This window comes from Euphorbia lathyris, chromosome 9, assembly GCF_963576675.1.
Source record: "Euphorbia lathyris chromosome 9, ddEupLath1.1, whole genome shotgun sequence".
NCBI lineage: Eukaryota > Viridiplantae > Streptophyta > Magnoliopsida > Malpighiales > Euphorbiaceae > Euphorbia > Euphorbia lathyris.
In genome coordinates this window covers 70834388-70978566 of record NC_088918.1, presented here as the reverse complement: position 1 = coordinate 70978566, position 144179 = coordinate 70834388, and the positions used below count along the sequence as shown (strand labels likewise).

At 35.7% G+C, this 144179-nt stretch overlaps 6 protein-coding genes across 14 annotated transcripts; 4 read left to right on the top strand and 2 right to left on the bottom strand.

Annotated features, from left to right (window-relative positions):
- Nucleotides 1–15383: 15383 nt before the first annotated feature.
- Nucleotides 15384–16882, top strand: LOC136205396 (UDP-glucosyltransferase 29-like). Its single transcript, XM_065995963.1, has one exon. It carries the CDS (start codon nt 15492–15494, stop codon nt 16815–16817), a length of 1326 nt encoding a protein of 441 aa, XP_065852035.1. The 5' UTR covers nt 15384–15491; the 3' UTR covers nt 16818–16882.
- Nucleotides 16883–27735: 10853 nt separating this feature from the next.
- On the top strand, nt 27736–29453 carry LOC136205166 (beta-D-glucosyl crocetin beta-1,6-glucosyltransferase-like). The gene has a single exon (XM_065995657.1). It carries the CDS (start codon nt 27862–27864, stop codon nt 29194–29196), a length of 1335 nt encoding a protein of 444 aa, XP_065851729.1. The 5' UTR covers nt 27736–27861; the 3' UTR covers nt 29197–29453.
- An 18555-nt stretch (nt 29454–48008) lies between these two features.
- On the top strand, nt 48009–50398 carry LOC136207009 (pentatricopeptide repeat-containing protein At5g48910-like). Of its 2 annotated transcripts, none has more exons than XM_065998250.1 (2): nt 48009–48168; nt 48268–50398. In XM_065998250.1, the coding sequence occupies exon 2, from the start codon at nt 48367–48369 to the stop codon at nt 50329–50331; it is 1965 nt and encodes a 654-aa protein (XP_065854322.1). In that variant the 5' UTR covers nt 48009–48168; nt 48268–48366; the 3' UTR covers nt 50332–50398. The 2 variants fall into 2 exon arrangements, with proteins under 2 accessions (XP_065854322.1, XP_065854321.1); XM_065998249.1 differs by having other exon boundaries at nt 48257–50398.
- Nucleotides 50399–81219: 30821 nt separating this feature from the next.
- Nucleotides 81220–96113, bottom strand: LOC136206148 (UDP-glycosyltransferase TURAN-like). 5 transcript variants are annotated; one of them, XR_010676218.1, is made up of 19 exons: nt 95797–96113; nt 95677–95710; nt 94777–94832; nt 94536–94676; nt 92412–92560; nt 92235–92324; nt 92083–92149; nt 91944–92007; nt 91395–91500; nt 89187–89353; nt 88990–89100; nt 88839–88900; nt 88272–88324; nt 88112–88187; nt 86507–86629; nt 84912–84973; nt 83118–83273; nt 81573–82907; nt 81220–81477 (listed from the first exon to the last, which is right to left on the bottom strand). XR_010676218.1 is itself a non-coding variant. In XM_065997084.1 (17 exons), exons 1-16 carry the CDS (start codon nt 95890–95892, stop codon nt 84950–84952), a joined length of 1419 nt encoding a protein of 472 aa, XP_065853156.1. In that variant the 5' UTR covers nt 95893–96113; the 3' UTR covers nt 81220–81477; nt 84912–84949. The 5 variants fall into 5 exon arrangements, 2 of the variants coding, with proteins under 2 accessions (XP_065853156.1, XP_065853155.1); XR_010676219.1 differs by having other exon boundaries at nt 83118–83209; XR_010676220.1 differs by lacking the exon at nt 83118–83273.
- A 9899-nt stretch (nt 96114–106012) lies between these two features.
- On the top strand, nt 106013–110720 carry LOC136205822 (uncharacterized). 2 transcript variants are annotated; one of them, XM_065996620.1, is made up of 6 exons: nt 106013–106378; nt 106923–107367; nt 108679–108977; nt 109095–109151; nt 109276–109703; nt 110245–110720. In XM_065996620.1, exons 2-6 carry the CDS (start codon nt 106955–106957, stop codon nt 110515–110517), a joined length of 1470 nt encoding a protein of 489 aa, XP_065852692.1. In that variant the 5' UTR covers nt 106013–106378; nt 106923–106954; the 3' UTR covers nt 110518–110720. The 2 variants fall into 2 exon arrangements, with proteins under 2 accessions (XP_065852692.1, XP_065852691.1); XM_065996619.1 differs by having other exon boundaries at nt 106013–106625.
- A 4437-nt stretch (nt 110721–115157) lies between these two features.
- Nucleotides 115158–139371, bottom strand: LOC136205506 (protein CHROMATIN REMODELING 4). 3 transcript variants are annotated; one of them, XM_065996129.1, is made up of 11 exons: nt 138821–139371; nt 137682–137931; nt 136649–136750; nt 135733–136527; nt 134751–134858; nt 131864–134626; nt 129147–129304; nt 120041–120155; nt 119859–119965; nt 117544–118195; nt 115158–117448 (listed from the first exon to the last, which is right to left on the bottom strand). In XM_065996129.1, the coding sequence occupies exons 2-11, from the start codon at nt 137901–137903 to the stop codon at nt 115418–115420; spliced, it is 7053 nt and encodes a 2350-aa protein (XP_065852201.1). In that variant the 5' UTR covers nt 137904–137931; nt 138821–139371; the 3' UTR covers nt 115158–115417. The 3 variants fall into 3 exon arrangements, with proteins under 3 accessions (XP_065852201.1, XP_065852203.1, XP_065852202.1); XM_065996131.1 differs by having other exon boundaries at nt 119859–119941; XM_065996130.1 differs by having other exon boundaries at nt 119859–119962; nt 138821–139370.
- Between the last annotated feature and the right edge of the window lie 4808 nt (nt 139372–144179).

Genomic DNA, 144179 nt, shown 5'->3' with positions numbered 1-144179 from the left:
AGCGGCTAGTAAGGCTACCCGTGTCAATGTGAAAGATCTAATTAAACAGTTTAACCATTCTTGTTTTACTTTACTGGAAACGAAGATCAGTGGAGCTAAAGGTGATGATGTGGTTAAAATGTTTAGGAATTGGAAGTGTGTCAGATCGGAGGCTACTGGCCGGGCTGGTGGGATTTGCCTTTTTGGAAGCCTAATCTTGTTCATTTTGATATCATTAGTATAGATAAACAATTTATTCATAGTAAAGTTATCTATCCTGGTAATAATCCCCTCTTTATCACTTTTATTTATGCTGATCCTATCCTTGCCAATCGTAAATGTTTGTGGGAAATTCTGTATAATATGAGTACGAGTATGGCGGATGCTTGGTTTGTGGCTGGTGATTTTAATGATATTGCTCTTATGAGTGATCAAAGGGGGGGGAGGGCAATCATTATATTAATCGGTGTCTTAATCATAAACAGAATATGGATTTGTGCGGGCTTTCGGATCTTGGTGCCGTTGGTCATAAGTTTACTTGGAAACGTAATAGTACTTTTGTTCGTTTAGACAAAGTTTATGCTAATATTTCGGCTCAGTGTAGGTTTCCTGATGTGACGGTATTAAATCTCCCCTTCCGTCACTCTGATCACTGTCCTATCTTAGTCAATCTGGTGAGAGGTCATCGTAGGAGAGGGGATATATCTTTTAGGTATTAGGTGGCTTGGGAATCTCACCCTGAGTTTAAAAACTTTGTTCAGGATAATTGGAAGCCTCACTCTAATGTTTTACAAGCTGTTGAGGGGTTTAGAAGTAATATGGTGGGCTGGAATAAAAACATCTTTGGCCACATTATCAGAAGAAAGAATAAGATCTTGAGCAAGATTGAGGGCATCCATCGTTCTTTGGAGTTTAGGTATGATCACAGTTTGGATGGTCTTCTTAGAAACCTCTAGAAGGAGTTAGAAGCTGTGTTGCGTCAAGAAGAGTTACTTTGGTTTCAGAAATCTAGAAAAGCTTGGATTAAAGATGGTGATCGCAATACCAGATATTTCCATCTGTCTACTATTATTAGAAGGTAGAAAAATCGGATTGATGCTATCAAAGATCCGAATGGTGATTGAGTTTATGAGGATGAGGATATCCGTCATTTGGCCCTTAATTTCTATAAGGAGTTATTTAAAGAGGAACTTGTGGATCTGGATAAAGCTCTCTCTAGGACTTCATTTCCTAGATTGTGTAAAGATAAGGTTCTTGAAGTTTTCCATCCTATTGAGCTGAAAGAGATTGATCATGCGATCTTTAGCATTGGGGCTACGAAAGCTCCTGGGATTGATGGCCTCCCTGCCGGTTTTTATCATAAACATTGGGATACGGTTAAGGAAGGTATTTATACTTTTATTAAAGGTGTTTTTAATGGGTCTGAGGATATTAGGCTTGTGAATAAAACTCTTCTGGTCCTGATTCCTAAAGTGGAGAAGCCGTCTTCTTTCTTACAAATGAGGGCTATTAGTCTGTGTAATGTGCTTTATAAAGCCATTACCAAAATTGTGGCTAATAGACTTCGGTGTATTCTCCCTGATATTATTAGCCAGAATCAAGGCAGCTTTGTCCCGGAGAGACAAATGATGGATAATGTGGTTATTGCTCAGGAGATTTTTCACTCAATGAAAGTCAAAAAGGGCAAGAGGGGTATTGTGGCTCTTAAACTGGATCTGGAGAAAGCTTATGATCGACTTAACTGGAGTTTTCTCCTTGATAGTCTTATAAACGCTGGGATCCCGAAGACTTGGAGGGGTTTAATTGAAGTTTGTATTTCTTCTCCTGTTTTTCAAGTCTTGATTAATGGGGATATTCGGAGGAGTTTTCTCCGTCCCGGGGTATTCGTCAAGGGGACCCTATGAGTCCCTTCTTATTTGTTATTGCAATGGAAAGATTGACTCACCTTATCCAAGAAGCTGTCTGTACTAGGAAACTCCATCTGGTTTCCATCAATAAATTCTGTCCCCCGGTTACTCACTTGTTATTTGCAGATGATGTTATGATCTTTGTGGAAGGAAGTGAGAAGAAAATTGGTGTGATTATGGATATCCTTAATTGTTTTTGCTCTGCTTCGGGTCAGAAGATTAATATCCAAAAGTCTCTGGGTAAATATCTGGGGATTCCCCTCCATAGTGATAGAGTCTCTAAAGTTTCTTTTAAAGAGATTTTCGACAAAACTAATAGCAAATGTGCGAATTGGAAAGCTAAAACCCTTTCTCTTGCGGGCCGTCTTACTTTGATTCAGTCGGTCAATTGTGCGGTTCCTAATCATATTATGCAAGCTTGTCGATTGCCTGAGCCTGTTCTTAATGATCTTGATAAAATCAATCGTCGGTTCCTGTGGGGGGGCACAGAGGAGGGAAAAAAATTCATATTGTCCCTTGGAAAGAGGTTTGTCAACCTAAAAATATGGGAGGCCTGGGGATAAGACAAGCTAGGGACAATAATAAAGTGTTATTAATGAAACTTTTTTGGAGGATGTGGCAGCTCCCGTCTTCTCTTTGGGTTCGGTTATTATGCGGAAAATATAGAAAAGATAGGATTTTTAGGGGTCCTAAAGAGAGAGTTACTAGTTGTTCCTTTTTTATGGAAAGGTCTGAGTGCTGTGTTTTCAGAGTTTTGCTCTAGGATTGGTTGGGCGGTAGGTAATGGTAAATCTATCAGCTTTTGGAATGATCTCTGGATTGGTAAAAAGCCTTTGTTAGAGATGTGTAACTCCCCGCCGCCTCTTGAGATTCGAAATTGGAGGATTGCTGATGTTGTGGACTCGGAGGGTGATTGGATTTGGTCGAGGTTTGATTCTTACCTCAGTCTGGAAACGCTCCTGAAAATTAGGGGAGTAAAAATTAGTTGTATGGAGGAAGATGGGGATAGCCACTGTTGGTCTTTATCAAATAACGATGCCTATTCTTGTAAATCTGCTTTCGAGGCTTTCAATCAAAATTCGGAGACTCCGCACTCTGTTATTTGGAAGAATATTTGGGCCTTGAAAGTTTCGTACCGTATTAGGAGCTTACTGTGGCTTGGTGTCAAAAATAGGTTGCTGACAAATACTGATAGAAAAAGATGTCATTTGGTGGAGTCTGGTGCGTGTAGCAGATGCAGAGGACATGAAGAAACCATTTGCCATGCTTTGAAAGATTGTGCTAGGAGTAAAGATGTGTGGAGGAAAGTTCTCCCTAACCAGTTGCTGTCTGCTTTTTTGTCCTATTCAGATCTTGATTGGTTTATGGATGGTATTAGTGGGAAGCTGTTGGCCGATCTAGAGCATGATGTTATCCTCTTTGCGGTTATCTGTCACCAGATTTGGAAGTGGAGGAATGAGGAGATTTTGGAGGAGAAGCTGTTGTTATCCCTAATTTATGCGACTTCTTCTCTAAAAATATTTTTACTATTACAGATAGCTTTAAAGAGGATAATTTAGCTAGGTCTATCCAGAAGGATGCAGTTCATCTCCTTGGCTGGAGTAGGCCTGGTGAAGGGGTGGTGAAGTTAAATACTGATGGCTCTTGTTTAAATGACGGTGAAATTACTGCTGGAGGGGTTCTGAGAGATGCTGGTGGTGGTTGGGTGTTTGGATTTGCTCAGAATCTGGGTATGAGTTCTTCCTTTTCTGCGGAGCTTTGGGGGATCCTTTCTGGCCTCAGGCTTGCTAAGAATCTGGGCTTGAAGAATCTGATTGTGGAATCCGACAACCTCGAAGCTATCAAAATGATCTCAGATAATAATGCTATTTGTTTAAATAGCCAGAATTTAATCAAAGGGATTAGAAGGGTTTGCTCTTCCTTTGATACCATTGGCTTCTGTCATATCTTCAGGGAGCAGAATTAGGTGGCGGACCGTCTTGCAGCCGAGGGCCATGAAAGGATTTTGGGAGTCTCAACCTTCTCTTCTCCTCCTGAGTTCATGTCTTCTCTCCTTTTAGATGATGTTGTGGGGGTTAGCTTTCCTAGGCTAATCCCGGGTTAGGTCTTTTGCCTGTTTTTTGTTTGTTTTTTCTTTCCCTTTCCTACCCAAAAAAAAAAGAAGAAGCAATAGTTAAGATTTAATAATGCCTTTTATTATTATATACATACTATTTCACACAAAACACCTCAAAATTTGTATAACACAAGCTCATCCTACTATGTGTATAGCTTCCATCAATAGGTAGGGTGTAAGTGTTGTATGCCCTAGGCCATTCCTTTTGTATATTATACAGTGTGAATTTTGTATCCAAATGGCAGTTAATAAAATATGTATTCATGTGTAATTATTTTTATTGTTTAATTACTTAATGAATATATATTAGTCCAAAGCTTATTTACAAAGAGATAATATTATTAAGAGTTAATAATAATGAGATATATTTCTTTGGTAAAATAATAATCTTAAATGTTCATAGTCGGTGGATAATGAATTGGACACTCATCTATCCTTAGACTATCAAATCTGTTTATTTTCTTGATTAGTATGAGATATTAATCAGAAACAGAAAATCTCATTCTGTTTGATATGTTGATATCAGAATAAATATGTGGACATTCAAAGAGGTGAATGGTCAAACTGTGACGTTAGATAATAATTGCACAAAGGTTTACTCCTAGTCAACATAATTATTATTTAGGTCATAATAGTGCATATAGTCCTTTGACTTGAGGAAACTTAGTTGTTCTTCCGCAGGTAATTATAGTTTGTTCCTGCCTTGTACTGGGATCTTAATTCTGGTAATCCGGCAGTGAATCGTTATAGTTAGTTGTGTAGTGTAACAAGAGTTTGCTAATAGAGGATTCATTACTCTAAGTAAATAGAGATAAATCCTAAGATAGTTATTGATTGGTTTTTTGATGGAATGAGTTCCTGGTCAGGACAATAAGACTCATCTGATGAGATAAGTATCAAAGAATGGTTCTTTGATGAGAGTCTTATTTTATCAAAGACTTAATCAATATTTCTTAGTATCTTGACGATTAGAGCTTGACACTTTGTGACTCTTGTCAAGATCGGGATTTTTAATGAAATGACTTTAGTACATGGAAATTATGATCGATGGTTCATAATTAGTTTAATTATAAGTTTACTTCGAGTAACTTCATTCTTTAATTGAGATGTCATGGCGCAGTGTGTTAGCTGGAGATCATGACCTTTAGAGGACTATAAGTAAATATAAGTTAAACTTATATAGGATACACTTATAGTACAAGGAATTGGATTCCTGACATACTTACTAAGAGTTAGTATTATGCTTCTAATGCCAGTTAAAGATGAACCTAGAAAGTCACACACATACAAGTTGTTTGTATCTAGCTTTTGTTAAATTGATTAATTAAAAGTGTTTTAATTAATTAATTGACACAATTGAATATGTCAATGGGATTGACAAAACATTCTAACACTGTTTGATATTCAATTGAAATGAGGAAATTATACATAATTATTCTTGCTCAATTTAAATTGATGGTTTTTTCAAAATACAATAGTCAAGTGTTGATTATTGGAATTTAGAGGTGTTTTAAATTAGCTCCTCTAAGATTTTGTTAAAGGATATACTAATAATTAATTAAGTGGTTAAAGGTGAAATAGAATATTTAGATAGAGAAAATTGATAATTTTTATGGAGGTTTCTCGATGACCTAGCTCCGCCATCGACCCTCGCTGCCATGGCCGCCATCTCCGCCGTGGCTGATGCCGCATCTTACTCCATTGCTCACCTATTCGACCGACAAGCCTTCTCCCGACTGGCATCACCTGAATCATGTGGCGGCACGAAGCCTTCGGTGTCCTTTGCAAATGCTGTGAAAAAATCTATCGCACCAACAGGAATTCCGGCTCCATCTCAGCCTATGGTATCAGAGGAGGGGGGCTTCAAATCAATCATAGTTCCTCATGCAATCTACGAGGAACGGGTTAAGTCCTTTCAACACTCGGTCATTGGTCGATTAACGCTAAACAAGGGGGATCGCCCTTGGAAGCACGCAGAGCTGAAACAAAAACTGAATCAGGTATGGAATCGGAACATGGATTGGAATCTTATTTCCCTTGGACGGGGATTTTACCAAATCATTATGCCTAATAGTGATGCTATTCAGTCTGTTTGGGGGTTAGGCCCCATCTCCCTAAAACCTGGTGTAATTAGGTTCTCATCCATAGTAGGACGTTAGAGGAGCATGTGGAGCACTTGAGGACCGTATTAGTTTTGCTCCGGGAAAACCAACTCTTTGCCAACACTAAGAAGTGTGACTTTGTGATGGAGAGCTTGGTGTTTCTTGGGTACGTGGTCAGTGGGAGTGGTATCCGAGTGGATGAAGAGAAAGTGAGAGCTATCCGGGAATGGCCAACTCCGAAGACAGTTGGGGATATTAGGAGTTTCCATGGGTTGGCTACATTCTATAGGCGGTTCATCCGAAATTTCAGCGCTATCGTGGCTCCTATGACCGAGTGTTTGAAGAAGGGTAGAGGCTTCAAGTGGGGAGATGAGCAAGAGAGCAGTTTTGCCTTGATAAAGGAAAAGCTAAGTACCGCTCCGGTTTTAGCATTTCCAGATTTTGATAAACTCTTCGAAGTTGAATGTGATGCGAGTGGAGTAGGAGTTGGGGGAGTGTTAATGCAAGAGAAGAGGCCCATAGCGTACTTCAGTGAGAAGTTGTGTGATTCAAGACAGAAGTGGGCCACTTATGATAAGGAGTTCTATGCGATAGTGCGGGCTCTCAAGACGTGGGAGCACTACCTCATCGGAAAGGAATTCATGTTGTACACCGATCATCAAGCCCTCAAGTACCTAGGAAGCCAAAAACAGCTCCGGAGTCCTATGCATGCCCGATGGTCTGCCTTTGTGGATAAGTTCCCCTATAAGCTTCTCCACAAAGCGGGTCAACAAAACAAGGTTGCGGATGCTTTAAGTCGAAGGGTGGCACTTATCAAAACAGTGGCCTTGGAGTTAGTAGACTTGGAGCACCTCAAAGGGGAGTACTGTGATGACCCGGACTTTGGAAGTGAGTGGGCGAAGTGTAGAGATGGAACCGAAGGAGGAGAGTATCAGTTAGTCGACGGGTTCCTCATGAGGGGTAGCCAATTGTGTCTCCCGGGTACGTCTATAATGGAAAGGGTGATCCGAGAACTACATGGAGGAGTGTTGGGGGGTCATTTTGGTCGAGACAAGACCTTTGAGGCGGTTAGCTCCCGGTACTTCTGGCCTAAGATGAGGAGAGATGTGGCGTACATCGTGGAGCAATGCGAAACCTGCCAAACCATGAAGGGGCATGCTACCAATGCCGGGTTATGGATGCACCTCCCAATCCCGGAAACCATTTGAGAGGATCTTTCAATGGATTTTGTGTTGGGTCTACCAAGAACCCAACGGGATATGGATTCCATATTCGTGGTGGTGGACCGATTCTCAAAAATGGCGCACTTCATTCCATGTCGGAAGACTAGCGACGCCACCGCCATTGCCAAACTTTTCTTCCGTGAGGTGGTGAGGCTACATGGGGTTCCAAGGACCATAGTATCAGACCGGGACACTAAGTTCGTTAGCCACTTTTCTTTGGGCCATCCTCGGATCCACTTTGAAATTCAGCACTACAGCTCACCCACAAACTGACCGGCAAACTGAGGCGGTAAACCAGACGTTGGGGAATCTACTGAGAAGCAAATGTCGAGATAAGCCCCGGATGTGGGATTATGTGATCGCTCAAGCCGAATTTGCCTACAATTCCGCCGTGAGTTCGACCACCGGGAAGTCCCCTTTTGAGATTGTGTATACTAAGGCTCCGAACCACTCACTTGATTTGGGCGAAGTTCCGAAGGGAGAAAAGAAGAGCGTAGCGGCTCAGAATTTGGCCAATGACTACCACCAAATGCACCAAGAGGTTCGGCATAGCATTGAGGAGAAAAACAGTAAGGTTAAGGCCAAGATTGACCAACACCGGAGGGATATTCAGTTTGAGGTGGGGGATGAGGTGATGGTGTACTTGGGAAAAGAGCGACTCATGCACGCTACTAGTAGCAAACTGAGGCCGAGGAAGTACGATCCCTATCGGATCACCAAGAAGATTAGTGCCAATGCCTACCAACTAACCCTTCCCAATTGGCTTGGGAAGATGTCTTCTTCTTTTAATGTACATGATTTGAGCTTGTGGAAGCTGGACGGGTCGTTGCCAACCAAAAGATCCGAGGCGGAGTCCGACTCTTTCAAAGAAAGGGAGAATGATGAGGGCATCTTGTCCGCCCACATGAAACCGAATACTAAGAATGAGGAACGAGAGGAACCATCGACGGACGACCCAAGCAAGAACCTGCAACCAAGCACGTGGGGCGTGCTTGAAGAAGCGCGAGGCGTCGAGGCTCCTACTTCAGATAAAAAGCTCAGCAACTCAACCACGCGGGGCGCCTCAACCCATACGCGGGGCGCGCATAGCAGCTTCGAACGAGAATCTCACCAGGAGGTCCACCACGCGGGGCGTGCGCTTATGACGCCAGGCGTAGATGCCAACCCCCATGACGGCCAAGTTCAGGAGCTCAACTACGCGGGGCGAAGTCCCGAGGACGCCACACGTAGAGAGCCTCGTCCAGCGTCCTCAAGCCCAGAGACTCGAACACGCGGGGCGTAACCCTGGGGCGCGGGGCGTACTCGTTCAGCAGTAAACTTCTGCTCCAAGTTCTTACTAAGGGGGGGGGGGACCAATTTCTGTTGTTCTTTGTTTACTATTTGCCATCACTCAATATTTACTAGTTGCCATTATTTCTTACCCCTTCCCATCTCACCCCTTGTCTTATGTTTGTTAGAAACCCTATCCAAGGGCCTTTAGTCTTTTCCCTTTTCTTTTGTTGGAGTATATAAACTCCATTGTTTGTAATGAAACATAACTTTTGATGAATTAAAATATCAGCCTCCATTGGAGCACCAAGGTTTTCACCTTGTTTGGGTTAACTCAACCTTCAAGTTAAGCCTGAGAAGATTGTATTCTTTGTTGGTTTACGATTAAAACCTTCAATCGACTTTAATCTACATCACGCACAGCTCTGGGTTCGTTTTTACAACTTACCCTGGGAATTTTGGGACACTAGGATTATTGCCAGTATTGCTCGTGTTGTGGGAACTCCGGTTCGCTTTGATCATAATACAGTAAATGGCGAATTTGGTCATTATGCAAGGGTTTTAGTGGATGTTGACCTTGCATGGGACATTCAGACAAAGCTTCGTGTTGATACAGATAACCAAAAGCACTGGGTGTATATGGATTATGAGCATTTACAGGCGATTTGCGGAACTTGCTCTGCTATTGGCCATACCTCGGCATCCTGTAGACGGAATGCCTCACGTCCGCAGTATCAACAGAAGAAAACACAAAAGGCAACGGTTAATTCGTAGAAGGATGAGCAGGGCCGTAATACTCCTTTGCAAGCCGATAAAGGGAATTTGGAGACAGTTAATGAAATGGAGGTTGAGGGGGAACAGCAAACGGAACAGATACAGAATGATGCTTCTGGGAATGAGGAGGAGCCGTCTAATCCTTTGCAAATGATAATACATCAGCCTGCTACGGGTATTGAAGAGAACAGAAAGCAGGATGAAACAAAAAAGTGGGGAGAATACAGTGAAGAGGAACAGTCGGATTCTGAAGATGGGGCTTTGTAAGCTACGGAAAACAGATCGGGGAGATCGTCGAGCAAGGACGCTGTTGTCTGCAGTTCAGGTATTCCTGGTTCCGGAACCTCTGAATGGATCACCACCAGGAAAAAACACAAGTAAAAAGCCACTGGTATGTCTTCTGATTCCCGCTCTAAAGTGCGGATTAGACCCCCAATCCATTTTATATGATAGTTTTGTACTGGAATTGTCGCGGGATCAGCAACCGCGAGACTCAGAGGGCTTTAAAGCTCATTTGCAATGTTAACCGTCTTGATCTGGTTTGCCTTTCTGAACCTATGGTGACTTTCGACAGGATCCCTCTCTTTTTTTTGGCACTCTCTTGGTTTAGAGCTAATTTGCAGTAATTCGGTTAGTTCTATCTGGGTTTTTTGTCGCACAGGCTATCTTAGTCGTTACACAGTTATGGCAGAGCATGAGCAACATATTACAATAAGTTCCTTGGGCACTCATTCTTTTCAATTATCCTTTGTTTACGGCAGTAATTTCTTTGGCAGACGCCAATACCTTTGGACTTCTGTTGGTAACATTAGAGTTTGCAGCAAGAAAGTGGTAATGGGGGATTTTAATGCTCTGACTGGGGCTCATGAGAAAACATGCAAGGCTCCGTCTGAAGTGAGATGCAGAGATTTCTGTGGTTTTATCAGTAATAATGGCCTGGTGGAGGTTGATAGCACTGGGCCTCAATACACATGCTCTAATGGGAGGCTAGGAGCTGAGAATGTAGAAAGCAAAATAGACAGAGCTCTTGTAAATGAGGATTTCATGGATTCCTGGGATAGAATCAACTGCTCCGTTCTACCTCGTCATCATTCGGATCATTGTCCGCTTCTCCTCTCTTGCACGACAGGAAATACTAAGAAGCCGCGGTTCCGTTTTTTCGAAATGTGGACTACAGCGGATTCGATTAATAAGCTAATTGCTGATCACTTGCGGGATTCGCACATCTCATTACCTCCGGCTCAGCTCCTGTGTCACAAGTTAAAATCCCTCAAGCCCAAGCAGCGTGCTTGGAATAGGGAAGTTTTTGGTAGAGTGGATTCGAACATCTCCGCGGCTAAGCTTGGGCTAGAAAACATCCAGAAGCTTATTTTTGATCTTGGGTTGAATGAGGAGAGGAGAGACATGGAGGTGGAGGCACAGAGAATGCTTGATCTTCAGTTATACCGTCAGGAGCTCTTTGCTCGTGAGAAAAGCAAAGAAAAATGGTTGGCTGCGGGGGATAGAAATTCAAGCTTTTTCCATCGTTCTATCAAAAATAAAAAGGTACATTCCTCTCTGGATAGCTTGATTATTGATGGGGTCTTAACTTCTGATGAGAATGTTATTGCTCAGCATGCTGTTGACTATTACTCCTCCTTATTCACTGGGGATCGGCTTAATATTGACTATACTGCCATCGCAGCAGTAATCCATCCATGCGTCTCTGGCGAAGCTAACAGTGAACTCTTGCGCCGGCCTTCAGAGGAGGAGATTAGGTCTACTGTTTTCGCCATGAGCTGTGACAGTTCTCCTGGCCCGGATGGGTATGGAGGAGTCTTTTATCAACATTTCTGGGTAATTATCGGCACTGATGTGTGTAACATGGTGAAAGGGTTTTTTGACACGGGTTGCATGCAGCCTGGCATGAATTCCAGTATCATGGCGCTTCTTCCAAAAATTGAGAGTGCTAATGAAGTTCATCAATTTAGACCCATTGTTATGGGGAACTTCAGTTATAAAATAATCTCCAAAATTCTCTCGGATAGGTTGGCGCCAATTGCCGCAGGAATTGTTTCAGAAAATCAGTTTGGGTTCATTAAAGGTCGAAGCATACATCACTGTATTGCAGCGGCTTCTGAGGGAATAAATATGTTGAAAAAGAAGTGCTTTGGAGGGAATATGGCTTTGAAAATAGACATTAAGAAAGCCTTTGATACATTGGACTTGAACTTTATGCTAGTTGTGTTTGAAGCTTTTGGTTTCTCTTTATATTTCAGAAATTGGATCCTTGAAATTCTTCGCTCTGCTCGAATCTCTATTGCTTTAAGTGGGGGCAGTAAAGGTTACTTTGCCTGTTCTCGTGGTGTGCGACAGGGTGACCCGCTCTCGCCTATTCTTTTTGGTTTAGCTGAGGATTTCTTCAGCCGTTGGATGGCCGGTCTTGTGAGTGAGGGAAAATATGTTCCGATGGGTTACACAGGGACCTCCAACTTTCCGTCGCATCTACTGTATGCAGATGATATGATGTTGTTTGGAAGAGCTACGACTAGCAATATGCGCTGCATTCGGGAGCTTTTTGCCTTTTATGCCTCTATTTCGGGTCAATCGGTAAATTGGGATAAATCCGAGGCCATTTTTGGGAATCATATCAGCAATCAAAGACGAAGCAGACTGATGAATATTTTGGGTATAAGGCAAGCTTCCCTCCCCTTTTCCTACCTTGGCGTTCCCCTGTTCCAAGGCGCTCCAAAAAAGCGATTTCTGCAGCCTCTAATGGACAAATTCCTCGCTAATTTCAGTCTCTGGTGGGGAAAGACGCTCTCCTTTGCTGGCCGCCTCACTCTTATCAAAGCCGTTTTGACAGGTGCTTTGATTCACTCATTTTTTATTTATAAATGGCCTGCTTCACTTCTCTCCAAAATCAACAAGGCTGTCAGAAACTTTCTCTGGATGGGCGACAGAGACACTCAGAAGCTGATTTCAGTTCCATGGAAAATTTGTTGCAATAGGCAGGATGAGGGTGGCTTGGGCATCAAGGAGTTTAAAATCTTCAACTCTGCTTTGATCGGGAAGTTTAGTTGGGATTTAATCGAAGATAATTCTTTCATCCCCACCTTGCTACGGTCGCGGTTCTTTGAGCAATCGGGGATTCATAGAAAATATATTTTAAATTCTGCGATTTGGTCTTCTGTGCGAGACGCTATTGTTCATATTAGAAATGAGGTGGTTTGGTGGTTTGGGAGTAATTCTTCACTGAATTTTTGGACAGACCTCTGGATCTCCCCGTCGGTTTCTGATCAGCTTCAAATTCCGATTAAGGAGCAACGCAACCTTTTTGAACCTATCAACAACTTCTGAACTGATAATGATTGGTCCAATTTGCAGCGGCTGCCTACGCATATTCAGTTCAATATCAGACGGATTAAGCAGAACATTGAGGGCCAGGACACATGTGTTTAGAAGCCATCGGCTTCAGGTAAGCTTACAGTGCGAGAGCTTTACCGTTTCCTTCGGACAGCTGCCCCTGTCAACTGGCATAGGTTCTTATGGAATGCAGCTATCCCTCCTAGAAGATCTGTTGTCTACTGCGTATCTCTGTTCAGACAAGCATCCAAGGGTACGGTTTTCAGATTGCTTCAAGGTGTGAGCTGTGCAAGTGTAATGTCGAAACCATTGATCATCTTTTTGTTGTCTTTCCGGTTGCTACGAGCCTTTGGTTTATGGTTTTTAACCTGTTTGGTGTGCTTTGCTGTCGAGGTATGACTTTCGATGAGTTTTTCTCGTCGGTGCGTGTTGTGCGTCTTAGGCGTGGGCTGCGGTTAGGCTGGAATCACGCTGTCATCACCAGCCTGTGGTTTATTTGGAAGACCAGGAATACAGTAGTTTTTGAAGACGAGCTTCCTTCGATCCAAATTTTGCAGCGTCGTCTGCGCGACCTTATCCGCGAGTTCCGCCCCGGAGAACGCCCTCCGCCAGCTCCGGATCTTCTGTTGGTGCGATGGCTTCGGCCAACAACTGGTTGGATAAAAGTCAATATGGACGGAGCCGTATCTGGTGCGCCCGGAATGGGTGGTGCAGGAGGTATTTTTAAAAATTGCAGGGGATTCGTCAAAGGCTGTTTCGCTTTTCCTATCCCCGACACATAAGCGCATGTTGCGGAGTTATCAGCTATTGTTTTTACCGTTGATACGGCATGGGAAAGGGACTGGCATTGCCTTTGGATTGAATCAGACTCCCTTTATGCCGTTAATTTACTTGTTGCAAATTCCGCGGAAGTCCCCTGGATTGTTAAGCAGGACTGGTGCAGATGCTTAGCTCGAGTTTCCGCTATAAATTGCCGATTCACACACATTTTCAGGGAGGGTAATCAGACGACGGATAGGCTAGCAAACTTTGGCAAGGCGGCTTCGTCGATTGTGTGGTGGACGTCTGCCCCCTACTTCTGTCAGTCTTTAGTGTTTGATGACATTTGTGGTTTAGCACATATTCGTTTCCCTTAGTTTCTTTTACTTTCTTTTCCCTCTCCTTTTCATTGTATATTTTTCCTATTCTTATTAATAATATTCGGGTTATTGATTTGTGCTGGGGGTGCCAATCTAGTTGGGATGTCCGGCCTTTCCTTCGCATCCCATCCTTTTAGTTAAAAAAAATTAATTAAGTGATTAATTAATTATTATTATATATATTTTATATATAATAATTATATAATAAATTATTATATATAATAATAATATTTAATTTTATTATTATTATATTATTATTATTTATACAATAAAAAAATAATAAGTTACATGCACTAGGACACGTATTGTCCTAGTGCATGTGTTGATGTGTACGGATTGAATTCATTCGATCCATACTTTTACTTAGTTTTTGTCCAGGAACAAAAACTTTGAGAAATTAATATATAATATATTGAATTTTGGTTTTCATCAATCGTTGAGTAAGATTAATCAGTTTCTTCGAGGCTTGATCTAATCGACTTAGTGGATTGATTAGAGGCTTTACCACTAGAGAAGCTTTAATACCTGATTGGAATCTACAAAAGGTATTTACACCAATCTCGTAGTATAAATATCAATTTGATTATTAAAGAACTTAATGATCTTGGTTAAGGATTTGATGTCAAACATCGGATGTTTGACTGTTTATCAGAGTGATTAGATCACACTGATTGTTTGTTTAGGAAAAATTTTTGAAATTCGTTTCGTAAATACCAACATGCTTCCGCTTCAAATCCTTCATAGGGTTTTACCATGATTCGAGTCCTCAATCATTTGGTTTGAGAAACTCTAATATCATATCAACGAACCAATTAAATTAAAAACTTAAACTAAAAGTTAATAAATATATTAACTTATCATTTCTAAAATAACCCATTTGGTTTCACTGATTTGCAAACAAATATCTACAATTTACTTTTATTGCAAAAAGTCAAAGATGACTTAAGATTCATCGCATTTAGCATAACCAATTACTCTTATATTCAAACTATCAATTCAACCATTAATGACCTTAAAATAGAAAACTCTAATAATTAAATTTATTTAGAACAGCAGTTGGCATTGAACCATGTTTTCGGTCTTTCAAAATCATCATTTTTTATTCTTTATCTCTCTTAACCAAACAACACTTACATTACCTCAAAACTAAAAAGTTTAAGAATTAAAATTGATTAAAATATCATCAATTAATGAATTTTTTTTGAGGTCACCAATGGTCAAATAGACAGCAACAACCTAAACGTCGTTGCTTTTCCTAATGAGCAAGTACCCCTCTCCTCTTTTTACAAAAAAAAAAAAAAAAAAAAACCACACACATCCATCAACACATAGGTTATTTTTGGAATTATCTCAAATATTTAACCATTAGTTACATCCATGTTATCTATATCAGCCGCGGAGGGAGGAGATGCATCTAATCTAGGAGAAACAGACAGTTCTAGCAAACGTAGGAAAAGAGTCCTGTAGTGTTGATCCTCTCCTCTCACTTCATATTTACAATATATCTTCTTCCATTTATTTTTATATAGTTATATTTATTATATATACACCCTCTTTAACACTATATAAACTCAAATAAAGAGCAACACTACAACTTACCAAAGAAAAAGAAAAAGCACTCAGAAACATATGCAGATATGGAGAGACAAGAAAAAATTAGAGTGTTGATGTTTCCATGGCTAGCTCATGGACATATATCTCCATTCTTAGAACTAGCCAAGAGACTTTCCAAAAGAAACTTCTACATCTACTTCTGTTCTACTCCTATAAATCTTAATTCCATAAAAAAAACACTATCACCTAACTACTTTCTCTCAATCCAACTCATTGAACTTCATCTTCCAGCTTTACCTTCCTTACCTCCACATTTTCATACCACAAAAGGCCTTCCTCCTCATTTAATGCCTACTCTTAAAAAAGCCTTTGACAATTCAAGCCCTAGCTTTCTCAAAATCTTAGAAATTCTTAAACCTGATTTGCTTATCTATGATTTTATCCAGCCATGGGCTCCAGTTCTAGCTTTGAATTACAATATCCCTTCTGTCTTCTTCTTTTGTAGTTCTATCTCTATGCGTGCCTTTCTTACGCAAAACCAGGATAATGAAAACCTTTTCCCGGAAATATGTCCTGAGGAGTATATGAAAAGAAAGGTTCTTCATGTCCGCAAATCCACTTCCAATGAGAGTGAGGGTAGAGGTAGCTCTATCCAAAGTTGGGAGAGATCATCCCGTTTCGTTTTGGCGAAAACGTTTCGTGAAATCGAAGGGGAATACATTGATTATCTCAGCACGAAATTCATGAAGAGCATCATCCCTACAGGTCCTCTTGTTGAAGAACCAGAACAAGAAGATGACTACAACATCAATGAAGTGAAAGAATGGTTATCAAAGAAGAAACGTTTCTCAACCGTTTTTGTTTCTTTTGGAAGTGAGTATTTTCTTACAAAACAAGAAAGGGAGGAAATAGCAGAAGGGTTAGAACTTAGTGGAGTGAATTTCATTTGGGTTATAAGGTTTCCAAAAGGAGAAGAGACGAAGTTGGAAGATTCACTGCCTGAAAGATTCCTTGAAAGGGTAAAAGAGAGAGGAAAAGTAGTGGAAGGATGGATTCCACAGGGGAGAATTTTGAGAGATTCAAAAATTGGAGGGTTTGTGAGTCATTGTGGATGGAGTTCAGTGATGGAAAGTATGAAGTTCGGGGTACCAATTATAGGTTTGCCAATGAATCTTGATCAACCTGTGAATGCAAGATTAGTAAAACATGTTGGTGTGGGGATAGAGGTGAAGAGAAGTGAGAATGGAGAGATTGAAAGAGAAGAGATAGCACAAACAATTAGAAAGGTTGTGATAGAGAAAAGTGGGGATTTTGTTAGGAAAAAAGTGAGGGAAATGAGTAATGTTATGATCAAGAAAAGCGAGGAAGATATTGATGTTGTGGTTCATGAATTGCTACAACTTTTGTGAGTGTCAAAATGAGTTATAGTGTTATAATTGTGTTCGTATTATATGATAGGTAAGGAATTTCCACATATGAAGTGCCATATAAACCTCATAAGGCACTAAACAGTATACTACTTCTGAATAAATAGTGGTGCAGGTGAAGCTGCAGTATCATAAACCATGATGGAGGTGACAACAAAATCACAAGAAAAATTACTTCTGTAACTTATATTATATGTACGATGCATTGTCATGCCAAAGAGAAGAATAGGCATATGATTTCTTCCTGTTCTTTTCTCTGTCTATCCATTGGTTTTTCGTATTTACATGTTAAATATAACCAACAAATAGAGCCTAAAATCACAAACACAATCATCAAAAGAAGACAAAATACCCAATTGATAAAAAAAGATTCTGAAAATAGTTAATCTTCATTCTTCTACTTCTTATGCGTGTGAATATCTGTCTAGCACATATCATATTTTTTGTGCACAAGAGTGAGATGAATTATAGCATGAATTACTACATAAAAGCTAGATTAGTCAATGCTGAACTGAAGGAGGTGAAATGAAAAGGGAAACACAAGTGTTAGTAATAACGAACCAGCAGAAACCAGTTGCTGGATAGGTGTTCCTAAGATCAATAGAATGGCGAAGCATCTCCTCACACGAAGAGATTCAAAATCCAAAATCGAAAAAATAGAATTTCAGAAAACTCAGAAATTCAATTCTACTATATCACAGATATATACAAGATCATGGAACATTAGTGTCGTCTAACGAAATTACAAACTAATAGCTCGTGAAAGCTTCAAATGTTTGAGAGATTTAATACTATCTGATAAGCAAAAGTCAAGTGCAGTGAGAATACCTCGCCGGTAGTAGCGGCGCGTGAGTGGAACATTCGCCAAACTATCATCGGAGAGGGTTGGAGAAGATGCATAATGAGGTGGAGAAGTTGATGATGGTAAACGAGAAAGCAAAAAGGAAACAGTTGTGCAGTGAAAAGTGAAATACGCCGTTTATTGAGACGGTAAAAGAAGCACAACAGTAAAAGTAGTTGAGGTGCTGGCATATCGAACCCAGTCCTTACAGCATTTTTTTTTTGGAAATTTACATACAAATCCTGTATAAACCAATGTTAGCAGGCTTGGACCGGACCGGCTAATCGAACCGGCGAGGAAACCGGTCCGAACCTGGCCAGTTTTTTGAAAGTTAAAAAAATCGGAGAGACTTGGGACCCGGCAGTGCGGCCGGGAACCGGGATGACCTCGGGTCTCTGAATGAGGCGAAAAAATTTTGGGCGGGTCTGGAGAATCTAGGCGGGGTGTGAGGCTGTTTAAAATTTTGGCGGGCTGTGAAATAAAATGGGGTGGGCTTTGTACCGCTGGCCAAGTTAAGGGACCTCATTACGGTGCGGCATTCGCGTCGCCCACGTCGTGCGGGTGCGCCCCTAACCCGACAGTTAATCGATTGCACCCCCTGCGCGTGAGAGAGCATTTTCCCTAATAATTAGTTAAAAGCTTGTAAACATCATTTACTTAGTGAAGTTTCTCATTTCTTTCCTATGTGGGATGTGAATGCTTAATTTCCTTTTATCTTCTTCCAAACCATTTTAAGTCGTTCACTTTGAGCATCAATTTCTCATTCATCACTTGTCCGTTTTGAGTTTATAATATATTTTTAAAAAGATCTCATGACATAGAATACGTTGATATATTTCAATTTATTCTGAACTTAATTTATTCGTCATATATTTAAGACTCAAATTAACAAAAAATAACAAACCAAATGTTGTTTATAATTTATTTTGGATATATATAATGTATAAAAATAATTTTAAATTAGTAATATATATTTAATATATATATATATATATATATTATTTATTTATTTATTACGTCATCCGGTTCGACCAATCCGAGCCATTCGATCCGACCAAGTGACCCGTGACCCAGTTACCAATCCGGTTTGATGTCCGGTCCGGTTCTGATATGTAACACCCTGGTCCAATACCATGTAGATATTGTCCGCTCTTGCCCAAATCCAACACCTTGGGCCTCACGGCTTTAAAACGCGTCTGCATGTATTGGATTCTCATCTCACTAATAAGCCCCAGTCACTCTCTCTCCATTTTCGATGTGGGATTCAGTTCATTCATGTCCCCATCGCCATCCCTTAGGGCCGCTCCTTGCTCAGGCCTTCTTACCCCGGCGCCACCCACTCCGGACCGGGTCGTTATATGATAACAGTAGTATAAACTAATAACATCATTATTTTTAATCAATTTTAAAAATTGAAGTCTATAAATTAAAAATCTAGATATATTCTCTAAAGTTTAGGATTTATAAATTAGAATTTAAAAGTTTTAAATTAGAGTATAAAAGTATATTTTATTTGTTATGTATGAAAAATAATAACGTATTCGGAATTAAATTTGATAATCTGATTTAGTTATAATGTTGTAGTTAATTATGATATTCCAATTTTTTTTATTTCAGGTCCGGTCTAACTCAGATCCACTAAAACCTATTTATATTTAGGTTGGGTTTACAGTTTATAAAAATAGCATGGTAGATCCAGCTCAGCTCAATTCATTTGATTAATATTTAATTTTTTTTGTAGGAAAGGGAAAGAAAAAACAAAAAAGAAAAAACCACTAACTAACCCGGGATTAGTCTAGGAAAACTAACCCCCACCATATCGTCTCAAAGCAACGAAAAAAGGAAGTCAGAAGGAGAAGAGAAAGTTGAGACTCCCAACGTCCTCGCATGGCTCTCAGCTGCAAGGCGGTCTGCCACCCTGTTCTACTCCCTGAATACATGACCAAAGTTGATGGTATCGAAGGAAGAACACAATCTTTTGATCTCTTTAATTAAGTTTTGGCTACCTAAACCAATAGCCTTATTATCAGAAATCATTTTGACCACCTCAAGGTTGTCAGATTCCACAATCAGTCTTCTCAAACCCAGATTTTTGGCGAGCCTAAGCCCAGAGAAGATCCCTCAGAGCTCAGCAGTTAAGGAAGAACCCATCCCTAGATTCTGAGCAAAGCCAGACACCCAAGTACCACCAGCATCTCTCAAAACCCCTCCAGCCGCAATTTTGCTGTCCACAAGACACGAGCCATCAGTATTTAACTTTACCAACCCTTCACCCGGTCTACTCCATCCAAAAAGATGCTCAACAGTTCTCTGGCTAGTACTAGATAAATTATCCTCATTAAAGCTGTTAATAATAGTATTAACTTTCTTAGAGAAGTAATCAAGAAGGTTAGGAATAACAATAGCTCCTTCACCAAAGATATCAGCATTCCTTCGCTGCCAAAGCTGGTGACAGATAACGGAAAAGAGGATAGCACCATGCTCCAGCTCAGGTAAAAGCAAACCTTTAACACCATCTATAAACCAATCATGATCTGAATAGGCAAAGAAATCAGGTAGCAAATGGACCGAAAGCACTTTCCTCCACACATTTTTACTCTTCGCACAATCCCTAAGAACATGGCAGATGGTTTTCGCCTGAACTCTGCATCTACTACAAGTATTCGCCTCCACTAAATGGCGTCTTTTCCTTTCAACATCCGTAAGCAACCTATTCTTAGCACCAAGCCAAAGGAAACTCCTAATGCGATAAGGAACTTTCAAGGCCCAAATATTCTTCCAAACGACTGAAGGGGACGCATCCAAATTAAGATTGAAGGCCTCAAAATCAGATTTGCAAGAATAAGCACCGTTATTCGTAAGGGACCAACAGTGGCTATCCCCATCTTCCTCCTTACCACTAACTTTAACCCCTCGAATCTTCAGGAGCATCTCCAGATTAAGGTAAGCATCAAATTTAGACCAAACCCAATCTCCCTCCGAGTCCACAACATCAGCAATACTCCAATTCCGACTCTCCAGGGGCGGTAGAGAAGTACAAACTTCTAATAAAGACTTCTTCCCAAGCCAGATGTCATTCCAAAAACTAATTGATCTACCATTGCCCACCGACCAACCAATCCTAGAGCAAAACTCAGAAAACACAGCATTAACTCCTTTCCATAAGAAAGAACAATTAATAACTCTCTCTTTTGGGCCCCCAAAAATCCTATCCTTTCTATATTTCTCACACAATAACCGAACCCAAAGAGCATCCGGGGATTGCCACATCCTCCAAAGAAGCTTCATTAACAACATTTTATTATTGTCCCTGGCTTGTCTAATCCCCAATCCTCCCTTATTCTTAGGTTGGCAAACCTCTTCCCACGGAACAAGATGAATTTTTTTCCCCTCTTTTGAGTCTCCCCACAGGAAACGTCGATTAATTTTATCAAGACCATTAAGAACAGGCTTTGGCAACCTACAAGCTTGCATTATGTGATTAGGAACCGCACAATTCACCGATTGGATCAAGGTAAGACGGTCCGAAAGAAAGAGATTTAGCTTTCCAACTAGCACACTTACTATTAGATCTATCGAAGATCTCTTTAAAAGAAGCTTTAGAAACTCTATCACTATGGAGAGGAACCCCCAAATAGTTACCAAAAGCCTTGGTAAGAGGAATACCAGAAATCTCACTCATCCTTTTACATACCCTTTGGTCCATATTATTAGAGCACAACATTCTAGATTTTTGGATATTAAGCTTTTGACCTGAAACAGAGCAAAAGTTACTGATGATATCCATAATCACACCAATTTTCTCCTCACATCCTTCAACAAATATCATAACATCATCAGCAAAGAACAAATGAGAGACCAGGGGACACAATTTATTAATGGAAACCGGATGAAGCCTCCCAATGCTAACAGCATCTTGGATAAGATGAGTTAACCTCTCCATAGCAATAACAAATAAGAACGGACTCATAGGGTCCCCTTGACGGATACCTCGGGAAGGAGTAAACTCCTCGGACAAATCCCCATCAATCAACACTTGAAAAACCAGAGAAGAAATACAAACCTCAATTAATTTCCTCCAATTATCCGCAATCCCAGCTCTCATCAGACTATCAAGGAGAAAACTCCAGTTAATCCGATCATAAGCTTTCTCAAGATCCAGCTTCAGAGCCACAATACCACGCTTACCCTTTTTGATCTTCATCGAATGGACCATCTCTTGAGCGATAACAATATTATCCATCATGTGTCTCCCTGGGACAAAACTACCTTGATTCTGGCTAATAATATCGGGAAGAATACACCAAAGTCTATTAGCCACAATTTTGGTAATAACCTTATAGATCACATTACACAGACTAATAGGTCTCATTTGTAAGAAAGAAGAAGGCTTCTCCACTTTAGGAATCAGGACCAGAAGAGTTTTATTCACTAGTTTAACATCCTCAGACCCATTAAAAACCCCTTTGACAAAACTGTAAATTCCTTCTTTAACAGTTTCCCAATGATTATGATAAAAACCGACCGGGAGCCCATCAACCCCACGAGCTTTAGTAGTTCCAATGCTAAAAACCGCCTGACCAATCTCTTTCTGATCAATAGGGTGAAAAGCTTCAATACTCCTATCCTCACAAACCGTAGGAAACGTAATCCTAGACAGAGTTCTATCCAAATCCACCGGGTCTTCTTTAAATAACTCTTTATAGAAATTGAGGGCCAAGAGACAGATTTCTTCATCTTCATAAACCCAATTACCATTAGGATCCTTGATAGCATCAATCCGATTCTTCTGCCTTCTGATAACAGTAGAAAGATGGAAATACCTCGTATTACGATCTCCATCTGTAATCCATGCCTTCCTTGATTTCTGAAACCACAGCAACTCTTCTTGCCTTAGCACCACTTCCAACTCATTCTGGAGGGATCTAAGAAGACAGTTTAAACTATGGTCAAACTACAAAATAAACCTCATAGTTTGACCAATTTATAAATGCAGTCTCATGGTTTAAAAGATTATAAATAGAAGTCTGTGATTTTTGGAGTTTGCAAATGTAAACCTTGCAAATTAACTAAACCATAAGTATTGTTTGATCGAAAATCGACTCATATATCCTTTAACTATAAACTTTACAAACTCAAAACTTCTGTTTGTAAATTTTTAAACCATGAGACTGCATTTGTAAATTGGTGAAACTATACGGTTTATTTTTATATTTTACCCTAAGAAAACTATATACATTTTTAATGAGTTTATTTGGGTTGGGGTTGGAACTTAATTTTGAGAAATTTACATAAAAATTTAGTTTTAAGAAATTATCTACAATTATGTCAAGTAATAATTTGAATTATATCAAACTAAGTAAATCACTATTTTTAATATATGTTAAAGGCTAGGGTTTATAAATTAGGGGTATAAGATATATTTGTTAGAATACATTCATTCTACTAATATATAATTTAAATTAAAGAAACATAAAAAGAGGTGCACTTATTTACGTGTAGGTTTATAAAAAAAAATATAAATATATAGATATTAGAAAATTTATATACAAATTCACTTTTAAAAAACTATCTACAATTATATCATATTATAATTTTGGATTATACAAACAGATAGAGAATAGAGTATATAAAGGCAATTTGCCATCAAAGGATTTTTTCAACTATTTCAACAGCTAATATAACAGCTAATATAATATTGTTTCTGTTAACCCATTAAAGGAATCGATAAGTGTGTTCGTGAATAACCCATTAAAAAAGCAGAAACAATAAAAATTTATAATAAATCAAAAAATAAAGAAGGAACCGCAGCAAAACCTTGCTAAATAAGCTATGCTTTACCCGGTCTAGTCTCTTTGACAAGTTGAGTTTTGTCTCATCTCTTTGATAAGTTTTGCTTTTTATATATTGTGTCTTCGTTTTTATCTTACATTCTCGTCATCATGAGTATTGTGGCTTGGAACTGTTATGGGCTGGGCAACCTACGTTCAGTTCGGGTTCTCTTGGATCTTGTCCGGGTCAACAAACCAAGTATCATTTTTCTTTCAAAGACTCTTTTAACTTCCTGCCATTTGGATACAGTTAAAAGAAAGTTGGTCTATGCTGGTAGGTTGTGTTTGGGCTGTGTTGGTAGAAGTGGGGTCTGGTCCTTATTTGGCTTGAAGAGGGGATGGTGGATATTACGGATTCCAGCTATAATTTTATTGATGCACAGATACACCTTTGTGTGAATCAAACATGGAGATTTACAGGTACTACGGTTTCTCTGGAAGATCAAAGTGGTGGCAGGATGCTCAATCAAAGGGGATGCTTGTTTGTGCCCAGGTTGTTCCAGGTGGGACAGGGTCTTTTCAGGGTGCAATTCGCTGGTTACGGCCTCCTCCAGCTCGCTTTAAACTGAATGTGGATGCCTCTATTATCTCGGGATCAGGTCTGCTGGGTTTCGGGGCGGTGTTACGAGACTTCAACGATAAGTTTTGTGGAGCTTTTTCCAAACTTGTGTGGGGTGATTTCTTGCCTCGTGTAGGGGAAGCTATGAGCATTCGAGAATCTCTAAGTTGGCTCAACGGAAAGGGTATGGACGTTTTTCTTGTTGAAACCGATGCAGAGGTGGTGGTTTTAGATCTTAATCAACCCGCCTTCAGGTCTTATTACGGCCTTGTTCTTGATGATTGTAATAGGTTGATTCATTTGTTTAATGATGTTAATATCATTTTTGCAGTCGTTCTGCAAATAGTGCTCATGAACTTGCAAGGACATTCTATTCTATGTCAGGACTGATGAAATGGCATACTAGTCCTACAGATTTCATTGTTTAAGCCTTGTATTCTAATTCTATTTAATATATCAAAGAAAAATTATGCTTCATCCATGAAAATTTTCAAACTAGAACACACTTTTCTGAATTTCATGTAAGTTGAATAGAAAAGATTTGCAAAAAAAAATTAGTCTTTTATTAATTCTCTGCCATTTTTAAAATTAAATTGCATAATTCTTAAAAAAACACAAAACATGAATCTCAATTTGGATTCAACGTAAATCAAGAAGATAGTTGAAGATAATAGTTACTTATAGTTTATTAGAGTATATCTGATACTAACTAGCTATATTATTCTCTAAAATAATATAAAATATTAGTAAACCAAAATTTAGCTAGTTAAATTTATGTTTTGCTCTAACCATATTAGCTATTTGACTTTTTATTTGATTATTTTATTATTAAAAGTGAATAAAATTAAAGAAAAAAAATTGAAAAGTAGAAAATAGAAACAAAGAAGAAAGAAAAAGAATGAATAAAAATTACAAATAGCTAGCCGAAAGAACTAGTCAAATTTAGCTAATAAAAATGAGTAGTTATGTATTTTAGAGAGTAATGTCACCTTATTGGAATGTTCCACTTTCTAAATAAATAGCTAAATTTGACTATTTAAAGAGTCATATCACTTTATTAAAGATACTCTTATCAGCATAAAATTACAATACAGTCCCTCTTAACCCGTTTTTTTTCATTTCTGCAATGAAATGAATATAAATTCAAATCATTGATCTTATAGGAACTTTTCATAGTATATTAATTTCAAAAAATACATAAGAACTGCTTTAATTTATATTTTGGTTTTCCATCCATCTAGGAAAAGAACTGAAGTTGGTGTACATTTTTTTTTTAACAAATCAGTGTACAATTTTTGTTTTACAAATGTTGATGTTTTTCCTTTTTAATAATACTTCATTCACTCGTTCCATATTACATGTCTTTCTAGAGATTGTTTTTGTTTCATAATATATGTCATTTAATATGATCAATACATATTAAGTCACTTTTTTCTGCTACAAAACATGAGTTTATGAAGATTAATTAGAATAATGGACTTATTATAAAATAAATAAATACTGGAATCACTGTGCCCCATCTATTTTTTGATTTCTCCGTTAGTGGGGGTGTCTGGATTGAGACTAGTGATAAATATGATGTACCAAATAATCTACCATGGAGAAGGCTTATAAGTTGGTTGTCAAGAAAGCCTGCTAGAAAATCTCTTAAATCTTCTATTAGAAGAGTTGCTTTTGCACCAACTGTATATTGAGAGTGGTTGACTAGATGTAAAATTGCTTTTGATAATGATTTTTTTTGTAAGGATCAAATTGTTAGGCAAGTGTCTTTAAATGTAAAAATGAGATTATATAAATCTCAATCTTCGAGCTTGCTGTGGCACAATTAGACTTAGATGTATGAGTTGTCCTTTGGTCATTGTATAAGTTTTTTGTCACTTAATAAGATTTTTTTGATATTTCCATAAAAAATAAATAAATACTGGAATCAATAACTAAAGGGTAACAAAGTCTTTTTATACAACTCTCTAAAAAGAGATGTATGTATTATTTATATAAAAAATAAATAATAATATATAATAAAATAATAATGACTCCTAATTTTAAGGGATGAGTTTGTTATATGATAAAAGTAGTTTATTATTTTCATTTGAACTTTTGGCCTTGTAGCATTTTTCTAGATAAAATTGAAACCATATAAACTCTTGGCCTTGTAACATTTAATGCCAACTTAGGAGTCAAGCTAGGATATACATAATCTGTTAGATCGATAATGTATGTAATATTATTGATGTCAAAAATTAAAATTGAGACACCTATCTATCTATATTTCTTTCCCTTCCTCCACGCATGCAATTTTCTACCTCATTTTTTACACTAATCCTTTCCTCAAACTTTTCCTTCTTAAGTTAGATTAATTTTAGATAGGAAAAATAACCAAATTTAACTTTAGGAAAAAGAACCAAATTTAACTTTAATATTTCAAGCTAAGTGTAGGGGTTAGTGTAGATATAATCCTAATCTTTAACGTATAAATTATTACAAATTTAATCTTAATGTTTCTAAGTAATATCAATTTTAGTCATACACAATCAAAAATTTGAAAAGAATAGATTGACTATTATTTAACGATCACATCTGACTTTCAAAACAAATTTATTAAAAAATTAAAGCAGTTTTGTACATTTTTAACTATATTAATAATACAATAAATATTTTAGGTAATTTGACAGTTGATATTTGGAAGCTTTGAAGTGACAGTTAAATACCAGTCAACTCAGTTTTTTCTTATATTTGATAACGTATGGCTGGAAAATTGATCTTGCTTAGAACCGTTAGGTGTTAAATTTATACAATTTCATACGTTAAAGCAAAATATGCACTCTATTAAAACGTTAGAATTAAATTTGATCTTTATCCCCTTTAAATATTAACAAAACTCTTTCATTAGCCATCACTCTTATTATCTCCATCGTATATATACATCATGTTATTACTCATTGATAACAAATCAAAAATATGTATATGCACATGCATTTTTTTTAAATATCTTATATTCTACACATGTTGGATATATATATTTTTTTTAAACCCATATATATATCCTCGAGTTTAGAGGCATTTCATCTTCAAATTTATTTTGAACCAACTAATATGTAACTGGAATAGAATCTGAAACAACGTATCCATGTTTTTTTAGTGATATGATCTAAAAAACTTCAACTCACCAACATTAGGATAAAATTGCTTCTAGCTATCAGCATTAGAGATAATTTGTCTCATATTCTATAAAGATATTTATTTAGGTTCAATATCTATTAATGGCAAAAAATAATTAATTGAATGATATCCCCATGAAACAATTCAACTAATAAGTTAAGGTTCAAAGAATAGCTTTTAGTATTATATTTTACACATCTCTCATGAGCTTGAAATGTATACAACACATGCTCATCCTAACATGTGTTGAAATTCCATCCGTAAGTAGAATTACTAGGATTCAACACTCAACCATTTACTATGTGAAGCAACCAATTGAACTAAAAGTTTAGACTAAAAGTTAAGGATTAAAAATAACTTTTATTATTATCACCGATATGATAAAAGTATATATTATTTAACTAAGCAATGTAAAATATTTATTAGTTACATTATTATCTATATCAGCTGCGGAGGGAGGAGATGCATCTCAAAATCTGATCTAAGAGAGACAGTTTTAGCAACCTTCTGCCTAGGATAAGAGTCTTGGAGTGTTGATCCTCTCCTCTCACTATATAAACTCAAAGCAAAGAGAAACACTACAACTTACCAAAAAAAACAAAATTATAGGCAAAGCACTCAGAAACATATGCAGATATGGAGAAGATCACAAGAGAAGAAAAAATTAGAGTGTTGATGTTTCCATGGCTAGCTCATGGACATATATCTCCATTCTTAGAACTAGCCAAGAGACTCTCCAAAAAAAACTTCCACATCTGCTTCTGTTCTACTCCTATAAACCTTAATTTCATCAAAAAAACACTATCTCCAAACTACTCTCTCTCAATCCAACTCATTGAACTCCATCTTCCATCTTTACCTTCCTTACCTCCTCATTTTCATACCACAAAAGGCCTTCCTCCCCATTTAATGCCTACTCTTAAAAAAGCCTTTGACAATTCAAGTCCTAGCTTTCTCAAAATCTTGGAAATTCTTAAACCGGACTTGCTTATCTATGATTTTATCCAGCCATGGGCTCCAATTCAAGCTTTAAACCTCAATATCCCTTCTGTCTTTTTCCTTTGTAGTTCTATCTCTATGGCTGCCTTTGTTATCCAAAACACAGATATGGAAAACCTTTTCCCGGAAATCTGTCCTGGAGAGTACTTCAAAAATAAGAGTCTTGATGTGCTGAGGTCCTCTTCTAATGAGAGAAAGGATATCGATAGGTTTATCGAAAGTTGGGAGAGATCATCCCGTTTCATTTTGGCGAAAACGTATCGCGAAATCGAAGGTGAATACATTGATTATCTCAGCGGGAAAATGATGAAGAACATCATCCCCACCGGTCCTCTTGTTGAAGAACAAGAACAAGAAGATAATTCCAACATGAATGAAGTCAAAGAATGGTTAGAAAAGAAGAAACGTTTCTCAACCGTTTTTGTTTCTTTTGGAAGTGAGTATTTTCTTACGAAACAAGAAAGGGAGGAAATAGCAAAAGGGTTAGAACTTAGTGGAGTGAATTTCATTTGGGTTATAAGGTTTCCAAAAGGAGAAGAGATTAAGTTGGAAGATTCACTGCCTGAAAGATTCCTTGAAAGGGTAAAAGAGAGAGGAAAAGTAGTAGAAGGATGGATACCACAAGGGAGAATTTTGAGAGATTCAAAAGTTGGAGGGTTTGTGAGTCATTGTGGATGGAGTTCAGTGATGGAAAGTATGAAATTTGGGGTACCAATAATAGGTTTGCCAATGAATCTTGATCAACCTGTGAATGCAAGATTAGTAGAACATGTTGGTGTGGGGATAGAGGTGAAGAGAAGTGAGAATGGAGAAATTGAAAGAGAAGAGATAGCACAAACAATTAGAAAGGTTGTGGTAGAGAAAAGTGGGGATTTTGTTAGGAAAAAAGTGAGGGAAATGAGTAATGTTATGATCAAGAAAAGAGAGGAAGAGATTGATGTTGTGGTTCATGAATTGCTGCAACTTTTGTGAGTGTCAAAATGAGTCATAGTGTTATAATTGTGTTCATATTGTATGATATGTAAGGAATTTCCACATATGAAGTGCCATATAAACCTCATAAGGCACTAAACAGTATACTACTTCTGAATAAATAGTGATGCAGCTGAAGCTACAGTATCATAAACCATGATGGAGGTGACAACAAAATCACAAGCAAATTACTTCTGTAACTTATATGTACGATGCATTTTCATGGCAAAAAGAAGAATAAGCATATGATTTCTTCCTGTTCTTTTCTCAGTCTATCCATTGGTTTTTCTTATTTACATGTTAAATATAACCAACAAAAAGAGCCTAAAATCACCAACACAATCATCAAAGGAAGAAAAATATCAATGAATACCCAATTAATCACAAAAGCTTCTGAAAAGAGTTAAGCTTCATTCTTCTACTTATGCGCGTAAATTTCTCTGTCTAGGGCATATCACATTTTTGTGTGCACAATAATGAGATGAATTATAACAGGAATTACTACATAAAAGCTAGATTAGTCGATGCTAAAGTGAAGGAGGTGAAAATGAATAGGGAAAATACCAGTGTTCGTAATAATGAACCAGCAGAAACCGTTGCTGGATAGGTGTTGCAAAGATCAATAGAATGGCCAAGCATCTCCTCACACGGAGAGATTCAAAATGCAAAATCGAAAAAACAGAATTTCAGAAAACTCAGAAATTCAATCCTACAATATTCACTTCCACAGATGTACAAGATCATGAAACATTAGTGTCGTCTAACGAAATTACAAACTAATAGCTCGTGAAAACTTCAAATATTTGAGAGATTAAATACTATCTGACGAGCAAAGTCAAGTGCGGTCGAAATACCTCGCCGGTAGCAGCGGCGCGCGAGTAGGACATTCAACTGCCTGACGTCGAAGAGGGCTGAAGGTGATGCATAATGAGGTGGAGAAGTTGATGATGGCAAACACGCGCGCTAACCGATGAGGATGTCATTATTGATCATTAATCGTTTATTTTTACTACTTGATCATTAATCTTTCTTTTTACCATTTATCATTTTTTTTTAGGCCTAATACATAAATAATCTCTGAACTTGTCTAAATGTTGCAACTGGCCCCTCAACTTTCAATTGTAACAACTTACCCCTTAAACTTGTCCAATTGTAATAATTTACCCTTTAAACTTGTCCAATTGTAAAACACAACCCCAAATTGCTGACATTGACTGCAATTGAAGAAACACGTGAAACACAAAATCTGCAACGCTCGTGGAGTATGATAATCATATCTTTGGCGTGATACGAATCCGGAGAAACTTTTTTACGGTTGCTTCAAATACGGGGTAAAAAAATTCACAATTTGGGGTTATGTTTTACAATTGGACAAGTTTAAGGGGTAAGTTGTTACAATTGAAAGTTGAGAGGGACGGTTGCAACATTTGGACAAGTTCAGGGGGTTATTTGTGTATTAGGCATTTTTTTTACTAATTGATCATTAATTACTCCACTTTATTCCCACCATAACATCTCTTTCCCTCTATTTTCTATTCCCACCATTTCATCTTCCCTTAAAAATTTTATAATTTTAATTAAAAAATAAATAAAGTGGTTATTAATTCATTAGAAAAAAGATTGCCTCAAAAAAGAAAAAAAAAGATAATAAATTATAAAAGAATAAATAAATTTGAGTTTCTGATCATTCCATTTCATCTTCCGTCAAGAAAAAAGTCTCATTCCCTCCATAATATTTCTCACCATTTCACCTTCTTTTTGAGATTTTTTTCTTTCAATTTCTGTAGATTTTTTTCTTTCAATTTCTGAAGATGGTATGTTGGAAATAGAAAATAGAGGGAATGAGATGTTACGGTGGGAATAAAATGGAGTAATTAATGATCAATTAGTAAAAAAATAATTAATGATTAATTAGTCAAAAAATGATGAATGTTTAATTAGTAAAAAAATGATTAATGATCAATAATGATATCTTTTTATTTATTCTTTCAATGTAGTAATTAATGATAATTATTTTTCTTATCTAGCGCGTCGGGACGTTTGTTAGCTTTTGCCAAATAATTAAAGGGCAATGCATGGTGAATTGAGGTGGAAATAAAATAACTTAGAAAATTATTTTTATATTTTTTCATTTCTGTTAATAAAATAAGGGTGTTGTTAAACCCAGCTCCATTTTCCCACCCCTAGCCCTGTGAAATGACGAAAATGTCCTTTCATGGGTTTTGGGAGGGGAAAAGCTATTTTTTTTTTGCGGATTCGACACGCGGGCGTGTGGCCATCACGCCTCACCTCGCGGTCGGACGTGATAGCCCCACGCCTCACCGCGTGGTCGGCCGTGACAGCCACATGCCCGAGGTCGGGCGTGTGGCTGTCACAGCCGACCACGCGGTGAGGCGTGGGGCTATCACGTCCGACCGCGAGGTGAGGCGTGATGGCCACACGCCCGCGTGTCGAATCCGCAAAAAAATAGCTTTTTTATCCCGTAAATAGTCCGTTAAACCCGTAAATAGTCCGTTAAACCCGTAAATATGCGGTTAAACCCGTAACTACAGAATTGTACTTAAAACCAAAAAATAATATAAGTTAATTAATAAATATTATTAATCACAACATATAAAACTAATATAATCTAGTCCAAGCCTCTCTCCTTTCAGCGTATAAATTCTCCAAATGACGAACACTCTGATGAGAAAATAATCGCCATTGGGTGGCTATGGGAGGCACTGGAAACGAATGATGTAAATAAAGACGTATGTAGTGACGATAACTCCCCAAATGACAAATCACAATCTCTCGCTCAGGTGGTCTTCCATCGTCCGAACGCATCGGCAGTATAGTGCAACATCCTAATTGTTCTGTAGTAAAGAGGAAAATTACTGCGTTCAATACAGATGCAGCAACAAATAAGTCATCCGGACTCACCATCCAGTGGGACTCACCACAACCCGCTCCTGCCCATTTAATACGTGTGAGGGCAGCATCAAATCTGTTCCCGTACACTGGCGCATACAGATCATGGTTTGCCCGCATCTCAATCTCTATAAGCACTCTCATCAGCTTCCACTCCTCTTGGTTATAGGTGATCGCATCTCAATCTCTATAAGCACTCTCAATCTCTTATACTTGTTTGTTTTATATGTTGAATCCATACCAACAAACAAGTAATAAGATCGGAACAGTGTGATCGATGTTGGATGTGCCATAAATAAGTGAGTCACGACATTGCTGCCCGGCACCGCTTGCGTCCAATGTATATAGTCCTTATCTATAGCAAGCCGATAAAACTGACCGATTACATCCCGACCCTCAAAGCTCTCAGTCCTGATTTTCTTCCTGTAGTTATAGATATGCCTTTGTGTCGGGCAATCCTCCGGATGTTTTTCTTTGATTGCAGCAAAAATAGCACAAGGCTTAGCTTGAGCTGAACTCATTTCACGAACGAGTTTTTTGGAAGCCGGGCTTAGTCCGCTCATTTGTCTGTAGCCCTGACGATATACAGCCAACTGATGATAGTGCTGTCCTCTATCTCCAGGAATCCCATTCACCACCCAACCGCCCAATTCGCCGATTTCCATAACCTTTATCTGGAATTTGCAACCACAGTACTTTGTTTTTGTATTCTTCCGTAGTATAACATCCATATCCACATCCTTTTTCCTTTTATAATTCTTAACACCACGAGCACATTTAACCAATATCCACTTTGACTTGAGCCCCGTCTTGTGCGACGCTGTTGTTAACTCAAACCCGATCCCAATTGCCGTCTGTTTTGCCCAGTTAACAGCTTCATGATATGTTTGAAATGTTTGTTTGGGAAAAACTGCGAGCTGTAATCTATGCCGTTTCCGTCAAATTCTTCCCACGAAACCTCCTGTAAATGAGTAATAACGAACATTTTGTATCAGAACGTGACTTTTCTATAGCATTTCGGTGTCTAAACCCGAAAAACAGCCACAAATATGCTCGGGCATGTGAGCATCACGCCTCACCATGAGGTGGGGCGTATGAACATCACGCCCCACCACATGGTCGGGCGTATGAACATCACGGCCCACCTCATGGTGAGGCGTGTGGCTATCACGCCCCACCACATGGTGGGACGTGATACTCATACGCCCGACCATGTGGTGGGGCGTGATGCTCACACGCCCGAGTGCCGAACCAGATTTTTTTTTTCCAATTCAAATTAGAGAAATGCAAGGAAATTAATTCGGAAACTGATAACTTGCCGGATCCGATTTGATATTCCCTTCCGGAGTTACCTGCAAAACAGAACCGGAGATAGGATCTCCGGGAAAACTCTCCGACGATTAAGTCAGTTTTTGTAAGAGGGTTGGTAATTTGACAATAATATTGTAGGGCAAAAAATGTGAACGTACCTTTTTCCCTTGTTCTTAAGGCCTTTTATAGGTGTTTTTTAGGTAACCGCCGAGGGCGGTTACTCCTTAGTGGGCCACGTTCTGAGGGCGGTTCCCCCTTTTTAGGCCATGTCCCTTTCGTGGCTTTCATGGCAACGAATGTGGTTCTGAGTGGGAGTCTTGATGCTCCATTTAGGAATTCGGGGCGGTTACTCGCTTCACCCGTTTCCGCTTATTCGGGTCCCATTCGGGGCGGTTACTCGCTGCGCCCGCTTCCTTTATTCGGAACCCATCCGATCTTAGACCATGGGTCTAAGTATGGGCTGGGCCTGCGAAATGAATATGACCCGGTTTAGCCTCGCGGGTTATCACATGCCTCCCCTTTAGTTTGATACAAGAGCCCCTTTAGGGTCTGTTCATAGGGGACGCTTCGTTTTTGCTTGTCTATTCAAAATTCAAAAACTTGTGAATTTTTCCTCTTTCGTTATTTCTTTTCCGGCGTCATCTTTTCCGGCGTTGACCTCTTATTTCCGTCACTTCTCTGTGTTGTCTTTCCCATGTAAGTTTTCCTCTTCATAACTTGTACCTTGTTCGGCTTTTTACTTCTGTTTATTTCTTTTCCTCAACATGTCGAACCCCGATCTCGACTTTTCACCGTTCGATGAGAACTACGTCCGCGAGGTTTCTCATGAAGTTGATGAGATGGTTGATGAAGTTTCAACCAGTTCTCATGGGTCTGATTCCCACCCCACTGACTTCCTCCATCTGGCGAATACAACCGACGAGGGTCTAGATTTTGACCCTAAGAAGTTGATTTCGCCACCTGTCCCAACCCCCCGTTTGTTACCAAAGAGGGACAGGTCGGGAAGCCTAGTTTGTCGCGAGACCATTGAGGATTTGCGGGTGCAATATCCTTGGCTCCAAGGTCTCGAGACCATCATTCCCGGGGAGGATAGAGGACCGGGCGATTACCCAAAGGGGTATTTCACCATTTTCGTCGCCCAAATTATCTACGGCTTCACTTATCCGCTGGCGGATGAGATTGCTTCCGTCCTCGGTGGTTACGGAATCGCACCTGGGCAGTTACATCCAAATGGATGGGCCGACTTGACCCTAGATAAATTTCTGGCGGATTGTTTGGAGGTTCCTTTCTCGCTCAAAATTTTCTCCAAGCTTCATCATTTCAAGAGTTCGGCGGGATATTTCACTTTCATCCGCCAGAGCGGATACTATGGTTTTGACGAGAAGCTGAACAAGATCTGCGAGTGGGATCGCTCTTACTTTTTTATCAAGTTTAATGAGGGAAATCTGAACTTCCTTCACCGTTGGGGCCGGCCCAATGTGAAGAGTTTGAACTTCGGTTACCCCAGCAAGGAAGAATCCGCTGTCATCGAGTTCCTGAAGAGTACCCCTCCTTTTGTATGGACATATGATCAGGCCTTCCATATGCTAAGGAGCCGAGTAGCGATTGCCTACCACGAGGGGGATCGCGTGGTCTATATCCCTTATCGCGTTTTTGTACAAGGTACTTTTTATTTCCAAGTTGATGATTTCTTTTAACCCTTTGCAGGGGTGATCCTTTATCTCAAATCGCTGCAGATCGGGAGGCTAAAGCCCTAGCGAGAAGGAAGAAGCGGATGGCGGGAACCGCTTCCGTTGTAGGGGCGGATTCTTCTGGAGGAACGATTCCTTCCATTGAGGCAGCTTCTCCTGTAAGGGCCTCCGTTTCACAAGGTCCCGCTTCTGCCTCCGAGGATCTTCCTTTGACGAGGAAGCGGAAGATAAGTGCGGATACAGAGTCTTCTCGTCCCAAGAAGAAGAACACCTCCGCGTCCCTTACTGTTGGCGGTACACCCGTATCCGCCTCATCCAAAGGAAAGAGCAGTACCCCAATTCACGAGGTATCTTGATCTATTCCCTCTTTCTATATTGCTACTTTTTTCCTCATGAGCTATCTGCTGTTCTCTTGATATTTTTCTTTACGCCTTTGCAGCCAATTCCCGACATCAGCGGATGGTGGACTAGGACCTTTGGCATGGCCGTGAGTTTTTCTTGCAAGGACATTGTCTCTTCCATATGCAATGTCCTCGGGCGGCTTCCCTCTGCTTCCCGTGTGCGCGAACAAGTACCGCTCCCTATCGCTGTGGAGGGGATCGAGAAGCGTTCTGTAGAGGTATATTGTTGCTTGTCATTCTCTTTCAAGGATCTTGCGTCCATTGTAACCGCCTATTTCTATTCGCCCTTTTTTATTCGTGAGCCGTCTTATATGCAGATTATCAATTTCGCTGAGGGCATTCTCCGAAGGGATGTCGAGCGAGCCAAGGAGTTGGAAGGTCTTGGTACTGAATTGGCGACTCAGAAGTCACTTTATGATGATGTCCAAGAGAAGGTGAAGGTCCTAGACGGCGCCCTTCAGAAGGCTGTGAGCGAGAAGGAGGAGGCTCTTAAATCTCTTCAGGCTAAGTCCGATGAGCTACGAAAGGCCCTCGATGATCTAGCTGATTCCAAGGAGACACAAAAGAAGAGGGCTGAGGAAATTCTGGCTGAAGACGGTGCCCGCATCTACTGGTATGGGGAGCGGATTCATACCGCTTATGAACATGGACATCAGGGTCTCGTACTTAACCGCCCCAAGGTTCCCATCCCTGAAAAGGATTTAACTGAGAAGTGGGACAAGCTGGAAGCCGAGGATGCTGATATGGATGAGGTACTCCTCTTAGATTGGAAGAGTTTTCAGGAATCTCCAATTATCGACGAGATCCCTACCCAGAATGCGGAAGAAGGGGCACCGCAGGACATCTCTCAGCCTGAGCAAGAGGTACCGCCCTCTGAAGCAGTTATTGATTCGAGGGTTGAGGATTCGCTTGAAGTAGATCCGCCCACTGGAGGAGATGAGGGAGTCGCTGGAGGCGAGGAAAGCAATAGGGGTGAAGGAGAGGAAGCTGTAGCATAGTTTAATTTATATTTGGACTTTTTGTATGTAACAAACTGCCCGTATATATTAATTTTCTTTCACTTGCCGCTTTGCCTATACGTGCGATTATTGTCACTTTATTTTCATGTATGATCCTTGCCTTTTTGCCGACTTCATACTTGTAATTCTTCATAGTAATTTTTGCTTTCGCTAGGGTGGCCAAACCCTTTTTGCAATTTTTGAGTACTCGTTTATTCGCTTAATTTTATGTCTTACTCTATTATTTTTCTTTCGAAAATAATATAATCATAAGGTTAATCATAAGGTTTTGCGAGTGATGCGTAATCATGCATCCGCCTTTCTTTAATAGGCAACACATTTATGTGTTTTTTGAGTTTAACCCTAAGGGTTTTGCGAGTGATGCGTAATCATGCATCCGCCTTTCTTTAATAGGAAACACATTTATGTGTTTTTTGAGTTTAACCCTAAGGGTTTTGCGAGTGATGCGTAATCATGCATCCGCCTTTCTTTAATAGGCAACACATTTATGTGTTTTTAAGAACAATCCGCATTCGGGCGTAACATATTGAATAAATGTAATAATTGAATACCTTTATTGATAAAGAGAAAAGGTTTATTACATAGGTACACCAACTGTGTGGGATCAAAGCCTCATTAAAACCTTTTATCAGAAAACCCAATGGGAAAAACTCATAAAAGGAAAAAGAGTACTCGTCATTTCCTCGAACTACTCGGCCTTTTTATATAGGCGTAGATTCTCTAGATTCCAGGTGCGCGGGAGCTTCTTTCCGCTCATTTCTTCTATTTCAAAAGTGGCTGGTCCCAGCTTCTTGGATACTTTGTATGGTCTGATCCAGTTGACGCCCAGCTTGCCTTTGCCATCTCTGGATTGTATTTTATCCGCTTTTTTCAAGACCAAGTCGTTCTCGTTGATTATTACTTTTCGCACTCTTCTGTCATGATATTTCTTGATTCTATTGCGGTATACTGCCATTCGCATGTAAGCTTTTTCTCTTCGTTCCTCCACAGAATCCAAAGCATCTCTAATGTTGATAGGATTTTATGTGTCGCAATAATAAATTATCCGATCTGTGGGCGACTTGATTTCAACAGGTAGGACTGCTTCGGCTCCATAAACTAGCGAGAAAGGTGTTTCGCCTGTTGCTGCCTTTACAGAGGTTCTGTATGCCCACAACATATGGGGTATCTCATCCGCCCAACCTGTTTTTTTGTCTCCTAGACGCTTCTTGATGCCTTGAATCATGGCCCTGTTGGTAACCTCCGTCATACCATTCGATTGGGGATGGTTTACGGAAGCAAAATGATTTTTGATCCCCATGCTTTCGCAGTATGCTTTGAACTTGGCACAGTTGAACTGGGTGCCATTGTCGGTTATAAGCTTTTGCGGGATTCCAAATCGCATGATAATGTTCTCTCGTAAGAACTCGATCATTCGCTCAGGTGTTTGTGCGGTTACTGCCTCCGCTTCTACCCATTTGCTGAAGTGGTCAACTGCGACTATCAAGTACTTCCTTTTCTTTGTCGTTTCTGGGAATGGACCCACTATATCGATTCCCCATGTTGCGAATGGCCACGCCGTCATTATAGCGATTTGTTCGGCTCTGGGAACATGCTTTTCATTCGCATGTATTTGACAATTGTGACATTCCGCAACCATCTTCTGGGAATCTTCCACCACCTTGGGCCAGTAGTATCCCATCAGTTTGACCTTTCTTGCCAACGCCGCCGAAGCTTCGTGCGCGCCACAAATTCCTTCATGTAATTCTCGCAGCACGTAGTCTCCTTCGTTGCGACTAATGCATTTCAACCATGGACATGTGTACGATTTCCGATACAAAGTTCCATCCCGAACTGAGTATCGAGCTGACTGCCCAATTAGCTTTCTGGCTAAGCTCTTATCAACCGGTAAATCTCCCTGCTCCAGATATTGGCGAATGGGCATCCGCCAATCTTCATCGTCTTCCAGTTCTTCGATGACCATAATCTGATCGACCTCGAATGCTGGTGCCGATTTTATTTCCAAATTGCATGCCTTTTGACTCCATGGTTCTCTACTTGCCGCTGCTTTTGCCAATTCGTCAGCCTTTGCATTTTGGCCTCGCGGAACATGCACCATCTCCCAAACGACTCCCTTGTGCATTAACTCTTGTGTCAATCTGCCGACTACCTGATGGTATTTTACTAGCTCCTCCTGTTTCACCAGATAATTTTTTGTGATCTGGTTTATCATGAGTTTGGAATCGCTGTAGATTACCACTCTTTCTGGGGTGAGTTCATTGAGCAACTTCAATCCGTATATCATTGCTTCATACTCTGCGGCATTATTGGTAGTTTTGAAAGTTAATTTTGCTGCATAGCACAGGCGAATAACCTCCGGGCCCTTGATGACGACTCCCAGCCCAGCTCCATCTGTAGATAATGCCCCATCTGTGTACATGCTCCACTCTTCTTTTTGTGCCTTCGGACATTCATCGTCATCCCAGGTGAATTCGTTCACGAAATCGGCGAGTACTTGGCTCTTTAGCGCTGGTCTCCCTTCATAGCGCATATCGAATTCTCCCAGGCGAATTGACCATTCCATCAACCGGCCGGATGCGTCAGGTTTCTGTAATACCTTTCTCATTGGGATGCCAGTTCTCACAATGATAGTATGCGCCTGAAAGTATGGTTTCAATCTAGCCGCCGTGGTTATCACTGCGAGGGCCATTTTGTCCAACTTCGAATACCGGAGTTCTGCATCCTTCAGGACTTTGCTCACGTAGTACACTGGATATTGTTGCCCTTCTTCTTCTCGCACCATCATAGTGCATATCGCCATATTGGTGACGGATACGTAGAGAAATAAATCTTCTCCATCCTCCGGCCTACTCATTAAGGGCGGATAACACAGTAATCGCTTTATCCCCTCGAATGCTTCTTGACAATCCGGCGTCCATTCAAAGGACTTGGATTTTTTGATGGCATTGTAGAAAGGTAGACATCTCCTAGCTGAGCATGATATGAATCGCCCTAATGCCACCAACCGCCCATTTAGTCTCTGTACTTCTCTTATGCTCCTCGGCGTTTTCATCTCCATTACTGCTTTAACCTTCTCGGGATTCGCCTCAACTCCCTTGCCGCTAACAATGAAACCCATGAACTTTCCCGCTCTTGCTCCGAATGTGCATTTCTCTGGGTTCAATTTGAGGCCATATTTGATTAGCACTTCCAGGATTTCTTTGATATCCTGCGGGTGGTCTTGCATTTTCTTGCTTTTGATGATCATGTCATCAACGTAGATCGAGAAGTTCTCGCCGGATTTGTCTAAAAATATCTTGTTCATCATCCTCTGGTATGTTGCTCCCGCGTTTTTCAATCCAAAGGGCATCACCTTGAAGCAATAAGTCGCCTGGTGAGTTATGAACGATGTTTTGATTTCATCCGCCTTCTCCATGGGTATCTGATGGTAACTGGACTTCACGTCGGTGAATGATAAAGCTTCATATCCTGCAGTTCCATCTACCAATATATCAATGTTAGGAAGCGGATACATATCCTTCGGACATGCCTTGTTCAGATCTTTGAAGTCGACACACATTCTGTACGTTCCATTTGGCTTTTTGACTAGCACCACATTGGCTAACCACTCCGGATAGGTGACTTCTCGAATTGCATCTGACTTTAGCAAATCCGCCACTGCTTTTTCAATCGCCTTTTGCCGCTCAGGAGCATGTCCTCTCTTTTTCTGTCGCACTGGGGTTGCACCTTTGTCTACATTCAAACGATGGGTTGCTACGTCTGGACTTATTCCTTTCAGTATTTCATTTGGGGCGGCAAATGCCGACTCACATTGGACCAGCACCTCGGCAATGGCTTTCTTCGTTTCTTCGGGGAGGCCCGTCGCTATTCGCACATTTTTGTCGCTTGAGATGGCGAATAGTTCCGTTTCTCCCAATGCTTCCGCTGGTAACTTCTCTTCGAATTTATCCTCTTCGTCTGGCTTTGGTTCGAGTGACAATGTATAGGCCTGTTGAGATACAAGTTGATCACCTTCAACTATGACTCGCCCTTGGTGTGTTGGCAAATGTAATGTTAAATGTTTCATTGAGATGAGCGACTCCGTTTCCGACAAGAATGGGCATCCCAGAATTATGTTGTAGGCCAATGGGAGATCAACAATTGCGAATTCTAAATCACCTCGCCATTTTAGGTTTTTATCGCCCATTTCTGCCTCCAACACCACCTGTCCACTTGTTTGAGAGGATTGACCCCCAAAACCAGTTACATCCATGAAGGTGTGTTCCACTCGCTCGTCATTAATTCCCAACTTGTTGAATGTAGTCCGAGTAATAACATTACAAGAACTGCCAGTATCAATAAGGACCCGCTTGACGTCCCATCCTTCTACAGCCATTGTAATCACCAAAGCATCCGCATACGGCTCCGTGATTCGCGCGAATGAGTAATTGAGGACATCCCCCCTATGAGTGTTGCTTTTTCGCTGTTCACGGCGAGCTCTTTTTGTTGGAGGCTCATAGATCCCACCGGCTATCACGTTTATCACTCCTTTTTTCTGCTTCTTTTCGGGCCTTGCCTCTTCTTCATGTGGTAACGTTGCTTTCTCGTCACTAGTCTCCTTTCGTACAAATTGATTCAGCTTGCCCCTTTCGATCAGCCTTTCAATCTCCTTCTTCAATTCATAGCAATCGTTCGTGTCGTGGCCGTTCAATCTGTGGAACCTGCAATATTTGTTAGGATGTCGCCCCAAACTGGTTCGACCTTTTACCTCGGGGAACCGCACATCCTTCTTCAGGGGGCTCTTTTTGATCCAAAGTAACACCTCCTGGCGAGTCGTGTTTAATGGTGTCTGATATCCGCCACTTTGAAAGGGGCGATCGCCTCTTCGAACAAAATTACTTTTGGACTGGGTCTGGCGCCGATTGTCCGAAGTGGATCTAGCGGCATCTCTTTCTCGCCGGGTTTGAGCCCTATGTTCCCTGTTGACATCATCCACTTCCATGAATTCCTTTGCTATTTTCATGAGTTCGGCCACTGTGCGCGGCTTGTTGTGGATGATTTCCTCCCGCATACTCCAATCTGTGGTTCCATCTGCCATGATGTTGCGGATGCTCACGATATCCGAGTTTTGCAATCGCACCAGAATATCGTTGAATGCGACAACAAATTCCCTTAGGGAATTATAGTTCCTCTGTTTGATCTCCTTCAGCTGCCTATCCGTCACATCCGCTGCTTTACAGCCCACAAATTTCGCACAGAAATCCCGACTATATTGATGCCAATTGTGAATAGATTCTGCGGGTAAAGATCGAAACCAATCAGATGCGGCTCCGCCCAAAGTTGTCGAGAATAACCTGCAAATGATGCTTTCACTCGCTCCTGCAACATCCATTAGTTCTCTGTAGTTCCTGACATGAGCCTCAGGATCAGAATTTGGATCCCCATAGTATTTAGGTATCGCGGGCGCTTTGATTCTGTGATCTGGAATGAATTCCCGCAACGAAGGGGCAAAAGGTGAATCGCTCTGGACCTCTGCTCTCGGCCTAGGCGAGTACCCCATTCGCTCTATCATGCTCCGTAATTGATCTTCTAAGTCAATATCGGGTACTCGCCGGACTTCTTCCATCCGCTGCTGGTGAATTCTGGGTGGCATCCACCCGCCCATCGGTGTTGAGACGTGTGCCTGCTGGGGGACTAACCGCTGTCCCGTTATAGGATCAAAGTTCCATGTGTGCTCTCGCCCAGGAGTCATCAACTCCGAATGTCTGTGAGGAAAAGGTTCCACTTGCTGTAGCGGAAGAGTGCCTTGCACTCCTGGCAACGGTTGGGATGGCTGCCAGGTCGGATGTATCATCGTAATGAGATCTGGGTGCGAGTAGTTGCTCGGGTGGCTGTGTGGGTTTGTGCGACTACTCTGGCCCACTTGATTTGGCGCTTGAGATGGCTGCGGGAGGGCCGATATGACAGGGATAGTCGGTGATTGTGTTGAGATAACCACAGGTTCTTGAGGAGCAGCCGCCACGGTGGTATTGTGTTCGGCGAGGGCAGTTAGTAAATTAATCATTCGATCTCCAGCCGCCTGGCTCATGTTCGAAGCCAAGACTTGTCCTGCCATCTGCACGAAATCACTATTGGACATTTCCATCTCAGTTTGCACTTGGACTTCCAATAAGGGACTCAATTGTCCCGAAGGACCCGATGAGCTAGGCACCACAGGCTGTGTACTTGCAGGTTGAGAATTCGCAATCCGTGGTCCCCTGGAGTTCATACTGGTTGATCTAGTGGTAATGATGGTCGTTCGTGATGGTTCTGACATGTTCTTCGCGTACCTTTAACCAAATGTTGGTAAAAAAGGTCCACCTTCACCGCACCAATGATAACTTGCCGGATCCGATTTGATATTCCCTGCCAGAGTTACCTGCAAAACAGAACCGGAGACAGGATCTCCGGGAAAACTCTCCGACGATCAAGTCAGTTTTTGTAAGAGGGTTGGTAATTTGACAATAATATTGTAGGGCAAAAATTGTGAACGTACCTTTTTCCCTTGTTCTTAAAGCCTTTTATAGGTGTTTTTTAGGTAACCGCCGAGGGCGGTTACTCCTTAGTGGGCCACGTTCTGAGGGCGGTTCCCCCTTTTTAGGCCATGTCCCTTTCGTGGCTTTCATGGCAACGAACGTGGTTCTGAGTGGGAGTCTTGATGCTCCGTTTAGGAATTCAGGGCGGTTACTCGCTTCACCCGTTTCTGCTTATTCGGGTCCCATTCGGGGCGGTTACTCGTTGCGCCCGCTTCCTTTATTCGGGTCCCATCCGATCTTAGACCATGGGTCTAAGTATGGGCTGGGCCTGCGAAATGAATATGACCCGGTTTAGCCTCGCGGGTTATCAGAAACATACCTCGACTTCGGACGTAGCATCACTCCCGTCTACTCTCGGTGATAACGGATTGTCTTCCATCAAACGTTTTGTCTTTGATTCGGATGAAAATGAGTTTGAGAGAGTTTGGGAGGGATTCAAATTTTCAGTTTTTGTTCAAAGGGTGGTTAGGTCTTTTTTCGGGGCTGGAAGTGTGAAAATGGGGCTGGGTTTAGTAACCCACTAAAATAAAGGGTAAATCTTGATAAAAGAATAAAATAATAAAAGGTAAATTACAAAACTAGATCGAATGGGAGACACGTTTACATATTTAACCCATTTACTCAATCTACTACATATCTAGACTGTTTTTGTATGACTTTCCCATAATACCCTCAATATTTACACGCGTCTGTCTCCCTCACGTCGGACTTCGCAGATTCGATCATATGCGAAGCCTGCAAAGGTAATCGATGGGTTTACTTGATGAATTTAATTAGCATATGTGAAGCATGGATGTGTTTTGAAGCTAATTCGCGAAGTGGTATATAACAAAAAATGCCAAACAACAACGGATTCTAACATTAAAATCATAACATTATCAAAATTTACAACAAGATTGTCACAATAAACTCCTAACAAATCACTTCAAAGTGAACCTGACTAATTTGGACAGAAATTTCTTTCTTTACAGGAAGTTCAGACCTTTTAGGATGAGAAATGGAAGTCTATACCTTTTGGGATGGACGTGTCCCATGGTGCACACCAAGATTTGCACAATCTCTCCTAACTAATCATTTCAAAGTGAATGTGCCAATCTTGATGGAAATTTCTCTCTATACAGGAAGGAAAGCCATCTCCCATGCAGCCTAATACGCCGTCTTCCAAAAAGGGATGTTATGTAATCAACCACCTTGAGGAAAAATTAATCGTGTTAGGCAGGGAAAAAGATGATTTTGGCTTCACAAAATGAGGATTAGCGAAGCTTGCGAATGTAAATGTGCAGGGAAAGAGATGATTTTACTTTGCTAATCGATGTTTTCGCGAAGTATGCGAGGTCTGAAACGTGACGATCTACGTCGCATATCGATGCTTTCGCGAAGTCCGCGAGTGAAATCATGAACTTTTCTACTCGCAGACTTCGGGAACTAATCGATTCGCGAAGTAGATCGACACGTTTCAGGCTCTTTCTCTTCGTAGAGCTTCACGAAATCATCGACTACGCGAAGTGATTTTATAGAAAAACGCAGAAGAAACAACAGATACTTATATTTTTCGTGCCTTTCACCCTTAAAAGCGACAATAGCAATATGATAAATTGGGAATCGTTCATATGTTTTTCTGTGTTTGATTTGTTTTTTGGTTAATCACATCTAACATTTAGCAATTTCCTTAAGACAGATTGGTTGTTTCTTTAATAATCTAAAATTCTTAAGACAGATTGGTTGTTTCATTAAGAATCTAACATCTGTAAGACATAACATTGTTTTGTTTTAAGAATGTTAGATTCTTAAGGAAACAATCAATCTGTCTTAAGAATGTTAGATGTGATTAACCAAAAAAACAAATCAAACACAGAAAAACATATGAGTAATAAAACTAGATGTCTTCGCAGATAGCTGATCTACGAATCTTTAAAGCTTCACAGTTTGCGATTCTATGAAGAAAAATCCCAAACTACGAAGCTATCAAACTAACTTCAAATACAGAATTTTCAAATTTATAACTTCGAAAACACAAAACGAATAAGTCCAAAGGGATTTATATATGTGAAATTAACATAATACTTACATTAAAAGTTTGGATTTTGGATTGATGTATGAAAATGAAGGATTGCAATTGAACTCCAAGAAATGAAGATAACGAGATAAAGAAAAAAAGGAAGAAGATGCTACGTTGTTATATATACAACAAAAACAAAGCCTTAGTCCCGAAATGATTCGGGGTCGGCTAACATGAACCATCATATAAAACCGTGCAATCAAGTCGTGTTAGCGACACAAATTCTCTCCCTCCATTTTGTCATATCCACTACCATATTCTTCTCAATCCCTAAAACGATGGAAATAACGTAGAATAACCATTTCTTTGATGGTAACAATAAGAAAGAAACCAAGTAACGAGCAGGAACAGGAAGATGAAGAACTATGGCTTCATTTTCTAGGATTAGGAAGTTGCAAAATCAAGAGATGAAGAGAGGAAAAAGAGAAATTCATTGTGATTTGGAGAAATGATGCAGATTTCGTGCAATTTAAAGGAAGATAGGAAGATCAAAAGTCTTGGAATCATTAATGGAGGAGTCAACAGCCATTTCGCGCTCCCAAGGAGAAGAGGGGAGAGAACGTTTGCGTAAAGGGAAGTGGGAAGATTAGGGGTATTATGGGAAAGTCACACAAAAATAGTCTAGATATGTAGTAGGTTGAATAAATGGGTTAAATATGTAAATGAGCCTCCAATTTGATCCATTTTTGTAATTTTTCCTAAAATAAAACATAAAGTGTAATTTTGAAAGAAAAAGACAAATATCAAGGTTTCCTTTATTTATTATATTCTTTAATTACACTTCAAAATAAATAAAGTTATCTAATTACGCTTATTCTCACCTAACTTCAAATACTATAATTCAAACAATCTTTAAGAACAGACGAGGGAAACTTACCCACAATCACTAAAGTATCCACATTCAACTTCAACTTATATAGATCGGTAAGAAACGAGTTGATTTTGATCTTAAATCAACAAAGAGGTTCTTTTTTAGCTAAACTATAAGGAGTGAATCCCAATATTTACGAGATAAATCCGTAGAAATAAAAAAAACCTCATTGTAGAAGGGATGAATCCTACCACAAACTCTCAAAGAGAAATATAAGTTTGATTGATAAAAGTTAATTGATTAAAAAAAATAAAGATGATATTATAATAAATGGTACATATAACTAAATAAATAAAACTTAGCATGAGGGACAACGTTGATTTTTAAGGTTCTTTTAAAAGTATGCATGACGTTGACAATAGCCACATGGCGTGTAAGTTTTATATCCGAAATATAAATGGTCAATTTTATAGTCTACACGATGTGTGGGTTTGATGCTGAGGTCTCTGATGCTTTTTTAAAAATCCACACAGCATATGAGATTTAATTTTCATCACATTAATGGCCTCCCGTTTGCTCCGATGTGTTGCCCTTTGATCCGGCTTCTTCCATCACTCGTCTCCTCACATGTCGTCCACTGGATACCGACATCATTCATTCTTTCTTGAAAAGAACTTCATATTAAGACTCGTTGATTTGGAACGGATTCAAAGCTCTCAAATTGAACCAACGTCATTATTAAGGACTCAAACCATTCAATCTCTGAATAGTGGATTTTATGTGAATCTGAGGAATGGTGAACGCTACCACCTTCATTTATTTGTAATTCTTTAGCTCATGGCTAATAAACATATTATTATTTCTTAAAAAAGAAAAATCACATCCAACAAGGATACGGACTTTCTTTTTATTTATGATGTGTCACATAATTATGTGTTATAAAAAAGTAAATTATTAAAAACATTCGGTTCTTCATGTCAAATGAAGGATCTCTCATACATATTTTGACACGTGTAACATAGACACATATATATTATAAGAGGTCTCACTATTTTAATAATTATGTGGGGTCACAATACACGTGTTTAAATATAAATTAGGAGTCCTCCGAATGATATAAAAGACCCGATACTTAATATAAGAACTCGTTATAAAAGTGAGATGTGTTCCACTTAATACTTAAATTAACATGTAATTTTTTTGATTAAACATTAACATGTAATTAACTCTTTGTAAAAAACAAAGTAACCATAGCGGACACCTGTAATATCATGTAGGGCTATGCATTATGCGGTTTGAAACCGCAAAACCGAACTGATATTGTTCGGTTTTTCGGTTCGGTTTTATTGTTATACGGTTCGGATTTGGTATGTTATTTTGGTGAATATCAGTTTTCGGTTCGGTTTGGTTTCTAAATAACCGAACCGTACCGATTAGTTGCTACTATGTTGTATAAAACATGTATGGTTGGAAAAAAAAATTATAATCCTTCCTAAATTTATACACACCACCTATCTAATTTTTGAATTTATGATTCTAAAAAAAACATTTAATATAACCATTAAATTCTAATCTAACATCTATTTACCTTAAGTTTGAATTTAATATAACCATTAAAATTTTAATCTAACACCTATTTACCTTAAAAAAACATTTAATATAACTATTGGTATATGAATTAAAGCTTTGTGCTTTTTAGATTATTTGTAAAGTTTTATATAATTCGGTTAATTCGGGAAAAACCGAACCGAACCGAAAAAAATCGGTTCGGTTCGGTTCGGTTTATGTTCTTACGTCGGTTCAGTTCGGTACAAGATTTTTAAATATTTCGGTATTCGATAAATTCGGTTCGGTTCGGTTTTAAACCGATGCACAGCCATCATGTTAACATTATTTATATGTAAATTAGCCGTAACAATTTATTGAAATAACCGTAAAATTCAGACTTTTTTTTTTTTTTGAAACAAAAAATTTCAGACATTTTATTGAAAGAAAATAAAAGTTAGGAATTGTTGTGAAATTAATCCAACAACGGTACTGGGCCATTCCTTTTTCTATCTTACACTCACCAGTAGATAATCCGTTCCTCAGGAAATTAGGATAATGGATGAATCGAAAAATAACTGGTTTTCAATTTAGGGATTAGGATTTTGGATTCGAACAACCTCAAGATTTGGGGTTTTCACTCTGCAAACGCTAATCGTCATGTCCTGGTGGTGAGTTGCTTTCTCTTCCATTGTTTCTATCTTCTGTTATTGAATTAGCTGCGAGTTTATTCATTATTGTTTGAAAATTCAAAACTAGGTGCATTTCAGAAATACAGAAAGCTTGAACAAGAACAGAGCTAAAACTCCCAAAAACCATGTTTTTATGGCTTCTACTGTGAATTTTGTTATGGGAGAGCAGAGACACATATGGAGTTAGCAGGTGTTAGTAGGAGCCTTCTCAATCTCAATACATATCCCTCAAATGAAATATCCACATCTTCGCCGATGAATCCAACAATCTTTGATCGCTCCATAATTCCACCAACTCACCCATCTTCACTCTTCCCCCAAATTTCCAGATGCAAATCAATCAAACAATTCACTCAAATCCACGCCCAATTTACCAAAACCGGCCTTATCTTTGACCCGCTTGCTGCCGCCGAAATCCTCAAGTTTCTCTCCCTCTCCAACCACCGTGATCTCAACTATGCCCATAAGTTTTTCGCCCAAATGCGTGAACCTAATTGTTTCTCTTGGAACACAATCATCAGAGCTTTTGCTGAAATCGATGATAATGATATCTACTCACTAGAAGCATTGTTGTTGTTTCATCAAATGCGCATTGATGGTGTTGTTGAACCCAATAGATTCACTTTCCCTTCTGTGTTAAAAGCCTGTGCTAAAACAGCAAGGGTTGAAGAAGGGAAGCAGATTCACGGGTCTGTGGTCAAATTAGGATTAGAAAGTGATGAGTTTGTTCTTAGCAATCTAGTTAGGATGTATGTTATGTGTGGAATTATGGAAGATGCACATAAGCTGTTCAGAAATCACGTTTATGGATCCAATAATGTGGTTTTATGGAATGTGATGATTGATGGGTATGTGAGAATAGGGGACATTATATCTTGTCGCCAGTTGTTTGATAAAATGCCTCAAAGAAGTGTAGTTTCTTGGAATGCTATGATTTCAGGGTATGCTCAAAATGGGTGTTTTAAGGAGGCCATAGAATTGTTCCATGATATGCTTATGAGAAATGAATCTCCAAATTATGTGACTTTAGTTAGTGTTCTTCCTGCAATTTCGAGATTGGGTGCGCTTGAGCTTGGTAAATGGGTTCATTTATATGCAGAGAAGAATGAGATAGAGATTGATGATGTTCTCGGCTCTGCTTTAATTGATATGTATTCAAAGTGTGGAAGCATTGAGAAATCAATTCAGGTGTTTGAATTGATTCATAACAAAACAAATCCAATTACTTGGAATGCCATAACTGGCGGGCTAGCGATGCACGGTAGAGCAAACGAAGCTCTTGATTACTACAAAAAGATGCAAAAAACTAGTGTTAAACCAACTGATGTCTCGTACATTGCTTTACTCTGTGCTTGTAGCCATGCTGGTTTAGTCGAAAAAGGTCGTTCTTTATTCAATCATATGGTAAACATTGCTGGTTTAGAACCTAGAATCGAACACTATGGATGTATGGTTGATCTTCTAGGTCGTGCGGGGCATTTAGATGAAGCAGAACAGCTCATTCTAAACATGCCCATCCAACCCGACGATGTGATATGGAAAGCCTTACTTGGTGCTTGTAAAATGCACGGAAACATCGAAATGGGAGAACGCGTAGCAACGATTTTAATGGAGTTGTTTCCAAATGACAGCGGATCATATGTAGCTCTATCCAACATGTTCGCCTCGAGGGGAAACTGGGACGGAGTGGCGAAGGTGAGGCTGAAAATGAAGGAAATGGATATAAGAAAAGATCCGGGATGTAGTTGGATTGAAGTTAATGGTATGATTCATGAATTCCTTGTAGAAGATGATTCTCATCCAAGAGCTAATGAAATTCATTCAATGTTGGAGGAGATTTCGGAGCAATTGAGGTTATTCGATTATAGGGCGAAAACTAGAGAGGTGTTGCTGAGGATGGATGAAGAAGAGAAAGAAAGTGTATTGCATTATCATAGTGAGAAGATTGCTATTGCATTTGGGTTGATTAGTACAAGTCCTCAAACACCTCTTTTGATAGTGAAGAACCTAAGAATTTGTGAAGATTGTCACTCTTCAATTAAGTTAATCTCTAAGATTTATAATAGAAAGATTGTTGTAAGGGATAGAAAACGGTTTCACCATTTTGAGAATGGGGTATGTTCTTGTATGGACTATTGGTAGCTTTTTGCGTTTTTAAGTAAATTTGATTAATCGGTATGAGACTTTTAGACACCTTTTTAGGTTGTTACTCTTTCAGTTCGAGACTCTATAGACACTTTTTAGGTTGTTCTTTCGATTAGAGTCTATAGTGTACATCTTCTCTCATCTTCTTATCTAGCCCGAAAAAGTTCTAGAGCGGTTCATCCCTATTGTACTCATTACTACAAGGTGTGAGTGCAACATGTGCATTCTTTTATTTGTTTTTTGGTAATTAGGTTTGATATGTATAGGCTATTAATGGATCAAATAATATTTAGGGTTGTAAATGGGACGGGATAAGGATGGGGAATGATTTTCTATTCCTATCCTCGTCTATAAATTGGAAAGAAATTTCTTTCTATTCCCACCTTGGAATTTTATTTTATTTATTTTGTTATTAGAAAATTAATAAAAAAAATTAATTTTCTATATAATAAAATATCAAACTAAAAAAAAAAAGATAAATACTCCATCCGTTTCATTTTATATGTTGTATTTTAGAGTTTTTTCATTTCATAATATACTAGTTTTTGGCCCGTGCGATGCACAGATTCATCTTAAAATTCAAAAATATAATATAATAATTACATTAATGATATAAAGATGCTATATAAATTAAATATTATTATTTTATTTTCACATTTACTTTAAATAATATTTTTTTTATAGATAAATATAATAATATAATTAAAAATTAATATATTATATATTATATTATATATTTTTATATGTAAAAAGGGAGGAAGTGACAGCTCAGCTCCATCGTTACAGTTTTATATTATATATATAGATATGCAGAGAAAACAGAAAGATTTTAGGGATTAATTTAAATTCTGTAAAACTCTTAGATGTAGTACGGATAAAATCTATCTTTTTATAGATAAATATAATAATATAATTAAAATTAATATATTATATATTTTATTTTATTTTTTATCAGTAAAAAATGAGAAAGTAACAGTTCAGCTCCATCGTTACTATTTTATATTATATATATATAGACATGCAGAGAATTAGAAAGATTTTAGGGATTAATTTAAATTCTGTAAAACTCTTAGATGTAGTACAGATAAAATCTATCTTTTTATAGATAAATATAATAATATAATTCAAATTAATATATTATATATTTTATTTTTTTATCGGTAAAAAAGGAGAAAATGACACCTCAGCTCCATCGTTACTGTTTTATATTATATATAGATATGTAGAGAAATAGAGAGATTTTAGGGATAAATTTAAATTCTGTAAAACTCTTAGATGTAGTATGGATAAAATCTATCTTTTTATAGATAAATATAATAATATAATTAAAATTAATATATTATATATTTTATTTTATTTTTTATCAGTAAAAAAGGAGGAAGTGACACATCAGCTCCATCATTACTATTTTATATTATATATATATGCAAAGAATTAGTGAGATTTTAGGGATTAATTTAAATTCTGTAAAACTCTTAGATGTAGTACGAATAAAATTTATCTTTTTATATATAAATATAATAATATAATTAAAATCAATATATTATATATTTTAATTTATTTTTTGTCAGTAAAAAAGGAGGAAGTGACACCTCAGCTCCATCGTTACTGTTTTATATTATATATAGATATGCAGAGAATTAGAGAGATTTTAGGGATTAATTTAAATTCTGTAAAACTCTTAGATGTAGTATGGATAAAATCTATCTTTTTATAGATAAATATAATAATATAATTAAAATTAATATATTATATATTTTATTTTATTTTTTATCAGTAAAAAAGGAGTAAGTGACACCTCAACTCTATCGTTACTGTTTTATATTATATATATAGATATGCAGAGAATTAGAAAGATTTTAGGGATTAATTTAAATTCTGTAAAACTCTTAGATGTAGTACGGATAAAATCTATCTTTTTATAGATAAATATAATAATATAATTAAAATTAATATATTATATATTTTATTTTATTTTTTATCAGTAAAAAAGGAGGAAGTGACACCTCAGCTCCATCGTTACTATTTTATATTATATATATATATATATATATATATATATATATATATATATATATATATATATATATATATAGATATGGAAAGAATTAGAGAGATTTTAGGGATTAATTTAAATTCTGTAAAACTCTTAGATGTAGTACGAATAAAATTTATCTTTTTATATATAAATATAATAATATAATTAAAATCAATATATTATATATTTTAATTTATTTTTTGTCAGTAAAAAAGGAGGAAGTGACACCTCAGCTCCATCGTTACTGTTTTATATTATATAATATAGATATGCAGAGAATTAGAGAGATTTTAGGGATTAATTTAAATTCTGTAAAACTCTTAGATGTAGTATGGATAAAATCTATCTTTTTATAGATAAATATAATAATATAATTAAAATTAATATATTTTATATTTTATTTTATTTTTTATTAGTAAAAAAGGAGGAAGTGACACCTCAGCTCTATCGTTACTGTTTTATATTATATATATAGATATGCAGAGAATTAGAAAGATTTTAGGGATTAATTTAAATTCTGTAAAACTCTTAGATGTAGTACGGATAAAATCTATCTTTTTATAGATAAATATAATAATATAATTAAAATTAATATATTATATATTTTATTTTATTTTTTATCAGTAAAAAAGAGGAAGTGACACCTCAGCTCCATCGTTATTGTTTTATATTATATATAGATGTGATTTTGATTTCATCCATGCATATTAATAAAATAAAATAAAAACCCTTATTTAACCTTTATATTAAGTGGGTCGTTAATTGTAAAATTACTAATTAATAGAATAACATACTCAATAAATAGGGGTAGCAATGTCTTTTTGTTAATGCATTTAATTACTCCTTAATTTCTACGCACATCTAAAAAACGACATAATATAAAACAAAAAGAGTATAATAATTCAACATTAAAAAAATTTATTAAAATATATAATTAATGTGTATAAAATTTAGAATTATTGTTATATTTAGTTTGTTTTTTTGAAAATCTAAGGCTCTGTTCTTTGTTACTGAAAAAAACTGAACTGAACTGAACTGAATGCTACTGAACTGAACTGAACTGAACTGAATGATACTGAATACTGAACTGAATTTAACTGAATGCTACTGAACTTAACTGAATGATACCGAACTTAACCGAATTTAATCGAACGTAACAATAATGATGATATTAGACTTTAAAATAATTTAATGATAATATTGGACATTAATAAGCTTATAATAATAATAATAATAATATTTCTACCAAAAAAAATAATATCAATAATAAATAAACATATTATTAAAGATTAAACTAAATTAAATATCAAATAAAATCTAGGCTCGATAAAATCCTATGACATTAAATAAAAATGAGTCTAATTTAAATTAAAAATATAAATTACATACAAACACAAATTTATATATAATTTAAAGCCTATGAAATTAAATACAAATTTTTATATGAATACACACTCTTAACTTTTTATTACAATTAAGTATTAAGGTACAAAAATACCTTTAACGTTTTGGGTCCGGGGTTATTTTACTCCTAACGTCTAAATATGAATTTTCATATGAATACAAAATCTTGACTCAATTTATCAATGTTAAGGGTAAAATTGCTATTGGCTTCTAATATTAGGGATAAAATTGCACTATTTGAGATATTAAGGTAGTTGAGCCAGTTAATTTTTTAGAGCATTGTAATGTAAACGTATTAATATAATATTTATTTACTTTTCACAAAATTTGCAAATAAGTTGCACCAAATAATTATAATTATAATAAATAATGATAATATATATAATGACAAAGCATAAATTATATATAAATATAATTATAATGAAAATAGATAAATTAATATATAATAAATTATAATAATTATAATAAATTGCTAAATTATAAATAAATAATGATAATAATAATAAATTATATATAAATAATAATAATAATATATAATAATTATAATAAATAATGATAAATTATTGAATACTGAAACTGAATACTGAACTGAACTGAACTGATTACTACTGAACTGAACTGAACTGAACTGAACTGATTGTTACTGAAATTAAGTAATAAAGAACAGGGTCTAAGAGAGATGGGAAGGAGAGTTGCCCCATTTCCTAGGATGGAGCAGCATCCTTGCTCTGTTTTCCATCAAAATATATGTGGAGATACCCAACATCACAAAACCGGCTCTAGCGTTGTCGGTTTAGACGGCGGTCTAGAGCTTCCAATTTAAAGGACCTCTAATTTAAATTATGTTTTAATTATGACCTCTTATTTAAAGGGGCATTCAATATTAAATATATTTTAATTGCAATAATTATTTTGATCTCAATTGTTAAAAGTCATCGATATAAATAATTATTATTCTCTATCTTAATTTTGATAGTCAAAAAATAGAATGTAGTCAACTAAATGGAATCGAAAATTGACAATAATATATATTGTCATTTTTTTCAATCAATGCCTCTCAACAAGAATAGCACAATAGGAGCCATCCGAAATTTATTTCATAATTTCTCTCTTAACACTAAAAGTAAAGTATAAAAAAAACCTTGTAGATTACCCGATTTGCAAACACGGTCCTACAGTTAAAACTTACAAACAAAGGTTTGTGATTTTTGTAGTTTGCAGTTAAAGGGTTTGTTATTCAATGTTTCGATCAAAACATACTTAATTAACTAAAATCGAGTCTTATATATGGGTTAATTTCCAAAATCAGATTTTTGTTCTTTCTCCAAATCGCTCCATTTTGAGTAAATAGCTATCATAATAACTTTTAACGAAATGTCTGGATTTGCAAACTACATAAATCACAAAAGTCTGTTTGCAATTTTTAAAGCCACGGCACTGTGTTTGTAAAAGGTCAAACCACATGGTCTTTTTTTTGTACTTTACCCTAATAGTAAAAGGTTAAACCACATGTTTGCATTAATCACTCTCAATAAATGAGGGATATATCCTAGGCCTCTTGCGATAGAATTACTCCAAACCCTTGCAAGGTGATAGGTTAAAAGTTTAAATGGAGATTTTACTTAACTTATTTATTCTAAATTAATTCAACCTGAGCAAGTGAACAAATGTCTCTATATATGTGACTTAACAATTTCCTTAGTCACGATTCGTTTGGATATAGTTGATGAAGGATCTATTATATTGCAACTATACAATGAAAGGTAAAATGTCAAAAATCAACTTAACTTCTTATAGCTCCTAGGGGAGTGAGACACTTCTTTCTCAGGAACACTCTGTTAAACGTTCAGATGGATTAATTCAGATTGAATTAATAGATAGAAATTAAGCAATTAATTTGCTATCCAATTCAACGTCAAGTGAATTGCAATAGACGTATACGGCTAACTGCAGTAAGAACCTGATTGATCACATACATTAAGAATTAAGAACGAAGGGCAATACGGTAATTTTGAAATTGTTCCAATGGGAGAAAGACCGGAATATATAGGATATAGGTAGAGACTATGCTTACTTTGTTTTTGACAAAATAAGTTTTACTTTGTTTATTGGGTTTAATTGGTTAATTGATTTTTAGAATAATTATAATTAGATTATAAATATTTATTTATTAATTAATTAACTATTTAATTAATTATATATATATATATATATATATAAGAGATCGGGTGTGACAAGCCTTATGGTGTGACAAGGAATGGAGGCTGTGCTCATTTCGTAAATAAATGAAAATTCTAAAAAAATGTGTGGGGGCATCATGGAACAATGTATGTATCCTGTTGGAACAATGTATGTATTCCGTTGGAACAATATGTGATTCCTAGTAGAAGAATGTACGTATTCTGTTGGATTGTACAATATAAGAATAATGTTAGAACAGAAAATAATATTAGTGTTTTTGTTAGAACAATATAAGAATAAGAAGAGCAGTAATTAAAAAAATTCTTGCTTTTATATAAATATAAAGAAAATAAAAGTTAATGACATTTATACATGTCTAATGTAGCATGAGAATATATATGAGAACAATATAAGTATTCTTTTCAATGTAAGGATTATGTTGGAATAAGTAATTTTTTTTAAAAAACATGCTATATTAAAGAATTTAAGTATTTCCCTTGGAACAATATGGAATTCTAATTGGAACAATACATGCTTTCTTCTGGAACAAGAGCATAAGAAGGAGTAGTAGGAGCAGGTTGCGAACGGAGGAATGAAAGACAAACCATTCCTCTCAATTGCCGATGCCCCCTTCAATGTTGCGAAATAAGAACCGTCTATCACCATGGTGCTGATGTTAAGAACCCCTTGGAATCTTCCAGAAGGGCACTGAATCTGGAGAGCAATACAAGGAAGAGTTCTCATTTGTTTGATTGGAGAAAGAGGAGGAATTTTACTGATAAGAAAACGGACAGTTCCGATTAAAGGATCACGAAAGCACCCAACGGCGTATATCTCGAAAGAAAGACCTGAAGTTTCACTAGAGAGGATTTCAGGGGTGACTCGGAAGAGAAATTTCTCGTTCCAGGTAGGGTCTTCAGCGCCGACTCGATCAATTCATGTTCGGAGCTTCGTGGCGGAATCCACCCAAACAACTGCATAGATTTGCATCTGGTAGTGGGTGGATTCAAATCTTGGGCTGAGATTCCTTACCAAAAGTACGTAGTATTATGTCACACTATAAGCTTCTTACCACACCATAAGCTCTTGTCACACCAGATCTCACCCCTATATATATATATATATATATATAGTTATTTGAATTTCTATTAGGTTTAATTTTACTTAATGTGATTTGAACAACAATTAAATAAATAAAAGACAACACTATATATACCCCCCTTAGGTGAGTACTTCGGCCAATCCTCCACCAAGACCTAACCGAAATTGTTTGGTTTTAGCCATAATTTTCTCTCACAATTACACTTAACCGAAACTCTTGTTTTGCTTTCGGGTTTTGTTCTTCGTTCAAGGTTCGTGTGGATTACTGTTAGATGCATTCTATTTTGGGTTCTAACAAATTGATCGAGTTCGTTCAAGCTTCCATGGTACGCTCCATCAAAAGTAGATAGCTTCAAAAAGGTAAATCATTTGGAACCATTCTAATTATTATTGTCGAATAACGAACGTATTTGTTCCTCAGGTTAAGGGAATAGTTATAAAAAAAAATTAAATATTCCACTGCATATGTTATTCCTTAACATAAGCGGCATGAGTGGGGAGGCAATGATACTAAAACTAACAAACCCACATATCAAAAGTCCAAACATTCTCCACCACCAAAGGGGAAGGAAGTCCATAACGTGGCCCAACCGTTTAAATGTTTCTTTTATGATAGGCCTCACAAGATAAGGGATTGCCCAAAGAAACATAAACTTTTTGCACTAGTATAAGAGCTTGGGGACAAGAATAGGAAACAAAACCAGAGATGGAGATGCACATAGGGTCTCTCCAGCTCCTAAATGCCATCGAGAAGGTGGAAGTGCCTTGAAATCGATAATGGAAATGTCAAATGGCCGTTGAAGTTACAGTGGGCCAACATGTTGCGAAAGCACTGTTAAACATGGGGCAGCCCATAACTTCCTCAAGTGGAGAAAGGCGAATAGGTTGGGTATTGAGATCTTCAAGAAGTCTAGTTGGCCTAAGGTTGTCAATTCAAAGCATGGGCCAATAAATGGGGTGGAAGAAAATGTTCCCAGCAAGCTTAGCATATAGACAAGCCGCTTGAAATTTTCTATTCTGACAATGGATGATAAGTCGATGGTTTTTGGCATGGAGTTTTTCAATCATGTCCAATTAATGCATGTTCCATTCATGAAATCTATGTGCATTATGGACAAAGGAAACATTAGCATGGTACCATTATGGTGGGAGGACATGTCGATATTCAAGAGACTAGAGACGATGCAGATTTTATAGGGGTTATAGAGAGTTGAGCCACCATAAATTCCAACGGGACAACCATCCAAAGGTGGGGGGAAATGTAGCCTAACCAAGAGTGTGGCCAAGGCAACGAATAATGTGGTGAGACTTCCATCAGCCAAGCGAATGATCCTCTAACAACAAGCACTAAGGTGAAACTGATGCATTGTCTGCGAGCAAACAGGAAAGGTAAAGCGGGAAAAAATACAACAGTGTGCCACATAGGCACAAAATGCATAAATTCACCGAGCGACTAGCCAAATGCGGGAGGCAAGTTTTGGCTAAACCACCAAAGGCAATGAAGACGTTGCCCATTGGAGTGGGGAAGAGTGTCAGAAGCGGCCAATTTCATTCATAAAATGGACCGAGTCAAATGACCAAAGGGCTAGGAGAATGTGTCCATGGGTAAATTAGTCATTTTATAGTGTCTTGGGAGAAGCCAAGATAAAAGTCACGGGACACAATGACAACTAATACTAGGGCAAAGGCAACAAACAATGGGGCAACGACGGGGCAGCATGCCCATGACTTTGGGACAAAATGAATGATCCTCTTACAGCGTGTCTTACATCGACTCAAAGGCTTACATCGACTCAAAGGCTGGTAGGAGTAAACATTCAAATGTTTCATTGGACACTAATCCAAAGCTGCATCTAGGAAAGTCCAATTGCAACCAAACTTTATGGAAAACTTTTTAAACTATTTGGAGCCTAATGAACTTGGATTGCGAGAGGAAATTTTCACATGTGTGAAGCATTGGCTAAAGGAATAGGTTCGATCCTGAGATAGTCTGCCTACCTACACAAATTGGCCCATGTGTAGCCACCGTGCTGGCTTAACCTCAAAAAATGCGACAGATAACCTATGGATGGTGATAACTGCTTCTAGAAGCGCCAATGGCTGCCTCAATCTGACAAGGGACTTATAAAGTCGTCCAAGGAGTGCCCACGTGTGACTAAAATCTTACCAATGCATATTAGTTGACATGGACGTGTGAACCTTGATTGAATGCATGTGATTGTGTGCATGCATGTGATTTTGACTGAGTTGTGGGGAAATTCGAGATTGAACCTCCACTGTTAGATCTTTGTAATCATGACCACATATTTTAGCAAGTTAGTCTATAAATAGAGGTTAGGTATTTTCTGTTTTGGTTGGTTGGAAACGATCACTTATAATACATAATTGTAGTCTTTGTATGCAGAGCATTCTTTCAATCAATAAGAGATTGAGGAGATACATAATTATCATCTCATCATGCAACACTTTAATATCTTTGTTGCATAGCTTTTGTTCATTTGAGTGCACTACCTTTTTTCTTTCTTTCATTACTCTAGCGATATTGAGGAGATACTCACTAGCAATTTATAAGAGCATTATTAGTGCCGCACGACCGATAGTATAGCGTAACAGAATTGTGTCCGTGACGATATACATTGCGAGGACACTACTCTATACCTAACCTAAAAATAGATTTTTTTTTTTTTTTTTTTTAACATTTTGGATAATAGCAATTTGCACATTCAATCTCCTTTGCTTAATCCATCCTTAAAAGTAAAATTTGCACAATTAGAAGTTAGGTGTAGCAAGGCATAAAATATTTGATAATGGCAATTAATTAAAATTTGAAACATAAAATAAAATAGAATCCACATGAAGCATGTTCTCACGAGGAATTTGGTAGCTTTTATGAATAAAATAAAGTAAAATCAGACTTTTATCTCATAATGTCACATGACTACCTAGTCAAATTGTTGACCTTATATCTGTTTTATGACTCATTATTTAATGCTTTCTTTTTTTGTTTTATTAAATAATAAAAATCAAGATTTGTTTTAATCCAAAAAAACAATAATTAAGAGATTAAATATTCCCTTCCACTCAGATGTCTGTTAGAGACTAATTATTCTAATTATGCTCTCTGTTCATTATATATTATAATTGAAATTTGAAAATCTTCAGTACTGAATACTTTTGATTCAGCCATGTGATTTTCCAACTTTTAACATAAATATTTTTTCATTATGGGCTAATTATTTGAAAATAATAATCATAGATTTAAGTATCATTTTTTTTCAAAAAAAAAAGTAGCATTTTTTAATTTCAATTTTAGCATAAATACAAAATTATTATATTAAATTTATATATAATTAAATTTATGAAGTACAAAAATTTATATATATATATATATATAATTTTAGATATATGTACAAAGTCGTGATCAAAATCTCGTGGAATTAATTACACTTGTGGTCCTTCAAGTATCAGGAATAGAAAACGGGTTAAATGCACCGTTGGTTACTGAATTTACACGGTTGTCTCAAAATGGTCATCCAACTTCAATTTGTCTCAATAAAATCACCCAACTTTGAATTTTGCATCAATTAGGTCACTCCGCCGATTTTAATGGTTAAAAGACTTCGAAATAATAACATTGGTGACATGTCAATATGAGTCAACTCAAATCACATACTGAAACGAAACGTGATAGCCATGTGTTGGTTATTTTTATATAAAAAAATCATAAAAATAACCGATACATGATAGTCAAGTGGCGCATACGTGGATGTTATGTGTCGTTTCGGTCAGAGATCTAAGTTCGTTCATGCTAATGTGTCACCCATGCCATCATTTCAATGTTTTTTAATCACTGAAATCGTCAAAGTTACCTAATTGAGATAAAATTTAAAGTTGAATGATTTTATTGAGACAAATTGAAGTTGAGTGACCATTTTAAGACAACCATATAAATTCAGTGACCAATAATGCATTTAACCCAATAAAAAACTAATACCACGAAACTTAAATTTTTAACATTAAAATCATCTAACTTTTATATTTTATTTCTCATATAGTCCTTTAATTTAAATTCTATCAATAACAGTCGCAAAAAAAAATGATATGGGCAACATATAAGATATATTTTTGTACGGAGATTAAAAGATAAAATAAAAAACTAGTTTTGTCTAACTAATTTCTATTGATGCGAGAAATTGAAAGAAAGGGAATGAATGAAATTGACTAGGTTGGATTTAATGATATGTATTTATTATTATTATTATTATTTACTCTATATGTAAAAAGCTGGTTGTTGAAGTAGAACAACCACCAATAGTTGCATTCGTTAAAGACCAGTCACCGACAATGAGATTAGTGCCAGCATACCTTTGCTTAGAAGACCGGCTATACTATACTACTAGTGACTACAAGTCGGGCCTATGCATGTGCACAGACTAAGCGAGGTGTATTTTCCTGGCCCTATCGAGCCAGCGACTTCCTTACGAGGCATACTACTATCTAAGTTTTTCTCTTTTGACGGTCAGGTCAGATCAATCCCTTATTGAATTGAAAGGAATTCTTATCTACGTTACATGTTGTTTACTTATCTTTTCCAATAACTGTTATTGACGGAATCTAGTTAAAATGACTACAGAAGAAATCAAATGTAAAATAAGATGATTTTCATGTTAACAAATTAAATTTTGTGGTATTATTGTTCAAAATAGTGATAACTATAGGGACCAATTATACATTTTGCCCAAATTATGAATTGAATCGGTTTTTTTTTTAATTATGAACTGAATCTGTTCTATTATTTCACTTTATCCCAGATAATTTAATATTTAATTCTTGGTTAATCATAATTAATATGATTGATGATAAGGCTTTAATTTAGTTATAAACAAATCTCAGAATGGATAAATTCAAAAGGACATTAAAATAATGAAAAGGGAGAAGAATAAGACCAAATGGGATTTAGTGTCTTTTAGCAATTTTATAATGAAATGTGAATCTAACACATTTAAATATTCTCCACCACCATACTACTTTATTTTATACATTTGATTCTGTGGTTTATTTATTTATTATTTTAATGTGACACTAAATGGATAAACTATAGTATTACTTTATCTAACAAATATAAATAAATATATGACTATGAAGTCAAAAGCTTGTTTTCCAACTGTCAAAACCTATATGGTATAATTGTTGTTATTACTGATTAAGGGCTCCAAGTTGTCTAATTTAGATTTTAGTGTATCAAAAGCAAGTCTTATTGCATAATATAAATCTTAATTGAGATAAAAAAAAAAAACACTTAAAAATGTCTAGACTAAATCATGATTTTGGCTTAAATATTATGTTCTTAGTCTAATTTCTTTAGACCCCATGTAATTTATAAGTTTGGGTTATTCTTTTTAATAAAAAAGTCCGATGAATTTCATTCTACTTTCAATTGTAAAGAAGTCGGATAAAGTTCATCTGATTTCTTTACTGTGGGATGAAATTTGTCACACTAAAAATTGGTACAATCAATTCATCTCATGGAATGAGAAGGTATAATCTCATTTTTAACTTGTACAATAGAATAGACACGTAATCTTTTGAGTCATGTGGTTTTCAATTATTATGCTGTTTTTATGTTGCTTTCCAACTTGTCGGACATCTGGCTTTAAAGTCGGATGAACTTCATCCGACGTTTCCGTTGGGAAACTTCACCCAAACTTTGGGTTATACATTGTATAATTAAATTGAACGAATTTTATCATATTTTGTTTATAAGTTTGAAGTCAGAATTACCCTAATTAAGTATTATTCTGGATAAAAAAAAAATCATATTGATTAGACCAACATGCAATATTGCAAACTTCTAGCTTTGGAGCTTGAGCTATGGCACCTACCTCCTTTAAAAAAAATCTCCAAAGGACTCTTACGGGCTGTTTGGTTTACCAGTTGTTTGTTGTTATTTATTGTTTGCTGTTATAGTTTATTGTTTGTTGTTGCTGTTAGAAAAGCAGAGGTTCCTTGCTTTTGTAAAAACTAATTTCTATAAATAAAAAAACAAACAATAGTTTCTAACCAAACACCTAAAACTCTCATTTTCAATATAAAAATGCAAACAAGAGGTGGAAATGGAGTATACAAACACCCATTTAATCCACTCTTTTCAAACTTTTACTGTTTTTTTACAAGATAAGAAGTCGTTGGAGATGCTTAATGCAATAAACTATATATTCACATTTTCTTATTATTATTTGCTTGGTCTAATTCCTAGACCCGGCAAAGCGACACACGACCCGATGACACGACACGAACACGACATGCTTTTTTAGTGTTAGTGTTTAGGGTTTTATGACACGACACGAAATGACACGTTAATTTTCGTGTCAACCCGAAAACACGAAACTGACACGGATATTGAAAATTATTGTTATATTCTCTCGTGTTTTCACTACAAGAAAATCAACAGTTAGGGACTGAAAATTCAGTCACAATTCAGTCCCTAAAAACGTTTACCGACTGAATTTCATGAGTTATCGACGGAATATATTTGGTCAGTAACTACCTGGTTGGTAACGTGTTACTGACGATTTATTTGATGTGGTCGCTAACTTTACAACTAACATCACATGGTCATAAAGATTAGTCGTTAACTTACTGACTAAATATTCAGTCGCAAACCAAGAAAATACGGTTGCTAACCTTGCTTCGGATATAGTTCCAACCCTTACTTTAGGGACAGAATTGATGATATTTATGACCAATTATTCCGTCGCAAAACGGTCTATTCTTTCTTATTTGTTTATAATTAATTAATTTGCTAAAAATATAATTAATTTTGGATTGAAGAGAGTTCTTTCTCAATATCAAAAATAACAAAAACATAAATGTCTAATGCATAATCAAACTATTGAAATTTATATCACATCATTCTAAAAACTAAGTCTTTTCATGGGAAAAGGCACATGATTTTGAATAAAAACAAACAGAACATAAAAATAAACAACTTCTATTAAGATAAAATGCACCAGCAACTCTTAAAAACAACAAATGTGATGACTAAATTTGGCAATTTGTGGTGAGTGAAGTTCTAAATGATATATTTCATACATGTGATAACCATAAGAACATTTGTAATTAGAAAGCCAAATAGAGATTGTGCAAGTAAGCACACACATTTTTCATGAAAATACTGTCAACCTGTTTATGCACACTTTCTCTACGAGATGAAGCCTATAACTGAAATATTGTTTCCTGCGATAATTGAAGACTCATGACATATAACTATGTACACGTCTCCTATGCACATTACATGTAGTTCATTTGGTGCTTCAACTCTTCGAAATTTGTTTCCTCCAACTTCTTCCATCTGCCAAAATTACACCATATAATTAACTTTAATTACAGTATTATAATTAGCTGTATCTAGTTACAAAATAGTGAAGAAAAGTAGGAGTTTATGTTATTCAGTTCTTTTTTCCAGGGCATTATCTGCTACCCCTCCAAAAGATAGTTTTGAAATAAAGATCATAATAGGATAACAACACCAAAATGATACAAATAATCATTTATAAAGAAAACTTAGTCAAGAAATCTATTACGGAAAGAGCAACAAATGGAGATATTAAGCCCCCATCAATTATTTTTTAACACATTAACCCTACTCTCTTAAACCAAGACATTAATTTATCATTTTTTTACACATTAAGCTCCTTTAGGACTATCCAGTTATGTAGGATTCAAATTCCATTTAGTGCAAAAAGAACGGTCAGTATGTCTGTGTTTTAAAGAGAAAAGTTAGCTTATTGAATGAAAAATTTAGTCCAAACAAATAAAAGAATTGATTGGAAAGCTACAGATGTGATCTCACATATATTTACCTTTTTTTCCTCCTTCATAAGATCCAATGCCGTTGGTTCTGCCAAAAGCCGTTTACTTGCATTTAATTTAACGTCCGCCAACTCTTTCTTAAGCTTTGTTACCTGCAATGCATCGACTCATGTTTATATGAATTTATGCATTTAAAAAGCACTATTTTTTATGCTATTATGTCCATTTCACATACCTTCGTATCATTTTCTTCTTTCCTCTTCTCATATTCCCGACATTTGAAAAATTGTAAATGGAAATATATCAGCAACTAACCTATATAACTAATATGAAAAAACAGAGAAATTTCATCAATAAAAGGTCCTAAACGCTTACTTTTCTTTGAGTTTACTGTTTTCATCTATCAAATTTGGAGCCTCCTGGTTTGTAGTAATGACAGTGTATAAAAAGGCGAAAAAAAAATTAACCATAGAGTAGCAATCAGGCTCCAAGTAGACGATTATAGCAAGCAATATAAGTGAACTTAATCCGTTTATGAAATGTACAAACTCAAACTGTTCTACAAACTAAAGGTATGAAACAAGCAGACAAGTTTTTCAGACATCACTCAAACCGTCTCCCAACTCCACATTTCACTTGTAATTAAGGTAAGAAACAGAGAAAGAAGCAGCCTTTATGTGTGTGCATACGCACATGACATTGCAGGGCAATGACAATGAGCATGAATGCATGTCATGACTTGAACTTGTATCAATTGTACATATAATTCACTCGACCAATAATTGCACTTGAGCTCCATGTTCATTACACTTACCTCTCTTTCCAAACATGCTCTGCATCAACTGAATTGACCCCAATGCTTGCCTGCATCTTCAAATTCTCACGTTCCATTGAATTATTACTCTCTTTCCTTTTTGTAAATAATCCTGTCCCAATATGAAGGTGTTATTTCTAAGTAAAGATGAGTAATTCCAGCTCAAGCATTTAAATTCCACACAGAAGAAGCAAAAGAGCAGTCTCTGAAGCACTATTCACATACTCATTATATGACAGAAAAGGCAGAACACCTATATCAGTTACTATACTTATAAACTTCTCTTCAACTTAATCAATCCTCCACCGATACAAGCTCAAACTGCTCAAATTAACTCTAAACACACATACAAAGCAACAAACCATAATAAGGAATGCAAATAACTAAACAATCAAACCTACTAAGACAAACACACAACGAACAAAAGGAAAGGATGATACATAAATTAACATGAATAGCCTCTTTAAGGAGAGTTTCTAGAGTTGCAGACTGCAGAACCCCCACCATTCTCTACAGTTAGGTTTTTCACACATAAAAACAATACCCGAGAAGAGCAGATCTGCAGATTGATTCTGGAAAGATCCTTGAAGTGCTGCTGTTGGAATCATACACTCTGATCTTCTTCATAGCCACTTGAATTCAATTTGAGATCTGTAAACAAAAATGACTCAAATGACCAGAAATTGAAAAAGAATAGAGAAAGAAACATATGAATATCACTAACTCGTCTCACCTTCCTCGCGTTTTGTTGCCGGAAAACTCACTTGTTGGCCACTGTCCCCTTGAAATTCTCTAAACTCGAAGTGAGGGAGATTAGAAGAGGGGATCGAGAAACCCTAATCAATCTCTCGTCCTCCTCTGGTGTCAGCAGCTAGAGTCTCCAGCAGCTACAATGGCGAAGTGAGGGAGATTAGAAGAGGGGATCGAGAGGTAGGAATTTAACCAGCAACAAGCGAGTGAAGGAGATTGAAAGAGGGCGGCGAACAGAAGAACTAGGGTTGGAGAGAGGAACTGTCGATGAGGTGATTTGAAGAGGGGATTGAGTGGGCATTAAAGTGTCTTAAATTGTTTTTAATATTAATAAATAATTTGTTTTTGTTTAATTTTAATAGAATAAATCTACTGACTTAAATTGTGGTCTTTAAAGATTGGATGTAGTAGCTAGAGTGTGCATTAAAGCTGGGGTCCATCTTTTTATAGAATTACCAACTAATAATATATTTAACTACTCATGTTAGTCTTTAATTAATGACTGTTTTCATTCAGTCCTAAACATTAGTCATTAACTAACATTTTTCTTGTAGTGTTTTATGTCACTTTATTAATAATTATAATAAAATTATAATTATTAATTGCAAATATTGATTTGAATTTCCTAAATTGTTATAAACACATTACATGACCCTCTAACATGATATTATCGAACTTTTCGATAATTATTGTTAACATACTAATCTAAAAATGATATAAAACGTTTAAAAACAGTATCATATTTTTTTATATTTTTAAGAGTTATTATTAATATATATGCATAACAAAATTACATGTAACCCGAAAACACGACCCGAAATCGACACTAACCCGAATAGGTTAACACGACTTTGACACGAAAGTTTTTGGGTTGGGTTTGGGTTTACTCTTTTGTAACACGAACCCGAAATGACACGACTCGAACACGATAATTGCCAGGTCTACTAATTCCTAGGAACCAGAAACTATAAAATCCATTTCTAGTTCTTTTTTTTAGTCAAAACTAAAAAATCATATGATTCCTTTCAAAAAAAAATCATATGATAATGTTAGAAAATTAATAAATTGAAGATTTATAATAATGTTAGGAAAAGTTATAAATTAAATTGAAATAAAAATAGAATAAAATAATTGTAACAAACAAGTTTAGGAGTTAGAACATGAATATATAAAAGAGTCGTACCCATAGGCTTTGAATCGAAATTGCTGACACCGCCAAATATGATATTACCAAGGAACAAAAATATTTAATTTGTTTCTTTGCGAGAAGGAAGGCACGTTCTAAGCACATGATACTACTATTTAGTTGATAATAATAATAATAATAATAATAATAATAATAATAATAATAATAATAATAATTTTCTCACAAAATAATAATAATAATAATGTATTAGTCCTCACATTGTTACTTAACATAATATTTAGTGTTTCTATTTTCAAAAACACATTATAACGTCTCTATCTTTTGTCAATGTTAATCCTTTGGTCTTTTTTGTCTGTTTTTTTAGATTTTAAACCAAATATATCTTAGTTTTTAGGACAGGCATAGTGCGAAATAAAATGACGATGTTAGTTATTTTCTGTATGTCGGTTTATACTGAATTTGTGTGAAATATCCTAGAATGGCTTATATAAGGGAATGGATGAAGTATAAAATAAGAAAAATAATATGTAATCAAATAAAGATTATTGAGAGAAATTATGCTTGTATTTCATTTGTGTGCATTACCTGAAAGAAATTTATATTTATAACTTATGAATTTATAGGTTACGATAACAAACATAAATTGTGTAGTTACAACCAATAGAGAGTTAAAACATTAAAAAAATAAAGAGTTACAATGGTAGACTTGTGGACTTTCATCCATTAATTCATAAAACTCCATATTGGATATCCATCAATGCGAATAGGTCAATGTCTCGTTAAAAACTTTAACAAGTAGAATTCAGTAGGACAAAATCATTGGTTAAGGGAAAAAGAGTACGGTGTTTACTCCTCCTATTCGCAATATTATTATTTTTTCTGTTGCAACCTTGCACTGTCTACCAAGTTAGCATGTTAGTAGGTGGATAACATAGAGGACGGTGACCCCACACGTGTCTATGCACATATAGAAGATAGTTATTCCGCACATACTGGAATCGGAAAATATGAGTCACCTTTTCTTGATCAGCAAGATAGCATAGAGACAGGCCTCCCACCCTCGTGTGACAAAAGGTGACATTTCGACCAGAGGCGGAGTAAGTTGACCGACTTCATCAATGGTGCACCACAAGAAAAGCAATTTTTTATGTGGAAATTATTTGTCATAAAAGGCTAGAAATTCGCCGCTGATGGTTTTTGTGGCGAAAGTATGGAGGGTGGTAATCCCGCACATATAACAATCAGGCTATGGTAAATCCTTTTTTTTTTTGCCTATCAACGGATGACCAAGGTGTTAGCTCGATGACATGATAACATGTAGACGGTACCCCCCGTGCATGTGACAAGAGACAGGATGTATGACAAAGCGGTAACTCCATATGTATCAAAGTCAAAAAATGACGGGTTCCCCTTTCTTGATCAGCAGTTGGCCAATGTGTCAATTCACCGATAGGGTAACATGAAGACGAGCCTTCCACACTTATGGACGAGGGGAAATTCTTCGGCCGTAGAAGAAGTAAGTCAATCTACTTCACTAAAGGTATGCAATAAGGAAGGTACAGCAGATGGTAATCCCGCATATACAAAAAAAAACAAGACTAGTTCGCTTCTTCCTGACCGTTGGATAACTAAGGAGTACGGTATCCCCACATGTGTGATGATAAGGGAGGTATCAATCAAAAATGGTTAAGTATGGATGACGCATCAATGATATAGCGTCACGCCTGACAGGTAAGTCCTCTAACACTTATTGTGTTATTCAGCGCTTAATCAATTCTGACCGTCTAGGGCTAAGTGGCCTAGGACATTAGAAAATCGGTTAAGCAATGGCGGCCTGTGAGCACATAATTTTTTTGACCTCGATGATGTATCAACTGTTAACCTTGAGCTACAACTTTATTAGGAGAAGGTACCTTTGAGCCACAAACAAGTTTCGAGGGGTCGAATGAGAACAAAATAAGCAAGAAATAAAAAATTTGAGTCAAAGGAGGCCGATCGGCCTCTGTCAAAGATGATCGCCTTTCATGGTAAGGCGAACATCCTTTATAAGGAATTTCCTATATTCAACGCTTGAAAAGAGCAATGTCATCTCACTGAAGGAGGACGATTATCCTTCAGATCTAGGAATTCGGGGATTTGACAACTATATAGCCGGTCACAAATCCCCTCCTCTGCCCCTATATAGTGATTCTCCCAATAAGGAAAAAAGGGAAGGGCTTTGGGCAGAGTAAATCACTTTATTCCAAGGAGAAAATAGATAGAGAGAGAAAGTAAGAAAGAAAAAGAAGAAAAGAGAGAAAACTTAGAGAGAGATGGGGTGTTCTTGAGGATTCAAGGGGTTAGTCCCACTCAACCATACTCTCATCCCACTTTTTGAGTTCATCAAAGCATTCACAAGGTCGGGTTTGCTAAGATAGCATCTACGAACTAGTGAAAACGGTTCCATGTCACGTTTTACCAAGCATCATTAATCGTATTTGTCCCACTTGTGATACGATGCACTTCTTTTCCGAACGACTCGGATGTGACTCCTTCTCGGAAGTATCGTGCACTCACACCCAGGTTGATCTTTCGGAGAACTGCTCGTTGGCATTCTTTGCCTTCCATGCAGGGGGGGTTCTAGATCGGTAGTGTCTTATTGGGGAGTCTTCTCTTCCTCTTAACTGGGCACCAGAAACCCTTAGTCGATCTCATGGAAATATGCCCTTCGGACAATGTGGTGTATGATTGAGTTGTTGGTATTCTCAGGTTTACTCATTTACCTGATAGTCTCGTTTACTATCTCCAGATTTTTTTAACTTCTGCCATTGATAGGTGAACATACTCCCGGATATCGGGCCTAATATAGTAATATCCCATAAGCCACTAGGCCCGTGATTCACGAGATCGAACGTGATTGCTGTAACAGGTGGATCATTAGTCTTTTGAGACTTTCTTAGTCAAAGTCTCCGATATAAAGTTGTATTGACCAGTTTTGTTATAGTGGCGCCACGTGTTCTCTTTCATCATGTATTAGTTCAGTTTTTGTAAATGTCACTTGATAAGTTTTCATTCATTTGATATCGCATAAATATGAATGAGGTAATTTTAGAATAAAAATATTAATTTTGAAATTGCTATTTCTAAATTAAATTAAAAAACTTATATTTCACATATTGTGAAATATAAATTCCAAAACAATGAAATTAATGGTGTAATATGAATTTTGTAGAAATATCAATTCTATTTTTAATCTATTTCATGCACGGGTATGCATTGGTTCAGTTTAAACTGAATATCGAACCGAACTGATTGAATTCGGTTTTTTTACACTTTGGTTCAACATCAGTTTATTTTTATGTGCATTTCCGTGTTCGGTTCAATTTGACAAAAAAATATAAAAAATATGAACCATACCGAATTACACGTATTCTACGTTATATATATATATATATATATATATATAAAAGTATATTTTATTTTTTCAATTGTTTCTAAAATAATAAAACAATATAAATATATTTTGAAAGTAGTTTAAATTTTGCGTTGTTGTGGTAATTTAATGAGAAAATATATTGATTTGTATTTATTGTTCTTATTTTTTTAATTAAATTTGGTTTAAATCGAAGCGAATAATTTGGTTCGGTTTGGTTTTACAGCTATTTAATTTGGTGTTAATGTCAATTATTTTAGTAATTTCCGTAAGTTCTTTCAATTCGGTTCGATTGTACACCCCTAATTTTATGAACTAAAACAGATTCAATTAGGAATGGCAACGGAAAATCTACTCGCGGGTACCCGACACTACCCGTACCCTGTAAAAAATGGTATGAGATCAAAACTATTACCTGTTAGGGTAATGAGACGGGTATGGAAAGACCTCCTAGGATACCCGTTACCCGTCATAATTTTTTTATATATTAAAAAATATTATTGTGTTATGTAAGATATGAGATTTGAACATAAATCTTTTGTTTTTCGACTATTAAGTGATATCACTAAATTACTTTATCTTTATTTATTAAGGTTTAATTTGTTGAATTTTTAGATGGATGATTTATTAAAGGGTAAATTTCAAATAAAACCTCTGTGGTTTCACCAATTTTCAGATAAAGGATTGTGGTTTACTTTTTGTGAAAACGATGATTGAGGTTTTCAACTTTAGCAAAATAAGGACTTTTTCGATTGATACTATTAAAATCATCCTTGACGACTTCAAAAATGACATATTTTAAGAACTACTAATATTCTAAACAACTTTAATTCTTCAACGTTTTTATTTTGAGATTATTTAGATGATGTTTGGTAAAGAGAGAGAAAGTTAATGTTTAGAGAGAGAAAGTTCTAAAAAAGATGATTTTCGAAAATCGAAAATGTAGTTCCATAAAAAATATGACATTGAACAACTTTAATTCTTGAAAATTTTCATTTTCAGGTCGTTAAAGATGGTTTTAATAGCATTAATCCAAGTGCGAAACCTCAATCCTCGTTTTGACAAAAAGTAAACCAGAGTCTTTTATCTGAAAATTAGTGAAATCATATTGGTTTTATTTGAAATTTATCCTTTATTAAATTTATATTTGTTAAATTTATAATATTTCTTATTTTATTTATTGATTCTTAACGGTAAGGAAATTCGCTGTAAATTAAATAAAACGGATATGGGATGCGAAACATATGGGAAGGGTTCAAATAATTAAAATATAAACGGTACATTCAATAGTTGCTATTAGGTGGACGAATGGATTGGAAAGATTTAGAAAAGAGTCAAAATAGTAGTAATAGCTATTTCTGTTCCTAATCAAGTCTCACTTCATAAACGGCGCGTGACTTCACCTTCCTAACTCCACTATATATATTCATTTCCTTCAACTTCCCCCTCAAGTGTCAATCTCAAATTCTCAACCCTTCACTTCAGCCGCTCCTCTCTCTCTCATAAAAAAAACGCTACCCTGTAGAGAGAGAAAATGGCCGATATTCGTCTCCTATGGTTACCGAAATGTATCTCCACCACACTCAAATCCGGTGCGCCGAATAGAATAACCACCGCGAAATCCAGCGCCGGAACAAAGGCCGTACAGGAAATCGGATCAGAAGAGCAATATAGCTGTTGGTCATGTGGAGGCGTGAGGAAGGTATTAAAGAAGTTGAAGAAGCAAGGGAGAAAGCTACGGTGGTCCGGCGGCAGAAGACGGCAGTCTTCGATCCAGTGCCGGTACGATCCGTTGAGTTATTCGTTGAACTTTGATACAAGTGAAGGAGGAAATTTGGCGGATGATCAAGATTATTATCGGTTTTGTGCTTTTTCTTCTAGATTTGTGGCTAATCCTTCTACTTCTTCCCAAACTAATCACTAGAAAATTGAACTTTTTTGTTTTAATATTTTTTGTTATTAAATTTTGGGATTAGTATTAAATATACACTTAATTATATATTTTTGTTAGTTGATGGATGTTTTATAGGTTAATAGTGGAGAACCACATTCCTCATCTTCATATTCATATTATGGGATAATGTATAAAAATATATCAACATTTCAACAAGGTTCTAATATTAAAAAAAATGGTAATTTACACGTCTTTTTAAAGAGTTAAACAAAAATTAAGAATATTAAAAAAAAAAATTTGTTAGCTCTTAAAGTGGAGATTCAAAGCATGCCTATATCTAACGGTGAATGAGCAAATTCACTTGTTCATTAAGGTGCATGTGAAAATTCCTGTATATAATAAATCCATTATTCTAATTGTTTTTCATAAATCCACCGTTTATAGTCCAAAGATGATGACTTAATGTGTATTGATCATATTAAAATAAAATGTATTACGAAACAAAAAATTCTCTGAAAAAACATAATACATGAAATGAAGGGACCAGAGAGAGTATAATTTTATGCATTGAAAGTTGGATCAATTTTGTATATTATTAGCAAAATTCTGTAGGCAGTTATTATTTTCGCTTCATTTATATCTTATAGTTTAGGTTTGATTCAAAGTATAATAATAATTATTTTGATTTAGTAGTTATGAAAAAATATTTAATGTATTTTAATTAGTAGAGTTACTAAAATTAATATGTAATAAATAAGTTAAGAATTACTATAGTTAATTGCTATTGAATAGGTTAGTAGTTACTAAATATTATGTTTGTCTGTTTCTTTATTGGTCTATATATATATATATATATAGGCTTTTTGTTTATGTTTTAAAAAAACAACCAACAACCAATATTAATAAAAATTTAGTATTAATATGTATATATGAAATTTAATTTTTTTTAATATAAATAGTGATAAAATTATATAGGAGGACCTATTTCTTTCCAAAACTCCATTGATAAAAAAAATAAAAAGCTTATTTTGTTATGCATAAATTTTTTTATTATTAAAGGGGCACTTATTACTTATTTTGCCTAGGGCCCCTAAATTGTCAAGACCGGCCCTGATCTTATGGGTCTGTGAGTTTTGAGAGAAAACACAATCATGGCTTCCAATCACTCATCATCTTTTTCTCCTCCAAATTTTAATGGTGAAAATTACCAAGTTTGGGCTCTCAAAATGAAAGCTCGCATTAGATGATTAAGTTTGTGGTAGTGGGTTGAATCTGAGAGGAAGATACCACATCTGAGAAACAATCCAACACTAAATCAAATTAGGGGTCATGAAGCTGAAGAAGAGATGAATGATGAAAAAGGCAAGGCCGAGGAAGTTGACCTCTCTAGATTAAGAAGACTACTAAGAAGGAAATTTCAGATGAAGAGTCAAATGTTGGTGAGAGAGTACATCAACAAATATTGATTTTGGTAAGAAAGTGCATCGTGAAAATGTGCATCAACAACTATTGAATATGGAGAGATGGTGCTCCATGCAAATCTTTTTTTTTTTTTTAGAACTTTAAATCAAGAGAGAGATGGTTAGATTTGATTCAAAGTTTAATAATTAGTTATTTTGATTTAGTAGTTACGAAAAAATGTTTAATATATTTTAACTAGTAAAGTTACTAAAATTAATATGTAATAAATAAGTTAAAAGTTACTATAGTCAATAGCTACTGAATAGATTAGTAGTTACTAAATATTATGTTTGTCTGTTTCTTTATTAGCTTATATATAAGCTTGTTAGACGCATGTCTGATATGGGTGTTGCATCATCCTCGACCGAGACTTTTGGATCGATTTCTTGGATATGGAAGATAAATTTGCCTCTTAAAATAAAACACTTTCTTTGGAAGGTTGTTCATGATATTCTGCCAACCATGGACAATATTCAATGACTAGGAGTGAAGGTCACAACCCAGTGTAGAATCTGCAATGTTCATGTTGAAAACATTCTTCCTGTAGTTCGTGATTGTCAAATGGCGAAGCAGGTTTGGAATATTTTTTTCAGTCCGGATTGATGATGGAAGCATAAGGTTATTGATGTGCGGGATTGGATTGAGTATCTCCATTCCCAATTAAAGGATATAGAATTCAGAGAAGCAATAGATATTTGCTGGTTTGTGTGGTTTCATCGCAATTTAGTGTTTCATGGTTCTCAAGCGTGGAGTGCGGATCGAGTTGTTGATGAGGCACGACGGTGGTTATCGTCGTGGTGTGCCATTATGGACTGAACTATTTGTTGGTAGTAATCAATCAGTTTGGTGGACTAATCCTCCGATAGGATGGTATAAGATAAACTCAGATGCTACTTGGGTGCACAACTCGCCGGGGGGAGGGGGGTGGGGGATAGGGGCTATTGTGCGGGATGATTTGGGTGAGGCTGTATTTATAGCTGCGGCTCCAATTGGACCATAATCTTCAATAGAAGCGGTAAAATTAATAGTAATTATTCTTGGTCTTGAAACAACATGGAATGGGGGTTGTATGCAGGTGGAGATTGAAACAGATAATCTCCCAATTGCCAATGCTTGAACGACTTTGGTAGTGTGGATATTGCTGTTTAGGTTGTGTATCATGATATTTTCAAATGGCTTGGCCTATTCCGAGCGTATACGGTTCGTTATGTTCGACGGGGAGCCAATCAAGTTGCTCATTAAAATTGCCGATTGGGGCGCCACACTCCCAAGGCCTATTATTTTGATTCAAGAAGTTCTAGTTTTTCTAGATAATTTCATTTTAGTTGATAAGTGTAATTCTCATTCTAATTAATGAAGTTGTGTTTCCATTAAAAAAAAAAAAAAAACAACCAACAACCAATAATAAAAATAGAAATTAAGTGGAGATATAGTTCCTCTAATTTCTATAGGAAAAAAAAACCAACATTACATCTTATGTTATCACTAATTAGTTATGTGAAATAGAAATTAAAAAGTAAAAAAAAAATATTACTTTGTGTTTAAATGAGATCAAAGACATTGGGTACATTGAATATTTTCTTTCTTGTTAATTGTTATTTTTCTTTCACATGCACATAAGTGTCTTTGATCCATGCTAATGAGTGATATCGTGTGGAGTGAAAATATCAAAAATTTATAATTGTGTAGAGTTATAATTATTAGGGTAAAGTCTAAAAAAAAAATTCATGTGTTTTTACTTTTTGTCAAGCGGGTTCCTGGAATTTTTTTTATCTAAACGATGACTGAGATTTTCGTTTACAACAAGAAAATGACTTAGATTTTTCGCTTTACTAAAAACAAAGATCTCAAAATTAAAACGAGTGTTGACGACCTCACTAGTCCATTTTTTCTGTCTGAATTGGTTGTCATGACTTTATTGGAAAAAAACAAATGATTTTATTAAAGCAAAATAAAGTTTAATTACCTTTCTGAAATTGATTCAAAACTTCAATAACCATTGATGCAATTTACCCACAATATCTCACGTTACTATTTGGTATTATGGATCACTTATGATTTTAGGAGAAGTCATAATTGAGATTCAATATGATATTTTTGGATGTTGTATCATTTCCTATTGAAGAGTTTCCCTTTAATACAAGAAAGATAGTACAATAGTTGAAATCGGTGTATTGGAATGTGTACCTGCAAAGATCTTTTAAAGTTCGAGTTTTAAAATTGTATCTTACGATAAATCTAGACAGGTTCTAACATAATAAATCTAAATGTTCAATATATACGCATGGAAAAACAAAGTGTTGCACTTTGGGCCCACGCGTGGCACAAGGCGTGTCTGGTGGCTCTGTTCGCTTTTTTCTATTATTTTTAGCAGGGAACGCTTTCAAGTAATCTATGAATAGATTTGAGTCACCACCAATCAATTTGTTCATACCACTGGACCATTTTATTTTGACCCTTTTTTCAAGTATTATGGATAATCAAATAGTGATCTATGAAAAGATTTGAGTTTGGTTTCAATTACTACAAAGAAAATATATAATCTCCCCTTATCCCGCCGGATAAATTGTAATAAAGTGAGGTCATATGTTTTAATTATCTGTTTTGAAATGTTAAGGTAAGCTGCATATTGTGGAAGTCCCACATTTTTAAAACCATTGAAAATGTCTCAATGCCAAGAGCTCGAAGAACTAAAGTTGGAAATACATAAAATTATCAATTGAAGGAAGATATATAAGGGTTTAATTGAATTGATTATATTTAGTTTAGGGGTTTTAATAAAATTGATAATATGATAAATTTTAGAGTTCTTGATTAAATTGAATTGATAATATGATAAATTTTAGGGGTTTAATTGAATGGATGATATTTAGTTTAGGAGTTTTGATTAAATTGAATTTGATGATATTTAATTTAAGGGCTTTGATTAAATTAAATTGATAATTTGATATTTAGGGGTTTTAAATTTTTTTTTTTTTTAAAGTTGTGCGCAATGCACTTACATTAAACAAATGAAAATTACATTAAAGACAAAGAAAAACCCTCAACCCACCCCATCCCATGTGATTCGAACCCATGACCTCTAGGAGTCTAATTGATAATGTTATATCTAGGAGTCTAATTGAATTGATGATATTTAGACTAGGTGCAATCATTTCGATGGATGTATAGTCATACGAGAAAGGATCAGGTGAGTAATGAAATAATTCGGACAAAAGCGGAGGGTTACATCTATTGAGAATAAAATGAGAGAAAACTGACTAAAGTGATTTGGCCATGTAAAATAAAGAGAGCTTGATGCGCCAGTTAGAATGATTGAAAAGTGGCAAAGGGATGCAATGGTGAGAGGTAGGGAAATGCCTAAGCAAATTTGGAAAATGGTGATTAATAGTGATATGAGTTTATTGGGGATTTGAAAAAATTAGTAGATACGACAACATGGATGAAAAGAATTTATGTCGCTGACCCAACTTGATATCACGATTTCATATGACGATTCATATTAACCGACCTTAAATCATTTCGGGATTAAAGCTATAATATTATTGTTGTTTTAGAATTATCTAATTAATATGGGTTGAGTTTTTTTATTTTCATATATTTTGGTACAAATAAATATAAAACATCACTCAACAGTTTTCATTCAAATTGGAGATATAGTGAAAAAAAATAATTAAAATATTAAATCTTACAGTAAAATTTCTTTCAATTATAAATTATATTTATCATGATTACCATTTTAAATGACAATTTTAAATTTCTTATCATGGATTTTATATTATTATAAAAAAAAAGCTAAGTGTTTCTGGTCAAGCATTTAGACAGAAAGATTGTAAGTACATATATACTTCATCCAAAACAAACTCAATAACTAAATAACTTGAAAATGCATACTAAGAGCATCTCCAATAGGATGACATGACTCTCTAAATTGTCAAATTTAACTAGCCATTTAGAGAGTGACCACTCCAACAAGGTGACATGGCTCTCTAAAATAAATAGCTAGCCATTTTCACTAGCTAAATTTAACTAGTCTCTTTGGCTAGCTATTTCTATTTTTTAATCATTCTTTCTCTTTCCTCTTTGTATCTTTTTTCTACTTTTTCTTTTTTTCTTTAAATTTAATCACTTTTAATGATAAAATAATCAAATAGAGAGTCAAATAGCTAGCATGGTTGGAGCAAAACATAAATTTGGATAGCTAAATTTGACTAAACTAATACTCCCTCCATTCCTTTTTGTAAGTCGTTTTAGGGGGAAAAATATTTTCCTTAATATTTGACGTTTTAGAGTTCCCAGAGTATTTTGTATCATCTTTTCCATTATTGCCCTTCCTTTGGTTCGTTCATTAATGGCTACCATTCTTCTACTATTAATTGATTGCTTATTTGGTTTCCAAGGTTCATTAACTGATAACGATGCAATAAGAACGTTTATTCTTCATATATACAGAGGTTAACAAAAATGAAATTCATAGAATACAAGGAAGAGAGAAAAGCATCAAGAGGAAGCAAAAATGACAATCTTCAGGAAGGTAATGAAGAAAGCTGGAGATTGTAAGGGATTGAACCCTGAAAAGAAGACAATATTCAAGAGGAAATTGAAGAAAGAAGAAGATGGAGGTTTTGAAAACCCACAAAAAACGACAGATTTCTTAATACTACCAAACAAGAAAGAAGAAGAATACGAGAAGTTGAGTTCTAAGAAGAAGAAAATTCTACTAGATTTTGATTTGAATAAATTTGCAAAGGAAGGAGATGAAGCTTTTGAAAAGCCACAAAAAATGACAGATTTCTTAATACCAAAGAAGAAAGAAGAAGAATCTGAGGAGTTGAGTTCTAAGAAGAAGAAAATTCCACTGGATTTTGATTTGAATAAATTTCCAGAAGAAGGAGAGGAAGCTTTTGAAAACCCAGAATTACAACAAGTGGTTATGAAGAAGTTGAAGATTTATCTGCCTAGGTTTTATTAAGCATTTTACTTTCCAGTTTTGTAATATTGTTGTTGAAACAATTTTTCTTGTTAAAAGGATTTCCAATTTTCCAATTTTAATCTATCAGGTACTAATCCATCAGCAAAAGGGTTTTATTCCCAGTTTTCCATTTTCAGAAGGTTCTAATAATCAATCAATTGGGTAATATTGTTGCTAAAACAATTTTGCTGTGTTTGTAGAGATGAATTTATGTGTTGGGGTTAATTTTTTTTAGGAATTTCTGTTTATATTGTTCACCTGATTGTGTTGTGTTTCATTGAATTGAGTTGAGTTAATATGAAATTGGATGCTGTGATTTGCTTAATTTATTGCTGATGTATTGCTGATTTTCTCTTAAAGGGAGTATGAACTTGTTAATAGTGTTGATTGCCTGGAGTTGCTTTGCTTGATTGCCTGCTACTTAGTTGCTTGCTGATTTCATTTCATTTTTACATTGCTCAAGACTTTCTGCACATTTACATCATATCTAGTACAATATCACAAAATATAACCATTTCGTATCAGTATCTTCAGATATATATATAATCATTAGTTTAGCTTTGCAAAATGATTTTCAGGCTTGATTTTCAATTGACGAAGGGAGTGTTATATGATAAAGGAATGTTGATCATTTTAACAACCTCAAAATGGATACAAATTGTTACTTGCTGAGTTTCATATATCTTGGGACCTATCTCACAAGCAGTACATACTTTTATATTCATTGCACTCTTAACTTAAGGTTCTAAGTGAAACATCAGAATGCTAACTGATTCCGATTTCATTTGCTTTAGAATTACAGTATCAGAACAGTTTTTGGACTACCAAACATTCTCTTGAATCAATTGAATTATAGTAGGCCTTAAAAATCCACCATCATACAAGCACATAAAATGTGAGGGAGCTGATATGAAGCCAAAGACCAAATTTCGTATTGTAGTGGTGGAGGATATGTTTTTTTCTGTGTTCTAGCAGGTTAAACTTTCTACATTAACAACTTTTGCAAACTGATATATATACACTTTGCACATGGGAGAGAGAGATAAGTAAAAACTAGACCATGCATACTTTTATCAAATACACTACCATTAATTAAGACATGTGATATCTCATTAGTGGTATTGATACCTCCATTAATTAAGATATCACCAATACCATCATGTGTTCCAATGTCTATATGATATTCTTTTCATTATTTTAAGATATTCAACTTTTTACTTTTCCATTTTACATTATTGTGATATTCTTTGTAACTAATCTATGCATTTGAACTCTTTAATGTCTTATTACACTTTAAAATGGGATATTCTTCATAATCAATTTATTTGATTGCAACCACTGAATCTTTAACAATATGATGCAATCCGTAACATGGAAAATTCAGTCCCACTTAAGTTATTTGACAGAGAAAAATTCAGTCCCACTTCAAATATAAAATTCAGGTTGTCCTCAATTTGACAGAACAAAATTCAGTCCCACTTAAACCATAAAATTCAAGCTGCTTCCAACTAAAACATAAAATTCAGCCCCACTTAAGCAATTTGACAGAGCAAAATTCAGTCCCACTTAAAACATAAAATTCAGGCTGCTCCTAACTAAAACATAAAATTCAGCCCCACTTAAGCAATTTGACAGAGCAAAATTCAGTCCCATAAAATTCAGACTGCTCCTAACTAAACCATAAAATTCAGCCCCACTTAAGCAATTTGACAGAGCAAAATTCAGTCCCACTTAAAACATAAAATTCAGGCTGCTTCTAACTAAAACATAAAATTCAGGCTGTCCTCAATTTGACAGAGAAAAATTCAGTCCCATTTAAAACATAAAATTCAGGATGTTCCAATTTGAAAGAGCAAAATTTAGTCCCACTTAAGAACATAAAATTCTGGATGTACCCAATTTCCTTGTAACATGAGCTTTAATATAAACATAATTGAACACCAGCATAAAAAAACTCTATTAAACACAATTTAATCAGCATAATTGAACATCAGCATAAAAAAAAAGCTCTATTAAACATAGTTTAACATAATCGAACACATTATAGCATAAACCCAAAAATATATCTAACCAGCTATCCTAAAACACAATCAAATAACAATAAATTTTCCTCTTCTCCACTAGCTGAGCAAAAATAGCAGATGAAGTTTCTGATACCTGCAATGATCAATAAAACAACAAAGATTAATTAATTTAAATTATCCAGAGTAATTAACCAAAATTTACTCAACAAAGACACTATAACTATATACCTGAATCAAGTTGTTCTATTAAGATGATTAAGTACTTCTTGTACTAATTCAGATTCACATTTTAGTTGAGTAGGAAGCTGGCTCTCTCTTTCTAACACTGCCTTTTTCATATGAGGAATTCTGTATTTGTTAGAACCTTGAATTTTCATTGTTTCTATCATGCACTGTTGTAATGTCAAAAAAATTCGGTTGGACTTCCATGAAGGAAAATCCTCATACGATTTCACCACAGCATGTACAAACTCATCAACTGTAGTCGGTGACTCCTTATACTGTAAAGCCTGAATTGCACTAAAAAACCCGAGATCCAAGACATTCATATCTGGAGAGTTAGCAGGTTGACACATCAAACGAATATTAAACCCACCTTGGCTAGCAGCTTGGCAAAATTCTTCATCGTTTTGATCAATGTGTGTTCTTGCATTGTCCTGCTGAATAAATATTGGATCCCTACAATCTACTCTTGGCCATTTTTCCTTAATTGCCGGTAGTACTTTACCGATCAAGTAAGACCTTATAACATCTCTAGTAATTGAATTTATTGGTTTAGTCTCTAAAGTCCCTGCAGCTCTGTTAACACTGTTCCTTTTGGCTGGCATTTGAGTAACCAAAGGAAACACACCGATCTTCCCAGAGAAAATTTCATTTCTTTCAACATCAAATCTTGGTCGAGCTAAGGCAACTAAAAACATGACTTTCCCAATAAAGTTTTTGCTTTTACATGTGCGTAATGAGTCTTCTTCATCCGGAAGTAAGTAATAATTCTGATTTTTCTTTGTCATCTGGAACCATTTCTCATCAATATGGACAATATTGTACATCTCTTTAAACGTTGGATCATGTGGGATACTGCTTTCTTCAAGCATTGATATGCAAGCATTGATATGCAAAATTTCAACCGGGATCTCTTATTTTCTTCCTTTAAAAGAGGTTTTATAGCATTTGAATGTCTTCGTATTGCTCCAGATTGCAAACGTCTAAACATTGTAGTCCTTTTCATGTCCATAGCATAAGCTAAAGAGCTAAGGGTTGTCCGCTGCTGCAAAGGGATTTCACGAAATCGATTCCAGTCAATCTGAATTCTCTTACGACCACAATTCTTTGTCCTTTTATGCGAAACATCAGCATGTAATCCGTCATTTTTCCATTGTTTCCAAACGCGTTGAACAAGCCGAATACCAACCGAAAATATTGATGCCACTGAATTGGTCGTCCCTTTAGGCAATTTTCCATCAATGCTTTTCTGTAACAACATATCGTATATTGCTCGACGTTGAGCATTGGATAAATATTTCCTCTTACTTGTCTGGTATGGTATATGTTCACCTTCTATATCTGCATAATTCAAAACAAATGATTCAAAGGATGTGGCAAGTATATAGATTCAAGTGTCATTGTATAAGGTAACTCCATTAGAAATAATTGAGATTTCAAATGTCAGAAACAGTACTAATAAAAGTGAAAAAGCCAAGTAGTTATACAACACTTCAAGTATGATTTAGGAAGCATAAATCGAACAAGAAAAAAAACAAAAGAATTAAATACCATTGAGATCAATACTCAAAGCTTCTGCTTCCTCAAAGCCATTAAGGTCTGGTAGAATATAGCCTATTTCATTTTGTCTGAAATCTCCATGACTAATATCAACATTTAGATCTATTTCAGTCACTCTGTCCATGGATGATGAAGGAAAATTCATCTCTGGAGAAGAAAAAACAGACAAGAAAGAAGAAGATAGCAATCTATAACCATGAAGGATAAAAACCAGAGAACGTATTCTTGAGTTACAATCATCAATCTTTAATTTGTTCATATATAAATGGAGACTCTTCAATTCCATTTTTTGGTGCTAAAGTTTAAAATTAGAGCAATCAAAATTTTTGGGGGAAATTTAAATTTGAGAGAGATTGAATTTCTGAATTTACAGAGGGAAAGAAACGTATTATTGAAAGGGAGGGAGTTTTTGTTTTTTGACGTGTTTTTCTTGAGAGAAGTACAGTAATAAATTGATGAGAGAGAGTTTTTCTTAATTAGGCAATTTTATTAAAAATTCTCTTTACAGCCAAGGATTAAAGGTTAAATTAGTAATTTTTATCTATATTAATTGAGTTTCTTAATCTGTGTGAAACAACCTAGAATGACTTATAAAAAGGAATGGAGGGAGTATTATTTTAGAGAGCCAAATAGCTAGTTAGTGTTGGAGATACTCTAATAAGCTAAAAAATGGCTCAAATGATATTTCCCATGTATCAATCTGCACGCCGTTAGAACATTGTCCAACCTTGTCCTCAAGGTTCACATCTGGATACCTTTTCCGAATATCAAATGTGAACTCCCAAGTGGCCTTCTCAAGTCCTCTGTCAGACCACAAGGTCAAACTTTAGTAACCGCATGATTCCCTCTATCTTTCAACATATCAAATATTAGTTCTAAAGCACAAAATCTGAAGTTGTTCTTGGTAAATGATGGCAACTCAATAGCAAATCTAAGAAATAGCCCCAAATTCTTAAGAATGACCTAAAAATATTAGTTCTAAAGCACAATATCTGAAAACATATTGTATCTGGACTTCTATTGCAATTTTAAGTGATCTTATTTCCTGTAAAATAACATCTGTAATGAGTCCTTTGGGTGGATTATTATACACAGCTAGATAAAAGTTAAGACCTGACTACCAATTCCAAAATTCTAGGTATTGTGTCCTTATTACTAATCAAAACAACTTCATTCTAAAACTCTTCACTTGTCCAAATTAAACCCCTTAAATTATTTTCCCAAATTAAGCCTCTTAAATTGATCAAAAGCTTGATCATGTGTTTTGACATTTATTTATTTAATTATCTTATTATTACTTTTTAAAGATAATAAAAAAAATAAAATTTCAATTTTTTTTTAATTTTGAATAAATATAAGTTCAATAACTAAAGAAATTGAAATAAAAAAATAAAAAAATTATGAAAATGACTTTCTGTATTTTATTATAAATAATAATACTATTAGAACTAATAATAGAATTTAGAATTTCAATTCCAAACTAATATATAAAAAGAACTAATAAAAAACTATTGACAAAATAGGTTAGACTAACTAACGTCATATTATATATACAAGCATATTATATCAGCTAATTTTATAATAAATTGAGTATAATAAATTCATGGTTTTTTTTATTATAGAAATATCATATTAAGCCCCATGACCTTTATAAATAAATGATCATGGACTCGCATTAAAACCATGAAAATTCAATTCAGGGGCTTAACCTAATTTTTAGGAAAACTTGAGGATAGGCAAGCGAAATTAACAGCCCAAAAACTATCAGAAATATTCCAAACTTACCAGTAAAAATTACTTTTTGTAGTAACTTTCAGACAGGATTACTTTGAGTTCTTGGATATAACCTACAGAAGGAAATTGAAAATCAGCTAAAACACATTGGTCAAAATGTGAAACAAGCAAATGTTTCTGCAAAAGAGAGGCAACAGGAAAAATTGCATGTCAAAAGATGAGGCGGAAAAAGTCTCACTAGTGAAAAAATATAAGATGAGATAGGCTTATAACTCGGGGGCAAACCTAAAGCCTAAACACATATCTAATTTGAAGATGGAGGAGTGCCGTGAACCAATTGAACTAAAAACTTAACCTCATAGTTAAGGTCCAAAAATAGCTTATATTATTATTATCTCTCTGACACATCCCCTCACGCAAATACTTCGGGCTTGAACCAATTGAACTAAAAGCTTAAGCTAATTGTCAAGGTTCAATTCATATGAATATCTGACATTCCCCGCACGTGAATGCTGCTCGCTGGGCTTGAAGTGTGTATAACATATGCATATCTGACCATTTGTTGAGATTAAATCAACAAATGGGTTGCCAAGAATTGAACCCTCGACCACTTGATCTAAGAGGCTCTTATATCATGTTATTGAACCAATTGAACTAAAAGCTTAAGCGTCTTGCACCGCACGGGGTTTTGGTCTGACTAAGACCTGGCCCGTGACATTTGGCATCAGAGCCTAAACTAAGCAAAGGCCTTGCGAAGTGGGCGGTAGTGCCTTAACTAAGCAAGCTCATTGTGAGGTGGGCGAGTAAGCTTTAACTAAGCGAGTTCTTCGTGGTGTGAGCGTGCAAGTTTTAACTAAACGAACTTTAGTTAAGACCCAATTCATATTAATATCCGACAAAGACAAAATTGTAACTTTACATAAATGTACATGATAACTTAAGGCATTCACTTAAGAAACAACATCTAGCTATGTTGCATGGAAACAAAACGGACACCGGAAAACGTAATTTCTAAAAAGTAGGAGATGAAAACATGAGGAAAACGTGTAAATATTAAAAATATAATAATATATTTAAAAATAATTTTGTTAAACAATACCAATATGCCACCAACCCTATTTTTTTATTCCATCCACCCAATTATGTGTGATATGTGGCATCATGCATGTCTAATTAAAATCCACATATTTAATTGAGAAGTTAGGCGAAAGAAATATAGGCAAATTCTTTAAACTGAATGATGCAAGGAAAGAATTATCAGTCAAATAGGAAGTTCCAACAGCAATTGCAAAATAGAAAGTTTTAATTTCAAAAAATTTGGTTGAAATCGGCACAGGAAACCATTTAAAAACTAACAGACGCATTTCATATTTTGGGTAATTACTAATTACAGAAACGTGCTTGGAAACGTTTTATATCAGTTTCCGGGAGTTTCCGTTTCCCACATCTGCGGAAACGGTGAAACATATGTCATGCGGAGTTTTCGTGCATCACAGGCCACTAGCATCATCCCATTGACAGATTTTGGATTAGAATTAAAATCAAGTAGCTCACATTGACGGAATATATATATATATGGACCATTGATTATCTAATCTTAATTGGTCTATATATATAGAGAGAGAGAGAGAGAGAAGTAATCTTGCCTCTAGTATTAACGGCTTTGCATGTTCTTCCCATTCTGTAGCCCACCTTGAGTTCATTTCCACTGCACCATTTCTTAGCAACTTCAAAGCATCACATTCATCCGGAAAACCCTTAAACAACCTCTGTCCATGCAAAATGATGATATTTTTATCATTTCATGAAGTAAATTTGATCACGTAATCATTCTAAAATAATAGCAAGACAAAGAGACAGAGGTACATGATTAATACACCCATATTATCACTCCTACTCAGTGAAAATATCAATAATTATACCCTTCTAAGCATAGTTGTTAAATCAAGATTCGACTCGTGACTTGAAATCCTCATTTTGTGAATCGGGACTCGTGAATCAAACTGAATAGTAAGATTCGGATCAAATTCAAAATATTATAAAAAATAAAATATTAACCATGTTTAACTTTAATATTAGATTAAAAGTTCAACTTTAATGTCAAAATAAAAATTATATCAAGTTATCAACGAAGCACTTAAATTAAAATTCAAATCTAATGCAATTCTAATAAAACTATTGACAAAGCATCTTCATTGTCTTTTTTCAATTTGATACTTGATATATATTGTTGACTGTTCAGAAATGATGATGCTATGCCTCTTCAAGTGCTGTTTTTCGATTTTGTTTGTGCAATGCAGGAGAGTAGGAGGCTTTTTTTTTTTTTTGAAAGAAACAGAAAAAGAAAGAAGAGAGCTGGCCGGAAGGGTCTGAAAGAAACAGGGAAAGAAGAGAGTTTGGAATCGGAAGTAATAGAATTTGTAGAGTCTCTAGTTGCAAGTACTAGAAAGAGTCACCTATAGCTTTCTTCAAAACTTTTTAATTAGGCCAGCATCGTTTTTTGCAACATTTATGTATGATTTCGAGTCATACTATAGATACGACTCGAAAACATACAAAATCGACACGTACGATTCTAACAACAGTGTTATTCTAAGTAATCGAGAATATTGGCATCTATGTGAAAGAGTCAAATTTTACTTTGTTTGGTGTAATGGGTAAATGAGATTATGAGATTGTGAGTAATTGTGCCCATGAGCGTTTATTTTGCTAAGAAAATGTAGACACCTCAATAGAACCCTTTCCCAGATGCTTCGACTCAGTAGTAACAAACGAGCTATAAACTATTTAGCACCGACTCTTCCAGGGGGTCAGAGTGGCGGTGTCGAACTCGCCGGGGACACGGCTGGACTTGCATCCCCCACAAAAATGTGTCCCCTGCGTTTTTTTCTTTTTTTAGAAAACTGGACACAGCATGAACACAGCGGGAGCACGGGGGACACGGTTTCTGATATAATTAGGTAAAAGTTTAGGGTTTTTAAAAAAATAAATAAAAGAAAGCAGATTTAATTATAAAACTTACGGATGTTATTTGTGATTTATCATAACTTTTACATGTTATTTATGTTAATTATATATTTTTATATGTTTTATATAAAATAAATTATAGAAATTTGTCCCAACCGTACTCGTCTCATATTATTTTAAAATTCCGTTTGCCTCACCCGAGTCGGTGCTTCATAGGCTATAAATATTTAAAAAAAAAATTCTTGGTTTAAAAGCCATGAAATTTGACAATCTAAGCTTATTACCAGAAGTTCATTGGCTAATTCTGAAGATGATGAAAAGAGAAGACCATTTTTTTCAACTTTCACCAACTCCTCGATGCTTCAAATCAAATAGAGTAAATTGGTCAATTTGAAAAAATAATTGAATTACATGCTGGAAAAAAAGCAAACAGTGACGACTTACCAAGAATAGGCAACAGCACAAACAGGTAATCCACAACCGAACATATCCACAACCTGATGCCAAAGATATTTTGTAGAATATCAGTTCCTGTGAAATGAGATACTTCGCTTTCAAGCATGGGCACACATATACACCTGGTCTCTTTGACCTACTAAAAAGGCCTAATACATATGTTGCCCCTGTACTTGACCCAAAACTTCAACTGCCCCTGAACTTTTAGAAGTTCCAAATGACCTTCTATTATTGTCCACTTGCATTTAATAACCCTCTATTTCTCAATAGAAATTGTTGGATACAGAAAATGGGAGACACATTCTGCTACGTGTCAAAGTGACCACCACTTGTCAAAAAGAAAATGACAAATAGACAAATAATTAGAAACTTTTGGAAGTTCACGGAGCAGTTGAAGTTTTGGGGTTATTGAATGGAATTGGACAAAAATAGGGGGTAATTTAGAACTTTTGAAAGTTCAAGGGGACAGTTGAAGTTTTGAGCCAACTACATGGGGGCAACAGATGCATTAAGCCTACTAAAAATTAGTCTATTGAAAACATAAAATAACTGGACCTTCATGGGAAGGTCCAACCCAGATGATGAAGTATGCAAGCACACACCAAGGTCTGCCGATCCTGTAAACATAAATGAGATATAGGAATTCAATATCCGCTGGAAAAATAAAATAAAAGAAAAAAATCAATTAACTAGATTAGATTACTACCTAGAAGCAATGGATAATCCTCAGCTGACAACCACATGGTACGGAATGCCACGCGCTTGAGGTGTAACCGCCTTATTTTTTCTTCGTACTTTTCTTTTTCAGGCCCCTTACCTTCACAAGTGTAAGACTGGTTAAGAGGGTGTAACATAGAGTTTATTCCGAGAGAAGAACATTAAATGTAAGCAAATCGACATTACCTGTTATCACAAATAACAATCTAGGATACAAGTACTCTTTCCTATCACTTATTTCCTTCCAAATAACCTCATCAAGAGCAGAGTCCTTTTCATTTAAAATTGCAGCAACACGTCTATCATACATTACTGCAGCTTCCAGGAGAATGCCAAAATCCTCATCTGGTGTCCTGAAAACATCATTCTCCCATATTAATCTCTTTTAGCAAGTTAACTGTTCCAAATGGATGCTTCAGATAAGTTCTAATACTAACACTAAAACTAATACACACATTCAGCAAAGCATATCCCATGTAAAATTCTTAGCACATGCTAGTTTTATTTTTTGAAAATGGAAGTTCTTGCTGATGAAATTTACTGTAGTATTATTAACAAGAAGGCAGGAACCATGGTAGACCACCCTAGACTCCTTCAAACTGACCAAAACTAAAACAGAATATAACTTATTGCAGCAATAGTAACAAGAGGGGAAAGGGACAGAGTAAAGGCCTCAAAGGAGGCATCTCTGTAAGAGATTGTATCATAAATATGGATGGCAGAGGCGAATAAGATTCGAATCATACTGTTAACAAAATGGGCAGAATGGATAAGTGTAACAAGGTCTTCTGTGACAATAAAATCCCAATTAAGTTCTAGGCAATTTAATATGCCCAATTCGACTAGCTATTCTACACATTGGTGGTGAACCATAAATCTGAAAACAAAAATTAGCATTTGGATTTGCATAACTATGACCATCGGATAAGGCATATATTGATCAGATTGACCAAATAACTTACAAGCAAAACAAGTAAGACTATTTGGACATGTCCAACTTACAGAGAAGAAGGTCCGGAATATGGAAATTATAAGAGAGAAGACAAAGGGCATACTCAGGATGATATTGTAAATGATGCAAAAGGATTTCACATATATAGGGTAAGTCGAAGCAAATAAGAAAAAGGATTTATTGAGTGTACACCAAGTAGATGGAATTAAGGCTTGCTCAGTTCAATCAAGTAACTTTTGGCCTCTTGTTGCCTATCACAAACCTTTTTAGGTGGAATCTTGAATGTTAACTAGCACAATTTTATTTCAGAAACATGGGATTCATTCCCTCAATATTGACAACAAACCAAATATCATTGAATTGTCTGGCACTCAGCAAAAGAAATAGAACCATGTTCCGGCAGGAAGCAGGTAACATATATTCCCTCTGTTTTAAAAGGATGTTGTTTTAGGAAAATGCTTTTATTTGAAAATGTAAATCATTTTATAAAATCAAGAAAACATTTAATAATTTCCAAGTATACCCTTGCATTTAATGTTGATTAAAATAAAATAAACAAAATGATTGATATTCTCAAAATACTTCCTATCAAAAACGGAGGGAGTACTCAAGTGTTAAGTAACAAACCCCAAATCAACATCAAGTATATGCTACAAACTCCAAAATAAAAGCTTAGGAAATACAGCCTTATCCAGGTTACCCCACGAAGGACTTTCATGGTTTTATCCTTTCCTGTAATGGAGATGAAATTAAGGGCTAGTCTCAAAATTAGAGACGCAAAAAGAAGAAAAAAAGAGTTTGTAGGATTCCTACATTATTGTATCATATAGCACTATGTTTGAAGGCACTCCATGTTCCAGGAAACATTAGCCTAGATGTTTGAAGATAGAAGAAGAGATAAAAGTAACTATACCTCAAGAAAGAAGCTAATGCAGCCTCAATCTTATTTAACATCTTCTGACAGGATACTAGTAAACAGATTATTAATCAAACTACAGACAGCTATTATCGGCTAAATTCCTCATAGGTCCTTCTTGAGATGATTCATTTAAGTGATCTGAAGCAAACTTCTATACCGGCTTACTGAACATATGCACAAGAAGTTGCATGATTAAGTTGAGTCAAACCTTTTCTATCAACAATTGGTCAAGCAGCTAAGTATGGACGAGCGCCAACTCCTCAGCCCTCTGCAAGGGGATGAAGAGTGGTATGAAAGAGGGAATATAGCCAGTTCTGGAAACTATCAAGGAGGTCATGTAACTATGTCATAAGATAATTTGCATAAATGTAAAATTGCAGAGCCCTACCAGAAGAACCACTTAACATGTCAATTGTACATACAAAACCAAACTCAATTGTTGCATTTGACACTAGGAGAAAGAAAGAGCTAGTTAGCTACTCAATATTCACTGGATGATTAGGAGAAAAAAAAAAAATCTCACCAGCTAGTACTGCTAACAACAAGTGCTGGCCGGTTTGGTTTTAGAAGAATATCACCATCAACAATGCTGGTAAACAGTGTCTCATCTACATTCTGGTTCCTCATTCCTAAGGATCATAAACGTAAATGCTACATTATATAGAAAAAGAAGTGGACAACGAGAAACAATATTTGCAAAAATGTAGGAAACAGACATGTGTAATATATATATAAGTCACATAATAGAGGGGGAGAGAGATTTTTTTTTCACTTTGAAAGCTTATAGAAGATGATCTAGAAATATTAAGGATTTACTGAACACCCGATTAGCATTGATCTACTTGTGAAAACACATTACCATCCTAGGAAACGAGTTTCCGATTTTCTTAGATTATGGAAACATGACTACAAACATTTCATAGAAGTTCTCAAGAGTTCGGTTTCCGAAAAGTTTCGGAAACATGAAACGCTTTAAAATCAAAATTTCCATGCAACATAGCATAAATATATAATTTACACAAGAAGTCTTGATTTAACCATCCTCAAGACAAGAGCAAGAAAATAATATTACCATAGCTAGCGCAGTCATGAATACCATGAGGTTGACTAAAGAATTTATCTAATCTGCAAAATAACTAAAAATAATCCACTATTTATTAAAAATTCACAGCTCTAAATTTTCAGAATAACTTCAGCAGTATGGCTTTTACCTTATGCTTTTCTTCAAGTGAAGCAGGATGAAAAAACTCAGGGGACTGATCGTATAGAACTGAGGCTCTATCAACATAGCATGCAAAAGATTATAACTTTCTCTGGAATAAAATATTTTCACATTTTAATAATGTTAAGATGACAGTCTTACTTAATTCCCCAGTTTTGAGCCAATTCATGTTGCATTGCCCTTGTTACACACAGGGAACCATCAGCCATTCTCCCATAGTGTCTCTCAAACCTGAGGTTAGAAACTTAAACAAAAGGTTCATATCAAATCATAACTTCCAGTAATAGTACAAAAGTTTACAGGGCATCCAAGTAGTACCAACGATATACTGCTACAAAACGACTGTTTCTTCCAATGGAGAGTGCCAGCAAGGTATACCCAAAATTATGCCAATCAACAATAAATGCAGAATTCCTCAGCCAGCTTGCCCACTTCACAGCCGCCAAGGTTGGAACTGATGGTGGATTCTATGGAAGAAAGAGAAATAGAAAATGAAAGTATGCCCTGTCTGATCAAACTGATATGCAAAGGGATGTACATATACACATGAGCATGCATATGCCAAACATTTCCATGCCAACATACATATACTTTTCAGATTTCTCTATAAACGAAGATAATTACAAAATGAACAATAAAGTAGCTATTTGTGACATTGTGGTTTCAACTGCTGTTGAGAAATTACAGAGTTTAGGAATTGGGGTGGCAAGACATGTTATTTGGTTTGCAAAGGACATTTAAAAGGTTGAGCTCGTCAAAGTGCCGATAAGGAATCCAAATCTGATATCTAGGAATACGAATTAAAATTACATGCAGTGGTCTCTTTTATGCATGTAGTCACCTACCATTTCTTTTAAAGGTTTTCATCTTCGCCTTGGAGAATTGAGACTTAGAAGCCAATGCAAATGCTTTCACCAAAAGTTACTTGCTCAACTTTACACAACTACATTTAAATGCAATTGCTCACCTGACCAAGAGAAGGGAAATATGACTATCCTTAGGCAGACCATATATTATAAGTTTAAATTTAATCTGAGTTCTTACAACAAATTCAAGAAGCTAGATATGGTTATATGAATGCAAATGAATAGTAATATAAATGCAGCTCTTTTTCAATTTTGGTTGACTGCATGATAAATCCAAAGGAATAAATAAGTGATTCAAGAAAGCAAATAGCCACTACCTCTATTCCCATCAAGACCAGGATCGAAAAGTTGATTCATCATTTTAATGACACTATTAATAAATAATATTCTATATCTGTTCATTTAATTTTATATCACCACAAATGCAAATCAGCATGTGTACAGATAGACCCTACCACCTTCAAACTATATTCTTATCAATTGAATCTACAAGGGAAAACCTACACTAATAAACTAAGTTATGAGGTTGAAAACTAGGAGACTACAAAAGAATTTTAAGAGTACAAAAGATTCAGGCACGTTTGCCTTAAGGTAGTAATCAGATTTCAAAAAATTATACAAGAAATAATTTATTAAATGATTCATTTCACTGGCTTACCTAATTATATATGTTTCATACTGAGAACGAAACTGCAAATAGCGCATGACAAAATGCAAACACTAATAGTTAAATTTTCCAAAGATCGGAAGCATGTGGTCTTCATCTTGCACTTCCAGGGGACTGTTTTCATTATTTAAATCAATCACCTAAAGGTGTATGGAGTAATCTTTCCTGGGGATCACCTTCAAAAGGGTGCCTAGGGCATTCCCCAAAGTCAGCATAAAAAGAAAGACAAAGCATTTGAAAGAGATCAGGCAACCAAAAGAAAAGCTAATATAAAAAGGGTTCTGAGATTCATTAAATGAAAGATACTCGAAGGGCAGAATAGAATAGCTGTGAGTCCCAAGAAAATTCAAATGAATCAAATACGGTTAGATTACAGATAAATCCAGTAATTAACATGCAAGCACACAAATTCTATTAAACACGACTTCTAGGCCAAAATACTACAAATTACATGTGCAAATCATGAAGAATTCATAGTCAATGATGCAAACACACACACAAGCTATCGTATAAATAAATGGCAAAGATCGTGATACAATACCATGGACTGCATATGCATGTTACTCATATTTGAGACAAAAGTTGGTAAAATTTACAGTAAAACTTACGTTAGTGCCTATTGCTATCCCCTTGGCAATGGCAGAATTCAGGAAAAATACTTGAGTTATTTTATACTATCCTTAGTTGCACGCAATCGTGCATAACCACCAGTTAAGTTGTACAAAACCATTTCAAAGACTGGTATGCATACACAAGTTTCACAATAGTGAAGCTGTAAAAGTAACTGATTATAAAAATTCCTTCTAAAAACAGCATGTTCACCAAAAAGACAAATAATGCCAGTAGAGATGGGAAAGACAGGTAAAGCAATAATAACCATAGTTTCTCCCAGACGAAATGCCTTCTCACCTGCACGATGAAAACATCAGGTGCTTTTATTTTGACGCAGAGATACCAAAGCAGGATTAATAACTGGAACAATGGCTTGAGCAAAAGAATCACTGGATAAAACATCTTAGGTAGAGCCTGAGGAGATATTGGCCACTGTTTCTGTGATGTAAAGATACAGAAAATTGGTAAATAATTTTTTCTTTTTCAATCCCAATAAATTCTAATGGAATGAGATAAGAAAGCTTAATGAAACACGTACCATTTTGTGGATATGAATAGACTGATTCTGTAGTATTGCCATATGAGGTTCAGAACCTTACCAAAAGAAAAACCAAGTTTAAATGAATGTTACAAGGAATGATTCTCACCAGGTAATAACGAAACTCATGAAATAAGGCTATGACTTTAAATCTGCCCAATTTGATTAGTTTTCTAGCCAAAGTAATAAAAATTGCATGGCCTCATGATATGTGCCTGAGGTTGTGTTTGTTTCGAGGGAAGTATAGAAGGAAAGGAAGGAAATATGGATGTATCTATACACGTGTCTATAGAAATCCCATATTTCCTTCAAAACAAACACAAACTAAAAGAACAAGTTGATAACTTCTTGTACACAAGCTCATGGTAAAACACTTTATGTCAGTAGGCAGACAACATTTTAAGAATTTTATGGCGATTGATTATAAATATGTTAAGCCAAAGGTGTCTGAGTAATAACATTTATATTTTGTAAATAATAAGAAATTTTCCATAGATAGATTGTTATATGCTATACATCACAAACATGAAGGGCAGAAAATACTAATACAAAAATACCCTTTCCCTGTTCTTATATTATTATATTTTACATTATACCATACCGACGAATTAAGCCTCGTGATACTGTAAGAGGATACTCTAATGCAACACACTTACTAATTGTAATATAAACCATTATGGGGTACTGGTTAGTGTCCTAACCACCATTTTAACTCTGACTCCCAGTTTTATCTGTTTCTATTGTTTCCTTTCTTTCTATATTTAGTTGGAAAAGATTTCATTAACCAATTGTCTATTGTGTCCTAACCAATTAAACAATAAAAACTCCCAGAAAACCAAATTGTTTCAGAAAAATGATTACAGAAATCGAACTAAAGCATTCACAGTGAGTAAAATATACCTCCATATGCAACGATATCCACTTGGAGAGATGCCTACAACAGCAAAACAACAATTGGGAAGGAAATTTTAGAGGTGAAGGGAAATTAAGGAGAATAAATAACAGAAATGGAAGCAGTACCTGAGACGCAAGAGAAAGTGCGTGATACTGCATACGAGGACTTCGACCAATATCTCCTAAAACGACAATGCATGCTCTTCCTCTCGTCTTCCCCATTTTCCTCGAGCAGAGAAGAGGTGATGTGAGTAGTGAGAAACAAAATTGAAGTCAAAACTAGTGATGTGTAGTACGAATTATGGTGGTATCAACTAAAATCGGTGATGAAATAGTGGCAGAGTTGGCAGAATCAGATAATCTGAAGCTTGTATCGAGTGGACGGCGAACGGAGAGGCCTTGAAGAAGTACCGATGATTTCCACCAATTATACAATTGGCCCAACCAATTGCCGATTGCAAAAAGCAACATATTAGTATATTACTTTATGTTAACCAACAAAGTATATTACTTTATTTTTTTGATAGAAAAAAAGCTAACATTGTTTTTTTTTTTTTTAATGAAAATACTTATATCTTCAGATACGAATGGAACAATTACAACAAGAAACGAAAAAGGTAAAAAATCTTATAAAATCCACAATGGGCCGAAAACGACTACAAAGAGCATAAAAAGCCATAAAAATATAAAACACAAACAAAAACACATATATTCCATGGAAATCCAAACCCATAGAAAAACAACTGCAATCGAATCTTCATCATTTAGGTCATTTCGAACATTCGGATCTGAGTCATTTCTTTTATTGCAACCACGTAGATATATTGATCCACGTATAAAATAAATCGTTTCCGCTCTTGCTAAATCCGAAAAAGGTATAAATAGCAAAATAATTGAAAGAAGATACAATTCAAACATATTATTAGATGTGTTTTTGGATGCTGAACAGAAATTAAGAATATCATTTATTAATTTTACTATTTATTTAATATATAATAAATCTATTATTTTAATTAATTTTTATAAATTTACGTTTTATAACACATAAAAAGTGACTTAAATATTAAATATTATTGGGCATTTATATGTCGAGCATGTAATAGGAAACAAAAAAATCTCTAGAAAAACATGTAATATAGAACGGATGAAGTAATTTCTGTCATACCCGACCTAAAATAAGATCAGATAAGACGGTGAGACATTACTACTGACTTATTATATAAACCAATAGCAGTATCTCTCAAATAAGGAGAAAAATCAAATCAAAAACGAAAGTCTAGTTTAAAGCTAAAATGAACAACATATTCCGTTTCCAGCTTAACTTCTTCATACGGAGTCCGATTAAGGCGATTCAAAAACCCCTGGAAACATAAGACAAAAATAAAGAACTTTCATTTAGGACTCCAAGACAGATTCGGCCTATATCTGGTCGAAAAATGCATCACAAGATTCAGGTATGAATCTGATTTTTCCGCATCACCTATATAGACAATTCTTTATTATATCTAACTCAAAGTTATGACTTAATCATAACCGATATCACACTATTCCACAAGTTCTCAACTTTCAGCTGATTATATATATATATATATATATATACCGGTAGATAATACAAACCAAACAAAAGGACACTGCCAAAAACAAGTTCTTCAAGTGTCCGTATACTATCCACATATATGTACATGAACAAAATGGATGCAATACCCTAGAGACGACTTGCACCTTGTAGCTGTAACCGAACCTCGCCCTAGGATCGAGTACCCCTCTCGGTACCTTGCACTTCCTCGCCTAAAACAAAACAATAAAAACATTTGGAAAACATGAGATAAAAATCTCAATAAGAAACTATCAGCTATAAAAATCAACTTTACTTAATATAACGACATATATATACGTTTATAAAGGATTTAATCAAAACCTTGTAAAATATACTCAAAACTAAAGTTCATAATAGGATCAAGGTATTAAACCAAAAACCAAAAATATATAATCTTGTATTCATTCTTGAGTTCATCCCCTTATAATTCAAATCACAATTCACAACATATACGAGACGTCTCTTAACATTGCCTATCCCATATGGTCTTACCCAACACTTCTCTGCCATACCCAATAGGTCTTCAGACTGTGTACACAGGCCATATTTCTCACTAAATATGGTCTTTGAAAATTAAATCCACCATACCGGACTACTCTCAATGGATACCAAACATTTAATTCCATATATAGATATAGATTGAAACCAAACATATATACATATATGTTTATCCTTCATTTGATCATAATCAGTCTAAGACGTTTCCCCTCCAAACACTTCCGAAATTCAGAAACTCTTCGATTAGGATTTAGATCTATGCCTAAGGATGCTATAGTTTAAGTTTCAAGTGATTTGGACGGTCGAATCTCCGTAAATCAAAGAAACGGTGGAGAAACGGTTCAGGAACGAATTGATACGGATAAAAAAGAAAAGAAACAGAGAAGGAAGTAAAGAAGAATAGAGAAGATGCTCGAATGTCTGAGATTTATATCCCAAATTCGGCAAATATCCCTTTTGGTCCTCCATCTTTATATAATCTTTTACTAATTACCCTAAACTTTTAATTTGCACATCAACCCATCAAATTAACTCCAAATTTTTCCTATAACACCAAATAAAAATCACATACCCCATAATAATAATATATATTAATATCTAGGTATAAATTCTAGAAATTTAGACACGGACGTGACAATCCTCCCCACCTTAAGAAATTTCGTCCACGAAATTGTACTTACCCGTCTAGGTGAATAAATGGGGATATTGTTGTCTCATATCCTCCTCTCTTTCCCAGGTTGCTTCCTCACGAGAGTGTCTGTGCCACATAACTTTAACAAGTGGTATGGTTTTGTTCCTGAGGACTTTCTGTTCTCTAGCTAGAATAGCTACTGGTTCCTCTTTATAGGACAAGTCTTCAGACAATTCAATTGGCTGCTCTTGAATGATGTGATTCGGATCACTCCTATACCTCCGTAGCATTGAAACATGGAATACATCATGTATATTGGAGAGATTCTGAGGCAATTGTAATCGATATGCAACTGGCCCAACTCGTTCCACAACTTCATATGGACCAATGAATCTAGGACTCAACTTCCCTTTCTTGCCAAACCGAAGTAAACCCTTCCACGGTGATACTTTCAGAAATACTCTATCTCCCACATCATATTCAATTGGTCTCCGTTTCAGATCTGCATAACTCTTTTGTCTATCTTGTGCTTCTTTTAACCTTCGTTGTATGATTTGCACCTTTTCTGTTGTCAACTGCACTATCTCAGGCCCTAATAACTGTCTCTCGCCTACTTCAGACCAACATAATGGAGTTCTAGATCTTCTTCCATATAAGGCTTCATAAGGTGCCATATCAATACTAGATTGATAACTGTTATTATATGCAAATTCCATTAAAGGCAAATGTACATCCCAACTACTGTGAAAATTCAAAATGCTAGCTCTCAGCATATCTTCCAAAGTTTGAATGGTACGCTCACTCTGACCGTCAGTCTGTGGATGGAAAGCTGTACTGAAATTCAATCTCGTGCCTAATGCATCTTGAAAACTAGGCCAAAACCTTGATGTAAAGCGAGGATCCCTGTCAGAAACAATAGAAACCGGTACACCATGAAGTCTAACAATCTCCTTGATATACAACTGTGCCAGCTTCTCTAAAGAAAAAGTCACTTTCACCGGAAGAAAGTGGGATGATTTTGTTAATCTATCCACAATTACCCATATAGAATCATTACCATGTTGTGTACGAGGTAATCCACTGACAAAATCCACTGTAATATGTTCCCACTTCCATTCAGGAATAAGAAGTGGTTGTAAAGTACCAGCAGGTCGTTGATGTTCTGCTTTGACTTGTTGGCAACTTAAACATCTACCCACATATTCAGCTATCTCCCTTTTCATTCCTTTCCACCAGAAATGCTCTCGAAGATTTCTGTACATTTTAGTACTCCCAGGGTGCATTGCATATGACGAATCATGAGCTTCTTCTAATATCTCCTTCTTGATATCGTGAACATTCGGAACACACATTCTGTCTCCAAACATTAACATGCCATCTCCTGTTACCTTATATTCAATCTTCTTCCCCTCGCTAACGTCTTTTCTGATTTGTTCTAAAAATTCATCTTGATTTTGAGCTTCTTTAATTCTGTCTCGAAGAATCGGTCTCACCTTCAACATTGCACATAATACTGCCTCATCTCCACAAACAAGTTCAACATTAAAAGCTCTCATATCAAGCAATAAAGACATTCTCACTGATTGTTTATAACTCAAACTTCCAACGTTCTTGCGACTCAAGGCATCAGCTACAACATTAGCTTTACCAGGATGATATTCAATAGTCAGGTCATAGTCTTTCAATAACTCAATCCATCTCCTTTGCCTCAAATTCAATTCCTTCTGTGTCATTATATATTTCAGACTTTTATGATCAGTGAAAATTAGACACTTTTCACCATAAAGATAATGTCTCCAAATCTTTAAAGCAAACACCACGGCAGCTAATTCAAGATCATGTGTCGGGTAATTCAATTCGTGTGGCCTTAATTGTCGTGACGCATAAGCAATAACTTTATCATTCTGCATCAATACAATTCCGAGACCTTGCCCTGATGCATCACTGTACACTGTATAACCTTCACCCACTATAGGTAGTGCTAACACAGGAGCACTGATAAGTCTGGACTTTACTATATCAAAACTTTCTTGACATTCAAGTGTCCATTCAAATTTAACACCCTTCCGCAGTAATCGTGTCATCGGACAAGCTATAAGCGAGAATCCTTTCACAAATCTTCGGTAATAACCCGCTAATCCTAAGAAACTACGTACTTCATGTACATTCGACGGTGCTTCCCAATTAGCTACAGCTTCAACTTTCTTAGGATCAACTAAAATTCCCCTAGCTGAGACCACATGACCTAAGAACATCATTTCATCAAGCCAAAATTCACATTTGCTAAATTTTGCATATAATTGTTTCTCCCTTAGAATCTGCAAAACTGTTCTCAAATGCTTACTGTGATTTTCCTTATCCTTAGAATACACAAGAATATCATCAATAAATACAATCACAAATGTATCTAAGTAAGGTTTAAAAATCCTATTCATAAGGTCCATAAAAGCAGCAGGAGCATTAGTTAATCCAAATGGCATAACCAAAAATTCATAATGCCCATATCGAGTTCTAAAAGCTGTTTTCTGAACATCCTTTTCCCTGACCTTCAATTGATGATACCCAGTTCTCAAGTCAATTTTCGAAAACATGGTTGCTCCTTGCAATTGATCAAACAAATCGTCAATTCTAGGTAATGGATACTTGTTACGAATAGTAACCTTGTTCAGTTGACGATAATCAATGCATAACCGCATTGTACCATCCTTCTTTTTTACAAACAAAACTGGAGCTCCCTATGGTGATACACTAGGTCGAATATATCCCTTATCTAATAACTCCTGCAACTGCACTTTCAATTCCTTCATTTCTGCCGGTGCCATTCTATATGGTGCAAGTGATATAGGAGCAGTACCAGGCTGAAAATCAATTGCAAACTCTACTTCTCTTACTGGTGGTAACCCTGGTATTTCATCCGGAAAGACATCTGGATACTCATTCACAATTGGCACATCTTCCAATTTAGGAGATTCTTTATTACTATCTACCACATATGCCAAGAAAGCGTCACATCCTTTCCTTAGCATTTTCATAGCTGTCATAACTGTGACTATACTTCTACGTACACCTCTCTCACCATGAAACACATATCCCTCTCCACTAGCTAATACTAGATTAACTTTCTTTTTAGAACAATATACCATTGCTTGATACTTAGATAATGAATCCATGCCTAAGATGACATCAAATGTTTGCACCATCAAAGGTATCAAATTCACATCTATAAAGGACTCTCCTAACTTAACTTCACAATTAGGATACACATGTGTACATACTAAAGATTCTCCCATAGGCATGCTAACAGTTAAACGTTCTGGCATAAGTTTTGACTCCCAAATTATATCAGACATAAATAATGGAGACACAAAAGAATGTGTAGCACCAGGATCAATAAGCAGATAAGCATCTTTTCCAAATAAAGAAATCGTACCAGTGATAACTTCTGCAGATGCAACAGCTTCTTGTGGAGTCATAGCAAAAGCTCGAGGTTGAGTTGCAGCTCTATCTGACTGATTACCCTGATTCCTAGCTCCTTGAGAAGTATTACCAGCTCCTCTTCCCATGTTATTACCTCTACCATTACCCTGATTATTTCCTCTCCCAAACAAATTACCTCTACTTCCTCTGTCAGTCTGTAATCCTCTACCCCTTCCAGCTCTATTCAGTTTAGGACAACGAGTACGCACATGTCCTTCCTCACCACACTCATAACAAACAATTCTTCTCTGAGGTTCAGTTGTCCTCCCTGAAGGACAATCCCTTCTTAAGTGACCACTTCCGCCACACTGAAAACACTGTAATGTTCTCTTTCTGCATTCACCTGAATGAAATTGCCCACACTGACTACACTTTAAAACATTACCACTGCTAGCAATTGAAGGACTGTGTGAAGCTTGGCTAAAAGTATCAGGTGCTCGAAAAGTACTACGATTCACAAATGCTCCCCTTGAATCCTGACTTTGTATCTGACTACCCCGAAACTGAGATGGTCCTCCTCTAGCAAACTTTGATCTCCCAAATTCCTCTGACTGCTTCTGACTGGTCTCAGAGTCTAACTTCCCCTTTAACTTTTCTTTCTGTAATGCTTTCTCTACCCAGCCACGATAATGTACACCCTCGAATAAACTCAGCTCATTCTGATAAAATGCACTCAATCCATCCTTAAATCTCTCACATTTCACTTCCTCAGTAGGAAACCACTGACTAGCATAACGATATAAATCATCAAACTTGTCCACATACTCTTTCACAGCCATAGTCCCCTGTTTCAAATTAAAGAACTCATTTCTCTTCGCTTTCTGGAATGTTTCAGTCAGATATTCTCTCATGAATTCACGTTTGAAAACTCCCCAATTCAAACCTTCAGGATACAAACCCCTGACTCGAGTTAACCATGCATCTGCTGGTCCATGTAATAAACCAAACACAACCCTGACTTTATCCTCATCACGTAACTGCATAGTACTAAAGGCTTTTTCTGTAGCCTTTAACCAATTGTCAGCTTTCTCGGAGTCAATTGTACCTTTGAAATCAAATGCCCCACAATTTTTAGCATCCTCAATTAGCTCACTGGGCCTTCTATGTGCTTCCCGTGTTTCCATTATAGTAACAAAAGCTTCAACTAAAGCTCGGGGTTCAAGTTCAGTCTAAGACGTTTCCCCTCCAAACACTTCCGAAATTCAGAAACTCTTCGATTAGGATTTAGATCTATTCCTAAGGATGCTATAGTTTAAGTTTCAAGTGATTTGGACGGTCGAATCTCCGTAAATCAAAGAAACGGTGGAGAAACGGTTCAGAAACGAATTGATACGGATAAAAAAGAAAAGAAACAGAGAAGGAAGTAAAGAAGAATAGAGAAGATGCTCGAATGTCTGGGATTTATATCCCAAATTCGGCAAATATCCCTTTTGGTCCTCCATCTTTATATAATCTTTTACTAATTACCCTAAACTTTTAATTTGCACATCAACCCATCAAATTAACTCCAAATTTTTCCTATAACACCAAATAAAAATCACATACCCCATAATAATAATATATATTAATATCTAGGTATAAATTCTAGAAATTTAGACACGGACGTGACAATTTCTATTGATCGGTTAACCTAAACTAAATGTTTCGAGCATTTATTGCTTGAAATTTGAGAGTTGGTTTGGGTAAAGAGGAAGCTCTTGTTGAAGAAGATAATGATGAGTATAAAGAGAGACAGTTTTTTTTTTTTAGAAAAAGTAGCTTAGTAGTTGGGAAAGATGAAGATAGGTAAGGTTGTAATTGAGTTGAGCCGAACTATGCTCGGTTCGGTGGAAAATTGACGAGCTCGAACTTAATATTTTGTAATATTTTGTTTGTAAACTCATATCGAGTTGCTTGTTTATTTATTCACAAGTTTTTCATTAATTATGTTCATGAATTTTACTCTCGAACACCTCATTAATTATATGTTTTTTTAACACAAACTACATAGTTTTAGAACCTACAAAACTAAAATTCCACGCAAAAATTATGTAATTTTACATTTTCCATCTATAAAAATACTATTATTAGAACATAATTGAATTAAAGTTGTTCATGAGTTTGTTCGTAAACATTATAATCGAGCTTGTTCATAAATCTATAACTGAATCTACTAGCGAACTTTCGAGCCGAGTTTCACCTTGCTTAAGCTCGATTCATTTATAAATCGAGCTGAATATGATCGTGCTTTTATGGAATAGATCGTTGAGTTATGAGCAATTCGGTGTATTTATATTCCTGAAGACAGTGGTGGAGCCAGGACCTATAGGTCAGAGGGGCTAGACCGTAGACATTTTTTTTAAATGTTATGGGTCGGGCTAGATGCTACGGGTCGGGTTAGATCGGCCCATGCTATTTTATAAATCTCAAGAAATCCTAAATTAGAAATCCCTAAATTAATTATTATTTTTTTAAACCAATCCCTAAATTAATTATAATCACTAAAAAATCTCTAAGCAAACAACATATTAATAATCCTCAACATAATAAATAAATTATAATTGAAATTAAACTAAATATCAATATCTAAATTATATCTTAAATTAGAAATTAGAAATTGAGTGAGAATTGAAAATGATTGAGGAATTGAAATTTTAAGAAAACTTTGGACCAATTTGAAAAATTTATCAAAATTTGGTAAAGAAAAGAGAGATAAAGCAAGGAATTTAAAAATAACAAATCAGAATACGGAAAGGGTAGGGGTAATTTCGTCATTTCTATCTTTTAATTTTTTTTTTTACATACACAGCACAAAACGACGTCGTTTTATGTTGTTTAGGTAAAAAAACAATAAAAGATGGAAAGGGCGAAATTACCCCTACCCTTTCCATCTAATTTAGATAAACAAAGAAGAATTCTTCTTCCGCCGCCATGACTGGAGGGGCTCCAGCCATGGCGGCTCCTAACGGAATCAGGATTGAAACCCCCCTACCAGGGGGTTTTCGACGGGACCGAAGGATCGGCCAACTCTCTCCGCCCCCTCTGGTTCCGCCCCTGCCTAAAGATAAAGAGAGTTAGTTAATGTTTTTTTCTTTATGTGTGTCGGAGAAAACTAACCAAAAAAAATTCTAAAAATCTATAAATGAACACATGAATTACAGTTTTTCAACAAAAAAAAATAATTACAGTTTTTTTTAGATTCATTTATAGATAGATTTTTTTAAAGTAGATAGATTTAAAATAACAGAACTAAAAAATAATATAATAATACATTGAACCGGTGTAATGGAAAATAAAAATAGTATAAGGAAAATTCTAACTGTTATAAATAAAACACAATAATTATCACCAAAAAAAAAACACAATAAACTATAATTGACTCAAAAATATGTTATAAATAAGTTAAAAAATAATATAATATGATTGAAAAATAAGATATACAATAAACTTTTTCTAGAAAGATAAGATTGAAAATAAAATAGTATAACAAAATTTAAAATGATTATAATAATAAATTAAACTAATACTATTTACAATATTTACAATAAAATAATAGAAATAAAATACAAAATTACGTCTAGTAGCATTGATATTAAAAGCAATTGTATCTTTGAAAGGGTGTAATTTTTTTAGATATTTATAAGTAAAAGTATAGGTATTTTGTTTTTATATTCTGTATGTATTAATTGGTTGAAAAAATTTCTATTTATGTTTTCATAATTTTATAATAAAATTATAAATTAATATTTTTAAATTTGGTAAAAATATTTGAATTTTTTTCAACTCGTCCAGTTACCGATGAATGATAAAATAACATACATATATATTAGAAATGACAAAATTTATGATTGAGTTTGATAAATATTTTCAAATTAATATATTGGTAGATTATCTCTCGTAATTTATAAATACTAAATTGATATTTTTAATTTTTTATATAAAAAATTAAAAACTAAACACAAGTTTTACAGAATTTTTAAGTTTTTTTTAACAATTAATGAATGTTCAGACCTCCATTAATTTGGCCCTAAATTAATGTTAGAGATAAATGTTAGGGGGGTTTTTGATTTTGTTCCAAATAATGTAAAACAAGGCGAATAATGGAATTAAATAATTAACATAAACAAGTTTGAAAAAATTATAATAAAACTGAAAAGCAGTAGTGGTATATCAAAATTGAATTACGATCAAAATAACAAATTATGCCGATCACAATTTGCCTAATTTTTGGCCTTTTCCGTTCCCAATTGCATCCTGATCTGCTTGGTTATGGTGTTGGAAGAAAGCTTTGACTTGAGTATCTATGGCTGCTTTGCCTCCAAACCCAGCTGATCTCCTTATTTCCCTAACTGTTCCCTATTTTCTCTTTCTTTTCCTCATCTGTCATCTCCTTCTCTGTTTACTCCTCATTCCTCCTTGCAAATCATAGCTTTTTCTTAATCCTTGTTTCCTAAATTCTTATTTTGCCTTCAATGACAAAATCAAAATTGGGGATTTTCATTGATATTTTGAGTATTGATCCTGAGGTTCCGTAAATTCTTTGCTCTTCTCCTTCCTATTTATAAGTTGTTTGAGCCCTGGCTCCCCCACTGCCTGCAATTCGATTTGTTACTTCATCTCTCCCTCAATCTCAATTTTCTATCAAGTTTGAGAGTCAGCGGTTGGGAATTTTGAGGGCAATTTAAAAAAAAAATTAGGAGAAGATTCTCCTTCGTTCGCCATGGCCAACACAGGGGCGGAGCCCACCCTGAAACCCCGTCCTGTCGTTTTCCGGTGAGCTTGAGGGTCGGGCGACCCTCCCTGGCTCCGCCCTGATTGTTTCCTCTTAATTTCTTTTGCTAGGTTTAAAACTTACATATTTATGCAAATTAAAAACAAATTTTATCTTTTTAATTTCTAAATTACGTCTGGTATTGAGTTGTTATTTGGGTCTGAATTACATTTATCTTTCACTCTAATTTTTGTGGGGTTTTTTTTTCTTTTGGGGGAGTCTCCCCTTTGCCTTATATTTCATCTAATGTTACATGGATTCTAATGCTTTGATGTGGATAACTGTACTTGTTCCTGCAGATGAATGTGCAAATATCTTGAGTTAATGAAAAATGGGACCTGACCTAGAGAAAGCAAAAGTTGAAATTGGAGCCTTGACTAGAAAAGATAATGGAAGTGTAACCCATAATCAAGAAGATAATCTTGTGCAGTGTATGAGCAACTATGAGGATAATAACTTTCATGAAGAAGTTATGAATGATAGCCTAGGTAAGATGCGGGCTGAAACTGAGGATGTGGAGGTTAATATTGTTGAATGTACAAAATCTGGTGAAAATGGGCAAGTTGAAGAAGGTAGATATGAGGATTGTACAGAGAGTAATAGTTCTTTTGGTGACACATTATCTGAGGATGAGAATGGTCCAGTGCAAGATGATATGGAAGTTGAATCAAGATTATCTTTTGATGGTGCACCGGCTCCGGGGTGGGCATTTGATGATGATTATGGTGGTGAATTTCCAAAGAGGTACTTATTTAGTAATTTTGTTGCATCTGTTTTAGTTAAAGGCTCCCACATATTAAGCTAATGATTAGAAATCAATATTGTATTCGTCATGGAACCGTTTTAACTAAAAGCTCAAGCTGATAGTTAAAGGTCCACTTCATATATCTGACACACCAATGCCAACTGGGCTTGACATAGGCTCATATTACCATGTCTGCAATTAAACGAGGCTGCCAGGAATCGAACCCTAGACCACTTGGTCAAACCGACTCTGATACCATGTCATGGAACACTTTTAACTAAAAGTGCAAGCTGATAGTTAAAGGTCCACTTCATATTAACACCAGACAGTATTCATACTTACAGAGTATTTCATTGTGAAACAGCGCAAATCAATCTCATGCTTAATTGTATGTTTGTGGTATTGTTGGAGGCAAATATGAGCTTTCACCGAACTATTATGATTTCTATTCTTAATCTAAACGAAGTTTTTCTTTTTCTTGTTCTTATCTTTCTACCAAGATGTCTACTGAGTTGTCTTCGACAATTTGGGACTTCACGTGCATTGTGTTCAACACTTTGATGACATATTAAGGGCCTGTTAGGTCCAGATGTTGTTGTTTATTCTTTATTCGTTATTTGTTGTCTGTTGTTTGTTGCTATATTAGCTGATTTTGCTTCCAAAATAGCTATCAGTTGTTCTCAAAAACCAAACTCCTACGGAATAAAATAGCAAAAAGGATTTACGAAAAGGAGCACCAAACGGGCACTAGTTGAGTTTAATAGGGGAATTGTTTTTGGTGGGAACGTACCTCTATCAAAACTTAAGGATGGGTTGCTTAACAATTTTTTACTTTTGATTTGCCTTGCAAATGGCTATCTTTTGTTACAGGAGTTGGCTTCGTCTCAATTCTCTTTTACACTATGTATTTTTTCTATTAAATGCGTGGTTATGCACATTCACATGCAATGTTTGATTTTCTTAGACGAATGAACTGAGAGTCGGGCTGTGAGGGGTCTGTGGCTTTGTGCTGCTTCCACGTTAACCTACCATTTGAGTCCAAGAACAGGCTCAAGGGTGATCCGTGGTGATGATCTAGGTCTTTCGAGTGGTGGGATAAAGTATCTTCATTCGTAAAGCCAGTTTGATCTCATTTTTTACAGATTCTTTATATGACTCGTGAGTCGTGTATGAGCTTGCTTGCGGTGTTTAGATTATTTTTGTGTACCCCTCAATTTTAGATCAGTTCCTCTTCCTCGTATTACATGTTTGCTTATGCTTTGTTTATAAGGCAACACTGGAATTTTTATGTCCTGATTTCATCATTTCAGGAGGAAAAAATTGACGGACCATTGGAGGAGATTCATACGTCCTATTATGTGGCGATGCAAGTGGATAGAACTGCAAATTAAATCACTTCAGTCCCAAGCACAGAAATACGACAGAGAACTTGCACAATATGCAGAGAGAAAGCTGTTTGATTTTGTAGAAGGGTGTGATACAAAGTCTTTACCATTTTCTAGTTGTACCCGAAGGAAGAAGGTCGTGAAGAGAAAGAAAAGAAAAAGAGTTGAAGAAATGACTGATGTAGCGTCTCATATGCTACAACACAATCTGTTCTCCTACTATGGTACAAAAATTTTTGTTTATTATTTTTGCATTTGCATGTTGTTCATTCCAATTTCAAGTATTTATAAGAGAAATTAAATTGTTCTTCATAAATTTTCTCGACTTTTGTTTTCACCAGAAAATAGGGATTCTGCTGTTGGTGGTGGTTTGATAAATAACAATTGCAGTAATCTAGGTATGGAGTTGTAATTTGTTCAGATCTCGTTCTTGAGTTAATTTATGTGTTCTACAATTACGTTTATGGCCGAAATTTCTAGAAGGTTTTTATCTGCTTGCTTACACATGTTCGTACTTTGTAGATAAGGCAACCAATGCTCCTGATGAGTTTGGACTACAAGACGAATGGCCATCTTTTGATTGTAAAGGTGATGTCCATGAAAATTTACTTCGTAAGATTGAAGTATTACAATCACAAGTCCGAACGTTGAAGGCCCGAATGGAGAAGGTGGAGAGGGAGAATCCAGAGAAATTCTCTTGTCTTAACAGGTTGAGCGAGCCTGAAACTTATGATATGTTGACCAATTCTGATCAAGATCCTGCTTCTCCTCCTGAAAATAGAGATCAAAGGACTGTTAGATCTAAAAATACATTACCTCGGACTAGGTCTCACTCCAATATGGGAGATGTTCTTCCTGAAAGTGCAGTTTCAAGTCATGGAGAGGTCATCCCAGTTTCGGATATGATTGAAAGCATGACTAAGCCACAGACTGGGGTTTCTGGTAAAAATGTGAGTAAAAATCTTTCGCTTCTCCATCCATATGTAGTTGATAAAGAGAATTATGCAAATGACGACTATCTCTTTCTGTTCCCTGGTAAATATAGATATATAATTAAGGATGAGAAAATCTTTATCCTTAATAAATTTTGAATTGTAATGTTCTGCTATGTAGTTTTTTCTTCGGCAAAATCATAATTTTAGCCATGTACTTGGCCAAATTTTGACTTTTGGCCCTTGATCATCTATTCGATGAGCTTTGATTTTTATTAAACTGTACCTCGTTATCTACAGAATCATCACACTTTGCGTCCACGGATATGTACTTATTAATGGACGGAAGTTTGATGGCTCGTGGTGTTCATGCATGAAAATTTTGTACGTTAAGGGGGTACATTTGAACAAAAATAAAAGTTCAGGGACTGATTCAAAATTTGGTTCAGTACAAGGACCAGAATTATTGTTTTACCTTTTCTGTTCTTCCGTTTGACTAGTAATACTAACCTTGTATTAGAAGGGTGATTTGAATCTGATTCGTCTTCCATACTTGCAGACTAGAAAGGGAATTCTGAAAGATAAAATGGTGGTAAAAGAGGAGATGCAAGATTTGAAGGCTACCGGGAGCCAGCCCGTGGAGAAGAATCAAGAAGTGGTCGAAAAGAAAATTGTCGAGGCTTCTGCAGACGAGATGGCTACTGAGACATTAGCAGCAGCTCGTGTCAATTTTGGTGGCAAAACACTCCCAAAAAATAGGAGCAACATCACCAACAAGAGAAGCCGGGGGAGGAGAAAATCCGCCAGGGGTGGCTGGAGTCGTAAAAAATGAATATATATATTATGGAGATAGAAGGAAGTTGTTCCAGGGAGTTGTTTCAGCTGTAAATGGTGCTTATTTATGCCTTGAAGACATTTGAATATGCAGTGTGCCACAGTATTTCTGTTGGACCTATTTATGCACTAGGATGGGATTTGCTTCATAACTTATTATTACTTCTTTTTTTTAATGAAAATACATATTCAGTTACTCAAGTATCTGGCATAATCAGGGTGAAACCGTTAGCTAATCTAACGGTTTCAAATTCTAAAGAAACCGATAGCTAATCTACTGGTTTCAAATTCTAAAGAAACCGATAGCTAATCTACTGGTTTCAAATTATAAAGAAACCGGTGGTTTTCACGATTTTTTTTTTAAATTTTAATGGAACTGGTAGATTAGCTACCGGTTCCAATTGAATTATTTAAAAAAGGCTTAATACATACCCAGCCCCTTAAAGTTGTCCATTTTATTCATTTAACCCCTTCAACTTAAGGGATATTTTTTTAACCCCCTAAACTTCAAAAAAACGCTACTTTTAATCCCCTATCATCCGACGTGGCATTGACCTAGTCAACGTCAGTGTCTCAAACACAGGAGGCGCGTGGGAGGATTTTGTTCTTGCCTCCAACGGTAAAAAAAATGCATACAACCCCCTAAAGTTGTCCATTTTGTTCATTTAACCCCCTCACCTCACGGGACAACCCTTTAACCCCCTAAACTCCAAAAAAATCCTAGTTCCAACTCAAGTACGGGCATTGGAGATAAAGAAGATTTAATTGGTGTCTTTCTAATTTTTAATTGGTGCTTTTTTTGGTCTCAATCCACGTTGGAATTGTAAAAAATGCTTTAACTTTGTATGAATTATGACCACAGTGTATATAGATACAGTGGAAGGCAATACAAAGGAAGAGTTAAAATCTGATTTGATATGAAGTATAGAATACAGTGGAAGAGAGGTGATGACTAAATGATATTTATAGCAATTTTTCAATATTAAGGACTTTCAAAAGAAGAAAGTAGGAAAGAAAAGAGCAAATTATACACACGGACAACATTATATCTCGGCAGTCTAAAATATGGGGTTAAAAGTAGCGTTTTTTTTGGAGTTTAGGGGGTTAAAGGGGCGGCCCGTGAGGTGAGGGGGTTAAATGAACAAAATGGACAACTTTAGGGCGCTGGGTAATTCAGGATACACACGTGTCACGCGCGTGATACACACGGACAACATTATATCTCAGCATTCTAAAATAGGGGGTTAAAAGTAGCGTTTTTTTAGAGTTTAGGGGGTTAAAAGGATGTCCCTTAAGTTGAAGGGGTTAAATGAATAAAATGGACAACTTTAGGGGGCTGAGTATGTATTAAGCCTTTAAAAAATAATAATATGAAAACTGGTGGGTTTCGTATATGCTTTTGAAAATTATAAATAGAAAAGCTCAAAACTGGTCCCTGTAATTTTGATAATTTTAATTTTACTCTAAACTATAATCTTTAAACTTCATTATTTAATTTTTCAAGTTGTTATTTAGCCCTAATGGTACTAAGCAATTTCTAAAATAACCACTTTCTAAAAGTACATAGTAGAGTCTAAAGATTAATGGTTTATAGTTAAACTAAAATTTTCAAAAGTATAATGGTTAATTTCGAATTTTTTTCTCTTACAATCTGTACAAACCCACTGTTTAGTTTAAGTGAAACCGGTAGACTAGCTACCGGTTCCATTAAATTTTATATTTTTAAAATTTTTTTTGTTTATTATGAAACCGGTAGTTAATCTACCGGTTTCTTTACAATTGAAAACCGGTACACTAATCAGGATCTTTATAAAAATTTATTTCTTACAAGGGTTCCATTCTGGGGCAAAATTCATGAAGTAGTCAGATTTTTGCTGTAAAGCATGTTTGGAAAAGAAGTTTATGCTGAGCCTGTTTGATGCAGTTAGATTTTTGCAATAAAAAAGATACGGCTTTTTTGACAGGATTATTATTTTTGTACTATTTATATTAGGCAAAAAGTATCATTAGGCCTCTGATCTTTCATTTTTAAAATTCAGTTAACAGACTGTTATTCATTGCACTTGCATTTAAAATTTGTATATTTTCACTGTTTGAAATAATTTTTGGATGTGTAATGTGCCTGTAGGAAAACTGTAAAAACCTTAATTCAAATTATAAAAAATATTTATTTTAATAATTTCAAATACAGATGAAGTTAATAACGTATTTTTAATAGAATTAGATGTTTATAACTCACTAATTTGGTTATAAAAGACTTAATGAGACCAAAAATAAATAATCAAGGGTTTAATGTATCTAAATAAAAGATCAATGGCTTAATGAACCAAAAATTAAAAGATCAGGAGCTTAATGATGTTTTTTGCCTTTATATTATATATAATCGTGTAAATGCACATAATAGATAATCCATTTTTACACATACTTTCCAAGTTAGCAGGAGCTTGTTCCAAAGAATCAGATTTGATATTATCAAAACCTACCTTCCTCAAAAGGCAGCATACCTGTAGTTAGAGATGACAAAAAAAAAAAAAAAAACACACGATCCGATTACATGACATAAAATCGATATGCAATTTTAATGTTTGGGTTTAATTTAGTAGGTAATGTGTCATTTTTGGGTTAACACGAAACTGACACATAAATTTTTAGGTTGGATTAGGGTTGATATACTAACCCGAAAACGACACGAAATGACACGAATATTTAAAATTATTGTTATATTCTCTTGTGTTTTTATATGTCACTTTATTAATAAAGATAATAAAATTATAATTATCATTTGCAAATATGATTCTAACCTCCTAATTTGTTATAAACAGATTATATGACCCCTAACATGATATTAGCGGACTTTTCGATAGTTAGTGCTAACATAATAATCTAAAAATAACATAAAATATTTAAAATTAGTATCATATCTTCTTATATTTTTAAAATTTGTTATTAATATGTATGTCTAACAAAATTACATGTAACTCGAAAACATGACATAAACTCGACCAGGTTAACACGATTGTGGCACAAAAGTTTTTGGATTGAGTTTAGGTTTACTCTTTTTAACACGAATGTGAAATGATACGACATGAACACGATAATTGCTAGGTCTAAGCATAGCATAGATACTTTTCTTACATAAACAAAAAAAAAATATTGAGGTTTTTATTTTTTGTTTTTTTCTGATTTTTCAGTTTTACACATTGAAATTTTTAGTCAACTATAGTCACATATAGGAGATTTTATGGAGTGCTTAATGTGTTAAAAATAAAAAGTTTAATCAATTAAAAATGAAGAAAATAAAAATGCAAATGGCGTCACCCAAACTCGAACCAGAGACCTTCAGTTTGTTAGACTGACGTGATAACCAACTACACCACAACACCATTGACACATTGGCTCCAGTTAGGAATTATTTAATATAAAAAACACAAAGAAAAACATCTCAATTATTTTGTTTTGTTTTTAATTAATTAAAATATAGTTGAATCTTTTAATTGACTTTATTCATTATAAATGTTGTTTGATAAAATTGAAAAATAAATTCTGAAAAAATAATATTAAAATTTAAATGTTGAGTATTACAAGTGCTGAAAGTATTAAATGGTGCAATTGTTTGATAAATACTAAAAATAAAAAACTGAATATAAAAATATTAGTTAATCTTTAAAATAAAAAATATTAGTTGATAATACAACTTAAAACTTTAAGTTGAATATTTTTGATGTTTTTAACTTAATTGAAACAATTTTTTTTTTATGGTTCTTAATTATACCATCTAAATGATTAAAGAATTGAAGTTCTCAAACACATTAATGTAAATAAGTGATTAACTATTAAATTCCTATTGTCACCAGATTTATCCAAAATATCACTAATTTATTATTTAGTTATTTTTACTGTTGATTTATTTGAAATATAGATCTCCGCCCAATACCTATTATTTCGTAATCTTTTCCCTAATAAAATATTATGAATACCCTAATAAAATATTATGAATGAAAAATTAACAGTTCTATTAAATTTTTAACAATTCCTCGTTATAGATCATGTTACTATTAAGTAGGTTAAAGTTCTATTATGGATCATGTTACTATTAACTGGGTTAATAAGTTTTAATAGAAGTACTAACTTACTATTTATATTTATACTGGTTTAAAATTTCACTAATTTTAACTGGAGGAGAATGTAGACAACCGGAGATAAGGGTGAATGAAACATTATAACATCTATTACCCCTGGGCCTCGAGTTGGTATAAAAAACACTAAAAAAGTGACTAGTGACTCCCCTTATAGTATGTAACGTCATCGTGTTATATTTATATATTTCAGACAATTATATATTATGTAAACATAGTAATAACGATAAAAATGTCGTATATTGTGTCGCAAATTGACACCAATACCAAACAACCCATTTTTCTGAGTAATTAACAAGTTAGAAATTTGGCAAAAAAAAATTTGCCTAAAACATCTATTTTTTCTGTCTTGACAACACCCAAAGGTGCCATCTTTCAAGTCTGAGAAAAATCTCAGACAGCCAAGCCAGCCTTGCACCTGTTTTAAAGTTTCTAACATAATGTAGCTATGGAATCAAACTCATCACCTCATTCAAGCTCAAAATAAAGGCAGACAGACAAGTACAACAACCAGAAAACACTATGCATTTCATTTTCACTTACAGTAATTTTACACAATGTGTCCTACGTAGAACCTATTTACGCTACCCATCACTCCGTTACACCGTTGCCTACAAAAATTCGACCATTTTACTTAAACCCTGTAGCCTGTGGAATAATAACGTTTCATAACTTAAACCCTGTAGCCTGTGGAATAATAACGTTTCGTAACTGAAACCCTGTGGCCTGTGGAATAATAACGTTTCATATATCACCGCGACACTATACCTCCTTTGATTCATTTCCACTTGCAGGATGATCCGATACTGTTCCCTCAGAAGATATCTCCTCTACACCAGGCTTTTTGTTTTGAGAATGATCCGACTGAGTCTTGCTAGATTCACCATTATCTGACCCTGGTTTTTCTTCTGGAATAGTGCCTACGACGAGAGGTGAGCTCTTCGACTCCTTATTTTCTTCCACAGTTTGTGATTCCGGAAATTCTACCTGGTCAACAGACTTTGGCAAGGGTAGCTTGTTCTCAAGGAAGCTACTGCTAGTCGTGCCTGAACTTGATGACATATGTGGGCCTGGAGCAACACAGGATGCTACCAATTGAAGCACTTCAGGAGAAGGGGACAAACCCATGTTCGTCTTCTTTGGGAGGTTCAGATAAGGAGCTGATGTCAATGAGTTTTTCATGTTTAAATTAGGAAAATGCGAGCTCACATCAGATCCGTTCCAAGCAAGACCTGAGGATCCAGGATTTGACGGCTGAAGCGGTTGAAAAGTTGGGGCAGGTGGAATAGAGGATGAAGCAGCATTGCTGCCTTCTATGCCGCTTCTGAAATTTCCTGTCATGTCTTGCGGAAATTGCTCGAACAAATGAGGCCGCCTCTTCCTTTTCTTCTTCAATTTCCGTCTTGGATCTCTTGGTTGTGATGGAGGCGGACCAGGTATATCAAAAGGAGGAATACTTGGCTTGCTTTCTCCATATAGTACACGAACAGACTGAGCTATTGCCGATACAGTGGGTGGCAGCTCGGGTTCTGGTGGTTTAACAGGAACACTCACAGCTTCCCGAAGCCAATGAGGTAGCTTGTTCTTTGAGGGACTACTTCCGACAATTTCTTTTCCCTTCGAATGGAAATTAATCCCTTTATTCAACTCTGCAAACAAAGCTGAACTGCTGGACTCGCCATTCCCGACATTATTCTGGGAATCGCGTAGGATACTTAATGACCTATCCAACATACTTGGCAACTTCCTATGCCTCAAGGTACTATCTTCCTCCCTTCTCAGCAAATCAAAGGTACTGGAGTTATTCAATCCCAGAGAGCCCAAATTGCTTGCTCCAAAAGAATTGAGCATAAATGGCATTTCATTGAGAAAACCAGAAGAAGGCCCTGCAGAAGAATCTCCGGACAAGGCACGCAATTTCTCAGGATTCCAGGTAGGACTTGGCCCAAAATGATCACTGTGCAAACTAAGTTGATCTGATGGCTCAAAATGTGGCAGGCCTGAAGAAAGATCACCAAAGCCAAGTTTCATGTCTGTCAGATGGGCTTGGAACTTTGATGGAGTGACAAGTCTACTACCATGCAAGGCTCGCGCCATCATTCCTTCAGGAACACTCGGGAAAGAGGATGGTTTCGAGGACTTCGGCAACCTAACTGTCTTTGGCCCTGTGAGAGATGCTGCATCTATGATCCTTATTTGTTCCTCCTCCCATCTAGCTGCCAAATCTTCTGAGGATTTATACTTGGAGAACTTCAACCTTGGATCTCTAAGCATTGCCTCCCAATTACCCCGTCCATGTCTACGAACACCGATCCACAGAAAATCGAGTTCATCTTCAGACCAACCATCTATTCTCGATTTCTTTCTGAACAAATTATTGGATCCAGACCCAGTCCTCATCATTATGTTTTCAAGAACCTTCCTGTGGTTCTCAGGAAATGATTGCAAGTTAGATGGTAACTGCCCCAAACCCATCATCGGAGGAACCTCCTTGTCCAGCTGATTATATTTTGTTACATCTTGAGACGGGAGTTTCAAATTGGGCAATAATGGCATTGCTGGAAGGTCCCGCATAGAGTCATTTAATGCCTCAAGTCTGCTCCCAAGTGATAAGCTTGGGAATAAGTCGTGCTGTGGAGATGGCATGCACTTGACAGGTACCTGGAATCTGGGCATCAATTTCTCATCAAAAGGGAAATTTGGTAGCGACATTTTCTCCTGAAAATCAGCAAAACTTGAACTGGGACCTTCGAAATGCTCAGAACTCTTTCCATGTGGGACAGGTAGAGGATACTGCAAAAAGGTGAGAAAGAAAAGTCTTGAATCACGATAGGATGACATGCATTAGAGGATTAGAGAAAGTTAACAATTGAAGTATGAGAGAGTACCGGACTGAACGGGAGCCTTCCATCTAAGAAGCTACTTTTGAGGGGCTGTTGCAGAAGTTCAGCTGACAAATCTTGAAATTTTGATTTGTCAGGGGTAATATCACAATGTCTTACATCTGTCTGAATTGAAGTTCCAGAGGAAGATGGTAAGCTAAACGGAAACTCCGGTCCAGTTGCAGGCTTTTGTCTACTGTTGGATCTTGAGGAGCTTTTATGGTATGACTCCAACTGGGAAGCATTGGGAGCACATAATCCCAAAACAGGTAACAAACGATAGTTCATGTAGCCAGCACCCTGACTTTGTTGACTTGGAAGGAACATATCAGGAGAAGGACCAAGAGAATTGTCAGAAAGATCTGGATGACTGCTTATTTTATGCTTAGACACCTGACCCAACCGTAAGGTCGCATCAGCCCTGCTTTTTTGTGTATCTAATGACTCTGTGAATTTATTATCCTCTAGCTCCATTACTGGTAGCTTCTCTCTGGCTTGTTTAAGTAACTCCACTGCATGATCCTTGTCCCTCTCACAGGCGGGAAGACCCTGAGACTGCACAAATGACTCGTGTACATCTAGTCCTCGACTTTGATGGGGCTCTTCAACTGCATTACGACGAGCAAGCCGCTGTTTTTGTCTAGCACGGAGCTTCGCACTGTTCCAACAAACAAAAGACAATTTAATAACCAACTCAATAATTCATAAACTATAAAATATTTGCTACCATATCATTTGCTAAAGATAAAGACATACTGATTTCTTCTAAGAATGCTTCTAGTTCCATCTTTCTCTTGTTAGTTAATTCACTTTTTTTGTTTAAATACTTCTCAAAAGCTTCTTTTTACCATGTGAATTGATAACTGAATAATTTTTTCAGATAACCGGTGAGGCCTTGAAAATAAAAGTTAATGCAAGTTGAGAATCAAAAACCCTTATTTCGCATATCAAGGTTGAATCAAATTTGAGGACTTAGTACAAAGTCTTCAAATTAATATACTTGTTCAATTAAAAAAAATGAGAACATCAACATTATTTGCCAAATATGGGATATTATGCTCCATAATATAGTAAATACTCTGTCATGGATACCACGTCACGGAACCAATTGAGCTAAAAGATTAAGCTAATAGTTAAAGGCCCAATTCATATTAATATCTAACATACACAATCGATCATAACAATATATTCTTATTTTATTAAATAACTGTTACAAATTATAAATTCTATAATTCTAGTTCATGTGCTAACCCCCATTTACAATTGATCAAAGCAAGTTAAGATAAAAGGTGATAAGATAGGCAGCCAAAAGTAGCCAACATTAACACGAGGGGAAAAAAGAGAGGGAGAGGTGTGCGTGTGTAGGTGGACGAAAAGTACCCAAGGAAGATTTTAGGTCTGTTTCCTTGGTAAATTGAAGTACAACCATAAACTTTGAAATCACAGGTTAACAAATCAATCAATTGTATTTACACACCGAATTCACTATTAATTCACTGTTTTTTTGGTTGGTCAGAACTCAAGCATATCTGTGAATTGTGATTCACCCCAAAATTCAGATTGTTAAGTTGTTAAACTGGACATACATATAGTTAGAAATGAAAATCACAATTCTAAAACAAATGTTAACTTTAATACCAAATGTTCAGAATCAAAATTCCAAATGTCAGAATTTGATATCAACGGTTATTTCATTTCTCCAAATTGGCATCTCTAACTTGAGCAACATTATCTAAGTAACAAGATCTTGGTATAAAGTCACCCATAATTTTCTGAAGTTCTGTTCAAAATATTTAGGTGAAAGATTTCTTACCATGAAATGGTCCACAATTTCAAATATCAGCATTGTGTTGAGATCTCTGACTTAAATGCTAACATGCACAATTTAAGGAAATAAAAAGATACACTACTTTGATTTCAGAGCTCATCCATATCCCGGAAATTCAGATTGCTATTTTGTGGAATCAAACTGAATTATATGATTCAAACAACTCTAACAAAAATGAATATGTATTCCTTTAAAATTATATGATCGTAGAGAACATGCAAAATCAGAATATCAAGTATCAGAACTTAATATTAACTATTCTGTCATCCTCCAAATTGGCATCTCTCAATCAAGCAACAATTTTTAAGTCAACAAGATTATACTAGAAAGCCATACATAAATTTCTAAAAGTTCCGTGAAAAAACCCTAGGTGAACTATTTTTTATCGGAAATGCTTCCACCAATTTCAAGCACCAGTTCTCTGTTTGAACCTCAACTTAAAATTATGACAACAGTAGTTTAATGAAATAAAAAAAAAAAAAAAAAGACTTACTATTTTGCTTTCATAGCTCGTCCAGCTGGTGTGTATTCCCGCTCTGGCTCGGGCTCTGGCTCCCGTTCTTCTTCGCCGCAACTCTGTTTTAGCACATTACGGAACTGCTTTTAAAGGGAATATTTAATAATTAGCCTTGAGGAAAAAGATTTGTTCATATGGAGGAAGCAAACAAAATATACCTCAGTTAATGTTTCACTTGGATGAGGAGCATAAGCTTCCCTGTAAGAAACTGCTTTCCTCTGGCGCTTCCCTCGACCAAGAGCTGCCTCCTCTTCGCTTTGATATTTCTCCCATCTAGAAACCAAGTAAGCCATATAATAAAAAGTAAGTCCTTCGGTAATATAAATCAGACAGGAATAATGTGTGCGAGTAATTAGAGAATGTTTATTGGACACAACAAGGGAACGTAGAGTTAAAATGAGAGAAAAGTAAGAATCCAATGCCATTACGCTACGTTGCTATAAGATAAGTGACCCTATTTTCTATGAGTCAGAATCTATTTTGGTAAGAACACAAAATAGGTAATTTATAAAATTTCAGAAGTAGAAAAATTAAAAGTTGGCGAGAAGTATAGCGGCGATACTTTCTATGAGAGTCACAATCTATTTTTGGTAAGAATACAAAATAGGTTATTCCAAGACCATTTATGATTGGTAAAGATAACGAATTGATAAAATTTCAGAAATAGCAAAATTAAAACTTCGCGAGAAGTATCGCTTAATAGAGTAGGATTCATTCAAAATTCTACTGCAATCTTGCTAGCATTTCCCATAAAGCTTTTTCTCATGTCACCTATTCACTCCAATTGAATTTCTTATATAGATAAAATTATATAAATAAGCTTAAGGTCCTCGATTTTCAAGCTTCCTAATTATAATGAACTAAGAAAATTATTTATTGATTTTCCCACTAATCATGTGCATTTGTTTGCTGATTTATATGAAAAGCGAATACAAGACTCGAGGAGAAAATCCCAAACCAAAATTAAGATTAAGGTTAGTGATTTCAAATATTTGTGCAGTTCGTATTTCGAGCTCCAAGGCGATTCAGAAAGACAAATATTGAGTGTCGAAATTGACAACTTTTCCGAGAGAAATTAGGTTTGAACATTTTCTGAAAAGTGTAGAGACTAATTTAGAATTAAGGATAACATGAAAAAAGAAAAAAAAAATCGAGTATTGAATCTATAAAAACTCTCAAAATCGCATATTCTTTATATTCCTTCCAAGAAAAATATCACAAACTGTTCAATAACTGTTATAGTATGTACAGCTGTATATAAGCTATATAGGTGTATTGGGACTCAACGTAATAGGTTATATAATAGGCTATACTGCTGGCAGTAATATATGGTTGGCAGTATTAACATAGGTTATACTGCTGGCAGCTATGTTGCACAGAAACTCTTCTTAATTAGTGTTTCGGCGTCTAGTGTCTGTTTCCATTTCCGTTTCCTATCTAATTTTTCTTAGAAATAACGTTACCCGGTATCTGTTTCTGTTTCCGTTTCAGTTCCCGTTTTTGTGTAACGTAGGCTACCAGTATTATATGGTTGGCAACTATGTTGCACGGAAACGGAAACAGATACGGAAACTGAAACGATACTGGGAAACGTAATTTCTGAAAAACATAGGAAACGGAAACGTGTAAATATTAAAAATATAGGAGCATATTTATAAATATTAAAAATATAATAATACATTAAATAAAAACAAGATTGAAGAACAAGATGAAGAAAGTCCAAGCTTAATCAAGATTCAAGAGACAAGGATTATAGGAGAAAGAAATATGGATAAGTTCTTTAAATTGAAGGATACAAGGGAATAATTATGTCTCAAATACAAAGTTTCAATTTTCCTAATCTTAGATTAAACAGGAACTGCAAAATAGAAAGTTTGAATTTCCAGAATTTTAACCGAAATAGGTAGGAAAAACCGCTTAAAAACTGAGAGACGCGTTTCATATTTTTGGTAATTAGGGAAACGTGCCCGGAAAAGTTTCGTATCAGTTTCCGAGAGTTTCCGTTTCCCACATCTGCCGGAAACGGGGAAACGCTTGTCATGAAGAGCTTCCGTGCATTATAGGTTGGCAATATTAATATAGGTAATATACCATAGTTGTTAAAGGCACGCTTGACTCAAGCCACAGAGATTAGCACCTCAGTAGGTCTCAGGCGGGCAATGTCAGCAAGGCGCGCGCCTTGTCTTGCCTTGCGCCTTGAGTCAAGGCACGCCTAGGCTCTCTAGGCGCTGTTTTAAGGGGGTTTGGGGGTTTTTTAGGGTTTTTTTCAACTTTTAATCATGCCATAGGAAAACTTTAGTATTAAGGGCTCATATTAAATTAGAAAAAGAAATAAAAGAGCAGCAACTGCAACCCTAAAGGAAAAAACGCAAAGTATCTCTCCTTGAATTCGTGACACTATTGACCCCTTTTCTTTACAAGATATAGATGATGCCAATGAATGTGATAACAACCCAAATTATTCTAGAATCAGGAATAAGGGAAAATTAATAGAAATAATGGCGAACCATTATTCCTTCTAAAAGAGATATTAATGCATGATTAATGTGGAATTAATGATAATTAATGCAGGATTAATGCAAGAGTGAATATGCAAATAATGAAGAAAAAGGAAGGAGTTTCTAGCATTATGCCACGCCACGTGGACCATGGCGAGACACGCCATAACAAGATACGCCCGATGAGAGTGAATAATGGAGACCCGCCATTGTTCTCAAAGAGAGCGTACATACGCCTTGACGGATCTAAGAATACCAAAAGGCGCCTTTATTACCATCCATGAATGGGAATAAATACAATTAAATGACAATTAATAACCATTAAAGGGGAATAAAGACTTGACTGTTCGAATACCCCAACTCTGAGGTTTTCAAGGATAAATGCTGGGATTAATGAAGAATTGATAGCAATTAAAGATGAGTAATGACATAACTCTTCACCTACTTCCCCATTAATGTTGAAGGTTACAGAAACCTATATAAATACCCCAGCTTCCTAGGATCAAAGGTACACTTACTGATTCTCTACTTTTGTGCTTACAGTTTATTCTCAGAAATATTACTGACTTTGGCATCGGAGTGTCCCCGGCCGATCCCAACAGCGCCTCACATGGAAGTGCTCCGATCAAGGATTTTTTCACAAGTTATCAGATTGGTTGATGGGTAGATTGGATGGAGAGGGCTCGGATGAAGATGAGCTAGTGTTACCAAATGAAAATTTAACATGGGTTGATGTTAATAGGGCTATTGGAGCTTAAGAAAGTGCTTATCATACTAGAGGAGTGGGAAAAAATGTTAATTTAGGAGAAGAAAGTGCTTATCATACTATTTGTGTCAGTTTAGGAATGTTCAGTGTTGTTATTTATAATTTTACATGTCGGTCGGTTTCTTCTAAATCTCGTTTTCACAGTGTGGGCTGGCCCAACAAAATTTGTGTGGAGACTTAATTTGTTAAAGACTTGGTTGCAAATGGCAGACAATAAATTTTTTACTGAAATTTCATTTGGTAATATTAAAATATAGGACGGTTTGCTGATAGGACTGAATCCCCCTTCGAAGGATGATGAAAAAGGAAAGAAATGGGGGATGGTGGATTGTAGGTTGTTTAATATGATTCAAAATACTCTAGCCCCCAATATCAACCCATTGTGCCACTGGGAATATCTTGCATCTATGTATGCCACTAAAAAGGATTTGTCTCATACTCATAAGTTGTTGAAAATCTATCAAAAGGGACATACTCTCTTCCAATACTATAATGATTCGAGACGAGCTTTTGAGGGAAAACGAGCATTATTTCATATTGTTGCTGATGTCAAATGGATGCAAGAAGAAGAGCGGATATGCATTCAATGCTTCCTGGCTGGACTAGATTCCTCGTATGAAGTAGCTCGCTCTTAGCTATTAACTAGTGAGGAACTTCCCTCTTTCTCCGATCTTTATGCTCGGTTACTTCCTCTATGCAAGGATGAAGATGGTGATTTGAGCCCTGGCACAGTGTCTCAAGAAACAGTAGCCTTAGTAAGCAATGTGAATCGTGGGAGCACAAGTGGTCATCAAAATCCTCTTGGTAACCGTAACTCTCCCAAGACCTGTTATCATTGTGGGGGAGAGGGGCATATCAAGAAATATTGTTGGAAGATGCATGGTAAACCTCCACAAAATACCGGGCAGACCACTACTAGGACAATTGCTAACATGGCGGCTCAAGATGGAATCTTACCATCTCCACTCTCTACTCCAACAATCACTATTTCAGCAAATGAATATGATAAACTTCAACAACTCTCCATGATTCATGATATTCCCCAATCTTCAACGATTGTTTTAGCTGTCACAGGTAATCATGTTGCGTGCCTCTCCACATCCTCTCGTAGTTGGGTTATAGACTCTGATGCTACAAATCATATGACTGGTAACTCAGATATCCTTTCTGCCTGTTATAATAGCCAATAGTGCTACAACTCCTGTAAATGGTCGAACAACTAATCCTACCTCTACCATTACCTTATCTTCTGTTTTATGCCTGCCTCAATTTCCTTTTAATTTATTGTATGTTAGTCAACTCATGAAAACCTCTAACTGTCGTGTTACTTTCTTTCTGACTTATTATCTATTTCAGGATATTGGGACGAAGCAGAATATCGGTAGAAGGAATCTAGTAAATGGATTGTATGTTCTTGACTCCTCTAAAGCGGTGCCAAGATCAGTTGCATGTACAAGATCTTCTCTATTACAATTGCTTCATTGTCAGTTGGCCATCCATCTCTTCCTATATTAAAGAAGTTATGTCCTATTCTTCAAAGGGAATCTACTTTGGAATGTGAAGCTTGTTAGTTCGCTAAACATCACAGAGTACCGTGTTCCCCCCGAATAAATATACGTGTTGAATCTGTTTCAAGTTAGTTCACACTGATGTGCGGGGTCCTTGTCTAGTTATGTTTAAACTTGGTTATCAATATTTTGTAACGTCTTTGGATGATTTCTCTCGAACCACTTGGCTTTATCCTTTGAAGTATCGTTCTTATTTTTTTATTGTGTTTTGTAACTTTCATATTGAGATTAAAACTCAATTTAACAAAAATATTTGCATCCTGTGAAGCGAAAATGCCAAGGAATATTTATCCAGACACCAGACTTCTTGTATTGTTACTCCTCGGCAAAATGGCGTGGCTGAACGAAAGAATTGCCATTTACTGGAAGGCACCCGAGCAATCATCTTTCGTATGCAAGTCCCCAAGGTTTTCTAGCTAGCTGTTGTATCCACTGCCTGCCACCTAATTAATCATATGCCTTCCGCTATTCTTAATGGCCAGATTCCATATTCCATTTTTTTCCCTTCTCAATCTTTATTTTCTCTTGCATCCCGGATTTTTGGATGTACTTACTTTGTTCAAGATATGCGTCCTCGGATATCTAAACTTGATCCCAAATCTCTCAAAAGTCTTCTTGGGCTATCCTCAATTCCAAAAGGGATATCGTTGCTACTCTCCATCATTAGGGCGTTACGTGCCTGCCGATGTCACATTCTTTGAAAATACATCATTCTTTCATCCATCTCCACCATCATTTTCTCTCTTTATCTACCAATAACACTAATGATGATTTTCTGGTATATACTGTGAGTGAACATTAAGAGTCTCTCCTCCCTCTCGGCCTGTTATTCATCAAGTTTATTCTCGGCATGTACAGCCTACGGTTGCAGCACCAACTCCAGAACCAGTTGCAGATCCCGACACTAGTACTTTTGTCTTCTTCTGATTCCAGCCTTGACCTACTTATTGCTATTCAAAAGGTACATGTACCTACACTCATCCTATTTCTTCCTTTGTATCCTATGATTCCCTATCAGTCTCCTCGAAGTCAGCATTGACTCATCTGGGTTGGGTGGAAGCAATAAAAGAAGAAATAAAGGCTTTGGAAGATAACCATACTTGGGATCTTATTTCTCTAACGGCCTAGAAGAAAGCTATTGGTTCCAGAAGGGTATTTGTTGTTAAGGTAAACCCTTATGGTACAATGGCTCGTCTAAAAGCTCGATTAGTTGCCAAAGACTATGCTCAGACATATGACATTGATTACTTTGATAATTTCTCTCATGTTGCCAAATTGACTTCGGTTCGGCTTTGCTTTGGTTGCTACTTATTAATGGTCGCTTCATCAGTTTGATGTTAAAAATGCTTTCTCAAATGAAGATTTACGTGAAGAGGTTTATATGGAGCAACCACGTGGGTTTGTTGCTCAGGAGGAGTCAAGGAAGGTATGCAAATTGAATGTATGGCCTGAAACAATCCTCTCATACTTGGTTTGGAAGATTCAATGCTACAGTAATTGAATTTGGTCTTCGTAGAAGTGCATATGTTGATGACATAGTGATTACTGGTAATGATACAGCAGGAATTACAAAGTTGAAACATTTCCTTGGTACTTGTTTTCAAACAAAGGACCTAGGACAACTGAAGTAGTTCTTTGGAATAGAAGTTTTCCGCAACAGTAAAGGAATTTGTCTCACTCAAAGAAATATTGTCTAGATGTGTTAGAAGATGCAGGACTGAGTGAATCAAACACATGTGATGCTCCTATGATACCAAACATGAAGTTAAAAGGCGATGAAGGTAAGTTGCTTGAGAAACCTGAGAAATACATAAAGGTTGTTGAGAAATTGAATTATCTAACAAGTGACCTGATATTGCTTTTGTGGTGAGTGTTGTAAGTCAGTTCAAGTCTTCACCTAGAACATTGCATAGAGATATTGTTGTTCATATTCTGAAATATTTGAAGGGGGCTCCTAGACGAGGTTTGTTGTATCAAAATCATGGTCACCATATTACACAAGGGTTCACAGATGCACACTATGTTGGGGATCTTTCAGATAGACACTCTACCACTGGTTATTGTGTGTTTGTTGGAAGAAATCTTGTTTCTTGGAAAAGCAAGAAACAGAGTGTGGTGTCTCGATCCAGTGTCGAAGCTGAATATCGAGCTATGACACAAACTACATGTGAGCTTGTATGGTTACGTCGTCTTCTCGATGAACTTGGGTTTGTACAGACAAAACCAATGAACTTATGGTGTGATAATGAAGCAGCTATCTATATTGCGAACAGTTATGTGTTTAACGAGAAGACCAAACATATAGAAGTCAATTGTCATTTTACATGGGAAAAGTTAGAAGACAGTACAATCACAACTCCACATGTCCGGACAGAAGCCAACTTGTAGATTATTTACTAAAGCTTTACCAAGAACTCGGGATCAATTATATGTGTACCAAGTTGGGCATGATCAGTATCTAAGTTCCGGCTTAAGGGGAAGTGTTATAGTATGTACAGCTCTATATAAGCTATGTAGGTGTACTGGGACTCAACATAATAGGTTATACTGATAGCAGTAATATATGGCTGGCAGTATTAACATAGGTTATACTTCTGGCAATAATATGTGGCTGGCACTATTAACATATGTTAAGTTGTAGAATAATATATTGTTCATATTTCTATATAAATATGTTGTAATCTATCCTTAACCAAGAAGAAAATATAGAAGACTTATCCTTCACTTCTCTCTGTCTTCTATTTTCTTCACTTTTCTCTGTCTTCAATAACTAAATAAAGAGAACTTCTAGCTTAAACTTTTAATTAGAGAAAGCCCAAATGATTAAAGAAGCCAAAACTTATAACTTCCAAAGGTAAAATATTTATAAGGACTAATTTAAAATAAAATAAAAAAATGAACCATAGACAACCAACAACAACAAAAAAGCCTTATTCCCGAAATGATTCGGAGTCGGCTAACATGAACAGTCATATGAAACCGTGAAATCAAGTCGTGTAAGCGACATAAATTCTCTCTCTCCACTCCGTCCTATCTACTACCATATTTTCCTCAATCCCCAATAAACTCATATCACTCTCAATCACCCTCTTCCAAGTTTGCTTAGGTCTTCCCCCACCCCTCACCATTGCATCCCTTTGCCACTCTTCAGTCCTTCTAATCAGCGCATCGAGCGCTCTTCGTCTTACATGGCCATATACAACCAAGGTAAAATATTTATAAGGGCCAATTTAAAACCTTAAAAACTTTTTGTTTATTTTATATATTCATTCACTTTCGAAAATTAAAACTGGAGAATTATTTTATTCAAAAGTCCCCTTAGTTCCTAACTCATCTCAGCTCCTACATCGGACACATACATTGAAATATAGCAGGAAACTAACATGTCAAGCTCAGATTATCTACAGAATGAAAACAAATTTTGCATGGAATCTGTTAACCAATAAAGTATTGCAATGATGTAAAAATACTTTCCATGTCATTAAATGAAAGCAACTAAAGGGATCCGAGGCGAAATGCCAATAGACATAGTCAGCAACAAGTAAATATGGTATGCTCTTAGGTTCAGTTTTCCTAAATTCCATTTAGATCAGAAAACTGCATAGTTAACCTATATTCAGCCTCGTCTTAAGTTTTTCGGGCGTACAAGAAAAAGATTATTTCAATTTTCATGTACCACACAACTTTTAGAAGAGGTCCAATGTTTGTAGCCTGCTTTCCCTCGCACTTCAAGAAGGTTGCTTCATGATCCATTATCTGAAGTCAATGTGCAACAGCCTTACAAAAATACAATGATTTATCCTCGTATGCATTCAATGATTTTCTTAATTTACTAATTTGTAAAAAAAAAAAGTTTTACATTACAGTTGTAATGGGAAAAAGGTTCACATGAAAGACTTAAGACATCATTTTGAACATCCAAAATATCCTTGGATGTCAAATCGTAAACAAGATCTCATGAAGATCCATATGCCATGATATGATATATAGCATTGCAAAGCATAAGGGTATACAACTTCACATTAGCATGCTTCTCCAAACTACCACAACGCACAGCAATGCAGTAAGGTCTAGTGCTGAACAGGATACTATAAGCAACAAAATATCAATCATCAGATGACATTGGCTGCATCAGACACAGAAATTAATAATTATAAGATCAAAGCACCACCCAATTGAGTTATTTAATAATTATAAGTTTCCCTTTTGCTCATGGTTACTACTCCAGAGGCATTATTCTCATTTCACTAATTGGCTGCCTTTTTTTTATTCAAAAGAAGAAGAAAACAAAAAGGTCACAATTTTCACTGGAAAGAAAAGAAAAGAAAGAGGGAGATGGGGGGCTGAATCATTTTGTCTGGTCTGAAGAATAATAAAATATAAGACAATAAAACTACAGGGAAGATTTGACAACAAATAAAGGCTCCCTCACCTTGACCGCAGAAGCTTTTCCCATTCATTTTCTTCTGTGGCAGTGACCACATTATCCTCTTTCTTGTCAGGATTTTGTCCACGGATATCATCAGCCACAATAGGAATTGAATCACCTGCCACTTGTTCTTCTGTTGTCTCATCATTCCATTCCACAGACTGAATAAGAGAAACCTTAGTTCAGTCAATCAAAGCTAACAATGAATAAAATTTCCAACTCTGTGGCCCTTGAATGATGAATCCACAGAAATGCAACATGCTAGATAAATAAATGAATAACATTAAATACCAAACAGAAAGACATTATGAGATGCCTTTAGAAGAGCCATGCTGATTCAAAATTCACGAGGTTAGTCCTTGTACTGTTATTGAAGAAAGTACAAACTTGGGCAACTAGAGTGTTTTATAATATTTCAAGTCAACTAAAAGTCTAAAAGATGGTGAAATTTGTCAGGGATTAAAATATAATACACTTTAAACCATGGTTGTTAAATCGAGATCCGACTCGTGACTCGAAATCCTCATTTTGTGACTCGAAATCCTCATTTTGTGAATCGGGACCCGTGAATCGAACCGAATCGTAAGATTCGGATCAAATTCAAAATAAAATATGAACCATGTTATATTAGTCTAAAAATGCAATTTTAATATCCAAATAGAAATTATATCAAGTTATCAACCAAGCACTTAAATTAAAATTCGAATCTAATGCAATCCTAATAAAACTAATTGCCAAAGAATTCATCATCTTCTTCTTCTAGAGACAGAAAGTTGAAGATAAGGAAAGAATATTATAGCGGACGGTTGAAAAGAACAAATAAATAGAAGAGAAGAGAAAACGAAAAGGAAAGAACAGAGAAACGGAAGGTTTGGAATTTATAAAGTCTGTCTTCTATGTCTATTTGTATTCCGTAACTGCTTATTAAATAGTTTTAGTTCTTCTGTACACACGTCTTTTAGTTTTTAAAAATTAAAAACAGTTTTTTTTTAATGGTTTCATGAATCGACTGAATCGATGGACTCGGTCAGTTCACCACTGATTTGGCCGATTCATGTCCAATTCTTGATGATTTCGAGTTGTACCATAGATACAACTCGAAATCATCAAGAATCGGATCGTGTCGACTCGTACGATTCTAACAACTATGCTTTAAACTGCTATGGGGTAGAATATTATACAGTTCAGAATTAATAATCATAGATAGATTTTAGAAAACTTGAAAAACTTCGGGTCCTAAATTCAATAATTTTAAAATAATAGAGATTCAAATGTTTCTAGAGACATATTTCAAGGGACGTTTCTGGATTAACCCCAACCTAAATAAGGAATCTACATAAAACTTAAAGAAAGAACAACAAACGGTTAAGAGTATTAAGAACATTGAAAAGCATACCAAAATCCGAGGAGCCAACAAGAAAAAGCTACTTTACAAAAATCATTTTTGTTAAGTACCAAAAGATAAGCAATTAAACCTAGCAAACAATAAAATAAAATTCCAAAATCCCTTTCCGTGACACGGATCATACAATTGCATAATGCATGAAATCGTATGATCCATGTCAACAATCAGTACCACTGATTCTGTTGAGAGACAACATGCAGTGTAACCACCACTCAACAGTTATAGCATATTCATTCAAATTTTTGAGACTGGCAAGCAGTTGTGACTAAAGGCCAAATATAAACGAAAACCATTGCAAACACTAAAACATCTTGCAGCCGACCCTGACATATCCACATCAAAAAGTTTCAGCTTCTAACAAGCTGAAGTTATAGGCAAATATGAACTGATTCCATTTTCTTATAAAAAAAAAAAGTCTGACCTGATGTAGATAGACAGCATAAAGCTCAAGAAAATGCACATTTTAAGGTTGACAAGAACTAAAACGATCACATAGATTCTATCCAAAGAATGGAGTGAGAAGAACAATAGTTTGATAGTTAAAGTAGAATAGATGAATCTCCTACATTCATAAATACATCTCAGACGACAGGGCTTTATCAGACCCAGAAGTCGACTTGTTAACACCGAATGTTGGTCAATAAAAGAAAAAGGATATTGTAGAGATGAGGAATCTGAAATAGATATGATGTGATACAAGTGTAGATATGGTGTGATACAAGTGTGTTCATTTCTGACTTAAACAAGATCATATGCATAACTTTGTCAGATCTCCTTCTCTCAGCTAAGGGATGTGACTAAAAAATCAATCAGAAAAGTGACATTATATGATGATTGATTTTTAAAATAAAAATTCTGCAACTAGATCCCTGGTAAATACTAATATTTTTAATTTCTATGACCATTTTGTCTCGTTATTTTTCATATATGTTTTGATTTTATTGCTTATTTTGATTTTATAAAATTTATGTCTTTTGCTCTGACATCTGCAAGCCATGCGCCTTGCACCTTCCCCAGGCTTCAGAACTCATTTCAACCCTATGCCCCTTATGCCTAACATTGTTGTCCTAATTATACACCATTTCAGAAACCTTGATGTCCTTGTAATATCTTATTTTTTCTCGTTTGCAAATCAACCCTATACTGAACCATGAAACTCAAGTTTCAAGCTGTCCTACACCATTGCCTTGCATTCACTACTATGGTTTTGTATTCAATGCAAAAGGCAAACTCTAGTTAGTTTCGTAAGTGGAATTCATGACCTCATAATATAATAAAATACAGGTTTTTACATGAAATAAATATGATACATCACCTTTACGGAGCCAAGCATGTCACTCTCAAACTCCAGTTCAGCAACATCAGCTGTCCCAGATTGAAGGTTTGAACGATCAAGCAATTTTGCAATTGCACTTTCATCCCAGACAATCTTGTTTCCGCCATCTGTACATTTGTCCTTGTACACATCACCCAGACCTCCACCCCTTTTCCTCTGCTTTTGCTCTGTATCTGTTCCTGCATCATCTTTGTTGCTCTTACTTTCACCATTGTCTTTCTCATTCATGCTAGAAGAATCACTAAAAAGTTGCTCTGTTCCCCAACGAAGAATATCTTCCACTTCCTTCTGAGATCCAGACTTGTTCACAAAAAGCTGGTCAAGCATCAATTTCTTTTTAGCAAGCTGCAAGATACGCTCTTCAACACTTGCACGAACAACAAGCCTGTACACCAGCAGCCTCTTTGATTGTCCAATTCTATGCGCTCGGTTCATTGCTTGGATATCAGCATGTGGATTGAAATCAGAATCATAAATAATTACTGTATCAGCTGTTGCCAAATTGATTCCCAGGCCACAAGAACGTGTTGATAACAAGAACACAAAACGACTTTTATCCTGGTTGAAACGAGCAATTGCTGTCTGACGATCAGATACAGCTACAGATCCATCCACTCTCTCATAAGTTTTGGGCCCAAATTCTACATTCAAATAATCCTCAAGGATATCCAGAAGCTTAGTCATCTGCGAGAAAATAAGAACTCTATGGCCTTCCTTATATAATGCTCTTAGCATGGAATGCAAAAGAGTAAGCTTGGCTGAAGCTTTTATTCTCATTTCATGAAGGAATTCTACTGACCCAGAATCAGGCTCAGTACCTGGTATCAGATAAGGATGATTGCAAATCTTTCTCAGCTGCATTACAATGTTCAGCATTGATTGCTGAGCAACCCCTTTTCCAATATTCCGTAATACCTGATAGTTTTTTGTTAGCATTGCACGATAGTATTCAGCTTGGATAGAAGTCAACTCAACAGGAACCATTCGTTCTGTCTTAGGAGGAATATTTTGCATGGCATCCTTTTTAAGCCTTCGAAGCATATGAGGAGCAACAAGCTTTTTCAATTCCTCCACCTTTTCCGCAGTTGTAAGATCATTAAATTTCTCTTCAAATGAAGATAGAGAAGGGAATGAAGCTGGCTGCAAGAAATTCAGTAAATTATACATCTCACCGATGTTATTTTGAAGAGGCGTACCAGTCAAGAGAACACGGTGTTGGAAAGAGAATGTATTGAGTAAGCTAAACAATTTACTTCCAGAATTCTTTAGACGGTGGCCTTCATCAACCACAAGAACTTCCCAGGGAACTCCTCGTAAGTGAGAGGAGTCAGCAAGAACCATTTCATAAGTAGTTAAAATAACATTGAATTTGTAAGAAGTAGTTTTCTTATTCATTCCATTTGGATTACTAGCATGCCACTCATGTTGGCGAATTACAGCCCTTGCTTTTGCACACCCATGATATTCCACAACATTTAAGTTAGGGGCCCATAAAGAAAACTCAGCAAGCCAGTTAGGCATTGTGGAAAGAGGAACTAACACCAAACAAGGTAAAGAAGCTTTGAACTCAAAATACAGTGATGACATAAAAGCACAGGCAGATACTGTTTTCCCAAGACCCATCTCATCAGCAAGGATCACATTTTTGGATTTATGCCAGCATCTACGCAACCAGTTCAATGCTTCAAGCTGGTGCGGAAACAAGGCACCCCCTTTTAGTTCCTTGGGTTGTTCTGTGAGAGTGGTAATCTCATTTTGCTGACTACTGCCCTTCCCCTTCCCCTTGTCATCCCTTATATTATCTTTTTCCACTGTTTGCCGTTCTGACTGATCAAATAGATCAATCAGATGTGAAGACTTTAAACGGGCAAGCTCATCCAGCCTCTCCCAAGTGCATTCATCATAAGGAAGACCAGTCCATTTTACAAAAGCTTCCTGCATACCATCTTTGGATGTACGAAGAGCAATTATCCGCTGAGGCACCTTCCACTTTTCCTCGCATATATTTATCACAGCTGTTCCATACTTTGCCTTGTAATTTTCTAGTTTTCTTTTTGCAATAGCTTTTAGCTGAGATTCAGATATCCAACTATTGTGTACATGAGACTTCCCTGCCCATTTAACCAAGAACTCATATGATGTCATTGTCTTCCCAATCACACATGAAGATTCCAACATGGAAGCCTCCTGAACTTTATTTTCAACAGCATTAATTATTCTCATTTCAATCTCTTCTTTTCCAACTTTCATTGGAGGATCTAAACATGGCTCGCAAACTTCTGTCATACCATTACTATTTAAACCATTTTTAATGACCTCCTCTGTCACCGCGTTTTCAGGTTGTTTCACAGAATCTTCAGTTGTTAATGCAGACTCATCTCCATCTTTACCATGTATGACTTTACAGCCAGAATCCTTGTCATCTTTCCCAGCTAAAACGTTGGCATTTCCTTCTTTACAATCTTTACCAGCAGCTCTTTTATATACATGTATGCTATCTGCTCTAGTGCCATCCTTCAGGTTTTCTCCATTGTCAACAAATTGGTTAGTACCAGAACAATCCTCTTCATTATTTTCAAATACTACATCACAATCAATATCACAGCTAAAATTTTCCTCCCGATTTTGCACTCCCCTCACAAGCAAGTCATCAGAAGGCAGATCATCTCTGGGTACCAAAGATACATTGCATGAAGCACTAGCCTTGTCACCTTGAATTCTACATCCCAAAACCCGATCAACCTGCCGTGTGAACAATGAAAACTAAATTTGTCAAATAATTACAAGCATCTAAACAGGGTCTTTTTCCATGTATAAGAGATTTGCAGGGCAAAGTATATGAAATTCTCGATTTGAGTTGATTAACCTGTTGAAGTTCAGGGATAACAACATCTTCAGACATTTGTGTTTCATCCACGTGATTCTCAGCTTTGCATGAGTCACCTGATGGGCACTTAAGTTCCTCATGAAGCATCTGCTAAAAATAAGTATCTCAATGTAAGGGGCTTTTTCTAAATTATCTAACCATACACTTTAACTGTTTAGAAACTGAAACCCAAACAACTAAACCAAACACTTCATAAATGCATAAGTATGAGAGGAGGTAAGAGTATGTGAAGAATTTTCAAAAAGGAGGGAAGAATAGGAAAGAAACGGAGAAAATCTTTAACTTAATGTGTTAAAAAACTTACATGTTAAATTAGAAGGAACTGGGAACATTGTTATTATTTTAAATAAATTGAAAGAGGATTGTAATTGTATAACGAACAAACAAACCTTATTAGTTTGTATAGCTTTGAATTAGCAAATACTACTCCCTCCGGTCCACAATAGAAGTCTTTTAAGGTTAATGCACACTAATTAAGAAATGCAATTAATTTTAAGTAAAAGACTTTGTTACCCTTGTAATAATTGCATCCACTAGTAACTTTATCTATTCCCAAGACAAAAAGTCAACTTAAATAGGGGTATATTTGGTAAAAGTAAATTAATGTGCATAGATTTAAGCAAAATGTCATGTATTGTGGAACAAAAAAAACTCCCTAGAAAGACTTCTATTGTGGACCGGAGGGAGTAGTTAAGAGTAAAAAGATAAAACAGCAAAACAGTTCATTTACTTCTCAAAGATGAAATCTTATATCCCATCAATTTCACCTTGTAAGAAGAAAGAGTGGGGGGATATTATCCTCCTTTCCCCCATTCAAGCAATGTGTGTGCCGAACAATGGAAACCAGCCAGTTGTTTTATTTTTATCAAGAAGTTTATCTTTGAGAAGAAATTTCCAAGAATCCACTAAGAATTAAAAAACAAGGGAACATGATTAAAATCATTAAATCTTAAAACAATACCTCTTTCTTTCCTTGAACATCTAAATTCTTGTTTTCAACATCATTCTGTGAGAAAGATGCAGAAGCCCCATGATTGACAGTTTTTCGTTTTGGATGTGTTTTACTACTTCCAGAAACTATATTATTGGCTTTCGATCCATGCTTCTTAGAAGTACGTTTTCCCTTCTCAGTTTTTCCCTCATCAGTTCTATGCCTCTTTATACTGCCTCCATTGTTGCCTTTGTGTTTTCTTTTTCTGTCTTTCTTAGTGGCAGCACCAATTGCAAGGACAATTTTTTTTCTAGGAGATTCATTACTACAAGACAAATCATTCTTCCGATCAGATGCTTCCTCATTCGACTCTGATTTTGTAAGTTTGGAATGAGATAAAGATTCCTCAGCAAGAGAAATTGACTTCTCGTCCAAAGGTGATTCAGGCAGAGTTACATCAGGTTTCTTTGTATCATCAACATTCACACACGATGAGTTGCCCACTATAGAACTAACAATGGACGGATCACTTGGCTTGTTGCTAGAAGATAGATCCATAGAAGAATCTGGTTCTTTTTCACCAGATTTAACTCCCAAAGTTAACACAGATTTTCCTTTGCTGGAGGACCTTTGTTTGGAGAGAATGGAAGTTCCAAAAAGCCTGGATACTTTGTCAGTGTCAGATGACCTAACGCCAGTTTTAGAATTTGTAGAAACAATTTTCGTTCTTGCTCGCTTTGAAATGGAATCCAGTTGGGTTATCGACTTAAGTGGATCATTTTTTTGATAGCACTTTGGGCATTGCCACTTCCCATTTGGAATGCGCTTCAAGTTAAAAATAAGACAAATTAAATTGAGCTCAGAAAACAAGAGTCGTGAAGCATTCATAATCTGGCATAACTTTGGGAAAAGTCAGCTGCAACATAATAAAACTAACAAAACATACCTTAAGAGGAGGATCAAGGCACTGAAGATGGTAGACCCGAGGACAGCTATCGCAACACAACAAGTTTCCGCCAAGGTCACAGATCACACATTCATAGTAATACTGGAAAGTAGCAGATTAAAAGTCAATATTATAACAGACCCACAGAATATAACAAACTATCCTTTCACGAGGAATAAAATCTAAAATGAAAGTCTGCAGCTCAACTCTCACATAAAATCATGACAAGCAACTTGCTAAACTAAAGGATAAGACATAAAAGAGAATAAAACTTCAGTTGAAAATTGAAAAATTGCAAACAAAGGCCAAAAATATGACCAAGGAAAAGAAGAGCAAGAACAGGCAATGTTGTAATCAAGAACATCACAAAATTCATATCCAGCTTATAAAAGCTACCTGCCACACATAAGAAGCGTTCATGAACCTAAGCACCTCCACCATTAAAACAATCACACAGCTCCACGCATATTGCTATTACAATCTTATATATAAAAGTTGTTATCCATGACAATCAATCAGATTGGGAAGTTTACATCAAATAACAGTGGAAACACCTCAGCATGGTCAAAATATAACTGGTTTGCAAAATATACTGTGAGCAACTGAAAAGATGAATCTCCAACTTCAACTTAACTAAGTGATAAGAATCCATTTTCAACCCAATTACAGTGGTTATTATCATTAACTTCAAGTAGATAATACATGGAGATGAGGAGGTTTTTAACTGGTTTGCACTTTGCAGTAAAACTCAAAATCTAATTCAATTTTCTTTAAATGGAGCATGTGCATATACTTTTGTTTTACTAACATGGAAGTCATCCTCCCAAATATAGTATAATAGAAGCATGTCCCCAAAATTTCTACACTTAATGGAACGACCTCTAATGTGCAATGAATTGCTTGAGATGTAGGAGTCGTCATGGTGCACCAATGCAGTGGATAAACAATGCAAATAATCATTCTGAATCAGAGAATATTAGGATATGGAAGGCAAAGTTCATATAATAGTTAAAGAAAGCACATGATAACTCACCCCATCATTTCCTTTCTTCTTGGATGAAGATATATCAGAGCTTATTTCACTCTTTGGCCTCCGTTTAACAGAAGAAGAAATTTTTGGAGATTCAGGAGCTGCTGAATTTTCTTCTTTATTACCATTGGCAAGAACTCGTCCATACAAAAGCTTTTTCCGTTTACGCTTCAACACCCAATTTCTGTTTATCATTTTACTCGCCGTTGAACCACTATCTTTCATTTCTCGATCTTCTGCATCACATTTGCATCTGAAATTGACACAAATATGGCATACATTAGCGAAGAACACATACAAACCTCCATGACCGGCATAACATTTTTAAATGGGCAAAAAGCACAAGGAATGACAACAAAATAGAATTGACCACCATGGTGTGTGCCACCTGAAGGATATTATCACCAACAATCTACCGTAAAACTGATAAAGGAAGTGACTCATGATCTTATATGTAGAAGCATTATCAACTAATTATTTGAATATCGGTTCTTGTTATAAAAATATTAAGAAAAACAATAGATGTAACATACAACAATCAAAGGAAAGAATGTAACTCATGAGAAATAACAAAGAAAGAAAAGAAGATGAAGACAACGGCAGCAGAGGAACAACTCGTCTCGGCACAAGAGTAAGTGTCATTTGGTACATTTCTGAAAACTAACTAGCTACCAGACCACTGAATTATAACAAATAGAAGCCACAGATGAATAGCTATCAGACTATTGAATTAGAACATCACTGCTAAATAAGGTAACAGTATCTCCAACATTGTAAGCAGTTTAATCGTCTAAATTGAACAGTGAAAGTCATTAAAGGAACCAAGCATGCAAATACACTAGTATTGCCAAAATCAAACATGGAAACTACAACTAAACCAAGCAGGCACATTTTCCCATACATATCCTAAACCCCATTCAAACTTTTCAATAACAAGAAACCAATTATGAAATCTCAAACAATTACCAAATCAATGAGCGTGAATTCATAGAACGAATTCAAATCCCAAATCAAGGAATGTCATGACACTATAAGCATCAAAGCTGAAGAGGAATAAGCTCAAAGCACAAAAAAATAAAAACCCACGAAAATTAGAATCAATATACAACTAAAACAGTAGGCAGATAAGAAAATAAGCTTACCAATCTTGCTGAGAATCAAAAATTAACACAAAGCAAGCTATTCTCTGGAACAAGAGGAAGCAAGAATGGGCAGATAGGTACGGGAAATTAGGGTATACGAGGAGCAGAAGAGGGATATGAGAAAAACGAGAAAGAGAGAGAAAAGAGGGAGACACCCGCACACGCCAACAAAGGGAAAATAAATATAGGGAGAGAAAGAGACTTGTTAAACCCCTTCTCTCTAAAAGTTTTAGAGAGAGAAATTGGAGTTTTTTCCTTGTAGAGATAGAAAGGGGCATACGATACGGATTCGCCGGGGTCATAGGACGGGGTTTACACTTCTGACATGGCAGCGCATGAGAGAGATAGGGACAGAGAGAGAGAAAGCAGCCCTCAAAAATGCACCTAACCACTGATATTACGCCACGTGGTTACGCCATAGCTCATGTTCCCCAATTTCTCTTTGGAGAAATTTCTCCTTTTTCTCCTCATTTTCCCTCCAAATCCTCCTCTTTTCCAGAGAAAGAAAGCAAAGTGATCAGAAGAAGAGGAAGAAGAGAGGGAAAAGATTGCTCCTTTGTCCATCAAATCTGGAAAGCTTAAGCCATTACATCTTTTTTGAATAATTATTGATAAATTACAATCTAATTTTTCAGGTAATACAACAGTACATTACTGTATTCTTTTTCCGATGAATCACTTTAACGCCCCCTGTTTGGATAATGTTAAAAGTACAAATCTATAAAGTTAAATTAAATAAGAATAGAATAGTGCTACTAAATTCCTTGTTTCTACTTAATTAAATACTATATTTATTGATTTGATTGATTAAATATATCAAGTCCTCTCTTAAATGATGGTTTAGTTTTCGTTTCAAATACTTTATAGATCTTGTATGGATTGATTATTGTGTTTTAATCTAACGAAATTATAAGTATTTTTATCAAAATAAAAGTTTTCGTTTCTAATGTTTTACTTCACATATGGTAAAATTAATTATAGTTATTGTAACAAATGAATGGAGATATAGAGAGATGATTCGTCTATTTATAGGTTTCGATTACGTGAAAGTACGATTTTACCTCTAGACATAGCAATAGGCGGTTTGCTTTATGCGCTTCCTTAATGAAATGGACTCATATAAGTGTAATGGACCTTTGAAATGCAATGGGCTTTTTGTTGGCCTCAGTCCAAAATAGATGTCTTCCTCCCCTTTCTCATTCTTGAACATTGATGTAAAAGGGTTTTAATTGCTCTGCATGTTTCGCTTATTCCAAGACTTAATCGTTAGAATTCAAGGTCCCCGTAACCATTTATGTGAAAATTGACGGTTGTCAACAGTTGTGAAAGTGTATATAGTCCCTTGTTAATCATAGAAACTTCTTCACATTCAGTAAAAATTGGATATAAAGTGTAAGAGCAATATTCTTCCCTTTTGTGTTCTGATGAACAGAAAAGAAATTTCCATTGTCAAGGTTAGGTTTTCATTTTGCATCTCATTTTCCCATGTTGCTTTTCTTTCTTTCAACTGTTATTAGTATAAGTTTATGTAATTTCGATTGATAATTCGTCCTTCAATTTATCCTTTCGTGAACTGCCTAATAAGTCTTCTTCTTTGGACATCTCCTAGAGTAGTGATTCTGGTGATGAAAATGAGAATCCATCAACGAAAAAACCATAAGAGCTTGAAGCAATCACTCGGTACACCATAACATTATTTCCAACTATAGCCCGATATGCAAAGGAATTTTTCATCTCTCAAGCTTTCAATGATGCAAATGTTAACTTGAGTATTATATATGACGAGGGGAAGAGAAAATTATGGCATGAATGGAAATTCATGGAGTGTTATGGGTGGTAGATTTAAACATTGTTCATGCCCTACACCCCCAAAGATATATTATCTAGTTGATGAAGTCACTAGTATGCTAACACTCGACGCTGATAAAATCGGGGGTGCTTATATAGTAGAAGCATTTGGGCCAAGTTGACGCTTAAAGACTCATTAAAGGATAACGTATCTCATCGTTAATAAGTAATAATATGGGTGTAAGTTCATGTATCAAATTCAAGGGATTTATAGAACAGGTATCAAACTACTCGATTGCATGTTGTTATTCAAGCTACTATTAACGTTGGGTTTGTTGTTTATGTATAAAATACTCTTAATTCTAACCAGTGAAATAGAACTCACAAATACTCCTTATGAGTGGAAAACTGATCGGGAATTTAACACATAAAAGGTCAATCATTTAAGTAATTAATCAAGCACCTATTGAATGTGCAAGAATGATTGAAGTAACATATCGATCTCGTGAAGGGCTTAGCCTCGAGATTCCCTAATTACAAGTGAAGATAACTCTTAATAATTCAGGAACTAGGGATCGTAACTCGTGGTATTGTCAATACCTACGATTTTCGATGTGTCGATTTTGGTAAGGCACTCCTATATTAATACTGGTGAATATTGGTATTGTATAGCCTAATTCAATCAATCAAAGCAAATACAATTAGTAAAACAATCTCAATATAAACGAGCAATGAAATTTTATATGATTAAATGATGGAGAAAAATCAATGTTTACAACCAAGCCTACCACTTAGAAAAGTCACAACTAAGTTAACAACATAAAATGGAAGAAAATCCAACCTTTTAGACTGGCTAATCCTGACTCAAGTCGTAGTTTTTGATGTGGAGGAGGAACTCTCAAGCTTTGAGGATCAATGGAGGATTGAGTTCCTTGAAGATGATGATGGAAATGAAGGTTGCAAACAAGCTTTCTTTGAGAGGGGAAAGGAAAATAAATGTTGAAATTCTAAATACATGCAAACCAATTGATACAAAAGCTAACTTTATTTAAAAACTAATTCATTGATTGAAAACCTGGAGTATTATATGCTAATTATAGGCATAGAGAGGTGGCCAAATGATGGTAAGTCATTAAGAGCATTTCGGGGGTCAAAAAACGAGATAAAAATTGGCAAAAGTCATTCCAATGGGGTCAACTCATCCAGCTAGCTAGGGCGGTGAAGATGTTAAGACTTTGAGTTCTGGAGCTCCACAAACAGAGTCAGCTCGTTGAGTTCTAGGCATGCAGAAAAACTTGGTGAATTTCATATTTGATAATCTTTGGTATATCGCCCATAAATTCCTCATACAACCTCGGATTTGGATAATTCAAAATGCCACGAAAAGCTAAAACATTGATCAAACTTCTATTTTTTTTTTATCGTTTCAAGATTTGGACTCAAAAGTCTTCAAATCGGCTTTAAATTTTAAACACCTTAACAAGACACTCGACACCTATTGGCTTGGCCTTTCATACTTCATTTTCAAAATCACACCAATTTAATCCTCCCACGTGAAATCTCTTACTGAAACGACGCGGCGATTTTGCAAGCAAGCTTCCAAATCTGACTTGATTCTCCTCTCACACATTCAACATGAATTAATTCTGATTTTTGAAAGATAAGTAAACTCAACGAATCATTAGAAAATCAATTCAAATAAAGGAAATATTTGACTAATATTAAAATTTATCTAAAATTTAATCCTAACTAAATATTTCAAACTTAAGCATAACCAACAAATATTTCAAACTTAATCCTAATCAAATATTTCAAACTTAATCCTAATAAATCTAAATTTAAAACCGAAAAAATTGATAACAATAAAAATTAAAATTAAACTAAATTGAACTAAAAATTAGATGAAAATTAAATTAAATTCTAATGATATAAAAACAGTACAATAAACTAAAAACATAAAATTAACATAAAAAAAACTCAAATAAGACTTTAAACAAACCTAAAATATAGGGATAAATCATCCTTACTAGCCAGAGATCCGAGCAAATAACGAGATGAGAGATAATGCTTTTATCATTTATAAAGCATATGCAAATGAAGGTTTCTGAGTTCCCATGTTGCCCTTATTTCTTTTGAGAAGTTTTTTACGAGATTTAAACCTAACTCCCATTCAAATAATACATGTTGCTTGTCTTAATTGATAGCCATATACCAATTTTACCATTAAGAATGGTGTAAACTTAGTATCAGTGTAGTTTGGTAACTTCTTATATGTCACGTCCGTGCCTAAATTTCTAGAATTTATACCTTGATAGTAATATATATTATAATTATTAGGTGTGTGATTTTTAATTTGGTGTTATAGGAAAAGTTTGGAGTTAATTTGATGGTTTTATGTGTAAATTAAAAGTTTAGGGTAATTTTTAAAAGATTATAGAAAGATTGAGGATCAAACCTGATATTTTCTATATTTGAGATATATATCTCAAATCGTTAGGTGGTGATCACATCTCTTTTCTTTTATTTTTTTATTTTTTCTTTTTCTAATCCTTTCTGATTCATCAGTTTTCTCTGAACCGTTTCTTTGATTTACGGAGATTCGACCGTCAGAATCACTCGAAATTTAAAACATAGCATCCTTATACATAGATCTGAGTCCTAACTGAAGAGTTTTTGAGTTTCGGAAGTGTTTGGAGGGGAAACGTCTTAGACAGAATTTAGAAGAGAATTGAACGAGTGTGTTTTCTTCAATTAGTAGCCAAGGTAAGTAACTATCAACTATATTTTGAGTTATATATATATATATATATATATATATATATATATATATATATAATCAAAAAAAAATCAGAAATTGATATTTTAGGGTTATGCAGGAATTTTATAAAATTGGAGTTTTTCATGATTTTGTTTTTCATTGTGAAGCTATTGACTATGCTTCTATGTGAATTTCATATTTTACTTGATTATTTGATTTAAGGCTTAATTTGATTGATTAACTTTGAAATTTTTATTGATTAAGGATTGATATTTTGAAGAATTGAAAATTTGTGAGCTTGATTATGAACAAGTGAAGTATATACATATATACAGAAATGTTTTTGGTTTCAATGTATATATATATTGAATAAAATGAATTTGATGATTTCTTACGAATTGTTTTTGGATTGAGAAATCTGTTACGGCTATTGTTGTTATTATTTTGGATTGAAGTCCAAATTTGATTTTTATGAGTTGTGATATTTTGAAAGATAAAATGGTTTTGTCCATCTAGGATTGCCCGTGGTAGGAGTTGTAAGTTGTAAGACCATACCTAATGGCGGTATGGCCAGAGTGCATGGCTGGTAGTCCTAACGTTAGGCAAAGAACGGGATATAAATGAGATATCTCGATTATTGATATGATTGATGTTATGATAAGCTACACAGGTAGAATTCGAGGTTGGATACACATATACAAATTTTATTTTATGAACTTAAGTTTTGAGTATATTTTATAAGGTTTTGATTAAATCCCTTTATAAATGTATATATGTAGCTATGTTAAATAAAGTTGGTTTTTATAGCTGATA

What these genes read in the sequence shown, in the direction of transcription:
- LOC136205396 (XM_065995963.1), top strand. Translation starts at nt 15,492, where the DNA reads ATGGAGAGACAAGAAAAAATTAGAGTGTTGATGTTTCCATGGCTAGCT.
- LOC136205166 (XM_065995657.1), top strand. Translation starts at nt 27,862, where the DNA reads ATGGAGAAGATCACAAGAGAAGAAAAAATTAGAGTGTTGATGTTTCCA.
- LOC136207009 (XM_065998250.1), top strand. Translation starts at nt 48,367, where the DNA reads ATGGAGTTAGCAGGTGTTAGTAGGAGCCTTCTCAATCTCAATACATAT.
- LOC136206148 (XM_065997084.1), bottom strand. Translation starts at nt 95,892, where the DNA reads ATGGGGAAGACGAGAGGAAGAGCATGCATTGTCGTTTTAGGAGATATT. An exon ending in CACTTGAAGAAAAGCATAAG is followed by an intron (nt 92,008 to 92,082) that starts GTAAAAGCCATA and finishes GATTATTTTTAG; the next exon opens with TTATTTTGCAGATTAGATAA. An exon ending in TCATGACTGCGCTAGCTATG is followed by an intron (nt 91,501 to 91,943) that starts GTAATATTATTT and finishes TATGATCCTTAG; the next exon opens with GAATGAGGAACCAGAATGTA.
- LOC136205822 (XM_065996620.1), top strand. Translation starts at nt 106,955, where the DNA reads ATGGGACCTGACCTAGAGAAAGCAAAAGTTGAAATTGGAGCCTTGACT. An exon ending in GGTGGTGAATTTCCAAAGAG is followed by an intron (nt 107,368 to 108,678) that starts GTACTTATTTAG and finishes TCATCATTTCAG; the next exon opens with GAGGAAAAAATTGACGGACC. An exon ending in CAATCTGTTCTCCTACTATG is followed by an intron (nt 108,978 to 109,094) that starts GTACAAAAATTT and finishes TGTTTTCACCAG; the next exon opens with AAAATAGGGATTCTGCTGTT.
- LOC136205506 (XM_065996129.1), bottom strand. Translation starts at nt 137,903, where the DNA reads ATGAAAGATAGTGGTTCAACGGCGAGTAAAATGATAAACAGAAATTGG. An exon ending in AGAAGAAAGGAAATGATGGG is followed by an intron (nt 136,751 to 137,681) that starts GTGAGTTATCAT and finishes GCTACTTTCCAG; the next exon opens with TATTACTATGAATGTGTGAT. An exon ending in GCCTTGATCCTCCTCTTAAG is followed by an intron (nt 136,528 to 136,648) that starts GTATGTTTTGTT and finishes TTTAACTTGAAG; the next exon opens with CGCATTCCAAATGGGAAGTG.